Here is a 144179-nt window from a genome sequence, read left to right on the forward strand (position 1 = left end):
AAAAGCTGAGATGTGTGCATAAAAGTGCCAGGTACTGTGAGTTTGTTGCTTACCAAATCAGATAGTCACTGTCAAAAGTTCAAAAACTGGCAATAAACGTAACTGTTGCATCTTTAAACTTATTTATAACTTACAGAGGGAGGCTAGTGTCTCGGTTTTGTCTCTCCCATAAAGTTTACAGCCAGCAGGAGATAATAAAATCTAGACTGAGCTCATATTGCCAAGAGAAAAATCAAGACCTGTATGTGTTGGTGGCTGTCAGGTGAGATATTTTATACCTCATTAGTGTCGGAGCAGTTATTGCTTTTTCTTCCTTTATGAATAGATCATGTGATAGCATGCCTCTCTCTCACACTCCTAACCAATTTGTCACAGCAAACCAGGCTGTAACAGAAATAAGGTATTTCTTTCCATAACCCTTTTCCTTTCAATACTTGCTTCTGATGAGCCATGCTACCCAAACAAGTCTAGATGTTTTTCACTCTGTTTTGCACATAACTTTCTCCCTGGTATCCAGGTGTTGGAAACCGCACTGGTATTCCCTTCCATTTAGACCTCCTCGCTGGTGCAATGATACTTCATTCACAGCTGCCCATGCAGCACTGGCAAATGCCCTCCCTCTCCAGCATGGCATTCAAGGGCTCTAGCTGACCTTTCCTAGCACCCTTCCGAAGTTGCTGGGAAGCACCGCAGCTCTGTGTGTCATCACTGGGGAAAGTTATGGTTCTCAGAGCAGACAAAGCACTGCTGAGCAGTATTTGACCTTAACACGTTAAGGATTATTCAGGATAGCACGTCAATGCCTCCCCAGCAGAGAATGCTCTCCTGGTGGAAGATGGGCCACATCTGTTCTTCCCTCAGATCTGAGCCCAAATGGTTTTTACTTAGATTTTGGTCACACAAAAGTTGATTTTTTGTAATTTTTTTTTTTTTTTTTTTTTTTTTTTTTTTTGTGCTGAGATAGTTCACATCATCTCCAATCTGCAGGGAAGACGCCCTGGTGTTCTCATATAGTTCAGGGGGGAGATGCAAGGAAAAGTAACATGGATTAATTTGATCAACAGATAAAGCAAAATGGAACAGAATTCTACAGCCCAACAATTGGAAAGAAAAGCACATAGCTGCGCCTAGTCCCCGTTCCCAGAACTGTTGATATGCTTTACAATAAATACTCATTATTTTAAATCCATACTGAGCACTCCTGAGGCAAATGGAGACCACTAGAGCTAGTTTTGGGAAATTGACTATTCCTCTTCCTTTCTGTTACTGCTTGCAGGAAAATCTAATCAGATAAAGAACCACAGCTAAATATTGTTTTCCTTTTTTAAAACGCACACTGTTATTATTACACTGGGTTTTGAGTGGAGGGCATGAAGTTGTGTAAGCTTTAATTAATCCACTAAACCATCAGCTTATTCTCCACTGCAAATACTGCCATCTGCTACCAGTCCATGCACTGATAATGAATGTCTGCTACAAGTTTGCTTCCCCGACATTATCTGATTAGGTAATTAGCCTATGGAACAATACACGACATAATGCATTATTGTTCTATTAAGTGTGATCTGTTTGAAAGCACTGAAGAATGCACTAATACTGTTTCGTTTCTGTGACTCATACCTCAACCAACACCCATCCAGACAATGACAAAACAATTCAGAAAGGAATGGGGGAGGGAACAACAACCCCAAACCCACATGAAAATCCTGTCAATAAACTTGGGGATGAGTACTGTTTACTTCAGAATAGCTTGTGAACAAGTATGAATATGAGCAAGAAAATCCACAAGCACTGGTCTCCAGGGAATGCATGGATCAACATCAACAATGATCTATGTGTGATAAATGCCCCTTCAGAGAAGTATGATGAAAAATAGTTTGTCATCAAAACTCAGGGGTTTAATAAATCAATGGAAGGTGGAATCAGGAAGAGGGAGAACAAGGCAGCATGTCATCTTTATTCACTAGTGTAAAATGTGTCTGTTTCCAAGATTATATCTGAATTAAGCTTGGGAGGCAAGCGAGTGATGAAGATGCAGTGGAGGGGAACTGAAGTGGAGCCAACATTTCAGCACTGTCGGATCCTGTGGCTATAATGCAAAGTCTCTCAATATTTAGCTGAGTGAAGTGGTTTTTACTTTCCCCAGCTCTTGGCCTCAGGTGATTATAAAAGGCACTCTGATTTTACTTCTCATGAGACTCACAGCACAGTCAGGGGCAGAGGAAAGGTTAGCAATGTCAGCCCTAACTGCATGGAAAGCACAATAAGCATTTAAAAAGTCCAAGCTTAGGAGCCTGGAGACCTTACACATCATCACTGCTCTTTCAAATCATCGTGGTCAGGATTCATTTGACCAAATTCATGTGCCAACACAGTAAGTATCTACATGTGAGCTTATTCTCTCCACTCCTTTTATAGTTGTGAGAATCCTGCCCCTCACGTTGGCAACACAAATGTTTTCCACCACATTTATCTAGAATCACTTGCAAAATCACTGTCAATTCAATGGCATAGACTGAAGACTATGTATCTGCAAGTTAAGTTTCAGTTCTGGATCAGGCTTTCTTAATTTCAGGCATTTCTCCCTTCCAACCAGCTCTGTTTCACAGTTACCTCTAAAGAGAGTTGTAAACCAGAAGCCCTACTTTTGGTAGGCTCCTCAGTCTACAGTGGCCTTCAGCAGGAGCTGGGCACTGAGCACCTTTAGGGACTCCATGCAGCAGCCCCAGAGAACTGCTCTGACCGCTGTGCCACTGCAGTGCCATGGCTGGTGCTGCCGTATCCTCGCTCTGTGTCAGGCAACATTCTCAGTCTTTGCTGCATATTGCAAAGGCTTTATCTGACTCTTAGCACTGGTGCATTTTCAGAATCACAGGATCATTAAGGTTGGAAAATACCTTTAAGTTTGTCAAATCCAACTATCAACCCAACCCCACCATGCCCAATAAACCATATCCCGCGATGCCACGTCCACACCTTCCTTGAACACCTCCAGGGATGGTGACTCCACCAGCTCCCTGGGCAGCCTGTTCCAGTGCTTCAACACTCTCTCAGTAAAGAAATTTTTCCTAATATCCAGCCTAAACCTCCCCTGGCGCAACTTGTGGCTTTTTCCTTTTGTCCTGTTGCTGCCCTGTTTACAAAGTGATCCTTCACCTGCGGTGCTGCAGAGTAATTAACCATTTGACATTTACAGGTGAGGCCACTGAAGCACAGGGAGGTAAGCGGCCTTACCCAGGGTCATTGAGCAAGCTGGTGAGAGATCTGGGGATAGGATGAAAACCTCAAAGCTCTCCTTCCTGATGAGGAACATTCTACACAGTCTTATACTAGACCATGCAAAAAAATGTCTCTTTCTGCATTTGCTTTCTTTGGTAATTCAAGGGAAGAGGCAGGTGAAATATCTTTCTCTTTTCACCTATTAAATATTTGTTCAGCAGTTCTCAGTCCTGTGTACAACTTCCTAAGTGATACGGCATTTGGTATTCAACAACTTTCCATTCTACCAGTCTTCAAACCCAAATTCCCCTTAGGCATCACTCTGCTTTTATTTGTTCCACTGCAAATAACAGATGAGTTATTCAACCTTTGTCAGGCTTGTTTGTTTATTTCTTTAACCATAGAGACACGTAACATTTACCAGTGTCCAGGAGACGTCTCTGGGAGTTAGCAGTAGCTAAAAACACTCTGGTGGTGTCTGAAATAATTGCAACTTCAGTTGTTTTCAATGGCTGTGATGTAATAATGAAATTATTACAATCTGTAGGGTAACCCACGGAGCCACTGCTAGCATGAGTACACTGTCCTCTTCTCTGACTCTGCTTTTACTACTTCTGTTCTCGCTCACTTCTCTTCCTATCTTTTTTCTTACTCTGATAGCAAATCTGGAGCTCATCTTTCTTTCTCTTCTCTCTTCTGCTAATTGCTGACAATATATCTCCTCACTACATTCACAAGCTCTGACCTCTCCAAACAGGTACATGCAGCATCTTTGCCTAATTGCTATGCTTTTGGACGTCTTTCGCTGTCTAAATCTCTCTAAAATAAATCATGATGTGCAAACCATGGAGCACAAATTTTGTTAGATTGAATTACAACCCTTGACCCATTGGGCTGAATTTCTTCCTCCCTCTGCATTAAGAGTGTAGGAACAACCCTATAGAAGCAGGCCAAACCACCCATGGTCCTAACTTTAAAGCTGGGAAAAAGCAGATGGCCATAGAAGAATACACAAATGTGGCAAGCATGAAACTACTTCCATTGAATACACTCCCAGCACTTTGACTCTAGGCTTTCTTCCACTAGAGAAACTTCCCAGTATTTATGCAATGTCTAAAACTTAGAACTATCAGAAATACATATATTTTTTTTCCAGAAAGTCTCAACCCCTTAATCCGTTCCATTCTTCCCAATCAGGATGAAATCCTATCGGATTTCTCCAGAAAGAGAATTCCAGGATGTGGGAAAAAAATCCAGCTTCAGAAAACAGCTATGGGTCTCTCAAGGTCCCACCTCAGAATTTCAGGCTTTCATTCCAACTTCTAGTTTACCGTGAAGCCTTTTCATTCCTATTTTGCTTCTGTTTTTACATTGATAACTGTGTCAGCACAAACACTCTTCTTCATATCACACTTCAGGACAACATACATATTGAAACAGCCTACCTTATTTTTACAGGCATTAATGATAGCTGCTATTTAGTATCAACCACAACACCTTCTAACAAATCAAGGCATCTTCCCTTGCTGTGATGTAATTGCTTGACACTTAGATCAAAATATCTCCTTCATAGTTGAACTCTGGGGGGTACTCACACCATCTCACTTCAGCAATCTAATTAAAGGAAAGATTTAGGGTTAAGCCTCCAGATAATCTATGAAGGGTTACATACACCTCACTTAGATGTTTGAACAACTTCTCTTGGCTCTTTCAAGCAAAGAGTGAGATTTCATGCTTGGGGATCTAAGATAGAGGCCCTAGAAAGAAACTGTGAGTGTCCCAAGTGTCAAACTAACATTATAAAATACAAGATGCTTGATGCAGGATGGCAGATTTCAGTCATCAGCAGCTGTGCTTGTTAATTTGAAATAGAAAATAATATTTCAGCTACCTTCTACCCCTGCAGTATGATTTCAGTAGTAGAATACAGACTTTCAACAGTTTTTTTTTTAAATTCCAGAAGAGATTTTTTCCATGGGAAAAAACCACGATCATTTATCTTTTTGTGCAATAACTATGAAAAAAATGTTGGTTTTTTTTTTTTTGAAACATCTTTGTCCAATGAAAAAATGGGTTTTTTGATAGAAAGTTTGTAACCAGCGCTGCTAAAATTAGAGCTCTTATAGGCAGGTTATACTCCTTTCTTTCTTTCTCTTTCATTTTTATACTTGAGACAGCACAGAAAAATGGTGATTTTTAAACAGAAAAACCATTGCTTTTTGCTGATCCTTTGTAGAACTTGTGATTACTCACGAAATTTGACATTTCTACAAATTTCAAGATTTCTCTAGAGTTGGGGGGAGGAAACCAATCTACCTTTTGCCCCATGATTATAATTTATCAATTTTTATTTAAACTTTGAATATTTTGTGTTTGTCTTGCAACAGCAATGACTAAACTAAAAAAAAATTACAATTACAATTTCATGTCTCTTCTTATGTCTAGTGTTTCCCTCTTATCATGTCATTTGGCCCTTCCAAATCACTTCTACAGATGATTGGCTCTCTCTTTTCACTAGACGTGAGACTCAGGTAAAATTTAGGCTGCCGAAATATAGTCCATATGGAGATAGTAGGAATATTATTATTATTAACCATTATTATTTTTGTTACCATAGTGCCTAAGGCTCCACCGGGGACAAGGGTCCTACTTATGCAAGGCATTGGATAGAGAGCAAGAAGTAGTTCCCCAAAGCTTGCCATTTAAAGAAGAGTAGAGTTCCTATGTAAATAAGGTCTGGGATTAATTTAGTGATATCATTACCGAAAATTGTAACCAAGAAAACTCTCCAAAACAAATGATAGTTTAGAAAGCCGACATTGGTTTATTGCAGCTCTGGGTGCATGGGGGATTTTTTCCTCCTAGCATGCACACCCCGTTAAAATCATGGCAGGTATTTAAAACAGTTAACAAAGTTAGTTACGCCTACTGATCCTGCCCCTAAATTAACTACTGGTTAATACTTTTCTTACTTCATCTTAAAGATACAGTTCTTTTTTAATTCACTACGCATACTCAGAGAGTAGGGGTCTTATTTGGGTTGGGGGCTTTTCTAACTGGGACGTGTGGTTTTTAACATTATAATGAGATTTTAATGAGGCAGGTTAACCTTAGGGCACTATTTTGGCACTCTGTTCTATTTTTCTAAAATTCCTCCTTGTGTTAATTGTTATTGCTAGTTAGAGGAGAGTTACTGGAGACAGTTTTTATCTTTAGTAAGTCTAATTACCAGGTGCATTTGTTATAAAGTATCTTCTTTACATTCTTTCCATTCTTTTTCACTTGTTTTTGACCTTGTGTTTCGAAACATTCTGTAACAATATCACTACTGGTATTTTAGTCTGAGACTACAAGCATTTTTCAGTGAGAAAGGTTGAAAAGAAAGGCAAGATGACTCTACAAACAGAGCAGCTCTCTCTGTACCTGCTTCCTTGTAATTAAGATGTTGAGTTGGGGGAAGGGAACAACATAACACTTGGGAGTATTTTATTAATTATTTTTCAGCTTGAGTGCACAAGGTTAAATGTAGCCTCAGGCAGCTTTCACTGATGTGACTCAGATCTCCACAATGTCAGAGCTTTTAGTGACACTAACGGGCTCATATTTTGCAAAGAGTAAACCATCCTCTGGTGTATTAATTAAGCCCAAGCACATCCTGCAGAGAAACAATGCAAAACCAGAAGAAGTTTTGCATGGTGATTTTAATGCCTATAAAACATGTGGCTTGACAACTGCTGAGCATGAAATCTCTCATTAATCCACAAAATGTGGACAGCATGGATAAGAGATGTGTGTCTCCTCACTGTAACAGTGTCTTCAGTGGGCATGGTCCTGATGGTAAGTCAGCACTGGCCTCCTCCCCATGAAGATAGTCAACAGATGACCTGCTTATTTCCAATCACGGCATTATTTTCTATTAATTTTCATATGAACCCAAATGGGAGTTTGGGATATTGATAAACATTCCAATGGAGATATTTACCGAAATAAGGAATTACTGCTACACATTTTTTGAATTGTTGCTATTATTTTTTAACATGTTTGCTAACCACATAAATAAATATTATTTTCTTTGCACAGCTCCCCCTCAAAACAAACAAACAAAAAACCCCACCCCACCCCCCCCCAAAGCAACCAACCCCAAAAAACCCACACAAAACTCAAAACAATCCAGCTACCCCAGTTGCTGCATTACCTCAGTCCATGTTCATGGACTCAGATAGATCCCTCCTTGTTCCCTCCTGGAGGGCAGAACATAGGGTGTCATAGAAGATTCAGTCTACCCAGGTAAATTGTATAAAGTAAAACAAGCCCTTTCCAGTTGCAAAAAAAAGGAACTACAAAAAAAATTCCTGCCAGGTTTCCCATTGACAGTCTCCCACAAGCTGATCATTCTAAAAATCAAAGTACCATGGTAAATAGACAGGTCTAGAAATTATGTGTTCAAAAATACTTAATGTTTCAAAATTAAATTTGCTAAAAAATTAGATTCCTTGCAGAACAATATAATTTTGGCAATTTTTAAAGAGAATCCCAGAAACAACAGAAGTTATGTTCCCTCTGTAATCTTCCTTTCTTTTAGAGTTCTGAAAAGCACACCATTTCTGATATTTTATACAAATTTTAGTTCAGACTTTTTCTATTTCCTGTGTTTTTTTAGCATGAAGTTATAAAGTTTCCTTACTCTTCCCCCCAATGCAACATTTGATGCTGTTGGAGAAGTTTTGAAATCAGACTGTCAATTACAGGGCTCCATTTTTGGTTTTTTTGTTGACTTACATTTCAAAAGTTTGAAAAGTTTTAAAGAGGGGAAAAAAAAGAAAAGCAAGCAGGAAAGCAAAACCCAAATCTAAAATTTTATGGCTTGTATGAATATTTATTAAACAGCATTTCTCTTGGCAGCTTGAAATTCTTAAACATTGGTATTGTGAAGGAAAAGGACAATATAGCCTGATACTCCAGAAAGACCTCTCTGATATCTCAGGTGGTTAGTTTCTCAGCTGGCAGCTTAAAGGGTTCAATTTAATCCGGTAAAACCAAACAAGTTACGGGACCAGCAACATAGATCACTACTGGCATGGACAGCTAAATGCAGTTTCACCAAGCTTCTGCGAGCACCTTCAGTGTTCATTCAAGGTGTCCCAAGCTGATGTGCTTCTGCCTTCAACAAACTATTGAAACTGAGCAAAGTGAGAAGAACAATTTTCCATCTAAATTCCCAAACACAAATTGCCTAAAATAGCAAAAATCTCTTCCTCACATGCTCATTTCACACTTAATTCACTGACCACCTGAGTACTTGGCATGAACTCATGTGAGAAGGGTGTAATATGGTCCCAGCCCAACATTTTGTTCAGACTTCTGGATTAGCTGCATTTTTGGTCTTACTCCTCACAACTACTGCCATGTTCTTATGTCCTTGTGCTCAGTGCCTAATAACACATGCAGGTTTGCCTCAGGACTGGAGCCGTCCACACTCCCCTGTAACTATTTTCAAGGTCTGATGATTCAAATAACCTACTGTATTTGCCATTACATCCAGCACCACTACTGGAGTACCCAGTCATCATCTTGATCTGCAAGCAGACCACACTGAACTAGATTTGGGCTATGTTGAATGGTTTCATATTTAAATTATATGGTTTCATATTTAAATTATATGGTGAGATTACTTTTTTTGAGTGGGATAGCATGGCTAGAAAATCAACAATCTTCCCTTCCCATATACTATTCCAAATCTTTCACTTTGTGGCCAGCAATGTAGGTTAGCCTTTTGATCCGATTTGCTTAGGTATTTGAAACAGATATTTATTTAACTTCAGATAAAAACCAAACCAGGTATCAGTAAAAAGTATGGAGGTTTTGTAGAATATGTGACATAATTCAGAGCCATATAGAGATAAAAAGTGTAACTTTGGAAAAAATCTGGATATATGTAGTATAGTTTAAATACTACAAACATCTGTAAAAACTCACAAGATCCTACAAGGAATCTCTTTACATCTTCTACACCTCTACAGAGAGAGTCAGAGTCATTCCAGCTCTTTCACATACTTCATAGCAGCTCCCTCAAGTGGCCATACATCAGAGTATTTTATTGCAATCCATAGCAAAGCTACCCATGAGTATCATGCAGGGCTCATTACCCTTAGATCTGCTTCTCATCACCTTTAGGTAATTAGGACCACTGCAAACACATTTTGAGATGTTTTAGGTGCCAAGTCAGGGTCGGGTAGGCAATTACAGAAGAGAAGTACAGAAAAAGAAGGAATGGGAGGAACAGACAGAAGGCTATATATCACTAGTTAACAAGTTTGCTAAAGTCAATCAAGGGGTTTTCTTCCTGAAGTGCGGGCTTTTTGGAGTGAATTAGTTTGGGATGTTTGCTAGCCTTCACAGTAAAGCTTGTTTTCCACAACTATTTTTAAAGGAACGTTTCCTTAACAAAATGCTAGAATAAATGCAGGCCAGGTTCCAAACAAATGACGTAGGTGCTGTCTCTCCAAGATAAGTGTGGAGCCACAGCTCAGAGGGGTTCTACTTAGGGTGACATTTCTAATATCCCCCTGTAAGGTACAGCAGATATCTGGTACTTCAGTTCTCTTGTGGTCTGAGGAAAGCCAACCTTTTCTATTTGCTTACATGTCTCCTTAGGTTTTGAGTCACCTGGAGCACAAGGATTTGCTTCTAACACCATCTCTTATGTAGACCTTTTTTGAGATGCTAGGGAAAATATGGAGGAGTGAAGTAAAACTCCTACTTTTTCTGCCCTGTTCAAATTTGCTGTGTGCTTGCTCTGTGAGACTTGGCTCCCAAAAGAAGCCAATAGATAATAACTAATCTACAGTTCAAACAAAATAATTTTGCAGATTGATTTACAGAGGGAAAAGATTGAAAATTCAGACCCCTGGGAAATATGAGCATTGTTCTGAAAATAAAAGAAGGAAAATGCTCCACACATGCTAATTATCATTGCTTCATTAAAGTCAAAGCAACTTTGACAATTTATACACATTGAATATGTGGTTTCTCTACCACAAGGAAGCACAAATTCCCCTTTAGTTTTGCCTTTGGTTTTTTAGTATCTCAAGTAGCATTGTCTCTCCTCCTGGACTACTTTCAAATAACCTAGTTCCCACAACAATTATCTTTTTCCTAACAAGTCATAGGATAAAGCAAAAATCTATGTAGTCACAGGTAGATTGCCTCTGGTTCCTATGCTAACTTTGGTTGACTCTGAACCAGCAGTTTTCAGTCTTTCCTGACTTGTAAAGTCCTAAAATTTTCCAACAGAGATGCACCCCCAGCGCCATGAGAGCAAATTTACTCTACTAACAATAGGCTTTTCTCAGGTGGGTTACACAGATTCTTTTGCCCACAGGTTGATTTTGGGTCTTTGAAAAATACATCTGGATTTACCTACTGAAATATGAATTAATTGTATTTTCAAGCCTCAGAACCTGATTATAGTAGCATAAACTCATTATCTCAATAGAGCCAACAGATCTGCACAGGTGTGAAACCAGATCAAAATTAATCCCTTTGTTCCCACAGTCCTCACTGTCAAATCTATTTTTAGTGCAATCAGAATTTAGGTTACATTGGCAACTTCAGATCACGACATTGTTCCATGCATACTAATCAAATACTGAATATATTTGGCAGATTTTTTGTGTAATGTGAAACACAAACACAGAGCTGAATTTTCTCAACGATTACACCTTTAGACCTCATTTACTTGTTAGTTTTCATTTTTTAATATTGTGTATTACTTTCTCCACTTCTGTCCTTTCAACAGCATATGCACATATATATTTTTGGTAAATAGATACCATTTTGTTAACCACTATAGGACTAAATTATTCATTTTTGAAAGGCATTGCCTCTATTATGTATGATTGTCACCAAAGGGAGAAACAGAATACCAGTTTTTTGTTGTCTCACTTGTGGCCCATATCCAACAAAGCACTTAGCCATATATTTGCTTTTCCCCATGGACTGGGGGTTTGGCTATTGGATAGCACAAATCTGTGCATCAGGAAAGGTATGTTATCTATCACCACTGTGAGTGAATCAAAGATAGATGCCTAAATAGCCGATTTATACAGCTGGAGTACGACAATTATTTGATTATCGTATAGAAATCCAGAGACTAATGGGCTCAGGGGCTCTTCATAACGAAGGTACGTAACAGGCAGCAGGACAGCCTGACAGGCATAACAAAAAATTGCTTCATGTATGGCACTCCTCATGTTCTCCGATTATCACATTTTAGAAATTGAAGCATTTGATGAAAACCACTGGACTATAAATTGGTGCCTTCAACATCTAGCTTCTTAGATTCACAGTATGACCTGCTCATTATACCCCATTAAAAGGGTAAACATGACAAGATAATGGATTAATTTAGGCAGTGGCTATACACTTTGATTTTTTATTATTTCTATTTTGCTAGCTGACATTGAAAAATCAAAGAGCTCTCTTCAGTTGCTAATCTATGAATGGCTAGACCCTCATGTTCTGGGATTAATATTAACAAATGACAGAGAAATTGCTCACTAGACAAGCAAGCATTGGTCATAGAGTTTTGGGAGTTTTTTTGCAAAGCTTAGTTTTGCCCTCTAAATATGCTTTTCTACTTTGCTTTTCAGAGTATCTCAATCTGAACGTCTAACTTTGAACACCCCTGAAGCTGGTGGTCTGAATTTATCTTGAAATCTAGATATAATCCTTGTTAGTAGCCCAAATCCATTTTCTAGATGAACTAAAAAGCACTGCTCTTCTGTCTTGGCAACTTAAACGCATCACTGAGCAATTATACTTCTAGTCCATTTGCACAGATTTGTATTTACTGCATTGGGATTTATTAACACAGGCTTTATGTTCGTGTATCCAGTGCATGAGATATGGAACCAGTAAAATGCTGAGGATCTACTTGGTAGTTTTCTGGCCCCTGAAATTAAAGGCTATTTTTCAGGTACAGCCTCTCCTCACCACTCTGTCAAAGGAAATGAAAGAAAGAAGCAGGGAAGGGAGAAAGCACCTTTTAAGGCCCCTGAAGCTTTTAATTGAATCAGTGATTCAGGAAATCTCATTCTCCCTTCTGCTTGCTCTGAAATGGAGAGACAATGAGCAGATTTCTGTCAGTTAAACAGATGCTCTGTGCATGAAGACGTTTTTGTGTTTAATGATAGCTTTGACGCTACGATGAGCTTTGTGTGATCTGCTGCTAAGGGTATCAGTATAGGATTCATTAAATGCGTTTCCTGTAAAAATTTGAAGACATTCTTTTAAGTAAGAGAGCCTCCCATAAAATTAGGCTTGTTATGATACTTCATGTATCACAGGATTGCACTCGCAGTAAGGTTTTAATTGCTCAAATAACAGTACCTCTAAGTTGTCAAAATTATTTGCATTAACTGCCAGTGGATACAGAACAACAAAGCTTCTGTACTAGCACGTTGTGTACCCAGTTGTGATTAATGCTATGGTTAAACTTCGTATGTCTTCCTATAATATTATTAAGGGGAACAAGCTATTAGATAAAGTTCAGAACTAAGATAAATGCACCTTTTCAGTGAAACTTCAAGTCTTAGCATAAGTATTTACTTAAATGGTATGAAAAAACACCTCTTCAGACCAACTCTTCAGATGATGCATGTTGCTCTAACTCCATATTTAGGCTGATTTGCATCATATCAGAATATGGCTTCATTTTTCTTACTTACAGTAGAAGCCAGCACTAATCCTCTTTTCCTTTACAACTATGTAAAAAAGATGCAGCTCCAACAATGCAAAGAGATTAGCACTTCTGTGCTTCACAGTATACAGCCTCTATGTCTTTCCATAGTGAAGCTGAACAATAAATTATGCTAAAAAATCTTGCCTGTAATTTTCCTCCATCCACTCTTCATGTAGTGGTATAAGGTTATCACTGAGCTTATGTAGCATGGGCTAATTAAGCAGAGGAGGTTTTGCATATGCAAAAGGCAAGATGGGAATACCTCAGCAAATGAATATGGCAATTTTGCTCTTCTGGCCACTGACACAACAAAGATATTATTTGGAGGAGGAGATAGGGAGGTTTGTTTGTACTTTGGCTTTTTTACCAGCAGTATGTAGGTGGGCAGTTCAGCTTGCTGGAAAACAGCTTCAACTGATAGAATGATAAAAACATTCTTGGTCTCAAGCACTGCGCGTGTTGTACATCTCTGAACAGGGCTAACAATAGTTCAGTGGAGGGGAATTTCGTTTACAGCTCCTTTTTGGCAAACCAGCCTCTCTTCTTCAAACCTTGGTCTGCTGGCTGCAGCATCCCTAGGCTGGTCCAGCTGGGAAAGCTTGGAAAAGGCTTTTAGACTAAAATCCCTCTGGTTGTTTAACCTGACAAAATGAAGGATAATGTACCTTAGAAGGACAGTGTGACACTGAGAAAGCTCAAAAAGAAAAAGTAGCACTGTTTAACATAAGGGGCAGCGCTTAGGCTGGAAAGGAGAAACAAATAGGATTACAGAATGTGTTTTAACAGCAACCAGAAAGACTATTCTGGTATTTTGACCTTTTTGCCTGTGACATGCTGACACTAAAATAGGAAGGACAGCATGAGTGTGAAGGCATTACCCCAACATTTTACATATGTGCTTGCCCTATGCTGCAGTAGGGCTACCGCTCATCTGGACATTTTCAGACACCCCGACACATTCCTTTTCTCTGTCTAGAAGTTCTATGCATTTGGATTTTAAACACTTACCTAAGTGGTTCTGTGAGTGGAAATGTCTGCTTTCTCTCTCAAAACCCCAGCTCCCCTTTGTCTGCTCTTAGCCCTCCTTTACCTTATCTTTTTAAGGAAACAGACTGTTATTTACTATGAACATGTTCAGTATGACATCCAGTAGGTATTTTCTCCCTATCAGCTGGAAACCACACAAACAACTATGATGAAAATAAAACCAGAGTCATATAATTATACTTGTTGTCATTAGAGAGGCACCATGACATGTTTTGTCCCGTGCATTTAACATGCTGTGGGATAGAGAAATGAGTAAATCCAAGATCACAGAGTTCAGGCAGTTTTTCCTCTGCTGTTATTTGGAAAATATTTTCGTTAATATAGACAACAAATTAAATTTTGAAAACTGCAGGAAGTTACTAATAGCAATAGTAAGCTCATAGTCTTTAAATAGGTTTTTCAGATTGTTGAACTGTAGTACACATCAGGCATCGTGACCTGAAAAAATTGATCCTTTCTGATGCTTTTTCGTAACTACCAAACCCGTTTGTCATTTGAGAGTTAACGGAGAATTATCTTCTGCTCTGCTGGTGATGAATGCAAAGTAGCTGGGAAAGTTTTGGTGTTTTCACTCCATGTGCTTATTTTGCCAAAGTTTTAAAGGCACATATCTGAAAACTCTTTTGCATTGTCTTTAAAAGCCTTTAAAAGGCTGTATCTTTGAAAGACTTCAATTTAAAAAAATAAAAGTGTAGAGCCCAAATAAAGAGTGACAGAATGAGCAGTGAATTTCTCATTGGCTTGTAGGAGTCACCAGAGTAACAGGTGCTTCTGAAGAAGCTGCGAGAACCTCACCGATATGGCATGACACCATTACATCAGGGAAAGGAACGAACTGGAGTGGGCAAGAGATTAGCTGAAATCCCAGAATAAAAGGTTTAATATTCTCTGCCAAAAAGTTATTATCATCTAGTAACTCCCAATATATTTGTAATCCTCATTGCAAATTCCAGCAAATTCCACTGTCTAGTAGCATAGCAATTTTATTAAGTGTCTCATTTGGGAGTTAAAAGACAAAATAGAAAAATGCACCATTTACAGCCTTTCTGCACAATCTCTCTATTATGAATTAAAGAGCTTGTTTGTGATCTGCATCCTTCTTACTCCTCCTCTCTAATCTCCTTCTTAGTGTTTTGGGGATGGGATGTCTACACAACATAATACAATGGTGAATCCAAACCGTAATTTAGGAAAGCCAATATGATATATTCTACACGTTCTCCAGCACTGCACCCACTGTGCAATAGCAGATGTGTGGCCAACCCTGCCAAAGGCTTCTGTAGGTCTTGAGAGTTTATCTGAGCTTAAGAAGATATTGTATTAGCTAATGCAAAAGAAACACATTGAGGGTTACTATATTTACAGAAATCATATGCAACTCCCAAAGTCCCCGATCTGAAAATTCCTGAGGAGATTGTTAAGGGGAACTATCATATGTGCTTGCCTTGTATTTACCCCAGCCTAGTTACCCACCTACAGCCCCTGTAAGAGACTGGATGTAGAGTAGGCGGACCCTTGGTTTCACTCAGTGCAGCCATTCTTATGTTCTAAACTTGTTTCGTAATGGCATCAGATAAACTAAGACGTTCAGAAATGGGTCTGAGTCTCAGATGATCACATCTTTGACTGTTACTAAATCAACACAGCTTCTGCTCCTAGACTGGATCCTGGTCCTTTACATGAGCTGAAGATATGAATTGGACAGAGTGGAGAGCTGTAAAGAGGATTAGTACCTTTGAATCCTGGATGACTGATCTACAGTTGTTAAACTGAAGTAATGTTCATAACTTCTGCATCACTATGCAAGTTTCTTTGGGGATTTTTATTATTTTTTTAAATTTTAATAAATATACTTGTTTCTGAGATGAGTTTACAAACAAAGTAATTTGGCTAAAAGCCAAGTATATTGCAACCAAGATAATAAAGAGCAGACTCTGACCCACAGCAGGAGAAAAGGGGTTTTCTTATCATGAAAATGTGCTATTCAATGCTTGAAAGGTTTCTTATTCACAATAAAACTTCAAACTGAAAGAAGACCTGTGTAAGTTTTTGAAAACTACAAAACTACAGTCCATGATCCAAAGCAGTGTCATCATGTCCAATAATGCTAATGTGATGATAATGATCAGAAGTTGATTAAAACTACACATGTCTCTGTAATGCTTTCAACATATTAATTCACATATTCCTGTTAGGGGACTAAATGTTAATACAGAATTCCACATAGTACATTCAAATACCAATTAGTATTTCAATATTTCTAAGTGACCAGAATTGACCCCCACATAAGTATAGAAAATAAAGGACAAAATATGTTTAAGCTAGTACATTTCACAAGAAAAAAAAAAAAAGAGGAGGAAATTAAAGCTGATATTAAACTTTAGCCCATGGACAACAACAGCTGTTAGAACAGGCAGATAGCGTAGTAAGGGAAAAGGTTAGAGCCTCATGAATATGAAAAGCTTTTAATTACTGCTCATATTGACCCATTGTGTGAAAAGGGACTGGACCCTACAAAGCACACCAGAAAGACAGGGCCACCTCATGGGACACTTGCCAATTTCGGTGGCCCTGTGCACAACTTGCAGCATGAGAAACTGAGCTGCTACTGAGAATATGGGGATTGACAGAGGAAACAAACCCAGAAAGAACAAGCCACCCCACCACAGTATTTTTGAGTTTGCAAAACCTGTTATACGGTGTGATGAACGTTGATCGCTGGAAGCACATAGCCTTCGTTAGCCCTTAGTTGGTACTCAGCTTAGCCTTTGAAGCTAAACAGGCCTGTGGACAAAGCTGACCGCTGACCAGGAAAATCTGTTCACTCCAACATCTATCTACCTGGGCAGCTACCTGTGCTACCTCATCTGCACTTGACCAGCTTCATGGTACAGGTCATGAAGGTCATTCAGTTGTATCAAGAACTGGTTTGTGGCAAAGGCACATCTTTTGGAAAGGTGGTTAGACTTATGAAAACATCAAGAGGCTGAAAATCTGCTTTCTCCCTACATAATTTCAGTGGTTAGTTTCTTATTGTTACAAATGTGAACTTTATTTCTGATCTGCATTTATTATCTTTTACTTTGTCTCTTCCATCTATGCCTCTTTGCTACAATCTACTTCACTAGATTAAAGTGGTTTACTTCTCTCAATCAACTCCATTGTAAGCATCCTTTCTTTCCTGCCTCTCACAGCAAGCACAGAGGAAAGCCTGGCATACCTTCAGCATGAGGTAACTGGTAGGGCATAATCCCCTCGCGGTTACTGCGGAGAGGGAGGGGGTTTTTTCCCGCCGGGAAAGGCACCACATCCAACTCTTCTGCCCTTTCAGCTGCTCCGTGGAGCCAACACTCCTGAATGCAGCCACAAAGCCTTCAAGAATCAACAGAGGCATCTAAATATTATCCTTTAGAAAACAGAAAAAAAACTGTTCACAAAAAATCAACTGATCTTTTTTTAAAGACTATTTTTTTTAATTTCTTTGCATAACCTAAAAGACTTTAGTCCCAGTTTCATATTTTCTTCCTATGCAGCTAGATGCTACAGGTTGTTTCATAATAAGCACTAGCTTTTCCATGTATCTTCTTTCACTATGAAACACAGCCAACAAAAGAGGAAATCTAAGTAAAAAACCTGACAGAAACAGAAAAATAAGCACTTTTCCTTTTTGGAAAAAAAACACAAAACCATCACCAGCAATAAAATTCAAATGTCATCTCAATTTAGGCACATAGGATTGAGCTATCAATCACAGAAAAAATTCTGCTTGCATCTGCATCGTGGAAAAATATATTTCATCAATTTAGGACCACAAACAATCCCACAATTCCCCAGCCATTTTTCTCCATGCTCTTTACTGAATTTATGAAACCAAAGGATATTTTGGGCAAAGCATATTTTTCTAAGTTTATTCTAGGACATCTAAATAGGAGTATTGCTGCAGGATGTGTGAAATAATTCTTCTACTCTATTTACTGTAAAGAGCTGCAGCCCAGGAAGACTGTTCAGTGTCTTAAAGACACAGATCTACTAGAAAGATGCCAGGAAAACAACAGAAGTTTTGCAGGTCTAGAAAGCACAACCTCTGGAGAAAGACCTAAAAAAATGATGTTTAGCATGAAGGAGGACATGGTAAACCTTGAAGTACATAAAAAGTACTTACAAAGTAAAAGACTCTGTTCTCTTTATAAGGTGTAATGGGTCTAAGTGCAGCCAGAAAGATTGAGGTGAAATAGTAGGAAAATCTGATCAAGAACATTGAAGAACTGAAGGTTTTTAAGAACAGGTTAGGCAGACATTTGTCAAGAGTGATAAGATAAAGATGGTCTGGCTCTAGAGCAAAGGAATGGAGAAACTGATCTTTTAAAATACTGTCCAGTCCTATTTTCGTCATCTGATCTCTTTCCTATTGGGTCAATACCATTTGCTCAGTATGCATACTGTGATAGCCCTGTTAAAAGGGCTAAATTCTTTGACTGCTCATTTCTAAACATTAATTCATTTGAACATCTTTTCATTGTATGTGTAGATTATTCTATGAAGACACTATCATTACTGTGTTATGAGAACACTTGCTAGGTGTCAAATTTTGAAAATAAAGGTTTTTGGTTAATAATAAAGATGTAACATTTATAATGCATAAGCATGACAGACTGACTATTATAAAGGTATTAGAATCATTTAGGTTGGAAAAGACCTTTAAGATCAAGCCCAACTGTTAACCTAACACTGCCAAGTCCACCACTAAACCATGTCCTTAAGTGCCTGATCCACATGTCTTTTGAATACCTCTAGGGATGGTGACTCAACCACATCCCTGGGCAGCCTGTTCCAACATCTGACAACCCTTCTAGTGAAGAAGTTTTTCCTAATATCCAATCTAAACCTCTCCTGGCCAACTTCTGGCCATTTCCTCTTGTCCTATCTTAATTGAGGAAGGAAAGATTTTCAGTTTATGAGAGAAGGGTAGAAGAGCAATGAAAAATGAGAAAAACCTCATTTTATGACATGTGAAGGATATTAAAAGAAAATGTGGCTGGAGCTTGCAAATGAGAGAGGGCACCATCTGATTCATATAAGTGCTACAGCATATTTCCAGTTAATCCCTTACTAGCTAAGTACTTAAGAACACATGTAAAGTTAAGCATGAGCTCAAGTGTTTGTTGACTGGTGAAAAAAGACAGACCACAGCCAGTAACTGAAGGGAGACTTTGGTGGCAACGGTACTTGAGATGTCTACTGAAAGGGCTGGACCGCTCCAAGTCATTTCACGGGAAATACCTAATGGACAATATATCTAATGATGTCACATTTATGAAAGCAACATGCAACCACATAACAGATCAACCATAACCATGTATTTTAGCTCATTAAAGCAGAAATTATGTACTAACCGTGCCTTTGTATCTCACTTGTTATGCAAGGTACTAATAGGAAACAAAACAGGTGTGGCAGCAATAACCAGTGAGAAACAAACTTGCAACCAAGAAAACAGTCTTAGCACTGATGTAAAGCTGCAAGGCCATGTTCTCAAAAATGATCCAATGACTTGGCTGCTCAATCTTTGGGATGTTCAGATCAGAGACATTAAATGGAATTAACTCTAAGGGTAATGGCTCCGCCTTCCAGTTTTCTTATTTAATAGTTGTGCCACAACCCAGAATATCTGAATTATTCTCAAGGAGTCTACTTGCAGAAATGTAGGGGGGAAAAAAAATAATTAAAAAAAAATTATCACAGCTCATACTGTAAAATGCTGCTTAGATAGATTTATTAAAAGCAGAGCATTCCAGTGCTGTCTAGAAAATAGTGGAGAAGAGATTTCCTTCCGGTTTTAATTCTCCTATTTCATTACCTCTTTTATGAATCCAGATACTTTTTCTTGTAACCAACTTTGTAAATAAACAAGTGCAAATGCTTGAAGGTTTATCTGCTACATTTTACAGCTTGATGATGTTGCTGTATCTTGTAAACAAACCTTTTATTCTGCTAAGAAAACAAAACTTTGACTAAATACATACACGATACTCAGAAATATTGTATAGCTGCAGCATATTAGGCACTAGTACTACTGAAACGCTGACCCAAGAAAAATATTCATGTTATTCACATTGTTTTCCATGCCACGCTATTGAAGTAATAAGCATTTTCTCATTTGCAATATCAGATGTGATTCACTAATCTAGAAAATAAGAATTCTGAAAGACCACAGATTACATTTGCCAAGTACCAAAAATCTGTCAGAATCACTCCATTCTTTTTAAAAAACTTTCTCTGTGCAAAAGCGATATAGAAGGAATCGATATGATTTTTTTAAAAAAACCCCTATTATCATTCATTCATTAAAATAGAGACCTTAGCCTTAATTAAAATAGCACTGCAGAGACCTGAGGGAAGCACATATGTATAATTCCTACAATTACTTATTTATTATTTTAATTAATTATTTATTATTAAGAGTATTTTTTTAAAGCTTGCAGGAGTTTAATTAAAGTTACAGTAGGCTCAGAGAATGAAAAGTGCATATACAGAACACTTTCATATATCAAACTGAAGTCAAAATCGTTTCAGTGCATGTTAATTTACAAGCAATTTTATTTCTGTAGAAGTGCAAATAAACAGTTACATATACAGACTCAAAGAGGGTGAGAAGTCATGGAGAAAATGGAAGTCTACATAGCCAAGGTAGTGGAGACAGGAAACAAACATCTCTCTAGCCTGATAGTACCTCTCCTAAACAAGAGTAGCAAGAGTTATTTGTTACTAGACCAAAAACTTAGCTGCACACACGGCTGCAATGTAAGTTTGATTGAGTAGTCAGGTATTTCCATTGAGTAAAGGTCTGCAGTGCTCATGGCAGCCTGATCCTCCTAACATACGAATGATGGTACGGAGATAGAGAGCACAGCTGCGATTACCTCAAGCTCAACATGCACTGTCAGGGAGAAGGGATTCAGGCTGGTGGGCCTCCAAATACCAAAAGCAGATGTTAAATGGCAGCTGTGAACATGTGATGAGTGACCAGCTACTTCCACCCACCTCCTGGGTCAAGTGGGCACAGACCTCACCAAGTCCATTTGGATCAAAAGATCTTGCTTGGCACCTTCTGTCATCAGGAATGCTTCAGAGCAGATTACATGTTCAATGATTAAGTTACTGCAACAGTTTGAGCGTCATTTGGGGGCTGGTGCAAATCTGGTCTCAGATCATGCTAAAGCCCACTCTGTCACAGTCTGCGTTAACTGAGCCTGGTTTAGCCTGTCTTTAAATTAACCTCCCACCAATGTGTTCTCACTGTGGCATGGCCAAACCATGCTAGCAGTACGGCTCAGGAAAGTTTATTATGCTAACATATCAGTCCAGAAATATCAGTAAATGTACATTAATTCTTAATTAAAAGGTGAAGCCAGCTGTTGTCCTTGGAGATGCACAGATGTGTGATAATTGACTGCACTGAAAACTGTGTACAGATATAAAGGCACATTGGCCAGCTAAAAATCTTTTAAAAGCAGCTTCCTTTGGAATTAGACTGTTACCAGACCAAATAAGCAGCTGTATTTTGCTGAGGTGTTCAGTGAAGAGTAAGGGAAAGAGAAGTAAATGTGTTTCAGTGAACTGTGTGCAGCTGTTTCTTTTCTGGTTTAACATTCAGTACAACCACACTGGGGAAAGTTGATCAAAACCTTCACCTTTTTGTGTTCACTACTTAAAACATACACTATCGATACCACAGCCTTCTGCAGGACTTTCAAGTTCAGTCTTGCTTCAAATTCACAAGGCTGAAGGTAAAAATATTTACTCAGGTTCTGCACAGAAAACTCTCTCCCTGAGGAGCTTGCTACAACATGCAGCAGAGGTAACTCAAAGGTGAATCTCACAGCTTTGCTACACAGACATCACCAGATATTAGTTAAAGGAAGCTTCCCCCCTCCCCCCTTTTGTTTACAGCGATTGAATACCAAAAGAAAAAAAAAAATATAGTGACTTATTTATGTTGCATCTTCTTTAGGCCTACAAATCTTTGTAATAATTAACATTATGAAATTGTGTCTGTATATTCATATATGCAAAGATATGAAAGCTTTTTCCATGTTAATGCAAGTGCTATAATGGCAAAGCATAGCCCAAGCTTGCGTAAGGCAAATTGGCACCAAAATGGTAACAATTCTTCGCGCTAGGTGTCAAGACATACCAAGAAGACAGGACAAAATGGATGAGCCTGGTGATGGCCAGCAAAGGGCATGCTCTGTACCAGGGCCTGGTTAGTACAGAACACTTTTAGCTTACTGACGTTACTGAAAAGTTTGAAGAAAACAAGATAAGAAATCTGCCCAAACTGGTTCACAAGGTTTTGATGAACATCTGGAACATCCTGCTGGGGAGCAAGTGAGGGTTACAACCATATGTTCAGCCAGTCTCTGGTATGAATATTGCAAGTCTGCAACATGCCACGAATCGATCATGTAAATTTATATTTCTGATTATGCTGTATAACAATCATAGTGACCTAGTTGAGCTTGATCAACCTAATCTCCCAAGGAAAAGAGGTAGGCAGAAAAGTATTTTTTTGTTTTTATCATTGTTGATGTTGTTTCGCGTGGGGAGTTTGGGGTTTTTTTGCTTTTGTTTAATTGCCATTCCATGTATGCCTGATGTTGAATAGGAACTGCAAAGACCAGTCTGAACGCTAAGCCAATTACACGTTACACAAACCTCATCTGAATTAAATACAGAAGGTCTAGCAATCTAGCGATATCCTACCTGCACTGAGGACAAGAAAAAGGTGGCAGCCAGGAAAAAGAAATAGAAAAGGATACAGGAACGTCTTGGGAGAGACAGATATCCAAGACCTGTCAAGACCCCTGAGGAAAGCTGAAAGCATTTCTTGGATAAGGCTGGGAGATGAGCAGTGTGGCTTGCTTTCTAAGGTCTAAAAAGACTAGATCTAGAAAGAACCACAGAAGTGTTATTGACAGATTTGCTCAGGCTGAAAAAGTCTGTGAAAACTGGAAATGGTTGCCTTTTGGCTCCTCCTGGGCTGTAAAGCAGGGCATCAGTGGAGCTGAATTCAGTCAACTGGAGACTCAGAGCCACAGAAGTTTAGGTCCTGACCAGTTTAAGCATATGAGATCTCCTAGAAGAATGGCCTGGGAGAAGTCTCCTGAATCCAGAAAGACACCGGAAAGAGCAGCTTTAGTGGCTGCAATGAGAAAAAGATTTGGCACTGGTGAAGAAAGACTGCTGCTGGGGGCATCTCCCTAGCAAAGAACTGCATTTGAAGCATTTGAGCTTCATGTGCAGTGATGAAGGCTCCAGGTACAGAGCAAATTCACTAAGAAAATTAATAAAAGTAATAGGAATGGGACAGGTGAGATTTCTGTAAGCCTCATGTTCCTATGTAGTGAATTTATGTTGTTTGAAAGCATTATCAAATCAACTTGGAGATCCCCCAAGGCCTGTGTACAGATACCCACGTTGCTCAAGATGGCACACACCTAGCAGGGTTACAAGAATAATCTGCCCAAGGAATATTTTTTTCTAACCTTCCCGATTAAAGGTTTCCCTTTTTCCCTAAAACATTTCTAACTATTATTCTGTTTCTTGGCCATTAAAATTCCTAGTAACATAATGATGTATAGTTGCCTACCTAAATATCATATCAAGAGCTGAGAGTTTTTTTGGTTTTACAGAATACTCTCAGTTTGTTGAAATCTATGGTTTCTTTAGGGATATCTTATTTTTTTCCACAATTGAACTTAGTGAAATAAAACTGAAGCGCTATGTTCCAGCATAACTGGAATGGAACAATGTAATTCTGTTTCCAAACTTTTTTTTTCCCCTTATGTGGTAGAATATTGTTACTGCTACTTCCATTTCTTTCCTCCATTAATTTTTTACAATTTATTTTTCTCAGAAATTAATACAATGTGAAAAAATTCTGAGGTATCCATTTATAGTTAAACAGGAAATACAAGGCTCTGTGAAGCTGCAAAGGCTGCCAATGCACTGTTTAAAAACCACCTACCTGCGTTATCCATTCCATTATTTCTCTGTGGCTTTCAAAGCAAGGCATTCAAAGCACAGATAAATTCAACAAATAAGTAACTCAGACCCACTCAAAATTAACTTTGTGTTAATAAGTGAATCTCTGAACAGTTTCCTTTTGACCTATATGCCCAACAGTAAGATGTAGAGAAAAAAATAATGTTCTCAGAGATATCTGGTATGAACATATGAGTTGTGGTCTGCACCCATCAAGAATAATTTGAGGATCTATCCAAACATCCTTTCGCAGCTATATTTTAAACAACTGAGCAAGAGTGAGGCACTAGGACACAAACTGAAGCAACCTAATATCCACCATCAAATGTCCATGATGCAAGGTTTGAGTGCAAAGGGTAAAATATACATTATCATGGGTAAAATATCAAGGGAATATAGTCACTGCATTTCAAAATTTATATATAAACCCATTCAAATCAAACTGTTAGGGTGGACATTGCACGTGTACACTTCAGTAAACCAAGCTTATTTTTAGATTGTACACAGTATTTCTGCTGGAGAAGAGTTTTCTTAAAAAGCCAACTGGCAGAAGCAATTATTAATGTATTGAAGAATATTGAAGAAACTTATTAAGAATTAGTGTAGAGGGCAAAAAATTGTACTGGCTCAAAAGGGAGAGTCAAAATGAGATAATGGCAGTGAATATTTACCAATTCTATCTCCTGTGGTGTCTACATTACAATTTTTCTCAGATATGATGAGAATGAACTAAAGCTTTCTTTAGTCTTCTCAATGAAACTGATTTGGGCTCTGCAGTTTTCTTTCCTTGTTATAGTCTGTTTCTCAAGAATGGATTGACTAATGCCTCCTCTCTAATGGCAAACTGTATTATATCGATCTTTTCTGGATGCTCTAATTGTTTTGCTGATGTTTACTACATTTGCTACAACAGAAAAAGTAAAGTGGACAGCCAAAAAAATCAGAGTATGTGGAAACTTGCCAGATAGTGCTGCGGCTGGTACCAACACATATGGTATCTAAAAGTCTGATGAATAAGATTGTGCTGAGACAAGAATGACTTGGAGTTACACTATATCAAGCTACTTTCAGGTAGCTGTTGACAATTAAAAGGTGCTGAAGTTATTAAAATGTAGTATTTATGATTCTTACCTGCCTGTCTGTCCTTGAATATATAAAGCCACGTTTTAACCTGTCAGTTGCAATTTATTTATTTTTTGGATAATTCAGTCTATTGGCAAAATGCCAGTAATCAAAGTAAGTTAAAATAAGGAGGTTAAAATTCACAAACTTTATGTTTTGAAAATAATAATATTGTTTAAGACTTTTCTCAGTCATCAAGGATACGGCTAAAATGGTACCTACGAAGATGAAAGAACTTGCTATCTGTGTCACACCCACATCATCTTCAAATAACCTGTTTGTGCAGTATCACTCCAACAACATATTATTTCATAGCTGTAACAAAGCCAAAGATACACTGAGCTTAAACAAAAGGGATTGTTTGTAATACATTATTAGACAGAGCCCTTTCAAGGAGCCTGAGACATTTCAGCAGAACTTGAGAACAAATTAGTCATGGTCAGCAAGGCTCTTGAACAGCAAAGCAAAACGTCTGATAAGTAGCTTGAGATTCAACAACTACCTCCAAGAATTTCTGAGCATTACATAAAGTACTCGTCTTCTGACCCGCTGCATCTTAAATAGAAGCAGAAACAAACAACACAGATGAATATTTATGTTTGTAATAAAAAAGGGAATAGCTTGATATTCCCAAATGTCAAACCAGCCTTAAAAGAAATGTCTGTCTCATATACGTTGTTTACCTATTGTGCTAGCCTCTGATTTTTTATAAAGCAGTAGAGTGTCTTGGTCTGCTGACAAGGTGAACTGACTAGATCGGATATGAGGCAGAGGAAAAAACTGCCGTATTCTGTGCACAATTCTGTTTTCAAAAGCAATGTGCAGAGACCTCCTGTTTCTATCTCTGAAAAGAGAGAATAGTTTCCTTTCCTTCTCAATCTTGACCGAGAGGTCTTTTATGACATTGATAGTTTCATGACAAGATTAGGTAAATTGCTATGGAGAAATCGTAACGGAGTTTGTGTGCATTGACAGGGCATTTGAGCACAATAATACTTGGGAGGTTTATTTACCTTCCTTCCCCTTTCATATCAACAGAGCAACCAGGCACTCTGTAATCTTTTATAAGAGGAGAATTCAAAGGAAACCAGATTTCAGTGAACAGAGGTAAAAGCTCAGAAGCCCTTTATCTTCCTTAATAGAATTTTCTCGGTTCCTGTAGCAAAGAAACAGTTTCTTTCTTGTGTCAGTAAGTACCTTACGCTAGAATGAAACGCTATTTTAACTTTCATAAAAGCCTAGACCCTAAAACCTGGTACCTTGAATCCTGCACGTCGTCCTTCTGACTAAAGGACAAGCTGTACTGATACACAAAGGTGATAAAGAAGTGAAAGAATTCCAGAAAAGAATAATGTTACAACATCAGGCTCAGTATCTGGGATGAAAGACTTCTTAAAAGAAATAACAAGCAAAAAGAGCAAGAAGACTGTAAGATACAGATAAGGGAGAAGGAAGGTGGATTCTCATCTTAAACATATTTAGCTTGCAAATCTTATACTGACATGGAACACAGTGGCCGGTTGCAGAGAAGCACTAGCACCTAAAATGAGAAGTTAGGTCAGGCATTTCTACCTCATGGGATCCTTCCTCTTCTTTCCTTTTCTGTTTCATATTTAAGTTTTGTCTTGGGGATTCTGACATAGATTTTAAACAATCACGTAAGGAGTGCTTGCCTCCATTGTGCATTACAGGGATCTTGATTGTAATCTAGATGGACTGCCTGGGCTATTTAGATTAAGACAATTTCTTGGGGTAGCAAACTTCTCTTAAACTACATTTGACAGTGCATGGATGTCTATTTGCATTAAAGTTGGGAAGAAGAGCAAAGCTAAACTTTCAGGCTAGATATACAAGTGACAGCTCTTGGTATTAACAGGCAGAAGTAAATTACTGTGCCAGGATAATTTTGGGCACAAGCTAACACATGCTTAAGTATCTTCATGTTATGCTAGTATCCTCTTGTATTTATATTATCTATAGCAAACCTAAAGTTGTAGACTGCATTATAAGTAGACAGTTTCAGACTTTTTTTCCTATAAATCACAGTTGGATTCTTAATAACAACAACAAATTTTATAGCTGCTATCTAGTTGTGTATCTGCATAATTTTGTTCTATTTTCTGATTTTTTCTATCTTTAGGCTAATGCTGGCTAAGGTAAGGCACGTGCCTAATAACATTGCAAGCTGAGCTTAAGGAGGGCAAAGATTAGAGTATGAAAGGAATTTTTCTGATGCACATTTTAATATAATAATTGGTAGTTAAGCAAGACAGTGAATCACTAGAATCATGATTAGTGAGCAATACTCACTCTCTTATTCATTGTTGCATGCAGTACTAGAGACAAGATTTTAATGTAAGCAGGTGTCGTCTTAAAAAGCAAATGTTCCTACTGTAGTCTGCAGTGCTCTGCTCCCCACTGGAAAAGTGTGCAGGTGAATTACAACCAAACCAAATACCTCAGACAAACATTAAAAATAGCTTTCCTTTACCACATAGCATTCAGCTGAATGCTTCAGGATAATAGTCCTGTACCAAGACACAGTTCTATCTGCAGTGTTGTCTTCACAAACTATCAAAAGAAATTACATTTAAATCCATTCTCCCTATTCATTTCTGTGAAGTCATCATAACGGCTTGCGTCATGAATATGTTCTCCTTAGAAACAGATTGTGTGATGCTATTATTCCCTATATTATGAGGATGGGGGAGAGAGTGAGAGGCTGAACTTTTGGTGAGTAATCTTACTCAGATATAGAAAGAAAAGTGTACTAAGAAAAAAAAAAAGTCTTCCAAAGCAAATTAGGTTGTGTACTAGAAAGAAGAGGAGAAAGAGAGATGGGTTAGGGAAAGATTTTGCAAAAATTTTGAAAATTCCTTCATCAAAGTTAACTAAAACGGGACCAGTCTGCCACAAAATGAAATCATCTCTCATCTTTATTCACAATACGTTCCAATTTGATTGTTAACAACCTGACCTAATATGCCTGGCTATTTATATGCATTTTGTTGAGAATGATTCTGTTAAATTTCCTGCCCACAGAATTTTCTAACACAGATGAATAGAGAGATTGAGAACAGAAGCCACTTAATACAGAAATAGTAGCTGGATGACAGTAATGGCAATGTTATAACATGGGTAGTAACTCAGAGTACATCATGTTCTTGTTCTCTATGCTACTCTGAACAATAGATGCATCAAGAAAATATGATCTCATCAGTTGAGAGCATACATCAGGTTAAAGGATGAACTTAACCAAGCTCAGGTACATGATTTGGGCTTGAGATTATGAGAAGTGAGGATCTAAACCTACATCTTCGAAATCAAAGACTACAGCATAATAACAAAGAACTGATTTGGAACATTTGAACTATTTCGTAGGGGGAAACACAGCTCAATCAAAAATCAAAAGAAACACTTTGGGTAAAAGAACTGATCTAGCCAAAAAGTTTTTTTAGGTGGAGAGAAAGGGGAATGCATCTAAACAGCCCAAAGTTAATCATGGCCTTTTTGCTCCATTTTTTCCCCATTCTCTGTGCTTATAAGAAATATGTTAAGAAGCATAAAACAAAGTATTCAGTTCTAAGAGATCTAAAATGAAATATTTACCTTTCAAAACTTTACATCTCTCCAGCTGAATTCAGGATTAGTTCTGAACAAGAGAAAAACAACATTTAAAATCCTTCACAGAAAGGGATTTTTCACTTACAACAGAGTTTTCTGACAAAGTCCATTTGCTGAGAGCTGGTAGCAAACTCTGGAGTCCTTGAAATTGTAGCCTACTCACACACTAGGGAACAGCATAATTACTGAAATAGCAAACCGTGGAGGGAACTAAGACATTCTTTTCACCTGGAAAGAATTAGGAAGAAACCAACAGGTTGGCAGAAAAATCATTGTGGTTTTTTTGGTTTCATTGTAGATCCCAGAACTATTTAGCAAAGATTCAGGTAAATACTCAGATTTTTCAGACATGTTGTACCGGTTTTGGCTGGGATAGAGTTAATTTTCTTCATAGTAGCTAGTATAGGGTTGTGTTTCGGATTTGTGCTGCAAACAGTGCTGGTAACACAGGGATGTTTTAGCTACTGCTGAGCAGTGCTTACACAGCATCAAGGCCTTTTCTGCCTCTCACCCCACCCCACCAGCAAGTGGGCTGGGGGTGAGCAAGGAGTTGGGAGGGGACACAGCCGGGACAGCTGACCCCAACTGACCAAAGGGATATTCCATACCATATGGTGTCACGCTCAGCATATATACTAGGGGGAAAGCTGGCTGGGAGAGTGGTGCCTGGGGATAGGCTGGGCATCAGTCAGAAGGTGGTGAGCAATTGTTTTTATTTCCCTTTCTTGGGTTTTATTTTTTGTTGTTATTTTCCTTTTCATTACAATTTTAATTATCATCATTATTATTATTATATTTCATTTATTAGACTGTTCTTATCTCAACCCACGAGCTTTCTCACTTTTACTTTTCCGATTCTCTCCCCCATCCTGCTGGGGCAGGCGGGGGGAGCGAGCGGCTGTGTGGTGCTTAGTTGCTGGCTGGGGTTAAACCATGACACATGTCCTCAATCCAAGTCTTTTTGAGGGCTCTTCATCGTGACAGCAAAGCTGAGTCACAGTCTTTCTTGCTGAATTAAGAAAATTACCATTGGATCTTAGGAAAAAATGAGCAATCCTTTAGGTTAAATATGTACTAGAGTACAACTAGTGCTGGTAGTTTATTTATTTTTTTTACCTACAGATTTCCTCTTGCAGCAGAGCGGGTGGAATGAGAAATGCACAGTAAGAAGTTTTTGGGGTCACCACAGAATTTGTTCCCTGCTTGAAGACAGGAGGAGAAGGGGAGCACAGAAATGATGTGATAACCTCACCTTCCCTAATACCAGTTACTTGATTCCACAGGAACAAAAGGGTTACATTTTAAGTAGAGGCCTGACATGATTGATCTGTTTGGAAGCTGTTCCACATCTTCCATGTAGTAATGTAAAAGCTCAGACAACTTCTTTAGGAAGTTTCTTTAAACATTACCTATGTCATGTACAGTAAAACAGCACTGTTCACTGTATTATAGAAGGATGAAGAGGAATGTATGTTTGCCTTTTCCTGTAAGCCTTATATGAGCAATTTATGGCTATTCAGTACAGAAAAGTAAAAAAACAATCTTCTGATACTCTGAAAGCCTGAGTCCATTTGAATGAAGTCAGAGGAATTTGCTGATTGAGATTCAAGTACTGAAAGGCTGAGTTGAATTAAGAGGAAATGTGGAAAGAAGCAAACAAGCAAGGCCAAAATGCGTTACAGCCAATGACTGTATTTACCTCAGCAAAGAGTTTTCCTTATAAACTTATTGATTTTTGTCTTCTTCCCCAAAAGCAGCTCCCTTTTAAGTATAATTCAAAAGCTATGATAAAATATGACTGATTATTGTCAATTATAGTCATTTGCATAGCATTAGCCTCAGCTGAGGAGAGAAGATCTTTATATTATCAGCTGTAAGAATTCAAAGTAAGATCTTGAGTAAGGCAAAGGTTAAAAAAAATAAGGAAAGAAGAGATCAAATCATTATCATTCCCACATTACAGATGAAACCTAGAAACAGCACCCTACAGGATGGCAACTGCCATAGCCATGCAAACTAATGAACTTACAAGCACCAGAGGATTTGGGTCTTGTGCCTGTGATTCATAATTTGTTCTGAAATTAAGCCACAAATGGATTTAGCCATTTAAGTGATATAGCTATATGGAACCACACCAGCTACCTCCAGCCTTAGAGCTGAAGATGTTAACCTCTCCAGATGCCACAGCAAAATCCAATGGGTATCATGAATCATAATTCTCAATTGAGTTTATTAACATAAACTCAATCTCATTAAAATTTATATTGCATGCTGTGAACCAATGCACCCTAAAAATGTACAGACTCTCTGTTCAGTTGCTGCAAAAGTTCTCACCAGTTACCAACTGGCTGTTGTCCACTACTTATAAATAAACAGAAAGTTACCTTGCCGAAATTCAGTGACTACTTTTTAGCAAAAAGAAATTGAAGATAATGACAGAACTAATTTCAGCCTAGCTTAGGACATGGCATTACCATTTTCATAAATTTGTAGCCAAGACCTAATAAGATTACTAGTTTTGTTTTGTTTTTAAAGGTACTATTTAAAGGATAGTACCTAATCACAGAGGAAATGACAGTATTTGCCACTACCTGGATCATCTAACTGTTCTTTCAAGTATTATCACATCTAAGTGCAATCAAACTCAAAAGTCTTTACAGATGTACTGCTGGAGACCTTAGTAAGTCATTTAAAAATCTGCTCTGAAATGTTTCTGGTTTACATTTGTCTTATGATACAGTGATAATCTTTATATTTCTACATGATAAATGTACTGTGTTATAAATGGTGAGTAGTTTGAGAATGGCTTTCAGGTCCTTTAAGTTCCTGTTTCTCTGGACTTGCACCCCTTGAAGCCTGCCATAAATCCTGTCTTGCGTCAATCACATGACTCTACTTTCTGGAAGTTGCTTTGCTCAGCTAATACTCATTACTGAGAAGACCCACTTTTTTTCTAAAATAGAAAACATTGTGAGTGATTTTATTCTTATTGAGAAACTATTAATGCTTACTTGGCAAAGTATCTTGTAGAGTTTTAGAAAAGACTATTTTTCACTGTTGATATTTTCAACATACGATATGTTTCTGGGTAAGATTTTTAGTCCTAGGAGAACTCTGGTGCCTTTGAAGACTGATTATGGGAATATTTAAATGATTTTTGTTGGAGTGGAACTGAAGGACATTTGGTAGGTGCTTATTGCTTCTAGAAAAATAGAAAAAAATATTTCCTGACCTGAAGAATTTACTGTTGCAGTAACTCCAGACTCATCAGTTCATAGAAAAATATCCCAATTCTGATGTGTGTTTTAAGGATCATCATTGTGTACTTAAGCAGATTCAACAACCCTGATTCATCGTTATGATATAACATAGTGGTGTCATCACTGTGTATTATGCTACAGTGGGAAGCTGTTCCTTTTGAGGTAGTACATTAATGAGGATACATCACAAAGCCATTTCATGGTTTTGTCTTACGACACATGGAGATGAATACAGAAGCTCAAAATTCCCTTTCCAGTGCTAAGTATAATATGCAAAGTCTTGGCCAGATATCCCTATTTTCAAGTACGAAAAAATTGCAGAGGAACAGGGTGTAAGTTGTAATGACAGAAAGGACTACTACCATAAATTGACTTGATCGTTATTCTAAAGGAAGCCCATTATTTCTGGTTGATCTGACTTTTCAGATGGACCTCTTATCCTTATTTGAGGCCCTGAAGTGATGAAAAACTTACCATACTTATGAATAAGTTGTCCTAGCAACCATTTGCACTTTACTTCTAGATTAAGTCTATCTTCAAATTCCAGCCACTAAATTATGTTACATCTTTACCCCTTTCTATCATATGTCTTCTCTCCATATAGGTGTTTTAGAGATTGTTAAAGTAATCTCTTAATTTCTTTCCAAATAACCCAAAGACCTGGAGCTTATTAATCTCATTTGTAAGGTACCTTTTCCATATCTAAAATCACTGCTCTCGCTGAAGCTGTCCAAACTTACTAGGCTTTTTAAAGAACTTACCTCCACATTGCCACTGCTTTTCTCATAAATGTCGTACGCAGAGAAAAGAGTATCTATTACACCATATGCAGAGAAAAGAGCATCTATTTGCTTCAAATTAAAATCCCTTTTCTCAATAACCTTCAGTGGTGCTCTGATAAGCTCCAAAAGGTTATAAGGATGACTGGGGGGTGGGGGGGGGGGTGGGAAGAGAAGTAGCAGAAACAATCTCAGGGATTACACAAAACTGAGAAGCTGTTATGAGGGTCAGAAAACACCTGCAAATCAGCATGTGTGGTCCACTTGGCTAAGGGGAAGTAGTGCCCATGGTATCGGGGCAGAGGGGACACCTGGGCAGTAGAACAGTCCCATGCTAGTAATTCTCCCAGGAAAGAATGCTTAGATGAGGAAAAGGAAACTGAAGATGTTGGCATGGGGGCAGAAAATAGTTGTAGCCTTGATAGAAAGTTATGTCCAGGTATTCAAGACCTCGCAATTATAAAGCAGAAACAAGAAAACTTGAGCTCATAAAATTGTTTTCTTCCAGAAAAATCTACCCATATATTACTGTAGAGCTGATAGGGAAAAGGTTGGGCTTCCAAGGAGTTGCTTTTCTGGCAGCTAGAGAAATATAAAGGAGTACAGAGATAAAATATAAAAAAATACACCAGCCCAAGAATGGTAAATATTTCTAATGGCCAAATGTACAGAGCAGTGACTAGACAGAAAAACAGGAGAAGATGAATACACAGACATCCATATATCAGTGGACTTCTCATAAGGCATATGTACTTGCTCATGTTTGGAGACAGCATAAAAACTTGATGGGTACACGATTAAAGAGTCCCTCAAGAAAATATATTAACTGGGAAATATTCAGTCAGCTTCTACAGATCTAGTGCTTACTGCAGAAACGAATATTGAAGTGTGCCTTAAGCATGATCTAGAATGAAATGTCTGAGAGAATTTTATGAAGTAATAGCATTAACAGGGACCTGATGACAGCAAAGCTCTGAATCCCCCTTTGGCAACAAAACCATGTCCTGAAGTCTTCTAATTTTGATCACCACTGAGACCCTTTTTCTGCTACCCAGGTGTCCATCACTCAAGGTCCAAGCAAGCAAGTCTTTTACAGCCTTTTTGTCCTCACTGCGGTGCTTTGGCACTGTGGTGCAACAAACGATTCAAAAGAAAGAGTCATTTTGTTAATAAATAACCAGGGAATCTCTTTAAGCAAATTTCCTGTCTCGTTCTGTGGTTTGCTCAACATTTGTCAGGAGGAGAACACAGCCTTTTCCATATATCATTTAATCTGCTGTAGCTGTGCTGAATCAGCAAAGCTTAGATGTGACAAACTCCTTTCTTCCACGGACAAGCCTTAATCTACTCCACGTACATAGGGAAAATGAACCACTCTGTTTCATGTTTTGGCACCTTGTAGGTAGAAGGCAGCAGGGAGCTGACTTAGATGGAACTTATTTCACAGAAAATCAACAGCATCCCAAAGGAAACCAAGAAGGGTCAACGCAGAATAAATAGGAACTTTATGATTCTTGGTCTGGTACTTTTTTAGTTTAATTGAATAACATAATTCACTTTTGGTTTAACAGAAGCACAATTTATGGATCTGCATCAAATGAAAAAGCTGTGCTGCTTTTCTTCCTGTGTTGTTTTGGTGTGGCCCTAGACCTATCATCCTCCCACCCCCAGAAAGAGAATAGAAGACTGGAGATCAAAAACTTACTTGTAATACATAGCCATGTTTTATCAGAGATTCCCTCAAACTCTTACCTACTACTTAAATTGCCACTTCTGGCCCAGTTGAGCATTTCTCCTTGTCTGCTGTCATTGGCAGAGGGACTTTCACTTGCCTTTGACCACTCAGTCACTCTCCTTTTGGATTTAACAAGCAGGTCCTGGCTATTCTTCTCCCAGTTCATCTATGGTAACGTCCAGTCTGCAAGTGCTATACAACCTCAGGGCTAACATGATGGAAAAAGTTTACTAGTTACCAGGTGAGAGATCTTACATACAAAAATAACAACATGTTAAAACAAATGAGTGAAAGATTAGGTGAATCTTATGCTAAAATGTCTGTGGGCTGTTGCCCCCTGTATGGGTGGCAGTTAAATTTTTCTCTTGATTACAAAACCATGAGAATATTAGTTACAGACTAAAGAAGAGGTCACAAACATTATTCTGAGACGATGCAAAGGACTTGCCAAAAAGGAGGCTTAGGAGATTTCTGAACAAGGGAACTGTCTGCCTTTGTACCTAATATGTCCAGAAAACAAAACTCTATCTACAGTTTTTGACTAAAAACCAAAATAGACAAAACCAACAAGATTGCATCAACAAAATTCCTGACCTGTATCTCTGCAGACTTCTCATCCGAGCAGCAGAACGACAAACATTTACAAACTCTCAAAAACCAGCAGATCAAAACCTCTGGTAGTTGTCAGGGGTGAACTACAACTGCGGTGGGGCAGTCCCGAGCAGAATGGACACTGGGCCCCCTCTGCTGCTCACCAACCTGCCAGCAGTGAACTGGCCACAGACTGCTTCGTACCTGCGTTGGACAGTGAAAGTTTGCTCTGACAATGTGCACATGTATCAAGCAGCATTGGTTATACCCAGCAATGAGTAGAACTGCTAGCAGGGGCTTCATATAACAACACAATTTTATGGCGGATACGTATGATCGTAAGACATTTCCCTGTTCTTTGACTTTTACCTTATGGGTTTGGGATGCTGGACAAAAAGCTCTGTTTTACTAACCTGTCATGTGCATAAATAAATATGTTTTTTTCCTGAGAATTTCAATAGTTTTTAAATATATTTCAATTTTATAATGGTGCCTGTTGAAGCTGAGGAAAGTACTACATACCAAACAAACTGAAAAGTCATGAAAGCAACAACAAAATATTTTTAAGCAGATAGCTTTGACAGATAGATTTCTGTGAACACAAAAGTCCTCATCAGTTTATTGTGTACCCTGCCAAATCGGTTTTGTCAATAAAACATTTTATTTCCTGAAGCTACAGAGGCATTCTCTTTCAACACAGCATGTATCCTGTTTTTTATATGCCAGTTTATCAAAAATAATGTGTATGCTTGCCCTGCTGCAAAGGAGACAAGATGCGGACATGAAAAGTAAAGCAGGTAAATGTAAAGAAAAAGAGGAGAGATAGAAAAGGTGATGAGGTTCAAATGTTTGGAAAATAAAACGAACAAGGAAATATTTCCAAGGCACAGAAAAGATTGTCCTGTTTCTTATGTCGGGTGAGGACATTGCTTATTCCTGAGAAAGTAAGACTGACCAACAGTTTGCTCACTTGCTCAGGCCAGATAGGTGGGTGCTCAACAGGAGCCATGTCACTGTCAGGCTCCCAGGAGCAATATCATCAGCTGTTGTCACCAGAAGTGACTGTTCTCCTGCTTCTCTGGCTTATTTCATGTTGAAACAGAGCAACTTGTCTCAATCTTCTGAATTCTGAGGATTTCAAAATCTCTTCTTTTCCCTACCCAAAACCCTGCCTGCCGTTTACTGAGCAGAAGGGGAAGCTGGCCATAGCTGCCTCCTCCTACCCGCCACAGCTGACACTGCTCCACCACCTTGAGGTTAAAAAACACAAGGAAAAGTAATGGGGGAGGTTTTACTACTCTCCATTAAAGTGCTTGTCTCTTGCTGTGAGTAAACGAGCTCATTCAGAAATTAGTCACCATACCAGGCAGAGTATGAGAAAAAGAGGTACATGAAAGCTTTGAAAGTCAGTAAAGAAATGAGCAGAGCTGGACCCAGCTGGAGGTCTGAGCACCAACCATTCTCCCAAGATGATGAGCACAGCCATCTGGGCAAATAGTGTTTGCAGATTAGGGATGCATACTTTTATGAAAATGCTCTGAAATTCTCATTTTAAACATGAGCCCAAACCAAAATTCTGAGTTTCATCACCTCAGAGAGGATAATACCATACCTCAGCCAGTATGATTATATGAGAACACTATAGGAGCTCTACCTGAGCCCAGCACAAAATAGCCCCTCACAGATGCAAGCTGACAAGAGAAACCTGACAACATCTATTTAGACAAGTGACCTGTGGCAGTTACAAGGAGCAGGTTTGAAGCCATATAAAAATGTCAGCCCTCTGTGTTTGAGAGAACAGGGAATACTTTGAACAGCAAATAAGTGGTATTTTATAGATCTTTTTCTTTTTCCAAGAAATGAAAATCAGTTCATGCTGAAGTTTGTCAGTGCATAAGTGCTCAACTGGAAATAATTCTTTTAAAAGATGAAGGATTTCACTGCAACCAAGTGAGAGTGCTTTGTAACAATAGTGCTTACACTGCAGGTTCCAGGGAGAGGGCAGCCAACATTAACCCATTGCCATACGAAACACAGCCTGGCAAAATAACGCCTGGGCAGGGAAAAGGGGCAAGGGAAAGCATCCCACATGTCTCTGCTAAACAGTACTTGGGAATTGCTGATCTATCTCAGGACAGTTTCCTGCCTGAGCTCCATGCATATCCTACCAAATTTAAAGAATAAACTTACATGGAAAACAAGAAAAAGAAATAGAAGGGGAGAAGCATCAGCAGTGAACAGCAAGACCAATATAGTATACTTCTTGCTATATTAAGCATGATAAAGGCTCAAGTAAAACTCATTGGCCTTCATTGACTTCAATGAGCTTTTCACTAGCCCCTTATTGCAAATGTGGTTTAAAATGACAAGGAAATCATAGAAGCAGTGACATTTTATATAATTGTGTTTAGAGATGGGATATGGCTTGTAAATATCTTGTATGGCTTTTTGTAAATAGCTAATTGAATTAAGAAACTGAACAAGCTTGGACTGTATCTATAAATTATAAATATTCTACCAGAAAAGTTGACAATGATGATACGACCCTGGCAACAAGAAAATCAAGGCCATATTAGATGCTATTCACAGGCAGTCTCATATTGGGGATTGGGGGTATAAATCAGCATAGGTTCACTGATATCTAGAAAATAAGGCTCATTAACACCAGCTGAGGACTTGGCTCACGGTAACAAGGATTCATAATGGTCACTCATGATCTCATGCTTCTCCCCAAAACATCAGCAGCAAAATTACACCTTTATAGGGGGCATTATTAAACCCAGAGTCCTAAAAATCTTCTTTAGGGATAGAGCAGGGGACATGTACACCTGGCTTTTTTCAGACATTTTTATGCCTTTTTTCAGACTTTTTTTATGCCTTTTTTATTGGTCTTTTACACAAATTTAGAGTGGCAAAAATGACTTCTGACAGACAATTCAACAGGCCCTGAAAGCCAGGACCTTGGTTCATATAACCGCACTGAAGCTAACTAAATTACGCTCGCAAACATGACAGAAAGATCTGCTGTAATGCTTAGTGTCAAAACTGCTTGCAGAAAAGGTATGTCAACTTCTCAAAATAATAGAATGAGGAAGAAAAAAAAATTAATAAATCATAGTATAAACACTACTCCATCTTACAACTCCTGCATGGTTGTAAGATCATTACCTCCAATTGGTTAATTTGGGAAAAGCACCTTATTAAGTGTACAAGCTGACTCAACACAGATTTTGTTCTGCTTTGATTCTGATGGCTTTGATTTTACTAAATAAAGTACTTGCATACAAATACAAGACAAAGTACATGAAGTCTAATCCCTTACTGTTGTAGGCATCAGCCCTATCATATCACTACATTTATATATTTTGTAAATTGTGTGTCTAATAATTATGTTTCTTAGACCCACAGTTTCTACTAGGAGGCTGACCCACATGTCACTCCTAGGATGATTGCAATCGTCAACTGTCAGTTTATTCCCGATTCATTTATGGTCAATTGTTCCACCTTCCCTGTGCCTTAAATTACTTCTCTCGTGTTTACCCCCAACAGAGAATACTCATATCCCTGCTCAGAATTCATTTTGCCAGCGTCTTCAGTATTTTGCGCATGATAGGCTCTTTATTTGCCTGATTTATCCTCTCAGCCCTCTTTGCATCTGTTCCAACACTTTGGTGGCTCCCAGTCAAATGATGTTCAGTGAATACACCTGGATTTTTCTTCCAGCTGTCATCTCCACTTGGTGCCACCTGAAGTAGTAGCAAAAGTTCTGCTCATAAATCTCTCTGTGCATGACCCTGTACTTTGCTCTATTAAATTTCATCTAATTTCTATTATTTCAGTCCTCAAGGTCATCCAGTTTTTCTGGTATGGTATTTCAGTCTTCCTCTGTATTACAAAGTCTCCAACTTTGTGAGATCGACAAATTTATTTAAAACGCTTCTACGCTTTGTGCTGAGTTTATTAATAGAAGTATTAAGCAAGGCCAATGCTTGAGGAATTCAATAGCAATCACACTTCAGTCCAACAGTTTCCTTTCCAGATCAAGCCACTATTATTTCTTTTAGCCGTGACTAATTTCTGTCTCTTCCAGTTTTAATAACTATCCTCGTATCTTTGTTACAAACACTTTACTGAAGTACAGAGATTTAGATCTAAAGAACTGCACATGTCTAAAGTTTATCAGAGGAAAAATTGGCAAAAATTGTTCTGCTAAGTCTTTCATGCAAGCACAGTCCTTTTTTTTGTTTTAAGAATGAAGAACCTACTTGTTCATCTACAGCAGCGTACATGGAGTTCTCATTTTGCAGTTGTTTGGCAGGCAGCACTTTCTTTTCTTTTCTTTCTCTCTTTTTATTTATTTATTTATTATTTAGTGCCTTGCCAGTTCAGTGAGGTCCAGATTGCATTCATTTACAAGTCAAAAATCCCAAAACAGACCCTACAAACAAATCAACATGCAACACAGAGACAGACAAGTGCACAGACAATGTAACACAGACTCTTTGCTTTCCTGCCAAACACAATGCTGCATCAGCTCTGGCTTCCTACATTGCCTCTTCCAGTTTTTTGCTAGCTTAGAAGAAACAGGAGAAGATAGGAGCTGGAAAAGCAGAGAAAGGCATTTTACCCTCCACAGTATGATAGACTTAGATACACAAAAATTATACAAAGCCCAGCTCAGTATTGGATCTAAGTTGGCACAAGCCAGGATTTCCCCAAACTTCCAGATAACCAACAATGTCAGAGACGCAGGACTGTAAAAACTGAGGTATTACCATTCACTTCAGGAAATGGAAGTGCAAATCTGTAATGGACACAACTATACAGGTGAGCATCTATTGTTTCCTATGAAGTGTCTTAATTCTACCTGCCTGAAAGGCCACTGTCCACTTTCCCAATGGATTTATAAATAACGCAACGTAATAGGGCAAAAGGTTTTCTCATTGATTCTTTCAAATCTGACCAATTGTTCTCATGAAGTTGAAAAATACATACGTTGGGGCATTAATAGAATCAAGCAAAACAATGCATGATTTTCTGAACTAGAGAGTATACTCTGTGCATGCTAGCAGTGCTCAATTTCATTGTGTTGAGGGTATTTCAACATTGTGTTTACTATAGCAACCCCTGAAGATGCTCTTCCTGCCAGTGGAACTTAGCTCTGTGCTTAGAATAATAATAGCTTAATAACGTCGAAGCAGTGTAGGAGACTAACATCTTAGATAGGTAAGAGCTAAATACAAATTACACAAGCAAAACAGGGGTGAAAAGAAGCCAGCTAGTTCAGAACCCCATCCAGCCAACAGGACATTGCACTGTCAACTAACAAAATGCCAGCTAAAAGACATAAATCATCAAAATTATGACAATCCTTCCTTGATACAAACTATGCAACTAACAGTTCCTTGCTTTATAACTGAACCCTTCCACAAAACATCCTTTGCACTAGGTGTTCTCCAGGCTCGCAATATCAGCATTTTTCTGAAAAAATCCTTACTCTCCCTACCACCCAGCATAGATGTATAACAGGAACATTGCATAGGTCAGCCAAAGACATTTTAATGCAATGTTGTTTAAAAGCTATGATGTCTGCAACATGGGTGGTCATCTTAACATGCTTATATTATTGGTAGAGCCTTTACTAGTTCTTCCAGCCACAGTGCCACAATGGGGCGTACTGATGGGGAAAGACTTAACTGTTACTCATAATATCTGTTGAAAACAAATAGAAAGCTAAACTGAGTATTCAGAGTTTGACAGGAAATACAAGATGGCAGAAATTGCTGTGATACATCCCCCAGTCCACACATATTCTGCAGGCTTAACTCCCAGGAGTAATTCACAGTTATGCAAACACTCTTACTGACCCTGAGAAGAATAACGCTGTTGCACAATCAACTCACAAACTAAGAAATTCTGTATCCTCTCACGGTTCTGGATCATGCATTGTAGAAATGGTTCATTCATCTATATCACTTTTCAGGTTTAGAACCAAAGATTGTTAATAATGTTGTATTCTTAACAGGGTATATCATTTCTCCCCAAACCTATTCTCAGTGACACAGCATTTCTGATTTTAATATTAATTTTAAATGAGTTTTAATTGCCTTGTGGTCTTAATGGTTGGATAACTGCTGGACAGTCTGGGACAATGTGGAATTTGGATAATGAGGTGGGATTCCTGTGCTCAAAGAGCCATTAAGACTGACCTTGCTATCTCTTGTGTGACCCGGGGGAGTGGAGACTCTCCTGGCTGACACAGGGTGCAGATAAGGAGGGGGCCCTGTGGAGGCAGGACAGCCCTACTTGTGGTCAGCAAAGACAATAAAATAACAGGAATCTGAGTGGTTCTTTTTTCCTTCAAAAGGTTTCATGTCCGATAACTGACCTTTGCCTCATTACCTGTGAAATGCATATTACAACTCACACCCCTGCATATGCTAATGAAGATTATAGAGATGATGCTAAACATATATGATTATAGCACTCATCACTCCACCCAAATCATGCTACACGTCATATATATGGGGGGGACCTCGTAGTTTTGGGGATAAAAGATGGAAAAAATGATTGTTAAAGTGGGAGAGAAGAACCTCGATACCTGACGGACCAGTCGATGGGCTGTGTTCTCTTCCTCCACCCCAGGCAGGGACGCCTCTCTGGGTAAGCGCTGCGCCTCTCACCCTTCGGGTGAAAGTTATTGCCAGGTTGTTGTATTACCATAAAGTTTGCTAGCAATATTAACCTTAATTAGTAGCACTATTGTAGTTAGTGAATTTATCAACGGCAATCTTGAATCTGTTTCTGTTGCTTTCAATAAAATAACTAATTTCAATTTTTGTGCATCTGTTCAGTGCAAGTCCTTTCACTGGGGCTCTGATAAACGAATCAGTGAAAGTCCTGGGACTCTGACAGACAAATTTCGAAACTGCGTTCCTTTTAACGCGACAGGCCATTAAGACTCCATCCTCCAAAAAATCCTTATAGGCTGGAAACTGGTTTTGCAGGGCCCTACAGGACCATGCCTTGGACTAAGAATGATTGGGTTATTATGTTCAGGAATAGCCTCAGAGCCTCATTTGCTACTTACCCATATGGCTCTGAGGTGACTTTGCTATTAAAACCATTTTGAGGGTAAACCCATCTATACTTTCAAACTTCATCCTTGAGCACACTCACAAGCAGCCTGACCTAATACTAGTACTCCACTCCTGTCCTGGCCGCTTCCATCCAACCCTTCTGCCCATAGGTCAATGTCACATAAGCAACTTCAGGAAACATTCTTGGTGAGTCCTTATATCTCCTGTCACAAGAATGGCTAAGGCAGGAGACAGGCCAGGTTTCGGCTATTTTGCAGAAGTTTTTCAACAAGCCTCGATTTAAAGCCAAGAAATATAGAATATAGCAAAGACAATAACAATACGATACCTGTGGCTGAAAAGTAGAGCAGAGTCCTGGAAAGAATTTGCCATCTCCATCTGTCTGCATTGCTGGTCTTGTACAAGGACCACCAGCTTTGACAGGGGAGGGTGCCTAGTTGCTCTGTGTTTCTGCAACACGAAGCAGAAGACAAACCTGGCACATGACTGATTTATGTAATTCCAGTGGTAATGGCACAGCAAGTCTAATTATTGCGAGGTTATTCTAATTAATCTAATGATTTTACAGTATGTCCGATTACGACAAGAATGATTGTAAGAGTTGCAGTAATGTTGCAAATCAATGTTGCACTGCATAGTAAAGAAAGAAAACGTACAGATTTTGTGATGAGACAGGAAGGAAAGAGATACCGTCATCTGACATGACCGTCAGATTGCTACTGGCAGCAAGACTTGCTGGCCAAGGGTATTGGCAATATTCCCCCTCATCATCCCAGTCACACTCTTGATCTGGTGAGATGGGAACCAGATTAGGAAATCAATCTGTCTGCAAATTGTCTGGGGGAAAAAAAAATAATCTGGATGAGGCAGAGGAATCATCAACAACAAGCAGGAAAATGAGGAAAATGCTCCAGCTGCAACTACCCTGCAAGGTATGTTCTTATGGCTGTATCCTCAAAGAGATTCAGTGCAGAGAAGAGACAGAAACTCATCTGAGTGTGTCAGCATGATTGGGCCAGAGCTGCCAGGGAAATTAAAAAACCTGTAATGAAAACATTTGTACATTTTCCCTCCTTCACAGTAAAGGAGCACATCAATGTTTGTAAATCGAAGAGAAGGAAAAGACCAGTATGAAAATCACAAGGCACAAATTTATCACACAGAGGTCTGGAGAGTCAGATGTAGTTTCTAAAACATTAATGAATTTGCCCTTTCTTCATCACCTCTCTTACACCCGCTTTTACCTCCTGTTCTGACATTTCAGATGCAACTTTGAGAATCCTTTCAGCACAACATAAATGAAAGAGTGAAGTTGTGCCCCAGACAGCAGAGCCAGGAAAAACATGTTCTGCTCAAGGGCATTAAAATGGATATTGGTGGGTGTCACATTTCTTGTTTTTATAGTCATTATCATGCATTTGTACTGTGAGATCCTTTAAAGTAATTGCCTGAAATCAAGGCCCATTGTATAAGCATTTTAAAGTACAAAATAAGCCGTAACACTTGAGATATAAAACCTCACAAGCCTAAACAGATAGAGGATACAGGGGAAAGTAAAGTGTAGGGTCCTACTGAATTTTAGTATGTTTCTTCTTAGTAATTCTGACAGCTTTTTTTAAGCTTTTAACAGATCTTTTCCACTCTAAACATACAAATTTCAGGTTGATATCATGTTGCACTTGCATACGGTAAGTCATAATTGTTGTTACCCCTGCAGATATTAGTAAGTTTAAGTCAGTGATGAGACTTTGACCTTTGGAAAAAGCCCAACTGTATGGAAAAAGTCAGCCTATATGGGCACAAGAGCACCTGTGTTTGTCATGTATTACTTTTAAGAACACTAAGCAAATATCTCCCAGAGTAATATGACCTCTGGTACTATAGATTTTCTTCCTAACCATCAAGGACAAATATTTATGGGAACATTTTTTCGATTCCATAAAAAGTAACAAATGTTCTTCAAATGTTGACTTGCAGTCCTGAAAGAGCTTTAATCAATAAGAATCTGAGCTCCTGCAATACCATGTTATTTCTGATGCAAAACCAGGCAATGGTGCCTTTGATATAAAACATCATGTTTTTTCATTTGTCCATATTCTGCCCTTTGATTTTTACATTCAGCTTATCTTACCCATTGCACCCAGTTTCAGTAGTGTTGGCCATGACTCACATCTTCAGGGACTTGGCATTCTCCAGCTTGTCTACTGATAAACCCACAAATATATATATAAGTTCTCCATATGTCTATGTGTGCTTAGATTTATCAAATGCGTATGCCGGATTATATACTAAATTGTTCTTATCAGAATTATGTTTCCTCCTCAAAGTGCATTTCTTGCTAGTTGCTGGTCTACTGGAGCAGGAAGAAAGCACCAAGGGTGCAGAAGCAAAAAGGTTACTAAAAATATCTGTCTTGGATTTAAAGGTCAACACTGTAGACGTGTGAAAACCAGGGATATGACACCAACTTATTAGTTCCCACTCCTCCTGACCTGTGTCTGATTTTGTGTGTGCTATCTTAGGGCATAGCTTAAGTTGCAATTATTTGTCAAGTATAGCTAGTTTTGAAGGGAGCAGGTTAGCAGAAATATTGGTTATACATGTGAAAATTTAGTACGGGTGTGGCTTTTTATGAGACCTTTTTGTTAGGCTGAAGATTTCAATAAGCATTTGATTTCTGTTTATATATTTGTCTTTAACTAAAGTTATAAATAACTTGTAGAAATATGTAACTGCTGCCTTCTGCCCTCTGCAAACTGAGTTATAATTAAGCACATTCAGAGCCAGGTAACCCTGTGTTAATGATCTGAATAGATTTTTGGTGGGACTGCTGAATCCAGCAAACAAGTGAATACTTGTGTTCTTTTAAAATGATAATTCAGCAAATTGTTTGCTGGGACAAGCAGCATGAGTGTACTTAGCCTGGGAGCTGAATAGATGCCTCTTCTTGTGAGGCACAGAGCAGACATTCAGAAGAGCTGGAGAACCTTCTTTCTATGGGTTTAACTGGATCCTGAAGAGGAGATAAAATGTCCCTAAAAGCAGTTTCTGAACCAGAGCTCTTGTCCAATCCTAACTTAAGGATGTGGGAGGTGATCTCCAGTGAGGACAAATACAATCTGGGTCCTTATATTCATACTCTGTGACCCGGACTTGGAGTGAAGAATTTCTCACCATCAGAAAACCTATGGGGTCTATTTTTGAAGTTGAATTGACAGTGAAAACTGGCTTAGTACTTGAGTGTCATATACCCAACACTCCCTGGAACTCCTCATGTGAGTCCTGCCAGGATCAATTCAGTCCTGTGTCCTTGGGAGAGACACACCTAAGCCTCGTGCATCTTACACAAAAGCCCACTCCACCACTAAACAGAGCTTCACAAAATGCCCAGCAGCAGAAGAAAAAAACCACACTTTATCTGTCTTTAAAAACACAGACAAATGAAAGAGTATTGTCAACTTCTATTTTCACTGCATTTCACTGTGCCTTCATTATGCAGAGAAACACTGAGTCCATCCGTTGCAAGAGACCAAGGAGAGAGAAGAGGTTACCGTGTACGTAACCTTTGATAACAGAACACGTACATAGTCCCATATCCAGGACAAAAAAATAAAAGCTATGTTCCTCTGTCTATGTGGTTTCAAACAGGTCCTACTTTTAGCATTCCTAAACATCAGGTCCTCCTACTGCGGGGAAACACAAGATGAGCTGGGAGGGAGACTACAAGAAGCATATGAAAGGGCGAGGATGGTAGGCTAACATTCACTGGCATGGAAACACACTTGCTTATACATTATCTGGGATCTGGTCTCCACCTCGGAGGTGGTTACATTTCTGTAATGGTAAAAAGGTCTATACTGTGCTTTATTCATGGCGAACATAGACATTGCAACTTACTCCCTAATTTAAAATATTAATAGTTCATAAGTGAGAGAATCGCAAAAGGAATATTGGATTTATTCTTTTTCCTCTCTTTGCTCAACCATAATCTTTTTTCCCAGAAAGGAGCTAGACAGACAGCTGTTTTCTACCAAAGCAACTTCCTAATGAGCAGAAAAGTTCTAAAGAATCCCACCGCTTCAAAAAGGAACTTGCAAACCAGCATCTATTTAATTTGAGGAAAAAAATTCCACAGAAAACTGTTGGTGTTTGATTAAAGGTTGTAAAAGGCCCTCTATCATCTGGGTATAATAAGGAACAGAAAAGCCTTCAAATCTACTTTAAAAATATTTCTATTTAATTTATCCCTCCAAGAAGAAGAAGAAAAAGAAGAGGAGGAAAACATGCATAGACTAAAAATAAAATTGCAAGTTACGAGTTTTTTAACTAAGTACCAAATAACCAATTGTTAGGCAGGAATTTATTACAACCGACCTGTATTCATGAAGTGCAACACAGTAGCCTTATCAGAAGATCTCCTTTCTCTAAAACACACACACATGCCAGCAATAACTAGTCTGTAAGTGCTAGCCCTCTTCACATTCACTCTACCTCCTTAGACTTATTCTCACTGCCTTCCTCATCTCCTGCCACGTTTCAGCTTGACACGTATCTCTTGTTTCATCAAGGAGTAGTAAGGACTAGTCTGAAGTCTGTCAGACACCCACATTCCGAAACTACTGATCCATAGGAAAAACAAGCGTCAAAAGCAAGACAGATGGAATTAGAGCAGGGGCAGATCAAGATAAAACAGAATTCCGCAGCTCACAGGTAGTTTTGCAGCATGTGTTTTTCATTTACTGAGGTATCTTTCACCATTCAGAAGTTACTTTAGTGCCTGACTTCTCTGCAGAGCAAAGACTTCAGACCACTTCACGTGTTTCAAGCATTTTTCAATCTGCCACTGTTACCAATATACATCAAAACTTGACTTTAAAAGTTCTTGTAACAGGCATGAAAGGAAATGTAAACAGCAAATGCAAGCACACAGGTGCAGTTTGTTTACAAACAGACTTCTATAATTTTAAAGGAAACAGAAGCTTTTGCTACTCCTTCATTACACTCAAATGCAGTTGGTGACCAAACCATTGCCCTGGAACAGGGGAAGAAAAACATATTTGCCTAAAATTATGAGTTTCCAACTCACCAAACAAGAAATGCAAACAGGGACCTCGGTTTTCCTGTTAGACCCAAGACCAGATTTTGTCAAATAAGTGACAGATTATTCAAATGCACACGCAGATACAAGGACAACTGCAAAGCTGATCTGCATGCAGCCAGAGTAAAATGAGCCTCAGTATTCCTTTTCCACACTTTATCATATTTTCTTTGTGCAGCTGGTTTAGAAAGAAGGTCTTTTGGGTGAAGGTTATCTAAATTCAGTTCCTAGAAGACTGTTCTTAGAATAGGAGCCAGTTTCTCTCCAAACAACTCCAAGACCTGTATGTATGTGTAACGTAGTTTGGAGAGGAGAATGCCATAGCTGCTTGGAACTGTATATAATTCAAGTCTGCTATTTTGAAACTTCTGCTTGATAACCACATTGGTGCCTTTGAAAATGCCAGTCCAAGTAATTCCTTACATTTAAGGAAAATAACATGTTTCATATGAAGGCACAAACACCAAGGTTGATTTTATTTCAGTTGCTCTCCAAAAAGAAAGACATTTCAATTAGTCTCTTCCAAGAGCTTCGAAGTACTTAATGCAAATTCTGCCAGTCAAAGGGCAGCACTCAAAGCCTCAAGGAGCCCATCAGAAGCAGGGCTCCAGGAAACTTTGTCAACACTGAGGTCAGAAGCAAAGTGCTCTAGAGATGGGAAAACAGTCATTTATGCAACCTATGGGTCTTAATGCAGTTTACAGTACTGGAAGAGGGAAGACTGGAACTGCTGCTTATTCCAAGCACTAGACTTTTATTGAATATTTCAACTGACAATGAAAAGCACTAAATATTGATGGAACAGCCTACTGGATGAACGGAGTATAATTTCTCCATGATATACTCAGTCATACATGTATACACATCCATATGCAATGTGCCTAAACCAGTAAGCCTGTACCGAGGTGAACTCAAAATAAAGAGTGACTACACTATTTGCTTCATGGCAGCCTAAATAAAAAAAAAGTATAAAATAAATTTAAAAAAAAAGTCATAAAACCTCATTTTTGTAGTGGAATAGCAGTTCTGAAAGTACCAAAAAGCCTGGAGGGGGGGAGGCAGGAAGATGAACTTCAGAAACTCAAAATTAATAACAAAAAAGGAAGGATATTTTAAAACATTATTTTATCTCCTTCCTTGTGATTTATTGAGCTTTGGATCATGATTTTCAAATATTTGCAATGATACAGAGCAACCTAGATTTCTGGTATTTTTTTCTATTTCATGTAAATATCAATGGTTCAAAACACCTACAAGTATCTAGTTCTCTCCTAAAATCTGCCACACTCCTGACCTTTCTAACCTCTTGTGCCAAACTTTCTTATGGCTGTATATACATCATATAAAAACATGACTTATTTATGCAGTCAGACAAGCTCTAAAAGGGAATACAGTAAGAACAAGTGAAGTTCAGATTTTCTCTTTCGGGGAGTTGTCAACATTACATCACACTAGGTAACATTTAGACAGGAAAATTCTGAATTTCAAATTCTGAAGAACTGACAGTTGCCTGAGGTAAATCACAAACGCTTTGTTTTAAGTCACAGAGCTACAGAAATGTTGTTTGGGAGTAACTTCTGGAGTCCAGCCTCCCACTTCAAACGGGACTGTCTTGAAAACCTCCACAAATGGATATAACACAGCCTTTCTTGATACTGTCCAGGATATGAAACTGGAATTTTTCAAAGTTTCTCATCATCTCGCAGAAGTTTCTTTTCAGAGTTCGATGCCCCAGTCTTGTCAGTGGTTTAGATTCTCTGAAGCTGACCCAAGGTAAAAATCTAATTTTGACATCCTTAACCAAAAAAACCCTTTTGTTTCCCCAAATAAAAACGTCCACATTTCCATGAATAAAACCTTCCATAACAACTCTGTTCACAAACCATCTGCAGACTCATACTCAGATGACCCATCTGACCAATAATGGCAACGTGACATTCATGTTTGAGAAGTGCCTATTCTATTTGTAGAAATTTTTTTGAGAAAGAGGATCAAAATTAAATGAACTACATAGACATTCAGACTAGAGGTGGGTTAGTAATTTGCACATATATATGAAAGTTATTTACCCACTTGTAGTCTGTAACGTCACCACTATCCTCTGTTTAAAATGAACAAAGGTCTCTATTATCTTCATTAACCAAACTGGTTTGAATTAGTATGAGGCTCTACAGCCATAAGCTATTGTATCTGCACCAGGCTAGAGCTTGCACTGAAACTGCACTGCCAGTATCATATTATTTCCTGATGACAATGACGCCAATGAAAAATCTCTGCTAGCTGATACCTCACCCTCACACGCTCATACTTGTAGCTCTTAAAAAAGCTGTCATAGCCCAGTCAAGGAGCAAGGAACAAGCAATAGTAGACATATCAGCTAAGATCAAGGACAAAAGTGGGTGTTAAAAAGTACAAAACATATACCCCATACTTAGGAAAAGACAAGGCCTCTAGGAAGTAAAGGACGTAAAATACGAGTTGCACATGTAGCTAATAGTTTGGAAGAACTTGTAATTATACAAAAAAAAAAAAGACAGCAACAGAAAGATAGTAGAAAGAGACCTGAGGGGCTTTCAGTTTTACGTTTTCAAATAGGAAACGCATACTATTATGAAACAGCAAACACACTGGCCAGATTCATCACTGTGTTATTCCACCTCTTTGCCGATGTAAACATCAGTAAGACCAGAACAGTGGCTGGGGGAATTGCACACCCTCAATTTTCTCCTTTCTGCTGGATGACTGCATAACACACTGTTCCCAGCTACTAAATTATTTAGAACACCATCTGCAAACACCTGGAAACATATTTCTTGCTTCAGTTCAATCATTTTCATTTTATTCCCTCTCTATAATTTACTGGCAGAGGAAATAATAAAAGCTGTCACTCCGAATGACTCCTTCAGATAATTTGAAATGACTTTAGTAATGTGTTACCTCAAAGCTGTTTTAAATAATGATTTCTCTCTATCCTGCACATTACAGGATGTAAAAAACCCTGTGAAACTAGAAGTGTGTTTAGAGGCTGCACTTCCTAAATAGTTAATGACATTTTGTTATGGTTGATGGAAGAAAACTCAGGGGAACCATAATGGCCAATATATCTGTGGTATGCCTTTGTGAACCGGAATACATACTGCAGGAGAAAATCATAGTAATGCTGCTCTATTTAAAGGGGAAATTGTCTCTAGGGCACAGCAGTCCCTAATGGAGAAAAAAGAGATTCCAGAGGACCCTCAGTGAAACATCAGCACTGGGCTGAGACCCTTGTGTCCAGTTCCATGAGTCTTTCCTCTCCGAGCTTAAACGACTAAACAAGACCCAGCTCAATGAACACGCAAGAGACAGGTTGACCATGGGATAGGCTAAAAAGACATGTGTCCCAGCTCTCATGCTGCATGTTCTGGAGTAAAAACCCATTTTGGATAGGCTATGCAGTCCAGGAGTGAGGAGTCCTGAGACAACTGATGGTCATTTGCATGGCACTGGGTTTTGGGGAGAGGTCTTCCCCAGCCCCATCTGTTAGTATTTCCTGCCTGGGGCCACATCCCCACAGCCCTGCCAGTCAAAGGGGCCACGTAGGAATCCCTGAATTCGCTTTGGACACACTCAGCTGAGTTTCTGAAAGGCCCAAAGGCTTGTGCTAGCCCAGACGGTTCTCCTGAAGTGGGGCAGGGAGCACTTTGCCTGGCTTCCTCCACCAGCAGCGTGGTGGGAATGGTGAGCCAGCACCTGCCAGCTGACGGGCAAGAGGCAGAGGTGCTTGTGTTTCAGACAGTACAGCCAAAATCAGTAAAGGATGTTCATCCACAGCATGCAATTTCTCTGAAATGTGCATCAGCCACATTTGACAACAGCTGCATGTTTTCAAAAGCGTCTTTAATCAGCAAGCCTCTGCACAATTGGCTGTTCTGGAGCACCATATAAACTTTGGTCGTAGGTCAGCTACTGCTTTGGGTGTTGGAAAGACAGGGAAATCTCATTCTGCTCACTGGAAAGTACAGAGGATGAACATTTGCAAAGGATGGCAGCAAATAAAAAGTTTGTCTATTGGTTAGCAACACAACACTTGTTGTCTGTACAACCCTCTCTGTCACTGTCATCTACCAAAACACAGCATCTCAGCCATAGCCATCTGTGTGTATAGAGACCGAGGAGAGGGGACAAAGCCACGAGCGCATCTACGCTAAGAGGGACAGAAACACTTGCTGCCAAGATGCCTTGTCCCATTCTTCAGTCACATTGACACACACAAAGCTTTGGTACCGTAGTTTCTTATTTGACAGCTTTCAGCTCCTTTCTGAGACTGCTAAGGAGCATCCCTGTGACAAGCACAGAGTTTCAGTCTGGACTGCATTGAGAGGAAGATAAAAAGATATCTCTGCCAAAACAGTGGCCCAGTGCGTCAAACCTGCTGGCCTAACACAACATTTCAAAATCCATATAATCTGACCCACAAACAGAAACAGCCTGAATTCAGAGTTATTCATCACCCGTAAACCATAACTAAGTTAGTGAAAGATGGGGAGGTGAACAGATGACGGTTGAATACTTGGAAGCTTGGATGTCTACTTAAAAGCCTGAATTTAAAGCAAGTATTTTTAAAAATATTGGCTTATATTGATACAGTAACAAACAGTGCTCCAAATTCTTTCGACTTTCAACAAATAGCTTACAGCCACAGCATTGACTTCAAAGCCTGCCTGTTCTTACCCTGTTGTAGTAACACAGATCTCGGGCAGAAGACGACAGCATTGCTCATCCAAGCTCACCATGGAAGTTTGTATTGTGGTAGAGAACCACAACTAATTCTCATCATTACACAGATTACAGTAGTTTTTGGACCAAATCAACAGCTCACCATCCAGCCCTCTCTTGCCTTTCCCTTATTCCCATACCATACACTCCCAGTGCTTTACCCTAAGCCAGCTCTGGCACAGGTCTGATCCCATGGTGCATCAATTCCATTTACTAAAACAGCAGAAAATTACCTTGGCAAAAAGCAAACCCTTTAGTTGGATTAGAGAGGTGAATTGGCTCTCCATGCAAACAGGTAAGTGCCAGAGTGGAGGAAGAGGCATCTGAATCTTCAGTGTCAGCAAGCTGTAACCAGCTCAGCTGTCTCCTGGATCCACATCCAGAGCCTCACTGCAGGTGCTGTAAGAGCAAATAGCCCCTCTTCCCTCTGAAGATATCAGTGCTGACAAGGAAGACATGAGAGGAATTAGGAAAAAAAAATATTTGCAGGAAAGTAATTTACCTGTTATCACACAACCATTTGACAATAGAGCTGTTTACCAAGAACCCTCACGCAGCAGTGTCTGAACAAAGCTAATACCTCAAATTTATTTCAATTTTTTTTTGAGAATATTATTTTTGCTGTACTCAGCCATCTTTTCTGTTTAAAACAGCTTCTTCTTGATCAGCTGGAGTGTGGTCAAAATACGTTGGCTACATCATAAATCACACATCCCAACCTGCCAAAGGCTAAATGTGAGAAAAAACACGCAATAAAAACTCCTAATGAAACACTGAAAAATAAAAGCCATGGAGAAACATAAAGGCATTTCCTTTGGTGTGGAAACCCTGCCACCTTATTTTTAAATTCACAGTGGAAATAGTTTTCAGCAATCAAAGTGAGGGAGATTGGATCTGTGTGGAATGGAAGTAAACCTGTCCCACAGAAATGAATGTGATATTCTTCAAAAAGGAGAAAATTTAAAAGGCATGCCAGAAACCCCCACATCAAGTTGATCTCAACGAATATTTGCAACTATTTCTCCTGTGAAAAAGCTCCAGAGAATTCAACACAAAGGTTTTCCAACAGCTAAACTTTTGAAACTATCCAATAATGATTTTCTAACTATGAGAGAATGAATTAAGCATACTCCTGGCCCACCTAAGAAAAAAAATGTTATAAGACTCAAACTTTATAAATCTGTAAAACTGGTGAAAAGAATTCTTTTGCCCTTGGGCTACTAATAAATGGCTGGGTTTACCAGCATTCAAAAGAGTATTGGACATTTATACAGCTAATGAGAGCATTCATGGTTACATAAGAAGGGATAAATAAAATTAACGCTATAAGCCTTCATCCTTCAGGTCTAGGAAAAAAAAAATTCTTTGGTGGCAAACTATTCTATAAAGACCCAAGGTAAAATCTTGACCTTGTTAAAGTTACTTAAAATTCTTCCAAAGTAGCTATGATTTTACCCCAACCTTGCTTAATTATGCAGCTTCCCCTGACTTCATTAGACTATTCATCATCTGCAGAGCTTCTTATTCTTTCTCACAGCACCTGAAAATAACCAGTATAGCTACAGATAAGGGGCTAGCTAGACTTTAGGTATAAACTGAAATGAAAATTTCTGTATTCCTTTTATGTCCATATTAGAGAAGTGAAATTAAATATTAGATCTGATTAGGAACTGACAGGCTGCGAGTTTGCCTGGCTCTAGGACTATTAAAGTCCTTGGCATGAGGTCAGAGCACAGTACAGTACGTTCCCTATCATACTGCATCATCCTGCTCCTGGGGAGCAGCAATAGGTAGGTGTTGATTTATTCACAGAGAAACTGCTCTGGTTCCACCCCGAATTCCTTTGCATTACCATCGGAACAGGATCCCTGAAAGTCCCCACCATTGACCAATATGTGTCGTTAGCCCTGACTGGCATTTTACAAGTAAGGTTCTCCCCACTTCACTCTCTTCGCCATCTGCCAGCTGATCCCTAGAGAGCAGACAAGTAGGAAAGCCCATTACCTCCTCCTCTGTTTCTCTTTGGTTTTCTACCTTTTTGTCCCTCTCTCAGACATGCACACATCTCCCTGCTGTTTCTCCCTCAGCAATTCTGCCTCCAGCCAGTTGCTTTACTTCCTCTACCGATGTGGCAGTTGCACAGTGAAACGAGAGGGCTTATGCAGGGTGGATCTCTCATAAAAGCCTCCCTGTTTCAGCTGGCAGTTCTGCAGGGCAGACCCATGCAGGTCTTTGGTAGCCGTAAGGCAGAGCCAGATGCTGAAGGTTCCCTGCTTGTCTTGGTACTGTATCCAGTTGTTTGTAACGTGACATCTCCAGCAGCCTACATAATTCGTTGTGATTATTCACTGCCTTGTGGTAGGATTTGGGATTACTCTTTTGATGTTTGTCAGTATGAGCCGGGATTACATAACTCCTCTCATGCCATGAAGCATGACTCCAAAAGGTACTTAAACAGTGGGAAGCATTGTTCTCCCAAGTGCTGCTGGTGACAGCATCACCTCCACTTAGCCATGTACCCTTTGGTGCTTAGTGCATGGGGTATTCTCCCTAGTAAAGCGCTTACTAAGATAATGGAATATTAGAGAACTAAAGCGATGTATTAAATTAAAACCATTTCTTTCTTCCCTCATCTGCTTAAACCCTCAGTTCCTTCCGTAGGGGTAGAAAGAGAGAAATCCAGTTGACAGACAAGACATTTAACACAGAGCAAGGGTTGAGATAGGAAATTGTTTCTGCATCTGCTGCTTGAGTTCTACGTAAGAGAAAGAAAAGTTAGGAAACTTGTGAGTATAATGAAATACTTATAAATCCTGCAGAACAGGAGTCCTGAGACTAGTTGGTCTTTTACTGATAATCATCTTCCAAGAACATTGCACAAATTGTTAAGAGGTAATTCTCAAAAGCTGTTAAAGAAACAGGTGCTCATTACCCTTGATCTTCAAAGGAATTTCAGCGCAAAATCCCCTCCAGCTCTTTTGAAAATCTGGGCTCAGTGTTAGTGAGCCTTATTTTCTGATCTCTAAAATTGGGCTTTTTACCCAGCTCCATGAAGACCTTCAGTATCTGTGGATAAGTGTTGTACAGTACTACTTTTAGTATCCAAGCATGACCATTAACAAAAAAAAACCCTACAACAAACAAGTTACACCAACGTAATTTTTGCAGAAAGCTGAATGAGACCGTTCATTTCCTTTCAGGATGTTCAGTTTGAGACTCAGATCTTTTAACGAATAAGCTACCCTTTATATCTCCTCGTGCCTTTGTCATACGTACATTGAAGGTATCCTATATGTATATTGCTAAATATTCCTCAGACATACACAATAAGAGATTAATGTATCTTATTGCTTGTTACTGGCTTTAGATGTGATATCAGAGAGCTGATAGCTCCTCCCTTTGGGCTGAATAAGATTAGGGTGAAGTGACCCGCTGGTCAGTCAGAGAGATATCATCTCAGTTAGCCAAGACAGATCCAACAGCAATACCACGCCAGCTTTATAGACAAAATATAAATAAGTCCTTGAATGGGGAAGATAACCACTCTGGACTAACTCACAAATCAGTTCACACTCCTCTCATTTCCAGCAGTATGAAGCAGTGTCTGTTCTTTCAACTCTATTATACAGGAACAAGAAAAACAAAGAATCGGCACAACAAACTTTTTCCTAAAGTAAGGCAGCATCAGCACTGTAGAGAGCAAACCTTGCTTGTTAAATTCTTGTAGGCAGGGAAGTTTAAAGTCCTATAGCATTATTCCCTGTGCCTTAGGATGGATATGAGGTTACGTAGTTAAACCAGCATTCAGTTTTGAATCTATTTTCCACCCTCATCAGAGATGTTGGACCTTTGCCCACTCACGCTGGGAAACAGGGCTCTTGGACAAAGCTCATTTGCACTGTCACGCAGGTTTTACAGAAATGGATATCAAACATTATAAAACAATCTTGCTGTAACAGCTGGGTGGCAGGCTCCCAAGAGTGTCTGGTGAATCACAGCTCTGTTCCTCCTCCTTGGATGGTCTCAATTTCTTTGCAGGTCTCCCAGTTGTTTAAAAGGACCTTCCTTGGATGGAATTAAATACAGACTTCTTTTTCACACAGGGAACATTTCAGTTCTTCACCTTGTTTTGCACATAGTGCACAAATTTCTAAAGACGTGGCAGTGACCTACCACTGGCCTGTGCCTTCACTTCAAATTAGGTTTGACAAAAGGAAAGAAAAGACTAACAACCCCACATACATTTTTACTGTCTTGTTGTCAGAAAATATAGTGTCTTCTTTGACCAGTCCTGAAGCTTCTGCACTTTAATCTCCGCTCACTTCATCTTCCTGTGTCATCTAGGGCAAGGAAAGAAATCAGAGGCAATAATGAAAGAGACTGATGTTCTGCAGCCTCCTTTTTCTTTTTTTTTTTAAAATATCAATAGGCGTAAGATTGGTTCCTACAGGTAGGGAGAAAACTGTGTATGACTTGGATTAACCACTGCAAACTTTAGCTGTTCAAATGTTAACTACACAGAGTCAAATATGAAACCAATCCATCTCTCACTTTCTCTTTGGTTGCTTCTTTGGACCTGAAAGGTCCAGTGAAAACCCACAGTCAGTCTCCGAGCAGGATCTTTATTTTGGCTGATTAAAGCATTGATGATTAACTAAGAGCAGTCAGAATTCACCCTCTTTCTTTTCCACCTGGCTCTGCTTCAGAACACTTCTGTCCTTTCCTCTCCTTTTCCCCCTTATCAATTATCCCATGAAAACCACACAGTTTTCCTGAACACTTGCAACTGATATGGAGGAATTTCCCATCGTCTCCCCTCATTCCGTGCCATTGTGGAGTACCATCTGGGGACACCAGAGCGATGTGCTGTGTCCCCATAAGTTGGGTATCTCAAAACAACCTCACTGATGATTTGTGCCTCTGAATGAACCAGCTCTATACAAGTAGAACAGCACCTACAGAGGCTACTTGCCTAGCACAACTCTTTAGGTTATATTACTTGCTAGATATTATTCAGCTGTTTGCTGTTGCTGTGTGCCAGGCATAACACAGGAGTTATCACAGGCAAGCAAGGATCACAATGCTGAAACTCAAACACTGGAAAATCCTCTTCATCTGCTGTTGTATTCGTTTTGCAGGTAAATATTAGGTTGAACTAGAATGCCTGGTATCACAGCTATCTCTTTTTTCATCATCTCCATATAACTTTTTCAGAAAAAGATAGGATTTAGTTCCTGTGTGGAAATCTATAACCAGTTTGCTCTGCAGTGAAGAGAATCAGAGATGGAAAAATCAGGAGATTAGTATCAAAAGCCTAAAATATATTAGTCCAATGGCTTATTATTGGTGTTTTACCTAAATATAAATTAGGATTATTGAAAAACTATAGGAAATATTTGGTTACCTAGAAAGACACTGTCATCTAAAGACATATAATAATACATGACTCTAGAAAAACACGTTTGCGGACAAATAACACATCAAAAGCATTTGATAACACCCAAGATGAGGAAGTAAGGCTGAAATTGTTTATCCTCATGAAAAGCTTCCTATATGCAAACAAAAGAATTCAATTGACTCCGAGTCATTTTTCTGAGCAGGAAAATTTGCTTTGGGCTGCTAGAGTCTCTTTGGCTGAACAGTAAGTCAGATATTAACCACTTCAACAATTAATTCATTTTTAATTAATTAAAATCTTGAGCAAATTCATTGTTAAGTGACACGTCCTATAACTTGCAGGCTGTTTAGACAGCTCAAATAAGCTTTATTAAGGTGGCATGAATAACTATTTTTAGTTATAAAAAAGTCTAAAAAAAAATACAAGCTTGAGTCTTATGAAAGTCCTGTTGTCTAGCTTCTTTTGGAATCATAGGGCACAATGTTCTTGGTTGTATTTGCTTTCAGATTTTGCTTCCCAAGGGGCATTTTAAGACGCCTAGCTGTGCCCCAGATGATACAGGAAGATGAAGTGAGCGGAGATTAAAGTGCAGGAGCTTCAGGACTGGTCAAAGATGACACCTAGGTGTGTATATGGGGGGGTGGTGTGAAAAACCCCTGTATCTGAACAAACTATCTTTGGAATCATGCTGAGTTATGAGAGGTCCCAAACAAACTAACATTCCTGTATTAACAACATCTTTTCTTCTTCAGCTTGGCAGTACCATAATTTAAGTTTATTGCTCTACTTATATCATATTTTTGAGGAATTTTAGTTAGAAGCTGGGTGTAACTAGTCAGTGCAAACATGGCTTCCTGAACCAGCAAAGTACACGTTTGAACTTGCAGCTTCTGATCTGAATGGGACTTGACATCCGCTTACATCCAAGTGCAAGACTGAATGTCTTCAGTGGTTATAAGCACAATCTTTACATTATTAAGCACAATGGCAGAAGCACGTACCTGAATTGAAGCACCTGTATTTACAATTTCCTCAACATTGGAATTTCTGTCATTTGTATCCCCCCAAGGTCTTTTATACTACATAAAATATGGTCTAAAATGGGGATCTTCATTAGCATGTATACCACGTGCAGCTCCTCCTCAACAGTTGCTTACAAATTAGATGTAGCAGGAACTGACTCTGACCTTCAGCTAATTATTTGATACCACTGCTGAATTACAAGAACTCCGGGGGGTATCTTTTAGAAAATACCTGCTGAATATTTATTTAAGGAGCAGCAAATGACACAAGGTCATCCATTTAATAGGATAGTATTAGCATCCTGTTCTGAGGACCCAAAAGCAATCCTCCACCCAGCACCACCGGTCAGAGGGCAGCAGCGAATGACTCACAGGGAAGGGGAATAATTTTTCATTTTTTCCAAAAGTTCCATGACACAAACTTTAACAGATCATTAAGGATTTCATTCACAGGAATCCTGACTTAAATCCTGTTGGCTTTCTCTCTGGATCAAGAGAGCAGACAGGTCAGTCAGGTGAGAACTTTTCTGAGTGCATTAACTGTAGAAATAATTGTATTTATTGGCACACCTTGCCTGGACTCCTGCTTCTGAACGTGGTTTGCCTTGCTTGATCCATCCCACATGCAAATTGTCAAACAGAGCAGTACTCATCTAAGCAGCAATTTCCTCAAGTCCTAGTAGATGGGCAACAACCTTAGAGTACATACAGGTGTTATAGCCTTGTTATACCCTTGAGGGAGCTCAGTCAACTAATTAAAAATGTTACAGTAATATTAGCAGTGGTAACAATAATTAGAGTACATTAGTTTACTCCATTGACTTTTGACTGCCCATATATTTGTAATTTGCCTTTTAAAAATATTCTACATTTGTAATTTTTTTTTATTTGTTCCCTACAGTGCATGAATATGAAAAAAGAAAAAAACCCCACACCCCACAGTTATGCAGTGTCACAGTCAGCCCAAGAAACTCCCAAAGAATTCACTGTGTTCCAGGAAATGCGATTGGAGGGGTGAACCCATACGCTTGGCAGACCAACACAAGTCTCTAAAGACATGAAGCATCCCTACTTCACTGGGGTGTTCATGTATTCCCTCCAAGGTGGATATGTGGGGAAGTGGAACTGGCCAGGAAAATGGACAAGAAACGTTCAGGAACAAACACACCTCTGTCATGTAAAAACGCACTGCAGAAAAGAAGAACCATGTAGCTCTCTCATCTAATTCTCTGTCAAAAAAGGATAGAAATTACCATATTAAGTAGAATCCGTAAGGACAAATTTGCTCTCTGCAAGATGTGATATCCTTCAGAGAATGCTAGCTCACACTGGTATTTTTGTCAGAGAGAGACATGTGCAAACAGATCCATCTCCCACCCTCTCAAGCACTTTCTCCTACTATTTGTTACCTGACCTACTGTTCTATCAACAGTTTGTCATCCTGCAAAGCCTGAGCATGTATCATCCCCACCAACACTAGAGCACCTCCTGGTTCATTGCACTCTAAGTGAGAGGAGAACTGGACCTGAAGCTTTGCAGCAAGCAATTAAAAATAACTCTTTTAGCAATGGCTAGAGACTTGTATGAAGGGAAAAAAGTTTAAAAAAGTTAATGTTTTCAGGAGAACTTTTCCCATTTTTTGCTGAGCAAAGCTACCTCAATGGCATGCAACAGCTTTTTACAACAGCTTCAGAACAGCTTTGCTTTGGCTTGTTTAAAACTTGCTTTACCTTGCCTGAGCTTGTTAAACACCAACATCAAGAGATAAAAAATGGTACTAAAGTTTACAATGCTCAGAAACCTATCAGAATCCAGAAGTTTAATGCAGCTTTTAAGAATAGCACCAAAGACACTGCTGTTTTTTGACTGCAATCCAGCTGAGTGACCCAGAGACATCTCCAGACTTCACAGGCTGTGGACCAGCCCTCTAGGAGATAGATGCTGCCTGCTGATTGAATCCACCCACCCTGATGCTCTGCTTTGCTCTGACAGGCAAATACAAAACAATCTTTTACGCATCCAGCCTTACCTCTGAGACACCATGTAACAGAAAACACATTCAATCACACACATTAAGCACAAAATGACAGAAGATTAATGAATAGAAAGGAAACAAATGAGGGGAAGGCATTTTAGGGGAAAACACTGATGCTGAGACTGTCAAAACTGAATAATAGATTTGAGTGCTTAAAATCTACTAAAATAAATCCTTGTGGTAGTTTCAAAAACCTCAAATCACTTTCAAACTCTGATTCAAAGTGCAGTGAAATCAATACAAAGATGTCTAGTGCCTAAGAAAGTTAACAGATCAGAGCAAGCAGAAGATAAAAAAAATTTATGTTGCCTAAGGCTGCACACATTTTTAGCTTCACTTTTCTCACTAGTGACGATATATGCTTTGGTGCGCAAGAAACTAAAACACGCATAGCTTTACAGATTATTACTGAAATATTCTACAGTGATGCCTGCAATTTCAAATGTAATTATTTATAAGAAGCTTAATTAATTTAACTGCTTCCCCCCCCCAGCAGTTAGAGTTACTTTTTATTGTTTTTATTTCATTTTTCTGGATTGATCAAACTACTAAAAGGAATATAAAAACAGAATTATACAGTAAAGAAACTATAACTACTGCAAGAAAATAGAGAGAACATGCCTCTTACAACAGGGGGATGGATTTTAAAATCATTCAAACTTGGTTAAGTATCTATACAGGTGATTTGCTACACTGAGACATACCTATATATCTTTCTGTATAAAAGAATTATAAGGCAAATAAAACTTTTACTAAGAAATGAAATAAAGCCAGTTTCTTTTTAAAAGGGGAACAGCAATTTGGAGAAAGACTGTGTTCCTTTAAGTGTGAATTTGAGAAATATTGTGTACATTGATAAAACATGCCATGTTACAAAGATGAGAAGCAAATCAATACAGACTAGGAACCAAACAGCAGACAAAATCTGAATAAATCTGAGAACTGCACTAGAAACAGGATGAGCTATAGAAAGAAAAAATGCATACTTACACACTTATTGGCTAAAAATAAGATTTCTTCTCTTCGCTGACATTTCATCATTGGAAACAACAGGGAAGAAAAGAGAATTAGTAGAAATCCGTATGACTGAAGTCTGGTTTTGTGATGCACACTCAGTAGCTTAGGTACAGAGCAGTATAGGTATTTTCATTTGGCAGTAGATCCTCATTACAAAGGCCTGTCCCTCTGCCAACCTATTAACCCAGGATCAACAGCACACAAACTCTGCCTCCCTGCATTGGATGTGAATGCCTTTGCATGGTCTACAAAGTTTCAGAAATTAGTGTCATGTTGTAGTGCTACAGCCACGATTGTTTGGTTAATTGAAAATTTTTCAGATAACCTATGTTTTGTTACCTACAGAATTAATCTCTTAAGCCAGGAATGATTAAGAACAGAAAGAAGAAAAAAAAGAGAGAAAACCAAACAAACAGAAATCTGGCCTTAAAAACTCAACCAAGCAAAAAATAACTCACAAATAAAAAATATCTCCCACTAAACCTAAACCAAACATTATTCACAGATTTAGGAATGTGAGAAATAAATGTTAATTGACTCTTCCGTTCTTTCATCTTCTAAAAACACAACACAACTGAATTCTCTATCTCAGCTTGAGTATACCATATTTAACTGTCTCCAAGTCTGTACCAAAAAGCCACTTATTAATTAACTAAAGGCTCATGGACATTTTCACTGGAGACAAAAGTATGGCTGAAGCAGGCAGTTTTCTGGAAATAGACTAACAGAAGCTGAATGACCAAAACAAAAGCTTTATTCACTATTAAGAGCAATTCTGGAAATAAGTCATGCTGAATTCATTAACTTTCCCACCTGATCCACTTTATTCCTGGAAATTTTCCTCTGACCAGCTACTATTAAAGCAGCTAAGTAACCTTCTAGGTTGTCACTAGAAGTAATACTTTACACGGGAGCATTAATGAGCAGGCAACAGACATAAGATGATAATTCTCCAGGGAACATTAGGGCTGGATTCCTGCAAGTACTAACCCAGCTGGCCACAAGTGAGTCCTGGCAGCCTGTTGCTGTAAAGATGAAGTTCCTAGACCTAGACCTGATGATCTCTCCATGTCCCAACATAAAGGGTGCCACCCTTTGGGGAAGGAAGTGACAGAGAGGTTGCAGAGGAGCCTAACTAAAAATAACCCATGCATCACTTCAGATCACAGTGAGCTACAATTTGCTTCCTCTCGCTAAAATGGGATATGTGAATATCTGTATTTGCAAAACTGAAAGTAGGTAGAAAGAAAAGAAAAGTACGTACTCTGGTCTTCCTGATTCAAGCTCACAACCAGGCCCTAGAAGCAGAGAGAAGCTACTGTGCTTTTAAGTCCATTCTCCTTCCCAGCAGGGTGGTCCCTTAGCTGTTCATCTCCTTCAGAGACTGATTTTCTCTGGATTCCTGGGCATAAAGGGAAACCACATTGTAGGACTGTGGAGTTTGGCATAGCATCTGGTCCATTCTCATTCCACATACAAAATTACTTTGTTTACTCTTAAAACCTTTCTGTATAAAATAGACCAATCTTTGCAAGGTCTTCTGCTCTCCTCTGCATTAAATGTCAGGTTGAAAACAATCTCTCTGTTTCTTGCTGCCTCTTTGCACCATTATTTTTAATCTTTCAATCAGTCATCCTCTGTTAGCTTCCTGCAAGGCATCTGCTCCCACAACATCACAACTCAAAACTCCATCCTACCTAGAAATCCCTTTACTAATGTGGGAGTTGTGCAAACACAAGTAAACAGACTTTTAGAGCAGAAGGGTCAAAGAGAACCTCCCATACGCTACAAACAACATACAGTTAGAAGCTCTTTGGAGCGAAGGAACAAAAATTGCAAATTCTGCAGTGTGCCATGGGAAAACTCAATAGCACTGCCAAGGAATTTATGAGACCATGTGCCCTCTAGCCCCTCCTCAGAGCTCCCATTACATTGAACTTTATAGAATATGTGATCCATCTTTGTTCAACAGAAGGGTTCGTGATGCAAGACACAAAACCTCATTGCAGCTGAAGGAAGGGTGTTAGCAATCTAATGATGTGATTTTTATTCTACAGCAGTAGAGCTCTTGAGGACCTATTAAGGAAAGGTGTATATAGAGCACAAAATAATACAGGCACTTGGTGAGAAGTGCTCTCCTGTCTGCCAGCACCTTCAGATCTTACCATGGTTTAGTAAACAAAGTGAGGAACAGACCTTACAGCAGTTCAGGCTGCATGGATTCCACTCTCTCTTTCTACAGCCCTTGAGCAGGACACCAGATAGTTGAGAACAGCTCAGGATAATAACCTGTTTTGAATGCTTAAGACTAGCGTGTTTGCAATTTCTTCACTGACTTCCTTTCCTTACCTGCCCCAGGAAAAACACTCCATTCTGGATAAATGAAAGCCAGGCAGCTTATCCGCATGGGCTAGAATAGGATAGGAAAGGGAAAATGCAAAGAGAGGCAAATCAGTGACTGCCCTGGTATAAGGGTTGGTTAAATTCAGCTTTGGAAGCTGAATTTATACTTATCGATCCATACTTATGGATGTGCTAAAGATGGTGGTCAGGTGTAGGGGGACATATGAAGCTGGAGAAAGGCCAGGAAGGTTTAATCAGAAACATGCTGTGCAGCCAAGTCTCAGAGAAAAATCCCTCAAGTAAGATAAGCAGTCATACAAAATAAAACTAAAAAAAAAAAAAAGTGCAGTAATACTTTCCAGCATGATCTAACAGAAGAGCTCCAGATAGATTTTCAGGGTGTTAATGGGTCTAAAGAGAAATATAGGTGGGATTTTCAGACAGGTGCCTAAGAAAGTCCCAGCAAGTGCCAGTCTGAATCTTTAGATGTCTTAAATACTTACATGTCTTGTAGGCCTTGACAGGAAAGGTATCTGGGTGTTTGTTTGTTAATCCTAATCCCTTTCCCCAGTGGGGCTATGCTTGCAGATAACTGAAGTTCTTATTTAATTTTTAGCTAAAACCAAGATTACGCAATGTAATCCTTTAAGACTTAAAATACAACCCTAGCACAAACAGAGTGTGGTTCTAAGTGATATAATTTTGTTATGATTTCCTAATATTTCTCCTATTTTGTTGACAACAGAGGAAAAAATGGCCCAATGTTTTAAATATTTGACTGAAATTTGGGAGCTTGGAATTCAAGCTTTGGTTAAACTAAAAAATACCCTCAAAGAGATTTTCCCAAGCTTCAGCTCCCCTGATTGTCAATATGAGTTCAAATTAAATAGGCTCTTCTTTCTTTTTTTTCCTTTCAAAAAAGCTAAAAGTAAAAAGGAACATTTTGTGTCAGCTTATTTTACTTATTTCAAACTTTTCTTTGTAAAAGGTACGATTTCAAAGAAGTGAGGAAGAAAAAGGAATTTTGAAACCCAACTCCAAAAATTCGATTTCAAAACAGCATAAATTGCTGTTCAAAACAGCATAAATCAGCATTACCAAAAGAATGAATTTTTAAACATTAGAATAAATGTTTTAAACATTTACAGAATCATCACCATTTATTTATATATTGTCTGAAGTTGCTCACGTAATGTGACTCAGCTTCTCAGGTACTTCAGTCCTTATGATGCTGCCTTTTTTTTTTTCCCCCTCCCTCCTTTTTTCTCTGTGACAAAGTTACTGTTCTTTGGGAAAATGTCATTTAGGTGTAATTGTGAGAATCTTAATCATTTAGCCATGAATACCATAAAAAAGAAAAAACCCCAAACAATAACATGTCTTTGCAAATACAACTCAATTTTTCCTGTATCTTTTGTGTGCACTGCAAGCCCTGTTGGTGTTCACCATCTCTGGGGCCTAAATGTCATGCCTGTTGGCTAAATAATTTATGCTTATTCTCCTTTTACATATTTGTATTATGTGCTTGCTTTTTCTTGACTCTGGAGTGACTCAAAAATGCAAATCTTTAGAGAGGACTTAGAAGGTGGTGTGAGTTTGGGCGAGGTATACTCTAGATGAAAGAGATTGATTAATCCATGATATGAGCATTGAAAATAAAACACAAAACAGGGGTACCTTAACAAGACACAGTTAAAAATGTAAACTCACGTACTGAAAGGAAGATCAGCTCTGTACCCGTTTTTTCCCACACTAAGAGCTCTATTACTCTGCAGCTAGCCATGCTCTCCTAAGCACCCAGCCACCCGTTTCAACTGCCCCATCCACTCTGATTCTAAGGCAATCGGGGAAAAAGGGAGCTCTAGATAGACCTTGATACCTCTCAATTGCTTCCCTTCTAGAAAGAGGAGATAAAACAGGGTCGGAGTGGAAATATTGCCATTAGAAGTGGTTGATTATGCAGCTGGCCACCAAGTGTCAGAAGTTTCTTTTCTCTCAGAAGGACACTGGGTCCATGAGCCTCCCACTCCACTGGAGCCAGAGGAATGGCTCTGCTTTACCCACAGGGACAGACTTTCTGGGGGATTCCCACAGCAGCTGCCAGAGCCAGGCTCAGTTGAGGGAGCAGCTCTGTTTCAGTTCCACCACTTTCTTCCTGACATAGTTGGTCCTTTCCACAAAATAAGATGAAGAAACATAGGACAACCAGCAAGAGTCTAAAACCAGATTAGATGCACCTATTGAGATGACTTAACAGTACATGTACTCTTACCAGAAATAGTGGCCAAGGAGATTAATAACCTCTCAGCCTTTTTTTCTGACACAAGGGGAAACGTTTTTGTCACTAGTGACTGGAATAGGGACCTTTTTCTCTATAAGCACTCAAATCTCCAGTTCACCCACATCACCTCTTGACATCAGTCATTTGTGAGGGCAGGTCATTGATGAGGGAAGGGCCATAACTAAAAGTTAGAAGTTCCCACAAAGATCCACTAAGAGCATTTGGATCTTTTGAGATTTCCAGAAACAGACTTTGCCTGCTACTTTTTTAAAGTACTTCTTTTTTCACCTCTCTCCCACAAAAATCTTCTAGTTCAGTTTCCCACGTAGGAAAGATCAAGAAAGACAAATGTAAAAGTTTGCCTAGAATGAACTTCCAAACAAGAACTGTACATCCAGAGGATGACACAAGCCTCATGAAGAGTATCTGTATATCAGCTAAATCAAATTTAGCTGGCAATGCCTACTGCCAAGTACCAGAATCACATTCTGCAGCCAAATAGCTCCGATTTCTCACTGCTCAAGCCCTAAAAGCACATTTTTGAAAGCTGATGTCTCTTGTCCTGGAGCTCATACATGCCTGCTGTGAAAGCTGAATGAGCAGAACTTTTAAGAAACAGAATGCAGGAGTGCAGCTCTTCGCCGATGGAAAATTGGAATGATGAGGCATTACCCCTACAAAAATAAATGTTATAGCAAGGAAACCTGGATGAAGTCTGAAACGAAAACCACCAGAGAGGTTATTTCAGAAATTACAGAAAGGGCAGGAGTCAGTAATGACATGAAAAGTCTAGAGGGATGAGGGGATTTTTCTCTGAACCTTGCCTGTTTTCTGTAATAGTTTCCTTTAATGTACAGCAGAGCTTTCATATTGGCAATTGCTAATATCTCCGGATGAACCTTGGTGTCTAGTACTCCTCAGGCATTCTGTAGCCTTTTCTATTAGCGTACCACATTTAAGAGAGATACAGTGTTCACTATACTATCCTTTGAGCAATAAAAAAAAGCTCTCACTGGTGTAGAACCAAAAGTTGTGTCAGGGACTTGATTAAAATAAACAAAGGCAATCTTTGAAAAGGTTAAGCATAAAGCAAGCCACTTCCTGGCTTCAACTAACTTGTGTGTTTTATGGAAAGGGAGGATGCCTCACAGAACAACAAATCATGTTTTCCTTTTGGGGGAAGTTGAAAAAAAATTTACAATTTTTTTCACTTTGAGCAGAAATAGAGAGGTATCAGAAAACCTGTTTTGGTGACTTTTTTAGCTCAGTTTTGAAGAAATCTAGAGAAGAACATGAAAGTTATACTATGTACCTTTACCCAGCCACTATGGCCAAACCATACCTAGCTACCTCTTGTGCAGATAAAGAATTTCTTTGAAAACCTTTTAGAAGAGTTAGTTCATAAGCTTGAAAGCACAAGGTTTCAAAGTGGCATATTTTGTTTTCACATAATCACACAGAATCATTAGGGTTGGAAAAGACCTGTAAGATCATCAAGTCTAACCATCAACCCAACACCACCATGCCCACTAAAACCATATCCCACAATGCCATGTCCACACGTTCCTTCAACACCTCCAGGGCTGGTGACTCCACCACCTCCCTGGGCAGCCTGTTCCAATGCTTCACCACTCACTCAGTAAAGAAATTTTTCCTAATATCCAGCCTAAACCTCCCCTGGCGCAACTTGAGGCTGTTTCCTCTTGTCCTGTCGCTACTCACTTGGGAGAAGAGAGCAATACCCACCTCTCTGCAACCCCCTTTCAGGTAATTGTAGAGAGTGATGAGGTCTTCCCTCAGCCTCCTCTTCTCCAGACTGAACAACCCCAGTTCCCTCAGCTGCTCCTCATAAGGCTTGTGCTCCAGACCCCTCACCACCTTCGTTTCTTCCCTTAATCCTTTCAGGGAATGAAGAACATCAAATTCCAAAGAGAAATACCTCCCACATCCCTAGGAAGGATTAAAACAGCCCCTACTTAATTAAGAGCAAAGAACGCTATCCCTGACACAGCAGAGAAACGCTTATCTTTTTCTCCTTCTCCTGGTTTTTCACAGCTGAAGGATTTTGTGTGCACACATACATGCATGTAGGACCACATAACACCATGAGGTGTTGAAGGAAAAAGAAAAAAAACTATGCTAACATCATCCTGTGCTAGATAGGAAATGGGCTGTATTGATCCACATCTAACTCTAGGTTCCTTACTACTGGTTTCTCTTTCTCCCCAAACTAAGAAAAACAAATTTTCATTACTAGTTGAAAGGAATACATCATCTGCCTACATTCAACCTGTTGGAAATGTTTTCTTTAACAAGAAAATATTTGCATAACACTGTTTTTCTTGTCAGGTTCACAACAGCTATGGGACTTATTAGACTGACTTTGTGTTGAATATTCAACAGTAATTCGCTAGTCATCTGAAAGGCCTCATAGGAGTCAAAATGTACGGGAGCTAAAACAGATGATTTAAAATAATCCCTGTCCAGATTTTGAAAACAAAATGCACTTCGTGCAGAAGAGTAAAGGCTGATGAGTAGGTGAATTGTCAAACAGCCTGCACTAGCTTACTATTTGTGTACATGGAACTTTTCTAGTTTAAAATAGAAGCTGTTGAGGGCTTGCAAAAGCTGATACACTTCTCGACAGTGTTTTAAATCCTTCCCTTCTTGACCGAGCCACTGTGGACAGATCCATAGCCCACTTGTAGATGCTTAAACTTCTTTCCTTCTATGGAGAAATAAGATACTTCACCTTAAAAATGAAGACAAATATTTACAAAGACAACCACAAGAGAAAAGTGCTCTGTGTACTTTTGTTGTTACTGTGCGTTGTCAGATACAACTGGAATGAGCAACTTGGCTACATGTAGACATGGCAGGACAGAGACCATATGATACAACACTGTAACTGTCTATAGAGAGAGCAAAAGATCACAACTATGATTTGACAGAACATGGCTTTTATATTTTGGGAACAAAAGGAGCCTTTGACATGGTGAAAACCCTGGGCCCCGAGGAGAGAGTTTGCCAGAGTGTGGGAAAAGGCCTATCAGACTTAGAATCATAGAATGGTTTGGGTTGGAAGGGACCTTAAAGATCATCTAGTGATGATCTAGATCTAGACTTAGATATGCTCCAGTGAAATCAGGCTAGATGTATCCCCCCTATTACAGGCAAGGCCTACAGCAAGCTCCTCAAGGAAAAGGAGCTGAGTGACGAGCAGGAGGCTTCCCCAAAAAGGCTGGACAGGACTCAGAAGGCAAGGGTTGAGAGAGCACCTGAGGGGAGTTTTAGAGACAGCAATGCTCTGCTGAAAGCTGAGCTCTGGGCAGCACTAGGAGGAATGAGGAACAAGGAAAGGATAAGAGATTTACACTGTTCTCTTGGGAAGAAAATAATTCCAGCAATGTGGGGATCTGACTAAATAGTTCAATAACTTCCAAGCATAGCCTCTGCCTGCTCCCCTTGCTCCCTGCAGGGTAAGGTGATGAGAGCAACTCCTCTTTCTACAGCTGTTTACACTCCCATTGACCTGAGGGCCATCTCTCCATAGCTCTGTCTTTAAACCACTGCACTGGAATGGGATCAAGCACATGCATCTGTGTCCAAATTATTCATTTTATCAGCCACAGTCTATCCAGATGGCAGACAGTCATCTGCTGCCAGTAATCCTCTTCTCCACAGCAAATTGATGACAAGTCATCTCAGCAGCCTTTTAAAAGTAAAAGAGAACAAGGATATACAGATGTTGTTTCTTTTTTTTTCCTAAATAACAAGTCATCCAGGGAAAAAATTTAAAAATTAAAGCCTGTAGTGCTGCTGCAGCATACAGCATCCTTTGGCTTAAAATCACACTATTTGCAAGTACTTTCATTTCTGACAAATGGCAAAAGCAGCAGCCATGGCTGCTTGCCAGGCCAGCCCACTCTTTCTTACCTGCTGTGAGCTGAAGTGTTTGCAAACTTTGCTCTTGCCTTCTCATGACTCCTTCCAGTCTGGTACTGGAGTTGTTTGGGATTTTATAAACGTCCCCTCCCTTCTCTCTCCTCCTTAGCATAGGAATTTCCTCTGCTCCTCATGAAGAGTTTTCTAAGTATTTCCTTGACTGACTTCTGGCTCCTGTAACCCTTTCACCTCTTCTCCTTTAGGCAAACCTTTAAGAAAAAAAAAAAAACAAAACCAAAAAAAAACCACAACAAAAAAAGAGTCCTGGGAAACCCAGTTTTGGCAAGGTTAAGTCATTTTGGAGCTGGTGAAGCAGGTTCTTGCAGAAGTTTGGAACACATATTAACAAGCCATGAGCAAGAAGCAATGCTGGACAATTTTCACAGCTGTACACCATTGTGGTGTACCAGTTTTCTGATCTTGCACTCTGGCACAGCAGCTACAGTAGTAGCTACAAGCTTTTAGAGGTTCAACATAAGATTCTTGCAATTACGTTGCACTCCAAGAAAAAGGTCAGGTAGATGAAATAAGATACAATTTCCCTTTTTTTTTTCCCCTATGAAGCTACAGACTATAAAATCCCTTTCCTCCTTCCTAGCTTAAAAGCTTTATGAGGTTCACATACCATTTCATGTAGGAGGACCCACAACACAGCCAGATTTTCAAGTGTGTAAATGCCTGCACTACACCATCTCCTCTGGGATTTTCTGATACTGAGAGCCTAACTGAGAATATGACTATCCAGCTCTTGCTTCTCCATGGATCCCAAAGCTGACAATGGGAAAAATACTGTGGGTAGCAAAGAGTGATCTGCAGAGCCAGTAGCAATCCGCTGGCACACACACCTCCAAATAGGGTAGAGGAATAAGACATCTGAGCAATTCACAGGTCTGAATATAAGGGTTTCACCCATGAATGCTTTGAGTTTTACTGTTTGTTTGGGATTCTCCCATAATTAAATAGCAAATCATGCTAGATGGCCTTGCATCTTGGCCTGAGATTGGATTCTTCAGAATAGCATTTTCAGTTCCCAAGTACTTTAATACAAAAAGAAAACACACAGGCTTTCTCTAACAGCCAGAAAACCAATAAAAATATGATAATGTGTGTCAGTCAACTCAATGCTCAGGAGTAATAAGTATAATTTAAATAAATACAGAAGTAGAATCAGAAAAATAAAGAGTATTACAGCAGCAGATGCATATTCTTTTTTTTTCCTTTCAGTTTTGGCAAAACTGAAGATCATTGCATTTCTTACAGGAGTTTATTGAAAATAATAGATCCTGTCTATTTCTCAGTTGAATTAATGAACCTGACACTCCCACACTGAAAACTTTTTCTCAGTACAATAGCAATAGATAATCCAGAAGTCTCACCAAAACCAAATATCAAGTTTGTTGACATTTGCCTACCCAGTGCAATGTTCTCATTTCAATCTGGAGAAAATAAGAATTAGGAGATGGGAAACCTCTCAAGAGATCGTGGTTTTTTACTTCTGCTCTTGTTTTATTTTCATGTCTGTGGCAGTATTTCAGGTTGCAGGTGCAACAATTACTAAGGGAATAAGTGCCCAGAAGTTCAACTCTCGATGTAAGCAATCTTTGAACTCCAGAGAGGGATGGGAGCCGCATTGGAAACAGAGCCAGAAGCACTATCCCAAAAGGTCTCATTATATCTGCTAGACGGCCCAGAAAGCAGAAGTGCTGCGGTTAAGACACAGAAGGAGGACTATGGTCAATTCACATCTTCCAGTTTGCAACAGCACACGCGTGTCTGAGCAGCTTTAAATATTCATGCAGATGCAGTCTGCATTTGTGAAACAGAAGAGCGCTCTCTTCCTCCACCCTGCCCTAAACAGTTTGATAGCAGGCACTCCTGCTCTGCTTTTTTTGACACCTGGGCACAAGGGGACATGGCTGGGAAGTGGCCCCTCCTCACCCAGCCCGGCTTCTGCATGAGGTTTTCCTGCACTCTTCCACTCCAGTGTCTGTCTTTGCCCTCTGGAAGCTTTTTAGGTGTTTTCTGACCTTCATGTTTAATTCAGGGGTATATTTTAATAATTGTTCTTTTCTAGACAGGAGGCTTGAAATGGCAAGTCCAATAGTTTTTAATTCAGTATAACCTCTCTTGATACCTTTATGAGTCCCTTAATATTAGAGGAGGCTTCAGTTAACATAAATTGCTGGAGAATATTCAGATTTTCAGTCTTCTCCAGTAGCACAAACTTTAAGGTTTGATGAAAGAGATAAAGTTTACTTACAAATTTATATGTGAAAACAATAGTTTTCATGCACATTTCTGAGGCAGAAGTGAGGTCTGGAGAGACTTAACCAATAATTGGGGAAAGAAGAGAATAATCCCATGACAACTGCTTAGGTCAGAGAGGTACAGAAGTTCTTCATCTCTGCTCCCAACACATCTCTTATCCAGACCCTAAATTGCCTTCATTTGTGTAACCACTGAGGAGTTTGCCTTGCAGGATCCAGTAACATAACCCATGCACAGAAGTATGCAAAGCAGCAGGAGAAAAGGTTGCTCACAATGAGTTTCCATCAGTGCCTGCTTAATTCACAAAAAAAATGCATTTTCTGGAAAATCCAGGCAATGTATGGATAATGTACCAAAGCAATCTGAAAGTGACTGATGTGTACAGATTGGTTCAAATGAGCGTCACCAACTTCACCTGGTTCCTGGCAAGCATGAGCCAGAGCTGACAGTAGAAATTAGCATTGCACCATCCCATATTTCCTACTTTTAAACCACAAGAGCCATTAAAAGTGTTCAGACCTTTTTTTAAGCATCCATTTGTGATCAGGCTGTGAATTCCCTGTTCCTACAAGAAATAAATCTCCCTGGCATCTCCCTGTGAGATTCTCAAAAAAAAAAAAAAAAGGGTTCACTAATGGCATTTACAATGAGGAATATGCACATTTCATTTCCGGATTTTACCTGAGCTCACAACACTTTACGTCTCCTAGTAACTTCTGTAAGACACATTCTACTTTGGCCCATGACTTTTTATCTTAAAAAATACACTCGACATGTATTTTCTACAGAAAACATTTTCAGCTACTCAGGCTCAGGTTTCTGCTTAATTAGTTCTAAAGGTAATACCTGGGGGAGAAAGGGAAGAAGCATATTTGTTTCCTGATTAAGTTTTCCAGTGATCAGAACTCTTCAAGTCTTAACTTCATGGCTCTTACAGCAGTTTAGTCTTTTAAAAATAACCTAAATAATCAAAATAAACACTCTAAGAACACAAAAACCCAGGCTTATACATCTTTCAAAATAAATCATATTACTCTGTACATAAAGACAGACAGATAACATTCCCATAAACAATAGATACAAAAACTTACAAAATTTAATGGAGCATTTCAAATGCTTGGTTAGAAGGCATGGTTAGAAAACTAATTTTCAAACTAGCAGGCCACAAGTGGTAAATGAATTCCCAATACAAAAATGTTTCACATAGAAATTGCATAAAATGAATGATGCTTATTCATGGCCACAGCAGGCTGAGAGAAAAAATTAATATAAAAAGGTTTTGGTTTTTTTTTTCAATCCAGCCCAAGAACATCTGATTTCTAAATCAATAGCTGTCTCTAGCCAAACTGAAGTACTTGTGCAACTTCAGACAGGTAATTATTTACAGGGATTGGATGAGGAACAAGCACATCAAAGGATATTGCTATGTCAATCTCTTCCTTTGTATTTTATTGTAGCCTTTTGGTTGTTTCAGAGATCAGCACTAAGAACTGATTCTGTCCCCTAGTAGGTGTAATATAAAGAACTAATGCACTAGGTACACATCTTTGATGCCTGCTTTTTCAAACCATTTAGTGTCATGGCTGAGAGGCAAAGTTTACAAGGAAGAGACAGTTTTTAAGAGATTTAGATTTATTTTTTTAAGGCTGATCAGTGCAAATTGAACTAAGGTCCCTGGACAGGGAATAATGAAGATGCCATCACAAGATGTGAAAATTACTTAATTCTAAGAAGAGATATATTTGTAAGACCCCTCACATATAGAAAAAGTAATACAGTTGCATTTCATTACAATATATTAACATGACACAGTAACCAAACACCATTTACCTCTCCATTGAGGAAGACCCATAGTATACATCCAGCCTAACCAACAGCTGATATGACCACTTCACATTTTTTCACTAAAATATTATTATTAGAGTATTTGAGGGATTGACTTTTAAGTTGTCCTTTTAGGTTTTTATGGCTTTTATTAAAAAGATTGTTTTTAGCTAAAAACCTAAAATTTTCAGGGTTTGAAGACATCCTAAAATCCAGAAGATTTACTTTGCTTCTTTTTATCCAAAGTACCTTTTTCTCTACATATATACACACATGTGCGTGTATTGCTAAAACCAACAGAATTTTCTGTGGGGAAAAAATTTTCTATGCAGATCTAATTTCTAGTATTAGAGTTTTGGGGTTTTTTTAAGATTGAGAAAGCTTCTGTCTCTAAAGTCCATTTTGACAGCAACAATAAGTAAAAATCACATTTATTTTGCCAGTTAAAGTAACTTTCTAGAAGTCACCCTCCAGGATATTTACTGCAGTAAGAGTGAGATGGTATATGAAACATCATATAAGTCCTAAAAGGTGTAAGCTTGTATAAGATCTGCATGTCCTCCTCCAGTTTCCTTTGTATAGCTAGAAGCTCTTGGCAAGACTTTCTTCACAGAGAAGCAAGCTCAGACATACAACCCTCCTGAGATAGCAGTACTTTTTATTACAAGAGGATGTATTTTAATGAACTGGATACATTTAGTTGCCTCCAGTGTTTTCTCTGGTGTTCCGTAGTCTCCCAGGTGATGAGTCAAAATTTGCATCCTAACAGAAGCTGAGTACTCTATTGGAAAGGCATCATGCTCAAAAGCTCATAAGTAGATTTTTGTCTATTATTTAGTTTATTTAAATTTATTACCACCTTTACAGTCTCCTGATTAAGGGATACACAATGCTCCTGTTAATTGACCTAAATTAACATCTATATTTTTACACTCAGTTGCAAAATTGCTATACTAGAACATAAATGTGATGATCAGCTTTGCAGGGCAATTGCTACATCTGTTTTGCACTGATCTGATAGCACAAAACAGGTAGAAAACTCCTGACCGCCTAGAAACTGTGCTTGTGCAATGTGGATTTGACTCTTCAAGACCTTTTCTTATAGAGGGCTTCAGCCATGTACAGCTAATAGTAAATGTACAGCTGCCGTAAGGCAGTAATTTGGTGTACCAGCCTGACAACAAAGGCAATGCTCCTGACCCATTCAGTGAAGGGAATGGAAGAGCATAGAGGACAGTCTCACTGTATAACTGCACATACGGTTGGTCCCTAATGTTAATTTGCTGGGTAAGATTAAACATTTCTCACATTTGATGTTAGGGGTTTTTTTTAGTTTCTTTTTCCCCAGCCCAGATGATTCTGACAACTGGGATGAAAGATGCAGCTGTGCTTGCAGGCAAGAGAGGACTTCTCTGGTGCCAAGGCATAACCCTCTTTGCCCAGCTTAGCTGTAGCTAAGAGAAGGCACCTGCCCAGAGCTAAAATTATTCTGATGATTGAAAGGACAGCCAGCCAAACCCAGAGACATGAAAAGCACTTGCTGTATCTTCCTATTGGACAAATCCTTTCCACTGACAAAATGCTTCATGCGAGTTTTCTAGTAATTAATCAACATAAAACCCAGGGAAGGACTTTGGGATGCAGCACAGCAAGGTCTCATGTGATATATACCTTTGCTGTATTCTCAAGCCATTTACACTTTTATTGCTTATTTTCTCTATGGAGTGTATAACAGAACTTTGCCTTAAAACTAACACAATAGAAATTTAACAGTACTGACTGAGCATGAGAAAACCCCTGGGAGGGTAAAACCAAGGCTTGCACGTAGTGCCAGGCTGGTCAAGAAAGCAGAAAGGTCTCAGGTCCATGGTCCTGACCCAGTACTGCTTAGAAACGGAAGCATCCAGGAAGCCCAGGAGTGTGGAGTAGCCAAAACATCTGCTCATCTTAGTAGCCCCTTGTGCTATTCATAACCTTTTATTCCTCACATAGACCCCCCCTTCTCCATCCCAGCCATCTTCAAACCTTCCATTACTCTGTTTTTCTACATATAGTTTCTTCCATCTTAAACTGTTCTCCCTTAGATCTCTGTCCAGAAAACACATCCACAAGCACAGACTTCCTTTTCCACACCAAACCCCTTTTGACTTGAACAATAAGTAATTTTACACTGCTATTTTATTCCTAGTGACCTGGAGGGCTGCACTGGAGCCACGTGGCCTGCTGCAATCCAATGCAGAGGGACACTTGTCAGGGTAAGAAGTTTTACAGAGAGATTTTTCTTCAAGAGAAGAAATTTCTAATGGGGAAAAAAAAGTTGCCTTTCCACTCCAACCAGGGAGAGTTTTCTGTTTCCAGAGCAAAGGGATTCAGACTGTATCACCAGATACAAACTGGGGAGAGTAAAATACCTTCTGCATTTTGGCTGGGCTGTTACATCCTTCTTCATTTCTGAACTGACACATGATTGTGTGTGCTATCAGAGCAGCTGCCACCTGCTATATCAGAAGTGCTTATACTTCAGTATACATTGAAACAGTGAGGCCAATCCTTGATAAGAATGTAGGGTTAAGCAAATCACTTATAAAATGACATGTTTCAAAATGGTAAAATAAGAGGATCCAAAAGCAGTCTGCTACTGAATAGCTTTGGCAATTCGAGTATATTGGGAAAAAACTGAGGTTTTCAACTTTCAACAATTTAGAGAGCTGAGTATTGAGGACATATCCAAAAAAGTACTTAGACAGTATACATGTTAGCAGGTCGAAGTGAATCACGACAGTGAAGAGCTGGTAACAAGGTTCCAGCATCCCCACTATAGGCATTTTGAGGGCCAAGTTCTAAGTTTGGACTAGTTCTAGTCTGGTCATGCAGAATAGACACCCATTGCTAGTTCAATTACATAAGTTGCACTCTCAGAGCACATTTATTGATTTAATTTCATCAAAAAGGAAGACGGGTCACAGCCTTCAAGTAGCTCTGGGTTGTGAATGATATGTGGGAACAGTCCCACAATTCACTTGAGAAATGTTCTCCTGATCCAAAGCAAAAGGCTAATGTAGAAGTATCTCTATGCACCTTGCTTTACACAATAGTGAGAGAAGGCAATCGCTAATATAGAAGATTAAAAAAAAATAAAAATCACAAGGGCTCTCAGAGTTCCCACAGCTGAAAACCCTTTCAAAACACATGTCAGGCCACCAAGAAAAAGCAGAAGCATATTAGAAAAGTACTGAAGCAATGAGGTTATTTCTGTGCATTATATTAAGTACAGATTTAGCAGGTTGATGTTCTAAAAACTAACAAGGCTTTGATGAAAAGCTGACACAAACTTAACAGAAATCAACTGCTTTCTGCACGGTTTTGGTACCACAGCAGTGCGTGGAAGCCTGGGTTTGTCCGGACAACAAGAAGCAGATACCATTGTTACAGGCTTCAGGAGGCCCTTTCCGGGGCAGGATGAGGGTGCAAGGGAGGAGGAGATAGAGAAAGAGACAAAAATGCTCTCCAAGAGGGCTAACCTGTAAGTGTTCTAAGCGAACCACAGGGCAAAGACATCCAGGCAATGGGGATGGAGCAATTTCTTGCATCTCTTGCTAGAGTCACCAAGGGGGAGAAACTGCCTGGTCTGGTAACAGAGCAGCCATGGCAATGTCCATACCAGGCTTTGGATGCTCTCATTGCTTTCCAGAAGCAGGGAGATTTTCTCTGCTTCTTCACTAGTGCAACCAGCTGCAGCTCACTGGTAACATCTGACTGATCTTTTAACATAAAGAGTGTAAGAAACCTTCCCAAAGAAAATCATCATCTGCCCAGCAATCATTTAAAATTTAACCTGAACATCTATTTAAATCTATTCTCCCTGACTTGGGAAAGGTCAGCAAACAAACCTCCCCCTTGCCCTTCCAGGCCCCTTGGCTGTGTAAGGCAAAGGCAGAGGAAATGAGACCCTTCTCCCATCTCATGCTGGCCGCCTGTGAAAACAAAGCCTGCAAAGAGGATGACAAGTTTCCTGCCACATGTCCTGGACACAAGCTCAGCCTTCAATTATTGCAGGTGTGGATGGTTTTTTTAGGACCGCCATCACACTCTGGTGTCTGCAGTGTGAAGGCAATGGCACAGGTAGCACTCGGTGTCCCCGCGCTGTTTCTCACAGCGTGAACATGTACATGCCTCACTGATTGGGAAAGACAGGCTGCCATCCCACTTCACGCTCCACCATCCCATCACCTGCCAGAGGGACCGCAGCCTCGCTCCAGCACAGCACCACAGGGCTCACGCAGCGCCGCATGGCCGGGAGCCCGCTGCTCCCCTCCCCGAGAGCCAGCCCTGCCCGCCTGCTTCCAGCGCTCCCAGTTCTGCTCTCTGTAGCATCAGCAGTGCTTGCCCTTCCATCTGCTTTCACCTCTTTCTTTTGGAAGAACATACTTATTTTCCTCGCAAATCTGTTTTTCACGCAAGGAAAATGAACACCATTTGTAACCAGGACTGAGCATTCACAGGCTAAAACTCAGAGAGAGGCAAGCATAGAGCAAGAGGCAACTCTCACGCAGCTGTGGTTTGCATATGCAAGTCCAGAGGCATTGGCTCACCTTAAGAATGAACCCAACCCACAATTAGAGGCTAATCTAATAAAAGAAAAAAAAAAAAATCTCACTTGTCTAAAGCAAAGCTTCACTTACTGAATTACCCTGCTGTGACTATACAAGCACTTTGGCTGTTGTAATGGTTTATTTTTTATTAATGATACCAAAGGGGACCGATTCTGAAGGCTCTGAAATCCTTCATTCTTGCGCTGACATCTTTCTCATGTATTATTTACATCCAAGAAGTCTCCCTTGAACCAAGACTCATATGTTTCATTTCCCTTTTTCTTTAATTCAAAACTTCTTAACTACAGCTGCAAGATGAAATATAAATAAAACATTAAAAAGTACAATTTATAAGTGAAATATTGAATAACTGACAATTTTTAATTTATGAAAGATGCCATCTTACTCTTATGCTGCTTTTTGAATTAGGAAATGTTTCACTTCCAAATCCACTTAAGATACAAAGTCTACTGAACTGAGACGTTATAATCATATTTGTTGATTGCTTTAGCAATTGTCTCCTGCAATCTTCAAAACCAGTCATTAGACTCCCAGTTACTGTGTCCAGGATAGAAAAAGAGAACATGAACACCCAACATTTATTTTTTCAGTCCAGCTTTATTCACATCCCACATATTTAGGTCTCAACATACCGTAGGCTGCTATTGCTATGCAAGGCAAAAAGAGTATGACCTTAAGGAGCTAAGGTTGCTTTTTTAGCTCTTTACATCACCACGACCCAGAGATCCCCAGAAATGTGCATCCATGGGAGGAAAACAGAAACTAAGCAAAGGCTCACAAACCCTAAGGAGAGCTGTGCAAGAAGCCTTTCATTAAGGCTACAGAAAACAGGAACTGACTTTCCTTTTCCAAACTACTGTCCTGCCTCTCTGGACTGATCACAGACAGCTAACTTTGCTAGGGCCTGAGGGAAGATTCTCCCCCAGGAGATGCAGGTTTAATTGCTGGTCTCACCTCCCAGCTCCTCCTCAAACCCTGCAGAACATGGGCAGCTGTGTGGCAAAAGGGGAATCATGTTCTCAGGGGTGCACCTCCACTGGGAAAACAAGGCTGAAATTCACCTCCCCTCCCTCTACTAGGAAAATTAGGTTGATAAGGAATGCTTCTGATTGATAAGGATGCCTTGCAACTGCATGCAGCAAATGTTAGGGCTAAGTTAGCCATAGACAGTGCTAGCAGGTTTGGGTGTTGGGGTTTTTTTCAGGGCGTTTTGTTTGGTTACTTTATTAAAGGGAGTTCATTCATACACAGCTCTGCAAAGAAATTCCAGGATTTGCTGCAATACAACAGTGGAATAAACCAACGCGGCTGTTATTCCACGGGGTAGATAGGTGAATAGACCAATAACTGGACAATTGGATTAGACAGAAAACCTGGTTTGGAAGGGTGGGAAATATCCTTTGAGATTTCTTACCATGTTATCTCAATTTTGCACGCTTCCTTAGTTAAAACTGGCAAATACTGGTAACACTCAGAGCCTTGTTCTCTATCCTTGTACACGATCCTGATTATCTAGTCTAATAGGACAGTGTTCTAGCTGCTTCTAAGTTGTAGTAGAAAGCAACTTCTTAGGTCTCTTTAGATTGTAGCATATATTAGCATGATGGTTACATCATAATTAGATCTTATTCTTGTTGATTTACTAGCTTGTTAGCATTCGACCTTCTTTTCCCACCTGCCTCTGGGAGTTTGAAGCCAGCTTTTATAGATTAGAACTACAGCCTAGTCAAAGTTATTCCTTATCATATTTAATGATTCCACCCCCCCCACCCCATGACAGTACAACACAACCCAAAAGGGAGCTGCACCAATACCGGCAACATTGGCCACCTTTCCCACAAGAAGAATGACTGTCCAGGGGTTCACATCCCTCTCCCTGGTCAAAATGCAGCACCCCTAGGTCACCTCTAAAGCAGTGTGAAACAGAAAGCACAGGTCTGGAAGCTTAAGGAAAAGTATGCTAGTAGTAAGGACTGCTAATACCACGGAGTACTGAACATTGAAATAAACTATTGGGAGAGAGGGAATTAAATATCCATCACAGATGACTTTTAAGAATAAATAATGCAAACAGTGGCTAGGAAGGTGCATGCAATTGCTCCTGTTGGTGACAGACTGACAACCACTTGATATTCACCTCCAGAGGTTTTTTTGTTTTCTGTCTAGAGTGGGGGGAACAACCACCTCTCCCTCTGCAGTTTGTCCCCCTTGCTCTCTGGGAGGAAATATCTAACAGTCATTTCTACAGCCACACAGCATAGCAGGGGACAGGGCAGGAGAGCCCTTCTCAGCAGATAAGATCACCTTTGAGGGCAGATCCAAGAACACAGGCACTTCCATGGCTCCACTATCAAGACTTTAAATGGATCAGGTTTTCCCTTGTTATTCCTTCCCCAAGGAGCTTGGCCTAATGCACCCTCCAGCAGTCTGTCTGACACCCACCCTTGGTCAGAGTTTAGCAGGCAATACGGGTTGTCATAGTAGTTTACTAGAAGGGCAGAAGGAAAGAATAAATCAGTCTCAAAACACACAAAAAAAGGGCATCTTCATTGCTCACCAGTGAAATAACTTCTATGTCAAGAGGCAATTGCTCTTCTACGTGCTAGGGTCAGCATCAGCAGCCCTTTGTATATTTGTTTAGCATCAACCAGGCAATTAGCACTTTGCACTGCTGTTTAGTTACAAAGAAATAAGTGACTGTCCTTTCACTCCCAGCACTAGGCACTGGCAGAAGGCAAAACTCAGTCCGCAGTCTAGTCAGGGATGTTCCTGGCATTGAGACCACTGTGTTGGGTTTTTTTTGTCCTCGTGGTTTAGCTTTGCCGCATAATTGCCAGAAGCCAAGCAGATTGCTTGGTAGCCTATGGAATAACCTAGGCAACAGAGCAGGAGGGCCCCTCTGCTTGCCTTTTTTTTATAAATAAAAGTAAGAAAAAAAAAATAATTACCACAGCGTTACTGTCCCCATTTATGCAATAGGGTGTGGAGGAGGAGGAGAGAATGTCCCACTACTGAGAATAGCTTTTAAGTATACACCATGCATTCATTAGCTTTGTTTACCCAGGAAAATGGCCATGTAAGTTAGCAGTAGTGTAATTGGATGGTTAATACAAATATATTCTTTAGTTCAAACGCCCAATGAAAAGAAAAAAGAAGAGGGAAAATAATAGTTCACACTGAGAGGTAATTTATTTTTCCAGCAAAATAGAAAACCTGACAAAGAAGAGGTTCTTTTCGTTTTTGCGACTATTACTTATCTGTAAGTTTTTACCGTTATCAAGCACAAGTCAACTTTTACCCAAACTGTGTCTGTCCAAAACAAGTCATATCCATTTTACAATAATCAAAAAAAGTTGTCCTTATAAACATAGCTTGATTTTAAGAAACAAGGAAATCAAACATGCTAATGTTTTCTCTGACACCAACTTAAAGGAAGTCATTTCCAGTTAAACTTCCAGCTTGCTGGAAACCAGATGACCATGGAGCCCTGGGCAAGGACAACAGGCGATGCTCAGAAGTCAGGAGACTGAGCAGAGATGTCACTACCTCTATTGATCTTGCTGGAAGAGGAGCTTTTGCAGCTGCCAGTGACCCCTCTCTGCTCAGCACACCTCAGTGCCAACTCTGCCAGGCCAGCTGTGAGCCACCATCCCAAAGAGCTACAACCCTCAAGTCTGCATCGTGGGACTCCCCTTCCCACACACCAACATCCATCCTGCACGCTGGCACCACAGGCCACCCTGCAGTCGTACCCAGTGGCTTTTTCAGACCTCCTGCCACACACACTTAGGTTCATCTCGCACAGCAAGTTAGCTACAAACCTAAAATAAGGGCCCTGGAGTCTGCTCAGCTTTACTTATTTTTAGTTCTCCACAGTTAGAAAGCATACATTTGGTTTCTCTAGAAACAGAACGCAATCTATGCCTAGTCTCAGCAGAGGCTGTTCAAGCAGCCCATTATAACTCTGCCAGCGTGCATTGGTCCTCTTGCAGTCCCCTGCACCACTTCCAAGGCAAGAAAAAACAATTGCATAAATAACAATTTACATTCAGCTGTCAACTAGAAGGCAAATATATACCCCTTAGTGACAAAATGTTGGCTCTTTCACCAAGACCTCACCTACAGCTTGCTCTCTCATTCTTTATACAGAGCTAGCGATAATAAACATACTGCAAACAGATAAAAAACATGACCTTGGGTCTACAGTCAGAGCAGATGCTGAGTGTTCAGTTCAAGTCAGAGCAAAAATTCAAAGGAACAGAAATTCAGGGGGTTTATTACAAAATTAACTAGTCAGGAAAAGACAGCCAGTCACCACAGTTCAGATTTTCCTATTAAAATATCGTCCTAATGCATCTCCAGGATCCCAAATTATATGAAATTAGAAAATTTAATTCTACACTATTCAAATGTAGAAATTAGAAATTATTAATGGAGCACAGTAAATATGAACTCTAGAACACATAGGAAGACTTAAGCCATTGTGGCCTCACTAATTACAGACAAAAGCCTAAACATTAACAAGAAAAATGTTTAAAACTCAAGAACACAGTGCTGCCTATTAGCAGAAGTACTGCTACAGCAGCTTATAATCATTGAACATTTCAGTTTTAAGAAGTCTGTTAAAATGCAATCCTAAGTACTACCCAAGGCTTTTTTTTTTTTCTTAAATTCACAGCTTTGTTTTGTAGCTTTCACAATTTTTTACTGTACTTTAGATTTTAATTCGTGAAAGGTCAGTTCCTGAGCAGGACAGAATTTCAGCTATCATTAAACTTATCAGGGCTCCAGGTACATGTTCAGGCAGGCAAGCTGTGACCTTACTGGGAAGCTCGAGACCACAGTGTTACAGGATTTTTTGGCAAGGAGAAGCAGAATAAATTACTTTCTTTTAGGGTTTCTTGTTGGCAGCATTACTGGCTGCACAAGAATGCAGGGTGGTTTTCTAAGATATGGTAGTTGTTTTAAGAAAACAAACTCCTCTCTATCTGATTTCAGTCTCTCCAAGAAATCTCATAAAAGTTTGATGCTGTTGTTTAGTATAACCTAAACCTCATCAAGATCCTTTCTTAGGATTTTTAAATAAAGACACAGAATTCCAACCTTATTTTAAGGCAAGTCAGCAGCCTGCCAGCACAATGGGTCATTGACTTTCCAAAACCCTTTCTCCCTGAAATAAGGGAGAGCATAGGAGATGACAAAAGGTTTTGCAGGGTCAAGCAGGTTCTAAGAAAAATGGCAGATAAGATTAGACAGGAGGAAATTTGGCAGCTCTGCAATTTACAGCCATTAAAATGCAAGATATTATTTAGAACTTTATTCATCAGACAGAGGTGATTAGGAGGGGAAATCATGACTTCTGCCCTAATCAAACAGGTTGAGATAAAGAGTTAGCTGAAACTTTCCAGTAGAAGAGTTCAGTTTTGGCAAAGATTCCCTTTCCTCTCTCCCTGCCTCAAAACAAGTTAAACCATCGTATGGGAGAAGTTTCTGAAATTCCTCCAAAAATTAGTTCAAATATTTCATTAGATATGAGCAATAGGGTTTTTCCAGTAGAGGTTTACACTTTGCCTTCATTCTATGATGCGAGATTTACAAAAACATATTATCTTCTCTAAAACACCAGTGTTGTTATGATACACCTTGTATTATTAAAATGCTTTGGTTTTCAAGTATTTTCAAAGAAAATTTGTTCAATGAAAAAATTTCTCCCTTTTCTGTTATTCTAAAAATTCTAAGCAGCTCTTATGCTCACTAGATTCCCGATTTCCCACATGCCAAACATCTACAAATGATTAAGTACATTTTATATTTACTCTATCCTGCTAAGTACATTTTATATTTACTCTATCTTGCTAATTAAATAGCTCTTTCTTGCATCTGAAGGCACAAAGCCAGCAATAGTCCTTTCTGTGCTTTGCAGCAGGGAGGCAGCATAATCCACCAAACCTGACCACGATTTAAAGGAATGATCTGCTTAGACCCTAGACCAGACTCTGAAAAACACCTTTTGCTGGACATTCACACAGCCTACAAGTGCTGTATTTCCATATTTTGGTCATTTGGACAGCAACCAAGGACAGCGCTTGGACTCCCCACTCCAAATGCACCCTTAGGCCCCGTGCAGGCACAGAGGTAAGGACAGTGTTCACCACTCAACTTTCATGTAAAAAATGAGAGGCAATAATCCTTGGCCAGCAGTAGGCAATGGCAGTAAGCTAGCTACACAGAATAGTATTTTTCATGCTGCTTTGCAAAGGAACAGGCAGGAAGTGCATTGGCATTATCGGCCTGACATTAGAGGAATGAATGAGGAATAGGGAGCTGAAGGAATTAGTCTAAATGGGAAGTTTCTTGCACATTCAGGAAGAGCCAGGATGTTCTCTTAATGTTCAGTCCATATTCTCAGGTCGTTTTCACTACCAGTACAATTTATTCAGACTAAAAATAAAAGCACATTTTTATTTCCACCCACAAAAAAGATGATTAATCTTGGGTGAACAGTTTCAACATCTATGGTCATTTCTGCATCAAAGAGTATTTTTAGAATCAGAGCGGACATTTTTCCCATCAAAGAGGATGCTCCGATTCAGGCAGGAATTAGTACTTGGAAAACCCGTACGTCATACTGCTCAGGAGGTTCAGACAGCCTTGAACTCTGGGCCACAAAGCTTGTGGTGGGGGGAGTGCAGAAAACAGTGGAACATTGTCCCACATTTTAAAGAAGTTAAAGCTTTGAGAAATACTCTACTCACAGGGAAAAAACCTTCTATTTCATCGTCATGTTGATCACTTTTTTTAACTGACCATACTGTAAAAGGTGTTCTATGCTGACAACTGACAGAACAGGAGAGATAATTTCATGAGTAAAGGAAAAAAGTCAGTAAATGGCTTACCTATTCCTTTGCAGACAATATCTTTCTGTCACTCAGCAAGCCATTTTCCATAACTGCTACCACAGTAATACAGAATCTTTTTTACTCCTCACAAAGAATATTCATCATGTATAGAAAACCTCTCAGTTGTTTCTCTTCATCTCTTACTAACAAGATTCCCTCCAAATCTCCATTTATCTTGGGATTCATGAAACTTTCATGTCAATCTTTCTTGTCCAGAAAGACATCTGTTAACTTTCTGCATCAAAGTGACAAAGACTGAGGAAAGTTCTTCCTGAAATGAGTTTCCTCCGTTCTTCAGCTCTGACCTTTTAAACTGTGAGGCTCTTTACCCGTGATGTATTTCATAGTATCAACCACACTGGTTCAAATGTTTATTTCCTGGGAAAAGGAATGTTGAGCTAGAGGACCATTTTCTTGATACTGTGGGAATGCCCTCAAAAGACCTCCTATTCAGACCCTTTTTCCGTTAATGGCCTATTGACCATTTCTTAATCGCACTCTCCCTTTCTTGCCTTCCCTGAGGGCTCCCTACCCCCAAGTTTCCCCCACTTTGGGATCAAAACTTAAAAGGTTTTTCTCAAAACACCTTCATATCCCAGAAACACTGTTATTTTCCAGTACTGTCTTATTCTGAGTAGAGGATTGGGAGTCTGGACTTATTTCCACCCCTGCTACTGACATCATATGGTACTTAAGTGGTGATGAACTAGAAGAATTTAAATCACTCTAGCCTGATATGGAAAGTTAGTGCATTCCTACTACTATCCTCTGTACAGAAGTACAGTGAAAACCTTCCAGTCTGTGCCAGGTGCCATCAGGAACTGAAAGCAGCCCTTCCCTAGCTTGGCTTTATGACATTGAAAAGATGCTTACATGGTGGTCACAGCATAGCTCATTAGACAAGTCATTAGGTGAAACAGTTACGTTGAAGATTTGTCCTTCCTTTGTTGCACTGATCTCGCCAAAGAGCTTTTACGTTTCAGCTTGTAAAAAACCACATACTGTTTCACATTTCCCAGAGCCCCCTGCATGAGGAAGTTAAATCTGGCTATCTTTTTGCAAACAAAGGAGGCTCTTAACCTTTTAGCAATCAGGTGTAACAAACTACAGTTTTTTATTGAGTAGCAGGCTCCCAGTGGCAGACAGCACATGCTTAAAGGAGACACAGCATTATACCTCCTGGCATATGACCTACACCCCCAGCAAACCTTGTTTTGGCAAGTTTGAGAGCAGGAGTTTGCATTGCCATCTTCTGTTTAAGAGTTCTTTATGGATTGTATTTCCATGACCTTCTGCCTTTTGAAACCATCTATATTTCTGGCCTTCAAAACACAAATTCTATGCAGCACGTAATTACATTGCCAAGACTGCCATCAAAGTTATTTTCTTTCAGACCTTCTGCATTATTTCATTTGGCCTTCAAGTTCTTGTCCTGACTGAGAATATAATTCACAGATCTCTTTCCTGAATGACAATATTTAATTCCAAGCCCATCACTGTGCACATACAGTTCAGGCAATAGTCTTCCCTGTGATCATTACTTTTTTTTTACTAACATAGAATTATTTTGCCGCTTTCTTGTTCAGAAACTCAGGATGGAGAAATCCTTCTGTGAGTCTTAATTTTATCTCCTTTTGTATCAAGTCTCAATTCTCTCTTTTCACTGACACCTTTTATATATTGTTATGGACATACAGCTCCCCCCATTGCACAAACTGATTTTTTTTTTAAACCATCTTTCACACCATGTCACTTACACGAACACTTAACATAAGTGATAGCTCAGTTACTACAAAAACCTCTGGCTGAAACTAACCAAAAGCTTTTTTAGGAAACTAGCGATACCACAGTATCCAAATCATTTTGCTTCACACGCTCATTGGCTTATATAAAATTTAGGAGTTGTAACTTCTCCCAAAAAGAACACATTAAAATTGACAGACATACATTTTAATAACAAGTAGCAGCTCTTTTCCACTGGTTTGTAGTGTTAAAAACACAATCAGTAGGTTAAATAGTTTTACATTTTCTTTCTTTTAGAAATCCTGACCAAGCATCCCCGATATAGGCACTGGCCGCCCACCCTCTTTTTAGAACTTTATTGCTTCCCTTTTGGGAAGGGAGGGGTAGGCCTTCTTTTACCTCCCTTTTCCAGTAAAAGCAGCCTGGTTTTTCCAGTTCCAGTAAGAACAGCCTGTTCTTTATCAAATTATAAAAACCTGTGTGGGAGAGAGAAAACCAGCAAAAATAAGGGGAGGACACAGTAAATTAAAAGCAGCTAAGGATGCATGCCGTAGAAAAGAAAAGCGACACAGGTTTAAATTACCTCCTTTTACTTTGATGCTGACTTTTGACAAGCTTTATGTAGAAATCTACTGTTTTGTTTTCAGTTTCTGATGGATTTTCTTGGGCTAGCTCTGGCTCTGATGCTTGACAAGAAGAGACAGCCATTTGCGCTGTTCCTGAAAGCGTTGGTAGGCTCCATGCTGTTTCCAGCAAAAAAAAGATAAATATATCATCTTGTCCTTGTAGCACTCATAACAAAGATAAGGACTTTTAAACAGAGTCAACCTCTAACCCCTGGCAGGGTAAGCATGTAGCTGAGCTCCAGCTGTTAGGCTGCAGCAGGAAGATTGAGCTCTGCTACTGTCACAGAGAAAGACCCTAATACCCTTAGACCTGTTATCAGCACAAATCTGTGTCCAAATATGTTATCACTGGTTAAATTGAGTTTCTTTTTCTCTCATTTCATATGCTTTTTTCCCAATGCTTGGCTAAACTTGTAGAATTATGACAAAGCTATTTGAAAAGCAATGAAAATTTTTAGCCAAGATCAATAGGGTGCTGTTGGCATCAGAAGCTGGTTCATCCATTGATGAGATCTGGGATCCACTCAAACAGAAACAAGATGTTATATGTGAGGTAGGGAAGATGACACCTCTTACTAACACAAAAACAACCCTACTGCAGTTCCCAAGGATGATATCGTAGCATATGGGAGAAGAAATACATAAAACTAGGAAGTTGTTCCCTAGGTACAATTCTTACCAGCTATCCACCAGATACAAGAACATTTTTTCAACTAAGTACATTAATCCTTAAAACAAACAAAGCTAAAGTTCTAAGATCCATATTAGCTATAGGGGTAACACTGAAGTCATTGTTCAGTTGTAATTAACAACTGTGAATGGAACAAATCCCAAAACTGAGGTTTAAGCCTGATCACTGCTGTCTTCTTGCCTATCTTCCACATCACTCCTTTAAAAGCAATGGTTTTGTTATCCTCAGATAACCTGAATGCACACATAGCATAAGGGATTTGAGGTAGTCTTCCTCTTATAGGCTGATAATCAGGCTGTTACCTGGAGGGGGAAATTTGTTTGGGTTTGGTTATTTTAGGGTGGGAGGAGGTGTTGTTCTTCCCAACAGGGGTAGCTTATGGGTTTTTAGGTGGGAAAAAACATAGCTGTTTCACTCCCGCAGTAGATGCAAGTCTGGATTAAAATTAAGACCACTGAACTGCAGAGCAAGGTAAACATTGCTGTATCTAGATTAGTGCAAATACATTTAAATCTCCTTTCTCTTCAGAACAATTAGCTAGCTCTACGAGCCTATGTGAAACAGAAAGACAAGGAAGTGAAAGGAAATATTTGGGGTTTGTTGTGCATTCATTTCTGGAGTGCTCTGTAGCTCACAGAACAGTAACTGAAGTGAGCGGAACAGGCTTCTGGCTCTCTACTCACCAGAGAAAAAGATGAACACTTAAGAGAAACAAATTATACAAGCAATAAGAATATACATAAAGTGATTTGGGAAAGGGCAGCTTTCTCTCTAGTCATTGCTGATGAAAGCTAGCAGTTGGCAGCTAGAAGGCTCTAGGCACTGCCTGGCAGATTTCAGAGCGCTTTGCCTTTGAAGAAACTGCAAACCTGTACTGAGTGACAACAATAATCAGTCAGAAGAGAGCATGTGTTACACCTCAGCAAATCAGAGTGTGCCAATGGTTCCAGAGAGCGCCCCTAAAATAAAAAATATCCAGAGCATTAAGATAAATAGGCTCAAAAAACATTGATGATAGCCACTAAAACAACTTGTACCACACAGAGTCATTGACTATAGACACAGGCTGCAATGAGACATTCAAACAAAATTTAAGATTCAGGAAAAAATATAAATAGGTCGAGCATCTAAGGATCTTCGACAGAATATTTCTGGTCTTAGAGGCAGCGACAGAAGCGCTAGTGACAGGGAACATCCACCTGACTGTAAGGATCTCTCCTTTTTCATCAGGGACCTGCATACATGCACACATCAACACTTCAATCAGAAGACAGCACTGAGCTGAGAGCAGCTGAACTCGGCACCTCTTCATATTTTGGAGTGTGTTCAAGGCAACGAGGTGGGGCTAGCCAAGCAGTATAAATCAAGGGTTTGTATTCCTGACATCAAGTCCAAAGGGCTAATTTCAGAAACAGTTATTTAGTTCATAACAAAGAGCAAGTACACAGCCCTTGCAAATACCCCTGAAAGCCAGGAGATGCGTTTATGTCAGAGGTAAGGAAGAACAGTGCTAGAGCGACCACACACCTATTGTTTCAACGATGGTTTGTTTTTCAGTTCCCAGATATCTTAGAAATCCAACTTCAGATAGAATAGAATCATAGAATAGTTTGAGTTGGAAGGGACCTTTAAAGGTCACATAGTCCAAACCCCCTGCAATGAGCAGGGACATCTTCAACTAGATCAGGTTGCTCAGAGCCCCGTCCAACCTGACCTTGAACGTTCCCAGGGATGGGGCATCTACCACCTCTCTGGGCAACCTGTTCTGGTGTTTCACCACCCTCATCGTAAAAGATTTTTCCTTATATCTAGCCGGAATCTACCCTCCTTTAGTTTAAAACCATCACTCCTTGTCCTATCACTACAGGCCCTACTAAAAAGTCTGTCCCCATCTTTCTTGTAAACCCCCTTTAAGTATTGAAAGGCCACAATAAGATCTCCCTGGAGCCTTCTCTTCTCCAGGCTAAACAACCCCAACTCTCTCAGCCTTTCCTCATAGGAGAGGTGTTCCATCCCCCTGATGATTTTTGTGGCCCTCCTCTGGACCCGCTCCAACAGCCCCATGTCTTTCCTGTGCTGAGGGCTCCAGAGCTGGACACAGTACTCCAGGTGGGGTCTTGCCAGAGTAGAGAGACAGAATCACCTCCCGTGACCTGCTGGCCACGCTTCTTTTTATGTGGCCCAGGATATTGTTAGCTTTCTGGGCCACAAGTGCACATTGCCAGCTCATGTCCAGCTTTTCATCCACCAGTACCCCCAAGTCCTTCTCTGCAGGGCTGCTCTCAATCCCTTCATCCCCCAGCCTGTACTGATACTGGGAGTTGCCCTGACCCAGGTGCAGGACCTTGCAACTTGGCCTTGTTGAACCTCATGATGTTCACATGGGACCACTTCTCCAGCTTGTGCAAACTTGCTGCGGGTGCACTCAGTCCCACTGTCTATGTCATTGATGAAGATATTGAACAGTACTGGTCCCAGTACAGACCCCTGAGGGACACTACTCATCACTGGATGATAATGATGTGATTTCCCCAGGTTCAGAGAACATGTGGGAGGGAACAGATCTGGACAGCCCAGAGAGCCACTGCTCAGCAAAGGTAGATTCTATCCAAGAAAAAAGGAATTACTAAACACTAAGCAGGGTTTCCTGCCACAAGGCTATATCCTTTCCCATTTCTCTCTGCTTAGTTTTGGTGGCTTTTTGGTCTTTCTGTAAAGAATTCAGAGAGATCAATCATGTTTCTAATGTTTTTCTAGCCATCTTATGTACTATATATGTTACTGCAGTACCTCAGGAAAAAAAAGTAGTCAAATTTGGAATACAGCATAGGGGAAAAAGGAGTGAATACAGTTTGGAGGAAGGAGGAACATAGGACACATCGTATGAATAATGGATACCAAAAGGCACAAACTGGATACCTGAGACAAAACTCTCCTGGGAAGTTCAGCAATTCCCTTTCTTCCTTTTGACAGCAGTTGTAATTAATATATGTTTGAACAGGAGGTATTTAAATAATTTATTTTTCTTATCTTGAAACCATTTCTTCAAACAGTCACTTAGCAAAATCACAATCGCAGAAAATTGACCTTTATATGTTGGGAGCCAAGAAGCAATAGTAATACTCGTTGGCACATTTCCCATTCAGTGGAGATGTGCAACAGGAACATAATGTATATCCTCATCATTGTTTCTTATTCTCTTATACTATAATCTCAGCAGATTGATTCTATGTAACTATAATTGCCAGAAACAATCTTTCGATATAAACGCTACTATACAAAGGTGTTTGAAGAAGGTAAGAGTGAGGATAGAAAGTAGAGGTGTTCAGTCAAGAGAACATTAATTTGAAAAAAATCACATTCTTTCCCATACTGATAGGGTGACTTACATGCAAAGAAGGCAGTTCTGTGCAGGCAACACCCCAAGTTTCTGTACGTTTATCAGCTAAGTTAAGCAGTTGTATTCCTAATGAAAAAAGTGTGTTTATTCATGCTCTAAGAGCAAGCCCACTGTCCTGTCTCACAGTAAGGCACATAACGCCCTGTTGTTAAGTAACAAAATATTCCTCCATTGATGATTTCCACTACTTAAATTCAGAAGCATATGGGGAGTAACAAACACCACCAAGGGCCAGACTAACCCCCTTAAAGAGGAAAATCCACTGAAATCAGCAGCTAAACTAAGCAATTCCCTTCTATGCTCTCTGCTGCAGAAAGATTTTGGAACTTGCTGTCAATGGAGAGCAGTTCAAGTGGGGGTGTTGGAGATTTACCCTTTTCATCTGTGCACCCAGCATGTGTCAGATGAGTACAACAGCGATGCAGATGAGAGGTGCTGCCACAAATGCTTCCAGTAGAACCTGGCTACCCTGTGTTGCTGCTCACCACCATACACCATTGCTGCCTCATCCACAGGACTGCTAGTCTGGTCAGCCCCAATCCAATCCAGCTCTTCCTTGGTTCACTCCAGTGTTTCTGTTTCGGGGTGCTGGCACAGGGAGCAAGGCCAGCAAATGCAAGCGGGTGGACACCTCCCCTGATCCAAGCCCTTCTTTAATCATAGGGGAGACCCAGTTAATCAAGGCATCTACCTCATTTGCACAAACTCAGCAGCTTCTCACCACTTAACCCACTTTCAGAGTCCTCTTGCACACCAAGATCACCACACCACGGCAGGAGCTTTGGGATTACATCTGCACAGCTGGAGAATTAAATCTTCCCTTCCCCATGAATTTCTTGCTACAAATATCAACTCTTTTTAGAATATAAGAAAGCTCAGACTACACCTGACAGTACAGTCCTGTCAGTCTTGATTTCTCAGACTGCATTAAAACAAGAGATCAGAGGAGGGGCTTTCAGCCAAGCTTCTTGTTGCTATTTTGTAATCCTTAACACTAACGTCTACCTGTGCTGGAGATAGTCAGGATTCCCGCAGCTTTTATTGGGTCTGATATTGCAAAACTGTGTATTTCTTAGAGTTCTAAGATCAGGAGATACAGAATTATAGAAGTAAACTTTATGGATGAATGGAACATGAACATTTAGAGGTGTTTTGGGAAAAGAAGCTTTTCAACGAGAAAAGTGAAATTAGCTACAATTTGTTTGCGCACTTTTCATTCTCCCATGATATGAGAGCCTTCCCATCTGTACTGTGTTTACCTTTCTATTACCACACCAATGCTCTGAAAATTTCTTCAAATCTAAGTGCAGAAAGAGCTGCCTCCTTGGCCCAGTGGTCCTCAAAAAACTCTGCAGCTTTGTGGTCCTTCCCACATGGATACAAATTCTCTGCTTCCCGGCTAGTGGCAGATTTCTCTGTGCCTGATGGACACCTGTGATACACAGCTCACTTCTACAACTGCACATAAAAAATAGCTCACACACACAGGTGGTCTCAGAAAGATTCATCTTAGCTTTTAATTCCCTTTCAACTCCCATGTCCCCGTCACACTTTAAACTATCAGTTTCAAAAAAAAAAAAAAAGAAAATGGAGACACATGGCACTTCATACAGCTTCTATAAAGCTATTATATTGACATTCCTGTGCTTTATTTCAGTCTGGCTTTTATTGTCAATTTGCAGCCTTTTTTCCCCACTTTCTCCCCCTCTTGCCTCCAAACTTTGCTGTAGAGTGACTTCTCTCTTCCTTGCTTCATCTAATCATCCAACCCTACCTTGTCCCAATAACTTTTCAGTTTCTCCAGCAAGAAAATACTGCACTCACCCAGCCTCACCACAGATTCCTGCAATTTTAGTGAATGACACTGGTGCAGAGCAATGACAGCTTTCCCCTTTGAGCCTGATTTTCAGTCACTGTTCCTTCTTAACACTCAACACAAAGATGTAGTTAAAGCTACTTGCAAGCAGTACCAGAAAAAGCAGTACTTTTCCTAGTACTCTGTGCTGAGAGCACACTCGTCTCTCCTCCTGTACAAATGGACTCTCTGCACCTCAACACTTAACTGCTTTCTAGCATCTACAGATCAAAGATACCTATACAGTCTCAATTTCCACCCAAAAACATGCTCTAATTCACTTCAATTTTAAGCATTTTGAGATACTTGAAAAGGCAACTAAATGGAAGCGTAGAGCCTATGCAAACTATATCCTTAAGAAAAAAAGGCTTTTGTTCCTGCGCACTCTACCCGAAGTAAATGATTAGCCTTTTCTGTGCTATAACCCACAGGTGCTATGAAGCATGTAAATTCAGATAGGAAGAGTGAAGGTTGCAGCTATTTGCTGCAATATTATTATGATAATGTTGCACATCATTATTGATTCCACTAAAAAATGTAGGTTAGTGCCTATTTCCCCACCACCATTATAGCAATCACTAGCAAACATAATCTGTAGGTATTAATGCATGTATATGCTTTTCTAAGCACTTTGAGTAATTATAGATTGAAACTAGCATTTCACTCTTGATTTGATCCTGAATGCTCATATACTTTAATAAACTAAATTAGTCCCATCTAATTTAGCTCTTTTCCAAACACATCTAATCAGTGAGAAGCAACTGTAAAATTAGACTCCAAGTAGATTAATTACTCTTTTAGAATTGGCTATGATGTCTCCTATGGATTTGTTCTCCCTTCTGGTGGACACACCTACAACCTTCTCTGGACTGACAACCAAGTATATGGCAGGAGTTTGGGAGTGGGGAGGCAAAATAAGAAGATCTTTATTTCCCCTGCTTTCACTATCCTAATGAGAGTAGGAAATGACAGGGCTTTATCACTATTATTTATTCCTTTGTAAAGCATCAGAAGCGTATACATAACTCAAAAGGTGGGAAAGGGCTAGGGAAACACGTCCTCACTACAGAGGACTACATTTAGCAGCAGTACAACTCATTAAATACTCTTATTGGTCTAATAATTACTTGTCCAATAAATGAGCTTGCTTCGCATGTTTAAGTTCTGCTCTTTGAATAGTTACCTTGTTCTTTTGTCTTTGCCTTTTGTCAAATATAGTATGCTCTTTACAGAGCAGGATTCATCTTTCGCCCTTGTACAATACTGAGTGACAGCTGTCCTTTCTCTGAGCAACCCTCTCTATTGCCTCTGCCAGAGAAAATGGCAAAGATGGAAATTATATTCTCTGTGATATAAGATCCATTGACTGGTTTGGAAATAGGTACTTCTCAAAATTCTCTCTTATTTGTGGTATTAGTTAAACATTATCTTCAAGTGAGTAAATGCATGTGACTTATACAAGCTCTGGTTGCAGATCAGGGTCAGTGTTTTTTTTTCTAAACCCTGCACAGTTTCACTGAAACTACAACTGACAGTTGCTGGCTTACATTTGTTATGTTAGTATTGCTACAGAAAAGCAAATTATAATATTTCCAGGGATGAGATGAAATTTTATGCATTATTTCAACAGGTCTCTAAACTACTTCCAATGATTTCAGAATTGCCAAGGAAGGAAACATTAAAGGAAACAAAGCCTCCTGACCTAGTAAACCAAAGAAAGCATCCCTGACCATCTGGATCACATTGTCTCCACATTATTGGTTTTACTGGTTGTCTAGTAAAGCTCTTGCAGGCCTTCTATTATTGCTTCCAGACACAGAAAACTTGCACAAAATTATGTAGCATACTGCAGGCAACACAGCACTATTGTTAGTGCTCCTGTGAAGCCTGGAGACCACTAGCAATGAAGCTTTGATATGTGCCATAGGAAGAATGTACAGACAGGTAGGAGACTGCCCAGGATCGGTCACTCTCCTATTTAATGTGAAGTACTTAGAATCACAGAATCATTTAGGTTGGAAAAGACCCTTAAGATTATTGAGTCCAACCATTAACCTAACACTGCCATGTTCACCACTAAACTATGTCCTTAAGTACTACATTTACATGTCTTTTAAATGCCTCCAAGGATGGCGACTTAACCACTTCCCTGGGCAGCCTGTTCCAGCGCTTGAGAACTCTTTAGGTGAAGAAATTTTTCCTAATATCCAATATAAACCTGCCCTGGCGCAACTTGAAGCCACTTCCTTTTGTCCTATCACTTGTTACTTGGGAAAAGAGGCCAACACCCACCTCGCTACAACCTCCTTTCAGGTAGTTGCAGAGAGCAATAGGGTCTCCTAACACTTTGTGTGCATCTTGTTGAGAAGCACTGGTACCAGAGGTAGTAATAGCAGGCAGCATCCCCTGCTCGCAGGAGGCCCTGATAAGATGGTTTAAGTGTAAAATCCTTCTTCTGGACTGGATTTTCTTACAGCAACAGGGAAGGGTAAATGGTATTACAGCCCTGTGCTGCTTACAGTGATGTCAAGTGGACAACTTGTGTCATTTTCTAGCTCTTTGTGTTCAGGCTACTCTGCAATAGTAATCTGCATGCTTAGATCCTCCACTCATCACACCAAAAGGAGGGCCCAAACCTCATGCTGCAGGTAGAAGTCAATGCATTTCTCTTATTATGTGTTGTCTATTGTAAGCTAATGTTGTGTTAAATGCCTACAAACTTATTGCAGGGGACTGCTCTGAGAAGATTAACAGAAGGTGTAAAACATGGACTCAGAGCTCACGAGGAAGTGGCAGTTCTATTTTGGGGAACTCTTAGAGGTTCTGCCATACACATTTGCTGTGCAATGAACCCCAAATCTTCTGAATTGTTATTCCTCCAAGATCTTAATAAGGGGGAAAGTGCTGGGAACCATTAAACATTTAACAAGGGAGAAGGAGCCTTCTGAGGAGAGTTCAGTAGTCAGCAGAAGCCCGGTAACTTGAGCAACAATCCTATTTACCACAGCTGTTTGAACTGCAGATTGATGGGAGCTAATTAAAGTTCAAGCAGAACATCTGTGGGCTGTGAAATGAGGCTGGGGTGTGTGGCTTCCTAATGGAGCTGTGGTATCCATCATGGGCAAAGGAAAGCAGCTCCCCAACAGACAGCAATTTGCTGGTTCATGGACTCTGTAAACTGCTGCTCATCTACAATTTTCCTGCTGCCACAGTTAATTTTGCTCAGGTGCATATGCCTCAAGTCAGTAGCATTTCAGGTATATGTGTGAATTGACACAAATATATAGGGCAGAAAGGCAGGGCTTGCAGAAAGAAGGGACATCAAATGAGAGGCTTCGGGTGATCAGAAACCTGTGCTTTACAAGGCCTTTATATCACTCTGAAAGCTGGTGCATTTGACCTACCTGGACACCCTTTGGAGGAAGGTCAAAAAGGACCAGCCCAGCGTCAGTATAGCTCTGCTTTACTCTGAAGCTGGAGAAATTTCGCTAGGAAGAGCCAAATCAGGCTGAATAAGCATTAGCTGTCCATGCTTCTGTAGGAAATATGACCCTGCTGAAAAATGCTGGTGTAAAAATTATTACAGCTGAAGAATAAAAGCAGACCTATGGTACACTGGAACAAGCTTCCTGAAGAGGTGATCAATGCCCTATGTCTGTCAGTGTTCAAGAGGCATTTTGGTCATTCCTAAAGTGGTTAGGCAGTTGGACTAGATGACCATTAGCAGGTCCTTTCCAACTGAAATACTCTATTCTACTTTAGATTTTTTAGCTCTGTTTCAGTCAAAAGCATCTTTTTTTTTCTCTACTTCTTAGGTCTAAAAGCCTTGTACCTGGAATTTGATTGTGTACATATCACAATGGATCAACTTCTGCCGGTTTTCATCTGACAGGACATACTATATATGTGTTTGGGAGGATGTTCCCCTGAGCAAAGAGCACAGGTGAGCAGCTCCCACCTGAAGCTTTGAGCCATATGATACTTACTGCATACAATGTCTTTCCCTGCATTATGTAGTAAAAGCCAACTGAAATGGTATTAATATGTGGTCTTCCTAAGCTTGTCTCCAAGGTACTCCAAAAAAGCTGATTTATGGTGGAAGCTTCAAGTCTTGGGATGGTCTAAACAAATGGTAGAGCCTCAGTGGCTGCTGAAGCATCCCAACAGCTCTCAGTACTTGATTTCAAAATTCTTGAGACATTATAGGGGATGTTGTACCAAATACTTGGTCATTCAGATCAAACACTTTCCTCCAAATAGCTTAAACTGTTAGCTTTTAGAGCATGGATTCCCCAGCTTAGCATATGTACTAAGGGTGATCAGCCTGTGAAAGTTAAAGGTATGCAGCATCCAGGTGCTGTCTGAGCAGTCAGCGTTTGTATTTGGTGCTGTCTGAGCAGTCAGCGTTTGTATTTGCTGCTACTACTAATGGCTAGACCAGAGATACATAGTTTGGGAAGCCTAGTTGTAGACTTACTAGGCATATAATTGCTGTTGTGTCCACTTCACTGAAATTTTGCCAGTGAAACATGTGTATCGCTACATATCTGAAGTAATTATATCACTAGAGGCTCTGACATTTCCACTGAAAGTGGAATACCTGAAATCAAGCTAAGTAATGTCCTTAAAGGACAGGAGATACCGAAGCCTCTGAATTTAGGTTGTCTGTCTGTCCAACAGGTTAAGCAGCTGGGTATAGATTGAAATGGAAATGGGACATTAAAGATAACAGGATTCAAATTTTACATCACTCTGAAACTTGCTGACCTAAAGCCTATGGGAGCCTACCAGGGGAGGTGCCCTGCTTGACCTGCTGTTTACAAACAGAGAGGGTCTGGTGAGAGAAGTGATGGTCGGAGGCCGTCTTGGGCTTAGCGACCATGAAATGACAGAATTCTCAATTCTTGGCAAAGTAAGGAGGGGGGTCAGCAAAACCACTACGATGGACTTCCGGAGGGCAGACTTCAGCCTGTTCAGGACACTGGTCGAGAGGGTCGCTTGGGAGACGTTCCTGAAGGGCAAAGGTGTCCAGGAAGGCTGGATGTTCTTCAGGAAGGAAATCTTAAAGGCACAGGAGCAGGCAGTCCCCATGTGTCGTAAGAAGAGCTGGCGGGGAAGACGACCGGCCTGACTGAACGGGGAGCTTTTGCTGGGACTCAGGAAAAAAAGGAGAGTTTATCACCTTTGGAAGAAGAGGCAGGCAACTGAAGAAGAGTACAACGATCTCGTTAGGTCATGCAGAGAGGGAGTTGGGAAGGCAAAAGCCCAGCTAGAGCTCAATCTGGCCACAGTCATAAGGGATAACAAAAAAATGTTTTTTCAAATACATTAACAACAAAAAGAATCTCCATCCTTCACTAGATACGGGGGGGAACATTGTCACGAAGGATGAGGAAAAGGCTGAGGTACTTAATGCCTTCCTTGCCTCAGTCTTTAATAGCCAGACCAGGTATCCTCAGGGTATTCAGCTCCCTGAGCTGGAAGACAAGGATGGAGAGCAAAATAAACTCCCCATGATGTAGGAGGAAGCAGTTAATGACCTGCTATGCCACCTGGACACTCACAAGTCTACGGGGTGGTGGTGTCCCAAGAAGATGATGAAAGAAAGCCTCCCCCTCCTTTATACAAAACAGATACTAATTGTATTATGTTATTCACTGGTGGGAAGTGTTTCCTTAATGAAGGTAATGAAATAAGCCATAGAGAACAAAGTAGCATCTGATTGACTGAAACTGGCTCGGCTCTCTACTTCTGAGTGGCAGAAGACTCCAGCAATTGTTCTCAACTCATTTAAGAAATTATTTTGGGATTGCATGGCATTAACCTCCTAACCAAAGCCAAACTGAAAACGCATCATTTCTTTGTAGATTTAATAGAAGATTGAGTCAAATATTCAGACTGGGCTGTGTCAGAAGACACCTTCCCTGCTGGAAGCACATAGCTGTGTCTGTCTGAGAAATCTCAGTTTTCTTCTAGGATCTTACTGGCATCACTGAGGCTCTGCCAATACCAAAGACTTTTGACTGTTGAACTCTTTGGTTCCTCTCATGGGATCAGAACTTGAAGTTGAGCTTTGCTTTCACTGGGTGAGCAACACCTTGCATCTGTGTGGTGCTGGAGCATTTATCTTTTCAGCTTAATTGTGATGGGAATGCCATCTAGGAAAAAGAAAAACACTAAATAGCTCTTACGTTTAGTACAACATTTAATCAATGCCATAGTACTAAAAACATTCTGGCTTTCTTCTGTGTCTCTGCTTCATTAACTTTCCATCTCTTCAAATCTGATCATACGATACATCTTTGTCTCCCTTGTCCTGCATCTTAATTTCTCTCTTCAGTAACAGCCTCATGCCTCAATGCCTTAATTGATTCATCATGCAATGTCTTACTATGTATCATAGGCTACTTGCTGATTGGTGTGAGCTAATACATCTGCAGTACTAACCACAAAACACGCTTCAGAACATAAAGCTATATCCAACTGTAATTGTATGGATTATATGATAGGATGACATTTAGTACTAGAAAGTCAAACACAGGTAAGTAGAACCAATATAGTACTTAGTCATGATACACATGTTTTTGGTCTCTTTAGAAAAGCTGAAAAATGAATTACTTCTAAGCTTATCTGCTCTTATGGAAAAGCCCAGTAGGAGTTGCTGAAACATGTTAATTTATAACAGGTTTCATCCTGTCATGTAAAATTTAACAGACAGTCTGCTACCAGCACTGAAAATCTCTGAGATATAATTATTCCCTCAATTGTACTTGGTGGTTTAAGGAAAAGTTATAGAAACAAGATTATACTATCTACAAATTCTGTTCCTTTAGGATCTGTTACACTTCTGTAGTGCTTATTTGTTTTACACTTACTGTAATTTAGAAAGCTTTTCTGCAGAAGAGTGAAAAGACCTGTTTTAAACAACCTACACTTCCAGCTTTTAAACTGCCTAATATTCACAGAAAACACACTTTTAAATGTCACTGAAAGTTATCACACTGTTTCCAGCCATTGTATCTGTGCTTGTGAAGGCCAAAGTACAAAACAGGATGAAAAGTTGAACTTGAACAGCCTGTTTTTATTGTCCAAACGAAAAGAAATAACTAACAGATATGCAATGGAAAAAAAAAAGCCTGCTCTTAAATACCAAGTTTCCTTGTAGTCATACAAGGGTTTTACTTGAATCCAGTGCTGCTTCTGGTGAAGCTTTGGAAGTATTGTAAGCAGTGTGATGCTTGGATAAGGTGTGAAGCCCACCCAAACTCTAGCACTATAAAGGTATATAGGGTGACCTGATTTTAGAGGTGTGTTTTATAGGTGGTTAAAGGAATCTAGATAGCAAGGTTAGACAAACTGCCTAACGTTCAGAGGCGAAATGAATTCTGTCCTGCCTTTTCCATGCACAATGGATCAGCCAAGGAGTAGCTGAATTTGGGTCTATCTCATTTCAGTAATAAGACCCATGTAATAGTGTCTTGAGTGAAGTAAAATTAAATAGCAACCCTAGTGATTAATCTCTATTTAGCTCGAATAAGATTGATCTCAACTGACTGCAAAACTGTAAAAAACACAGTATTTTGTCTCTGCTAAGATTTCATATTAAGGTAGATACCTTTGTGCTGAAGACTTCAAGTCTTGGTTTTACAGCATGTCCTTACTTTCACTGGAGTTCCCAGAGTTGAAAGTATAGAGAACCATGGAGGGGAACTTAACCTAATTCTAAGGGAGGTACATTGGGTACTACAAGCAGTATAGTTGCTCTGGCTGATGCATTACATGGGCCAACTTGCTCTGCCACTAATAATATAAAACTACCTGGGGTTTATGGCAGCTCTCTTCTGTCTGCTCACTGCATTGTTCTGTGTAAACATGAAATAAAATTTTTTTCACTTAGTGTAAACTTCCTAAATGGTGTTAAGGCTAGGCTAGAAGATTCCTAGTCATGTATCACCTGGAATACATCTTTGTTGCATAGTCTAAACTGAAGTGATTTGTGGTCAAAACCTAACCTTTTGAGCGGCCAAAGTGTTCTGTGTGATCAGGAAAACTGTCTTGAGCTGACAGTCAATTGCAAGACTTTGACATTAGTTAAGTGATTTCAGAAGAGGTTTAATACACTGGAATGGCTTAGTGTTATCTAAAGGGAATGCTAATGTAAGCCAAACCACGTCTGATATAGGTTGTGATGAACAACTTTGCAATGGTTAGTATTGCAAGGCTGGTGTGGCATTGATCAGGATAATATGTTTAACATTTAATCCTAGGGCCTAGGACTGAAGATTTCATTACACACGTTTGTCTCTGTGCTCTCTAGATAGAACAGGGGCTATTTATTACAGTGCATCTTCCTGAATGGCTTTGCAAATTAGAATTATTAATTGCTTATTTCCTCTAATGTGGTTCCAGTAGCTTCTCTGCAGACCCAGAAGCCCAAGATCAATGAAAGAATGAAACACCCAGACACTTTGCTAAGCAACAGCTTTGAAAAACATAGACTTGAGTAAAACCTCTAAACTGGAGAAAGATGTCAAAAAGCATAGCAAGAACTTTGCTTGTAAACATTTTAATCATGCTATTGAAATCTACTCAAGAGTATCTTTATTGGAGCCTGAGTTCAACTAATATACAAGCTCAGTTCTGTGCATTACTTTTCCCCACAAGCCTGACACAGCCCATTAGCCACCTAATACATTAGAAACACACTTTTCTTGTACCCAGCTAGAGCTGCAATATGTTTTTGCTAGCAATAAGTTTGCTATGTGCTCACTTTTAAACATACCAGAAGATTGAGGGAGTTCTGTGCAAAGTGGTAATTTTACTACAGTTACTCAGTAACAGTCCTACTAAAATTAAATGCCCTTACCAGGAATTTTTGCTACATTCACATAAAGGCACTGAGTAATTTCCATATTATTACCATTAATATCATATCACTTCATCTTGCTGGTCATATTCTCTATTTAACAGCAAGGCCATAGTGTCAGCACAGGCAGCACAGCCCTGAGAGGCACAGCAAGCCCTCAGTAAATACATTATTGTGAAGCATAACCTCTGTGGGGTTTTATACCAGCATGTGCCTCACAGGCATAACCTCTCATGATTTTCAAGAATTTGTTTTTCTGCAGATTGTGCAAGCTGTTTGCTTTCAGAACTGTCCCTTAATAAAATACAAGGAGTATTTCAACACTGTAACCAAATCTCTAGTTCCTGTAACAAGCCTCAGGAGCGACCACTCATTAACATCTTCATCCCAGCCTTCAAGAGATCAGATGTGCAAAGACATTTTAATCCTTTTAGTGGACACTTTCAGGTAAGTGTTTACTTCTTAGGCATCTCAAGCTTTGAAATGTCTTTGCATCTCACAAGGTGACAGCACCAAGTAGAAAGATTCATGTTCATAGACCATGAGTGACAAGTAATCAAAAGCTCCCAGAAATGCACTTTAATAGAGTCATTCTAACTCACATTATCAGCTCTTCCAATTCAATTTGCTTTGGCTTAAACAACCTCACCAAGATTTCTACATCTAGAAGCCCATATTCTCTGGTTGGACCATATGCTACAAGAAAAAATCCACATTGGAATTAATGACACTCCTCCTCTTGAAGTCCTTAATTTGAATCCCAAAGGCATTTTGTTGCTAAGGGTACAGGCATGTATTGATAGGTATTTTCAGAAGAAAATTTACAGTCTTCAACTATATAGTAAAAAAATCTCACCTTTTAGATTTCTGAATTTTCCTAGGAAGTTGTTTGAATCATTACTGTCAGAAAGTTATGCCTTATTCTCAATCTGTAAAGTGTAAGTTACAGAGATCTGGTGTTAGTAAACAGAAGGACAGGCTGTTTATTTTCACCTTCTTTTTATTTTTACACACTAAACAATGCCACTTCAGGCAGGAAACACTGAACAGAAATACTACTAAGCTGGGACTTTTTGACGTAAGAGGTCACTTCAAATAAAGACGAGTGCAAGTGTTGTCTGCAGCTTTCAGCTGAAGGAGCACTGTCTTTTTTCACTAGATGCAGAGAAAAATAGCATTAAATGAGGAGCATGCAAACTGCTGATGAGATGGATTAACTTGTAAAAGGCTCGTTTCTGCAAAACCACATTGTTTGCTGTTGAACTCTGTGTGTCTGCAAAATCTAGTCTCACCTTCAGACTGAACATTTCAACTTTTTTCCTCCATGCAGCAGAGAGGAAGGGGACACAATAGTTTTGGCTTTATGTTATTTATTTCCTGCATCTGTTACTGAGCCAACCACAAATTTATTCTTTGCCTTTTTACTGCAGCCTCAAAGGACATCACAGCTTCTGAAAATACACCATTTTGCAAAAACCACCACAGAATTGATGGAATGGTTCTAAGTTGCAGGAACTAGAAACTGAACCCAGATGTCCAATCAGTACCCAGTACTTTGCTTCTAAGAATACCTCTGTTTTCCTTTACATCTCTATTCTCTTCTCATCAGGGTTAAAACTACAGTCTTGCCATCTTCTCTTTAAAGCTACCATATGCGAGAGAACAGAACAGATGCCTGATCTTGGAGTCTAACAGCACAGGGAGGACTATAGCCAGTCTTTACTGCAATATTAGGACACAGCTGCTGTAAGGTTAAAGTCCAGAAAAGTGATAGAGCTGAGGCAACACAAACATTTTGGCATAACAAGGACTCAACACATTAACATCTTCCAGCAACCACTGTACAGCAGCTTTATCACATCAATCAAGAAATGTAGCATGGGCTGACAGCTTTGTGTAATAGGATGAAGCAGTACACACTTCATCTGCTTCCCTAAAATAACTGCAGCAGGAGTACAAGTTGAAAGTCTGCAGCTTCAAAAACATCCAGAAAGTCCCACACAACATGTGCCTTCTGGTGACTACTGGTGGAATTAAGAACTTGAGCTTCACATTTGGAATTAATTCAATTATGAACTGGTTTCTGTATCAAGATTCACCACCAGTGAATTCTGGTGATTCAGTAGGAGGTTTCAATACAGGCTTAACTTTCTTTTCCCCACAATGATTTGATACGAACATGAGCGAGTATGAACAATGTCTTATCAAGAACATTTATATAAAAAAACAGGAAGCAGCAGTTTTCCACTAAGCCTGCAACTCTAGTAGTTGTGAAAGATAGCACAGCCTAGACCAAAAATCTGATTCTTCTTTTTTATTTTGAGTGTACATAGCATTAGGGTAGAATCAAAAGAGTAGCAGCTGGCAAGAGCAGTGCAAAAATGGAACTGTAGTCAGAGCTGGGTGCACCCTTTCCACTCAGTGATACAGGTGCCAGGCTTTCTAGGCACACAGATGTCTCACCCCTGTAGCACCCACCCAGGCATGACTTCCAGAGGAGCAGTCCTGTTTAGCTTGGCTGATTCTCCAACTAAAGAGTTTGGTTGTACATCTTCTTGTGGCATAAGGTGCAGATTCACTGAGTTTCCTCCCATTGCTATTCATGTCAGCTTCTACACAATAGGTTCCAAAGACTCATGGTAATGGTTAACAGAGCAGAGGGGGACATGTGTGGCCAAAGGGGAAAAAACCACACAAACAAAAAGAATGGTGACATAACCCTTAGCTTATTATTATTAGAATACGATGAAAATGAGTAGTGAAAGCCCACATGGTAGAGGGGAGCACATCAGTGCAAGGAACCCTAGGTGAACTCCAGCTGACCTGGATCCAGAATGGGAAGCAGCAGGCTAGTGTTGGTGCCAGGCTGCAGAGCAAACACATGGGCATCATCCCACCACTGCCAGAGAAGCAATTTGACAGGCTACCATTACCATGCATTCATTACCATCCACCACCTGCAGATCATCCCTCCCTTCTATTTACACCACACTGATGCTCATGAGAAGTTTTCCTAGTGCTTGTCATTATAACCAGCTGACTAATACTGCTGCTGACAGTGGTTTGAGCTAAATTAGCTGTGTTTGCTCTATTCAGCCCTCAGTGCGAGTCCTAGCAGCTGTGGAGATGGTAGTTGCCCCAAGACCATTGGTAGGGATACTTTTTTTTAAATCAGTTGGGTTTGAATCATTAAGGAATTATACTTTCTGACATGCCACAGAATTAGGAAGTAACAAAATTTTGAGTAGGTAGCAGTCATTTATTCTACTTTTAAACTCTCAACTCATATCTCTTCTCCCACCAGTTTGGCCTCCACTGAAAAGCAATGGTCTTAAGGGTCCTCTATGCATCTCCTGGCTGATTAGAATTACTCCCTATAACAAAAGCATGATTTTTTTTTCTGCCCAAACTTTTCTAAAAAGGTTTGCAATCACCAAATTCCACCTACCTCAAATAATTACAAAGTGTATGTAAGAAGCCCAGTAAGATTAAAAAAAATATCCTATCTTTAGTAGGCTTACCACTATTGGTAAAATGAGAATGATAGGGCATATTTAATTAAAACTGTATAATAAGAGTCAGAAGGAGAAAGAAATATCAAAACTAAGTTCATAACCCACAAAAATGTCTTAGGAAGGGAATGAACAAATCAACTAAACTGTGCAACAGCAGAATTGTAACTGAGTAAATATAGAACTTCTATAACATCAAGGAAGTTTCAGCTGCAGAAAAAGTCTGGCTGGTTTACTCTATCCTTTTATCAGAATGATCTTCAGGAGGGCTGACAGCTCTGCAGTTCCTCCACTTGCACGGTGTTTTAAGTTTATGCCCACCTCATTAAGACCCTATGGGAAGGTAGGGCTCCTTTTAAGCTCTTTATTTTAAGCCTCGGATTCACACAGCTTCCAACTGGACTGGAATCTTTTATTGTAGCCAATACTCTTTTGATAGCTGTAACTCACTGGACTATGGATACCTACAAGATTTTAGCTTCCTACATAGCAAAAGTTGTTAGAAGCCACTGGCACACAGATAGAAAGGCAAATAACATTTATTATAAGCAAAGAGTCCTGGCTCAGCAGTTCCATCACAGCTCCCAGCTTGGTTTTGTTCCACCCCTCCACACCACTTCCTTATTTGTCTGAAGTTACACTGTTTGCCCTGTTTGTTTCTGGTTATCTTTTCCATATTACTTCTTTGACCCAAGTAAAGTACATCTTTAAAACTTGACAGAATAATCTTTATTTAAAGACCCTTGAAAGTAGCCTTACTTTTTTTCAACTTCTGTTATCCAAACCGATACAAGTATTACAGATCTTTACAGACTTTGTCACAAAATGTCCTTAGGGTACAACTACCACCACTGGGAGAGGGGAAGAAAAGAAAAAGAGGTTTCAATTCCTGTTTCACTTATTCTCCACTCTTACTTTAAGGATAAGTATACTAGGTGAGATCATACAAGAAACAGACTTCATAACTTGGTCTCAAGGACAGATCAAAGACTTCTAAAGTTACATTCATGCTTTTCCATACACAGCAGGTTAACACTTTCTAGGAAGTAACCTGTGGTGGAGAGAAGTATAGCAACTAATATTAAAAACCTTTAGCAAGTTTGAAACCTAGAAGGAACATCATTAAAATTACAAATTAAAGCTGGGTCTACGTGTCCTACAAAAACCTCTTCTATTGTATGTTGGAATTGAATTATCAAGGTCATCACCCTTATATTAAGGAACAGAAAAATTGTGTGTGCTCCATTAAGATTAATAGTGGACAAATAAGTGAGAAAAGAAAGCAGTACTGAGGGTTTGCTTAAACCTCAGAGAGCCCTCATCTGAGGGGAGCTCCAGAGGTTTGAAACTCCTTCCCTTTCACTTCATTATTAAAGCCTTGTTTTCTCAAATTCTTCCACATGAATTCACTACCTCCTACATACATTGTAAGATGCTTGGTATGACTATAAGCCATGAATACATATCACTTACATCAAGGAAGTAACACATCCGCACTTTTATCTAGTTTCACCCACACCAGAATTCCAATAGAAATGTTTCAAGGAGCCAAAAGCCTCTGTGGCAATTGTTCTTAGCGCTTTAAACTAGGACCTACGGAGGAGGGAGAGAGTCACCAGCAGCCCTGTGAGGGAGTGGAGGACTGGGCAGACAAGCAAATGGCTTGGGGTGACAAGAATGAAAGGGAACACTACACTAACAAAACATGGCTTAAGCATGGTTACCTCAAACATTTGCATAAAAACAAGGAAGTGCTTCTATAACTAGCAGAATAAAGACTAGGGGAAATGTGGTCCCACTGCTGAATGGGGTAGGGGGCCTGTTGATATAGGATGTGGAAAAGGCTGAGTTACCAAACCCTTTCTTTGCCTCACTATTGAGTACCATGACTCTACTCCTTCGTTAATTGAATGGTAAAAAAAATAATCTAATTTTATAAAATCCTCTAGATTTCTTTGGCAGAACTTGGAATCATAAGATCAGATTTTGTTCAGTAAAAACACACTGTCATTGATCTCAGAAGATTTCATTATTTAGATCACCTGGGAGAAGCAGCTGCTAAACATCAGAAAGCTTTCTCAAAGCACTTGTGGGCCCTCTAAATCCATTGGTTCCAAGAGGGGGACATGATCATCTTCCTGACATGTTCTTTTTCCACAGGCTTTTGTACAATTGAGACTTACCAGGCACATTTCAAATACCAACAAGATGACATAACTAGAATACCCCTGTGTCTATAATGGAGACTCTCAATTAGCTATAAACATTCATGGTACAGTTCTAGTAATTAGTTTGAAAAAGTTGTGATACAGCTGTAGATGTTCCAGGAACAGAGTAGAGAGCCAGAACTGCCAGATGGATTATTTTCTGCTAGTTATTTGTTCAGCATACCCTTGCAGAGAATTCAGACAGAAACACAATAGGACTGTATAGCAATGATTCTAAATCTCTGTTTAGAAGAAATTACTTTCCCCCTTTTGTAGCTCTACTGAACCATCCACATGCTTTTATAACTGAGTTATGGAAAAATTTACTTTTTACTTCTCTAGCAAATTCTATCAGACAGTCCTCTTCAGAAAAAAAGCAGTAGAAAGTTTCAGAATTTTAAAGCTTATTCAATTCTCTTGTATTTTTCTCTCTAACCCCTTAAAGAAAATTCTATTATGTTCTCATTCTAAGTCAGCTTTTTAAAAAAGCTGGCCTTTAGCTACCAAGAAGATGAGATAGGAAAAAGTTCTACATGCTGGTGTAGCCACATGGTACATTCAAACCTAGCGATGAAAGTTGCATAAAACCATCAGTTCCTAAGGCGAACGGACATTTTTAATCAAGCACATTGCCTTGTATCTCCAGGCATCACTCCTGGAACCAAATTTCCACTTAGAATAGAGCAAAGGGGTCCTAGAGTCATCACTGCATATCATCCAGAATCTTTAAAACATCACAGCCCGAAGATAAAATCTCTTTCTTATAAGGGATGTAGACTGAGAGACAATGTCATCTTGTACACATAGTCAATATAAGAAAGCTAAATCCTACCTTACTGTTTCAGTGGTCTAACAACCATCATATATTGTCATTAAGAAACAGGAATCTAATTTTTACCAGTTATTCTTCAATCAATACAAATGCAGTATAGTACATTAAGTAATATGGCCAGAGACCTAGAGTTCAATGGTTTTACCCTCAGCTTGATAAATTATCCAGCAGCACTGCTCAACCAGACATAGGAACATGACACCTATGCTAAGGCACTGATAGCCAGCTGTCATGACCTGGACTCACACCTCTACTTTGTGATACCTCACTGCTGTGTGCAAATCCAGATCCTAGACAGCCACAGCTGTCCATGCAGGAATACTGAGACCGAAAGCTCACTGAAAGCATTCAGACTGTAGGCTACACAAGCCACCTCCAGAGGAACTGAGGTCATGGTCTTACCTGGAGAGTCTATGAGATGAACATGGCTCAGTGATTGTCTAGAAATCTCAGTATTTCTTATAAAATAGAAAGCAAGATACTTGCTTTCAGGACTGTGGGGGAGGAAAGCTTAACAGAAACCCCAAGTGTCATTAAAAGCAGAAGAAAGCAAAAATACTTGAAGTATAGAGACTAAGCATTAGTTACATTCCTAAATGTTTTTGATCAACAGTATTGTAGTTATACCACTCACGTTAACATTGGTCCTGTTTGCAATATCTTTTTGCAGATTTTTATAGGATATGTCCAGTCTGCAATATCTGAAGTTAACTTGATATAACAATTCAGGCCAATTACCAATTTCCAGAAGCATTGCATTTCAGAGTAGTGACATTCAAGACCTTAAGTATTTTCAAAAAATGATGAAAAAAGTCACAACTGATTCTAAATAAGTAGCAGTTACAATTACTTTTTTTTCCTCAGTGTGCTGCAACACATTAAGGGTTTAGAACAAATTGATGTTTTTGAAAAACCGAGTGCAACTTAAGCGACACATGTTGAATTATGTGGTATGCCTTCGGGTAACAGTAAAAGATTATGTTGGTGATTCCTTCCAGTGTGGTTTAAATCTAGTATTTTTTAAGATACCAACAGCCCATTAACTTCCTACCTTAATTTGAGTGAGGTTCAGCATATTAGAGATAAAGGACAGAATAACCTTATTTCTGCTAAACAGATGAATAACCTATTTATTCATTTCAAAGAGAATTCCACCATAGTAGAACTGAATCCCAGACAATGCTACCACTGCAAGCCTGTGTAACCCAACTCAGCATACTGACTTTTAGGGCAGCAAGAAATACTATTCAGTCCTTTAGGGTGCAAATCATCTTCCTAGATTAATTTGATAGGTATCTAATCTAAATAACTCATCCAGATTCTTTCCATAACCTATGAAAATAGAAAACCATCTCTAGAGAGCAATTTGTTCCATTCTAAGTCTTTCTGGAGGTGTCACCTAGCCTCCATTGTCTATAGAGGGAGCCTAGAAGCTTAGCTTAGGCTCTGTCTAAATAAGATAGATTTCAGCATTTGAAGTTTCTTGATATTTGCATTAGTGATGCAGTTTATTTTAAGTAATTTTAGCTACAAGTACAAAAATAAGTTGCTTTGTATACACTTTGTGTATAAGAATAATTTCGTTCTTATGACAATGTTAGTGGGTGTATTACCAATAAATCTCCAAAGAGGGGAGAAAGCTGAAAAAAAATGAAAGGCTATCATAGCCTAAAAATCATGTCTCCAAAAAGTTGACACTAGATTGCTTTCCTACAGTTTCTACTAGCATGCTACTAATGAAAAATTGCAAGTCCCTTCTTTTGTTGGGCATCTAATGAACCTGATCTGTTTCAGTCTATGGCCTATGGCTCTATACAATTTTATCCCACAACACTGAATGTCAAGTACCACTCCCATCCCTCCCCCTGTGTTCCTAAAAACCTAGCCAACTCATCCTCTGGGAAAAAGGAAAATGCTAACAACTAAAATTACAAATACTTCATTGTCTTATTACAATATGCTTATTTACATAAATGCCCTCTATTCATTTTATTGGATCAGCCTGACCAAAACAAAATTTGCATTTAAATAGTATCACTATAATTGACATCAAGTACCTGGACTTATTTTCATACTCTTATTTCCACACATAAGAGGCAGGGAAAAAAGCTTTCTCTATTCAGAGAGCAAAAGATCCATATGAGATAATAAGCAAAGCAATTTCTCAGCTTTTTTTCTTTATTTATTTTATTTGTATTTAAGTTCTCCAGGGACCCTGCACTTTTCCCCACTTTAAAATATGTGGTAGTTAAAGACAGAAACAGCAGACAAAAAAACCATACTTCATCTAGACAAGGGAAGCTTGAATCACCTTGCATGATCTCATAACAAAGACAAGAGTTGCTTATAGATAGCATCCCTGAGTAGAAGCATCACAGCCAAAAGCTACAATGAATAAAGCATTATCCATTGCTTTTCTTTTGGTTTTTTTTTTTTAAATCAAGACAACTATCACACCAGCAATCATACACTGGGAAGCAGAAACATGGGTCCAAGGTAGAAAGGGTTTGTTACCAGAGACTAGAATTTCACTGGAAGGAAAGGTTGTCACTTCAGAACTGAAAAGATTGCTGCAGGAAGAGTTACTGCAGCTTCTTTGCGTACCACCCCGCTGCAGAAAGGGGACTGGATTGTACTTTCAAGATAAGATACAAGAGGAGTGGTAGTCCTGTTCATCACTGGGGGACAATGGCCATGGAGAGACAAGTGGAATAAGTAAGGATTAAACTCCACCAGCTACAAGAACTGGAATAGGTTCAGAGCAGCTTTCTGCTTTCAGGGAGAATACTCCCTCTGAATACCAGCTTACAGTAGATTATCAACACTGCTACCTGAAAGCTTCCCATAGACCTACATTTTGCTACAGGATAAAGATACCAGTTAGAAATTGCTTTGTCATCTTAAAAGAAAAAGTCCAAACCAGAATGAGCTAATGAAAGCTTCATTTCCTGCAGCTCTGGAATACACCACAAGTCATTGTTTGAATGAAGAATGGGAGTGCAGTAATAATTATGAAATAATTATTATATTTTTATTTGGGGTTGTTGGCTGCTTTTTCCCCTATGGTTCTCTTCACTGCATTTCTCATCCATAAAGCCACAGAAGTGGCTGCATTACAAAGCTTCCAAATGAAGCATTTAGATGAGATGAAGATTTGTTAATTCGAAGAGAGGGCAAAAAAAAGTAGCAATATTCAAAAGCTAAAACCCTGAAGTAAGAGTTGTATGAACACAGCTGAACTGTGTCAGCTAAAGCAGCATTTCTCAAAGCTTAGGCTGTAAAGCACCAAAAGGCTCAGAAAGGACATCCCTCTTCAGACAAGAGGATGGCAGCTCACTTCCCCAAAGGATGAGACTGAGCACAACAGTTCTGGTTATGGACTGCAAGAGTTTCACAAGGGAAGGAAGAGTTAGTTACCTCTAATTGATAACACTCCAAGTCACAACAGATTTTAAACATTTCAAAAGCATCTGGGGTGGGCAACCTCCGAGAGCAGACAGAGCCTTACACAGGCAGACTGATGTACGTGACCTTTAAAAAGACTTCCTTTGTGTTAGCCTCAGTATTGCATGAGCACAGGTTTGTTGAACTGAGTTAGGGTAATCTGTTTGCTCAAATACTTTGTGGTTCAATGACAGAAAGAGGCTCTGTGACATTTAAATAAATTCAGCTCACCCCTTGCAATATCAGCAGCATGTGTTGTGTGTGACTTCTCATTTTTCTATCCTAATAATGAAGGGAAAGGACTTTTTGTGGAAAAGAGGGAAGACAAAATTCACAACTGAACCCAAGGCAGAAAAAAATTGTTTCCAAATATCAACCCAAAACTAACATTTATATTTTTGCAAGGCATTTTTAAAGTAATCAGTATTTGATGAAGATCAAGTTACAGAAAAATAAAATATTTGCTTAGTCCTAGGATTAACATCTTCCAGCCACTTTGCCAATCCCAACAGCATCTTGTCCCCCAGTGCAACAGGAGCTACTGCAAGGCAGGTCTAACACATACCAGCCTGTAATGGCCATTTAGGAGCTGCTACCTCAGCTGGGTCCAGTGGAGCACACTACCTTCCTATCCAACACACCTGCTGTGACAGAGACCCTGTAAGAGACATCATTTGCTCATCATTTCACTCTTGCCAGGGAAATCAGCTGTACAGGTAGTGCAGTTTCAGAGTGTCAGTTCAAGAAACCAACAGTACTTCACCGGGAAGCAAAGAAAGTGAAAGCTAATCAAAGGATCCTGCTAGTGCATACCTCTGCTCCAGTAGGAGTTAAAACATCCTATTTTACTCCTGTTACTTTTATTACAATCCCAACAATAAACAGCTCCAGCATAGCAGTCCTGGACATCCAAAAATCAACAGCCTTTAAATACTGCTGGAAATCTGACTTCACTTCACTGGAGGCAAAGGACCTGTCAGGCCCCAGCATGAAGTTATCTTTATCAAAAACAGTTTTCTGCTCCATTATTGTTATGCATTCACACAGCAGAGTAGATCCTTTCTTCCCAAAACAGACTTACTGTTGTCCTGAACAGCAAAGTAGGAGTCCACTTCTGCATGAAGTTGTTGTCCAGCTCCTTTTATGTACATCTTGTCACAATCATTGTGGCATAGTTTCCCAAAGGAATAATTGTTACAACAGCTCAGGCAACATCTTACCTACACAAACATGCTTTAAAAAAGGTTTTGTTGATTTCTTTTTTTAAATTGACTTCTAATGGGTTTTGCATCAGTGAAGAGGACAGTCATCCAGGCACTAACAAAGTTTTGCAAACAGAAAAACTATAGGAATGCAAATATTTAGTATTGCCTGAAGTGTTTTGCAGAATACAAGTTTCTATACAAAGGCATCCTTACGCTCTGTAGTATAGTCAATGAAGATGTTTTCAGCTTCTTTCCAACCCCTCTATAGATAATTAGGTGAATAGACAATTAATCACCTAAATCAAGTCCAATATCAAGACTTCCACTGGTTTCAGATTGTCACTGCCAAGAAAAAACCTAAACATTCAAGCAGGTTATACTTTATTTCCAGCAGAAGACACTTGACTTGGGTCTTAGAGGACACTGTACAGTAATACAGACACAGGACTCAGCGGCAGAATTTTGCTTGAACCTTGGCTTGCTTTAAATGTGCTTTGATCTGGAAGCTTGGTGCAGTCTTCTCTGGAGCCCCAACCCTATGTTATTTCATGTTGTTTACCTCGAATACCATCATACAAGCTCTTAACCCTACAAGACATTGCTCACACCTGTGAAGACCAGGTGGGATGAGTACAGGTTTTCAGGGTCAGGCCCCAGTCTCTACAGCACACTACACAGGAATTCATTAGACTACATCCATCACTGCATGAATCCCATCCCAGACAGTCTCAAAATGTAGATAAAACATTACCCATATTTCCAGATATTTTGCTATTCTTACAAGCCTGTTTTCTGAAAGTGTACTGCTTGATCTCAGAATCTCTCAGGTACTTGGCTTACAAACCTACCTTGCTAGATTCACATCTGCTTTTGATTTTTTGCATTGCTGCTCAAAACTTCAGAGAAAAGAGAGACTTCAGCTAGAAAACAGCCTGTGTTACAGAACATTACCAATTCCATGTGCAGACTTTGGAAAACGTGCACGTGGCAGGGAGACGGAAATACCTCAAGTCCAGAGCACTCTGCAAATTATATGAACGACTTCAAGAACCTCAGATATGCTCAAAATTCACCTGATCATGATCAAAGGCATGCAAGTACGATTTGTTAGCTTGATTTTCAGTCTTGCATCTTTAAAATCTTCGCATACAGATACTAGCTCAAGAATTTGCACAGACGCATGGTTTGCAGCACACCATGCAAAATAATTTAAAAGGCCCTTTTGAATGGAACTGGGCTAACTAATCTCCTCACAAAGGAATAGCACCCAAGACTCCAGTAACAGGAACTCAGTCTCTTAAGTGCCATATGAAAATCATCAGTGGTAAAACACTTATATTTAACTGCAGTTTAGAAGTCCAGTAGCGAGAGTGCCAACATTTCCTTCTCTTTCTGCATGACTGTCTACTGCAGTTTTGCACTGCTAACTTTACCAAGAGCTTGAGCCAAAAGACTGTTAATTCCATGTCATCTTGGTTCAAAACCAGCTTCAATAAATGCTTTAGGTCTTTCGTTGATACTCTAATTTATCAGGCACTGTAAGTCTTAAAAGTATCCAGTCACTTAAATTGATGCAATTTCTACTAAAGCCAAAATGGATGCTTACCACTCTCCATCACCTACAGACCTCAGTCAGTCCAATGATCTACTAAATTATGACAAAAATGAATCATATGAAGGAGAGGAGAATGCTCAAGTTTTCTGTTGGTTTTTTTGGTGGTGTTTTTTTCCCCTCACATCTTTTACAAAGCCTTTGTATCTTCCAGCTGAGCTATTAATGGGTACAGGAAAACAATCTGCCTTGTTTCCCTAAGTTATTGCAGGCCAATGAACTTGTCAGTTCTGACAAATACAGCAGTGATTTTTTTCTGCTGAAATATGGAAACCAGTTACAAGTTGAATTGTTGCTTTTTAAAGTCAATTCCCCATCCTCATACTAGTCAGAATGAAATGATCCACTAATACACCCAACTATTTCAGGTTATAAATAGTAAGAGTGCTCAGTTCCCAGTGCTGTAAGTGGGCATATCAAGAGCCTGCCTCACAGGGATCAAAAGCCAACAAGTATATCTCTTAAAATGACGATTTTCATATCTCCCAGTAGAAGAGTCAAGTTCTCTACAGACTGATGACTCTTTTGACAGAAAATGCCCTGAAGTTGTGTGGTTACTACTGCTAGAACAATTAATAGTCAGATTTTAGTATAAAAGATCAATTTTGTGATTGCTAGTTAGGCCCTGCACTCTGCTGAAAGCAATTAGGCCTTGCAAGACTTGTCTTTTATAAAACATTTTAGAGTCAGAACAGCCCCTGGTATTCTAAGTTCATACTGTCTTGTGTATGCAGGTTTTATGGCTTCTTGTATTCTTAGTCATACATTTCCAAAACTTAGCGAAAAACGCAAACAGACAAAACATTGATCTTTTCCAGCTCATTTTTCAACTTTTGAGCACAGTTTCTGTAGTTTGCAACAGTCGCATCAACTTCTGTGTCAGAGATGCACAATTGGACAATCTCCAGTTTGAAGCTTTTAAAAAACCCAACCAAATTTTTCATTGCTTAAGTCAAATAATTTAGAAAAAATCTCTTCTCTACACTAAAATACTGTTAGAAAGGCTAAAGAGTAAAGCACAATTGTTGTAACTGAAGCAAGAAGGCTTGAGCTCAAACCTGATAAGCCCTTAGATATAGGCTGGCAATCAGAATATTTTAGTATGTCAAAAGAATGCCTACAGAAGATACCTGTAGCACGGGAAGATGTAAGTAAAGAGCAAAAAATATACTCAACTTCTTCCTATACTAGAGAGGAACTATGCTCCTAGCTGGTATCTGTCACTAACCAAGTTAACTATTTGAGACACATTTTTCCCCCACCACACTAATTCACAAGGGAACTTTTGAAGGAGAAGTGCTTAAATCAGACAAGTTACAAGATCTACTCCATCAGCAGTGGCTAATTGTGTCAAACCTCATATTACATGCAGTTGTAGTACATCTGCCTGGTAGAGAAATAGCAGAAATCCTTTTTAGTTCACAGTTTTCAAAGTAAGCATTTTGCAAACACTTTTTCCATAAACAGAACTATAATTCTTATTTTGGAGGTATTACATATTACTGAGGTACTTAGACAATTGCACGTTATGACAACCAAAGTGCCTCTATACATACACACCTGAAGAATTGTCCCTGCCCTGGAGAGCAAGAGCGTACAGAAAGGAAAGCCTCATCATGCCCAATTTACAGATGGGGAAGCTGTCATGATGAAATTCAGTGACTGATAGTCTACCTGCATTAAAGCTGAAGCACATGACTACAAGCCAGCTTTGAACAGACACCACACACAGTAGCTGTGGAAATACAACACTCACAAGATGACTGCCATACTGCTGCAGCTGCATTATCTATTAAATACTTGAGTGAGGCAATTTAAGACCAGTTCAAGTCTAATCCAGCTATAATACCACTTTAGGACTCTGGGCCAGAGACAGCCTTAACCAAGAGCACATGAGACATCACTAGCAGAACACAGGATTTCACAGAATCAGGGTTGAAAGAGACCTCTGGAGATTATCTAGCTCAACCCACACACCGTCCCCTCAGAGCAGGTTCACCTACAGCAGATTACACAAGAATGTGTCTAGGCAAGTTTTGAGTATCTTCAGAGAAGGAGAGTCCACAACCACTCTAGGCAGCTTGTTGAGCCAGCTCTCTTGGATTACAAACCAGGAGTTTAATCCAACATCTGTTTCTTCAAGCTATTGTTACAGCACAACCTTGAACACCAGGAATAGAGACAGCTCATTTATTTTAGACTATTATTTTGATTTTTTTTCCTTTGGCTGTCATGACTGCAAGATTCCAATGAAGCAGTCACTAGGCATCCAGAAGTGCTGCTTAATTACTTGCCTTCAGCAGAGCAAGCTGCTCACCTGATCAGAGGCAAGAGCTCTAGAAGTCACTGTAAGACGTTCCTTTCTAACATCTTAGTTGAAGTTTGAAGAACACTGACATCATTCTAGGACAGCTACAGAAGTGAGCTGTGCTGGCAAACTCGGTGGCAACTTCACACACTCAGGAGAATTTGCAGGATGAGGATGTTGAACTTTTTTTTACCTAGTTTTTCCTAATTTCTACTACAGATCTTCTATCACCTGTGCTTACAGTCTTTGTGACATATATCCACATAAAGAGCAGAGCTTGAAGCTATAACAAGAGCCTCTCAAATAGCTACCTGCAAGCAAGAGACCGCTCAGCTATTTTCCCCTTTTTTATTTAAAAAAAGGTCAGGCAGTGTAAGAATCTGTATGTAGTCCTTGACTCAGGCCTGCAGATGAAATCTCAGGCAAAGATAAGCCAAGAAGAGAAGTTGAGATAGAATTGGTACAACTGCCACACTGCAATGCTAATTTTCACCTTAGAATGACTAGAGGATGCAGCAATATGGGGCAACACGGCAAAGAATATTTAGTGGAGTTGCACACTAGATCTGAACCCTCCATCCCTCACAGAGACAAGTTTATCAATACATCTTTTCTATCCAGGTGTAAGTGGCAGAACTACATCCTTCAAGCAAGCCAAGGGTGCACACGAAGCAAGAGAGGCAGTAGCACAGGTCAGACCTGCTACTTAGTCACTATGCCTCATTGTACAATTTGTTCCCTGCTTGTGCTCTGCAGCCTGATTCATGGGTCTTCATTCAGTAAGGGACTGAAGCACATAATTATCACTATTTTAAAGCCAAGTACAATGAAAGCAATGGACTGCATCTGTACTTAGTATTAGACTTTCTTTTGTTAAAAATCAAGGCTAGATAAGCCATCCATGGAACACACACTAACATTGATGAAACATCTGCATGCTCTCTCAGGTTTCTCTAACACCAAATTCACCAAGATCGATCATTTTTCTCCCAGTAAAACCGGATCCTTGAGCCGACACCGCACCTGACACTCCCAGCCTGAAGCACATGGTGAAGGCATTAGTCTTTGCCTCTTCTGTTCCCTCCTGCCACTAACAAAGGAAGAAATTAGCTTTAGCAGACAGAGCAGCCAGGACAATTCTTACTTCAGTCAGGGAAAGCTTGGCATTACATTTTCTCATCTCTATTATTAGGGAACCCTAAAGCCTTAAAAAAGTCCCTATTGATAGACCTGAATAAGTTTGTAAATCTATTATACCATATATCACCTAGACAACTTGTTTTCTTGGGATCTGACTTGCATATTCACTCAAGGAAACTGGGGTGGGGGGATCTGGAGGGAGAAAAAGCCCTTTTGCCTGCTACTTAAATCATAAATAATGGCAGAGAACAAGAGGCATTCATTTTCTGTGTAGAAATCCCCAGGGGCTGATGATCTCCTTACCTCCCCCTTCCCTACCCCACCACATAAACTTCATACTGGCAGAGTACAGTTTTGTCAAAAAGCCAAACAGTTCACGAGAAAAATATATAGATTTCAAAGATTTTCTAAATGAAGCAGCATCAAAATGCCTTGTTTCGATGTTTGACTAATACAGTGGTTTTAAGATGCTCACATCAAGCTTAATGATAAATTTGCCCAAAAAGACAATGACAAAGTTTCAAATCTGATGCTTTAATTGTTCCATAAAGATTTTCTTTTTTAGAACACTGCCTTATCCCAGTTCAGAATGGATATGGAAATTCAAGAGAGGTACACTTTCCACACAGAAAAAATTCTGATTATTACCCATGTGCATGGCTGTGACTAGAGAAGGCAGGCCAGGGATTGCATGGGAGATAATATTACCGTTTTCCTTCTCAGTTTGTTGGGAAAGAGTGGCAGCTATGGAGCCTCACAGACATCTCTTACGTGCAGGGCAGTGGGTATATCACAAGGGGAAGGGCAGCTCTCCACCCAGCTCAGGGAGGGGAAGAAACTAATGCACTGCTGTTTTGTCTAGTGCCCCGAGACAAGGTATTATCTCAGTATAAATGTGAAATAATAGCTAAAAGGAGGCTCCATAGCTTAAGATACCACCCTAACTTTTCTGTCCTTTCCTTTATTTCAGCAGCTGATCATACTACTTAAGGTGTGTTCAACACTTTAGCTTTTACCAAATCACTTATACTTGTTTCCCTGCTAAAGAATTTTCTCCTCACTCAAGACAATTGCAAGCCTCTCTTTGCAGGTAGTCCCATTTTCAAGGGGGAAATGGGAAAAAGAGGAGATGTTTGCAGAAGTCATCTCTAAGGAAATCAATACGAGCAATGCTTCATCTCCTCTCCAATCCCATTGTGTTGTTTAAGTGAGACACGTGGGATACCATAACTAACAAGCAACAACGAAAAAAACCCCAATCATAAGGCCTGCAGCAGTATTTCTGCTGTGGTATCAGGTAGCAAAGTTCATCGGCTCCCACAGCTATCCCTAAGACTCCAGAAACAGCCACAATCTCCCTTTCCAATTTATTCCCTGCCAGTCAAAGCCTAAGGCCTGTATTCAAATTTTGTACTCTAGGTTTACACACAGAGAGATAAATTCCCACCAACTCCAGAGGCAGTTGCTTCATTAGCAGCTGAGTGAAAACCACCATGTCAGTTGACAACTGATTAGTCCCTTCCCAGTTTGTAGAGGGTTTCCGACTAGACCAAGTTACTACATAAAATACATTGAGGCAGATCACCTAACTGGAAAAAGTGGTTTTGACAGGAAAAACAGAACTCCTGATTCTGTCACTAAAAGAGATGGGGCATTTTCCTAATGGCAAAACATTAGCTAGGGGAGCACAAGAGGTTGGTTCAAATCCTGAGTGCATTTTCTTAATGTAAGGACCTCTCCAAATTGTCAGCATGGAAATTTTGTGAAAAATATATGCACATTTTCTTAGCTCTGCTCATGTCTTGGTGGGTCTGGAGGGAATTGGAAGATGTACTCTAAGACACAACAGGAAACATTGCCAAGATAATGAAAAATAAAAGGAAGAAGCATGTGTGCTAGAAAGGTTTTGTTTGCAAAACAAGTCACAAGATGCAATTCAGTCAATGGTAACAAACAATAGTTGCATTTTCAGACCATCCAGGTGAAAAATTCCCTCCGAGTTCTCACACAATATGTTTTTCCCCAGCTCACAGGTCATATATACTTCACTGCTTAGAAGAAATGACATTTGTTAATGAAGCATGCAAGCTCATCTATAACATCAGCTGCTTCCCTGTGGCAGGCACAAGAGCTGAAAACTGTAAGAAGTGTTAGTAAAAGAGACAGCACAGTTGCAAGTCTTCAGATCTTGAATTCTGTGTCTAATTAAATGAGTTCAAAATTCAAAAAGAGGGGTTACACCAGAAGCTGGCTGTCAGCACCTGAATGATTTATTCAGTTCAGCATAAGCTTCCGGGCCAGAGAGCTCTGCTCTAGTCCAGTCCATAGCAGATCTGGATTGATTTCTTGCACCACCATGAAAGCACTGTGCAGACCTAAGTGATTTCTTTTCTCCAGCCTTTTGTTTATAGACTAAGGTCATACTCCTATTTCTTCACAGGGTGTAATACCACATGCAAACATTGACTTGATGATCTTACAGGTCTTTTCCAACCTTAGTGATTCTGTGATTGTACATCAATCTGTATTTGCTCTGGAAAAGATAGGGTAAAAATAGGCATAAAAATAGAGTAAATCCACCTTACAGCAAGTCTGTCAGGCACCCAGGCAGCCCTCTGGTGCCCTGAGCCACAGACTCTGCTGTGGTTTTAATGTTGGTGGTCATCATGAGATGGCAAGACCCTCCCTACTCCACCACCTCTTGCTTTCTCTTGGCAGGCAGAAGGGAGGAATGAGGGCAGGGAGCTGTTCAGGAGAAGGAAGGGATACTCTTTCTGGGGCATAGTGCCTCACAAGGCCACCCATGCTGCAGGGAGATGGTCCTCAGACCTGGCTGCAACTGCCAAAAAGGACTTTAACTGCTATATAGTAGGTCTTAACAAGACTTATGGCACCTGTAGGACCAAATCCCAGGTGAGAGCAGTTTGTGCCACTTTTCAGGGCTCAGCTCCACTGTTCCAATTTCAACTCTGCTTCCTTCCAGCTCACATCACCCTTTTGGGGTCAGGGTTCCAGCTACCACCTTCCCTGATGGTTGCACTCCAGCACTGCACCCTCTTTTAGCAAAGATCAAGCCCCCATTCCAGTTCATTATGCAACACTAGGAAAAGCTCTTCCAATACAATCAAAGGGCCAAAACAGATAGCACAATAAGCAGCAGTGTCAAAAAAATGCTGATGCATCTTTATGCAGAACCATACTTTTACATGACAAGTGATGCAGACTGATGGGAGAGTGCCTGCAAGAAAAGCAATTCTAGCCCTACCTGCATGTTTCCATCCCCTCCTTGTGCTGAACATGGGGATCCTGTGGATGCAAAACTGACCACAGCAGTTTATTGACCAGACAAATCTAACCCCCAGAAACCAAGTTAGGTCTTAGATCAGCTAGCTGTTTGAACCTACCTGAAGCCACATGTTTACATCTGATGCAAGGGACTAGACCATAGTATGGAAGCAGCCTAAAGTTATATTGAATAAAGTCTAACAAAATTATGCCCTAACGTCTACCTGTAGGCACCTAAGATATACCTTGGGTCACTATGACATGGTTTCAAATTTACATTGGCCAGTAACGATAACCCTGAGACACCTCACCATTGTATTGGGTTTGCGTGGCAACATTTTGGTAGCAGGGGGGGCTACAGGGGTGGCTTCTGGGAGAAGCTGCTAGAAACTTCCCTTATGTCCTATAGAGCCAATGCCAGCCGGCTCCAAGACAGACCTGCCACTGGCCAAGGCCAAGCTAATCAGCAACAGTGGTAGCACCTCTGTGATAACATATTTAAGAAGGGGGGGGAAAAACTGGGAAAGCACAGCCAGGGAAGAGAGGAGTGAGACTATGCGAGAGAAACAACTCTGCAGACCCCAAGGTCAGTGAAGAAGGAGGGGGAGGAGGTGCTCCAGGTGCCAGAGCAGAGGTTCCCCTGCAGCCCCTGGTGAAGACCATGGTGAGGCAGGCTGTCCCCATGCAGCCCATGGAGGTCCATGGCGGAGCAGATATCCACCTGCAGCCCATTGAGAACCCCATGCAGGAGCAGGTGAATGCCCAAAGGAGGCTGTGACCCTGTGGGAAGCCCATGCTTGAGCAGGCTCCTGGCAGGACCTGTGGAGAGAGGAGCCCATGCTGGAGCAGGTTTGCTGGCAGGACTGGTGACCCCACGCTGGAGCAGTCTGTTCCTGAAGGACGGCACCCTGTCGAAGGGACCTGTGCTGGAGCAGTTCATGAAGAACTGCAGCCTGTGGGAAGGACTCATGTTGGAGAAGTTTGTGGAGAACTGTATCCTGTGGGAGGGACCCCACACTGGAGCAGGGGAAGACTGTGAGGAGGAAGGAGTGGCAGAAACGATGTGTGATGAACTGACTGAAACCCCATCCCCCTGCGCCACTTGGGGGGAAAAGGTAGAGAAAATCGGGAGTGAAGTTGAGCCCAGGAAGAAGGGAGGGGTGGGGGGGAAGGTGTTTTTTTTAAGATTTGGTTTTATTTCTCATTATCCCATTCTGATTGGTAATAAATTAAACTAATTTCCCCAAGTCTATTTTGCCCATGATGGTAACTGGTGAGTGATCTCCCTATGTCCTTATCTCGACCTACAAGCCTTTTCTTCATATTTTCTCTCTCTTGTCCAGCTGAGGAAGGGGAGTGAGCAAGCAGCTGTGTGGTGATTAGTCTGGCTGGGACTAAACCACAACAACCATTTTACAGGTGTGGCAGCTTTGTGTACAGAATCACTAATTTTAAAACTACGTTCTGGAGTATTGCAGTAGTAAAAGTCTACAGCAGTTCAAGAACAAGCAGACACTTTCTATTTGCAGAAAGCCAATTGACAACATGGGAGCCAGGAGTCTTCAATTTTTTTTTTTTACAGGTACTTAAACACAATTTCTGTTTTAGCATTATAAGAGCACTAAATGTATGTTAAAACACTTTGTAACAAACAGCAAAAATGCATGCAGCCACATCTCTGTTTGCCTACAAGTTTCCTATTTGGACAAAGTTTCCATGGGCTTCAAAGGCCCCTAAGAAAACTGACTATTTTACAACAGTGTTAGAAAATAAGTAAGATTTTAGGCCTTCCCAGGATCCTTGGGATCAGCACATTTGAGAGAGTAGTCAACAGTAAACCGGATTAGTAACTCAAACCCTGTGCTGAGCCTGGAAACAATTAGCATTTCACAGAAAAAAAGCAGCCTAAAAAATTAGGTCTCAATGATAGAAGATAAAAGGGAAAGTTCCCCACTTTTTTCCCTACTTTGATTTAAAAGACCTCAGGCAATCAGGCTGCCCCTTAAAAGGGCCTGTTATTTATCATTTCTATCAGGTTACATATATACGTAACCTAGTACTTCTGACAATAACTCTGCTCTACCATTCAGAAAAAAAGCCACAAAGCACTAAAGAGAGACATTTATGAGTCTCAAAAATGTTCTTGTCCAAAAAGAGCACAGATCTCCAGATTTCATCAGCTCCAACTCTGTCCCAATAACAATTTTAATGAGCATGGAGAACAGAAGAAACATTTTGCTCCTATTAAATAAGGAAAAACAAGTAACAGAAGTGACTTCTTAAAAGCATGCCTTTAAATTTGTTTAACATTTTCAACTTTCCTCAGAACCCAGCCAGTAGTTCAAGGATGTCAGGGGAAAGAACTATCCATGCCTGCAGTGAGCTCTTAACACATACTTGTGAGCTATACTGCTGAGACCAAAATGGACCTTAAGAGCTCTGGAGCCCTGACCTAAGTATGGTTCTGAAGAAATACCTGCCTGCCTACTTCATGGGGTAATATTAAAGCACCTTGCAGACTCTTCTTGCAACCTGCTGCTGTTTTCACAGAAGAGGGAAAGGAAGAAGGGAGAGCTCAGTGGTTCCCTTCTCCCTTCAGAAGAGTCCCCTGGCCCCTTCAGGGCTTGGGCAGTAGCCTCCTCACACCTGGGGGAGGCAGGTGGGAGCCTAGATGGCCAAGAGGATCAAAGCAATGGAGCAGCTGGAGATCTTGGAGGAAAGAAAGGAAACGCCAAGTATACACGGAGGACCACAAGCCATTTGGAGAGCGTGAAATAGAAGCCACTGGGCTGCAGCGCAGAGGAACAAGAATGCCTGTAGCAGCAGAGCCAAATGCAGGTTCTTCAATATGCCAAGAGGTCAGTGCTAGTCACCACAGAAACAGGTAAATCCTAAAGAGCAAGATACAGATGCCTCCAGGATTAAAATGAAATGAAGATGTTTTAAAGTCATAATGCCACGGGCCAGACACTACTGGCCTAGACTCACAGTATTTGGGCTGACATACTGCATGGCAGGGATTGAAATTGTACCTTGGATTTATAAGTTAGCAACATTGCACTGGAGACATTTCTCATATCATGAAAAATGAAACTATTTCATCCTCCAGGATGTTATAACTTGTGTCAGATCAGTGCTGTACAAAGAACATTTTGTCAACTCATCCACCAAGACAGACTTCTCTCTTGTTCTTATTTAAAGGATTTTGCTGCACCATATCCAACTCAATTTTTCCCATACATTTCTTCCTTCCCTTCAAATCTGAGAAATCTTAAGTGAAAAGCACTGTATTATCAGTATCACTTTCTTTCATCCAATACTTTCTGTGCAAGCATGTTAGTCCCCATTTGTCTTCTGCTGGGAAACGCAGATGCACCTTCCCAAATTTGGCCTCAAGGCCTAGCCACAACCTCGCTTATCTTTCTGCTTCTGACAGCTCCAGTTGAAAAGTAGTTGTATGTCAAGAAAATGAAACACACCTGGAAGAAAAGCAGCCTCTACGACCTCTGCTTCTCAGACTCCCAGGGTCTCCTGTGCTGCACAGAAGCTCTCTTGCTCCTACAGTTTGTTCAACAGGCATATTAGCAGGCAGCTACCTTTGCAAGCCAGTTCTTGGAAGCAGGATAAACAGCCTCAGAACTTGTATGTTCTGCCTAGCTTTCAACTCTGTCTTTGTTACGACAGTATGGGGAGAGCAAGAAAGTTTGTGTTTAAAAATAATTCATTCAGCCAAACAAGCTAATGGATGCTCAGGTTTAGGAGACAGAAGTATTCCTTCTTGGGCAGAAGGATGTTGAAGTTATCAAGTTTCCTCTAGAAATTATGTAAGATAAATTCACTGGGTAATATAAACAGACAGAAGCCATTCCCAGCTCAGGAAGTTCTCTAGGCTGAAAAATAGACGACAGAAGAGGGCTCAAGGCAAATCATTACCTCTCCCTAAGCATTCACTTAGACCTCTGCTGGAGTCAGAGTATAGTGCTAAAGGGACCCTTTATATGGGCATTATTAATCAGGGCCTGGCATGACAGAGCTGATGCAGCTCAGAGAAGTTATCTTGTACTTGTCCATAAAGTCCCAAAACACGGACAAAACAGATGTCACTTCACCAGCTGAGACTAGTGATGAGCTTCTAGAAGTTGATGCCCTCACAGAAATCTTTTTTCCAATGGCATTTTATCTCAGGAGCTTAGTAGACACCTGTTCAGGGGATTTAAGTGAGGCAAGGAAGGAGCAGTGAAGCTAAAAAGCACTGTTCCCCACTAGTCACCTAAAGCAGCCCCGCTACCCAGCTGAAAAAGAGGTATCTCCCTGGAGTGGGATTTTACCTGTAGAAGCCATCAACCCAGCCCTCCCTTCCATACCACTAACAACCCCTTTAGAGGCAAGGCTGTCAGGCTACTTGATTGAAGGCCCATCAGAGTGAACACAGACTGACAGGGGATCAGAGGGAACCCGGTAACCTCATCAGTAAGAGCTGGAGCACACTGAGAAGCATAGTTTCTCCGATTCTGTGAGACCAGTGTCCTTGTGTGAAACCCACAAGAATGAGCCAAAGAAAGAGGCTCTCCTGCAAACTGAGGGAGGTTATTGCCTCAGGGGGGTAGGACTTCTATTCTATGACTTTTGTAGGAGGCTGGGTGAAATGCACTTTGGGGTTGTGCAAATCTTATTATGGAGTGTTTGGGTGGAGGACTCCAGAATCTACCCAGGAGAAAGAAGGTACAAGCAAGTGAGCTATGAGAAAAGCTTCAGGCGGGAATTTGTATCTTATTAAACATCATAAAAAGACATAGAAAACAACCTCAGATTGCTCTGGGAGCAGCAGAGCTTATTTTAATTCCTTTCAGTTGAAAAATTCTAGCAGAAAACAGCCTGACTTTTTGACTGGAAAGCAGTCAAAGTGGAAAAAGTAAATAAAATAATCAAGTGTCACAGCCTGATTTAAATCACTGGGGGTATGAAAATACTTGTTTTGTAGAAACACCACTATACACTTCAGTCCAGGTTTTCCAGAGTTATTTACCCCAAGCCCCTTCTTTACATGCAATCAAATAATAATGAAATCTCAGTACTCTATGCACAATGCAAGTGCCTTACAATTTTCTGTGTGCATAATTAAAATTATTTATGGACAAAAATGGCAGCTGTGAACATGAATGCAATGTTTCAGCATTAAGTTTAATATCAGCAGGCAGGAGGGTAATTAGTTAATGGGCATGCAGAGTTTTTCTTAAAGGGCAAAACCATTAATTACTATTTCTATTTTAAATTACTCTAATAGACAGATTCCTCCCAGAGTACATCTAAAGATTTATTTCACTTCAGGTATTGTTTTATACAATTGAAATTCAGGCTTAAGATTAGCCATCACCCAGGGAATGGGTAATGACTATTGTTCCTAGTGTTTTTTCCTTGATAAGTAAGTCCCATACTCTTGAGGAGTAACTCACAAAAGGCATTAGTGATTCTGCACTGCAGTTATCAGCAAATGCACTAGTTTGCTTAATTCAGCAGTCATTTCCATAGCAGGTCTGTCTTAAAGTGTCCCTGACCATCCCATGAGCATTCATTCACGCTGTTTAATACACACTACAGGATTTTTTTTGTCCCAGCAATTTACAGAATTGACCAAGTAGGGAGGAAGGTTACTCCAAAAAAAAAAATTCAGCTTCCTGCAGAGACAGAGCACACAGATCAGCAGCAAAGCTTCAGCCAGGTCATGGAGTGACAATAAGGGAGTTGTACTCTTTCCAATTTCAGCACTGTGGAGTTTATCCACTTTCACCCAGGCAATGCATGCTTGACAGAAGCCATTTCTTGTATGGGAAACTTTCATAAAAGCCACACATATAGCAGAAGTTATGTGGTGGCAATCCAGGGCCAGCAGGAAGAAACAGTGGTCTTTCCAGACAGGCACAAACAAGAAACCCTCCCATGAAGAGCAATGAATGACTTCACACCACTTCAAGCAAAAACAGAACTGCTGGCATTATGGTTTTGGAGTAACTCTAATTTCATTATGTCTAGCTTGTTTTCTGGCATCCTCAGTGAACAGCAGGTCCATACACTAAGCCTCAGTGGCATTAGTCAGTAGCAGGACTGTACCTGTCACCCAAGACCCTCTTGTAGCTTACACACAGCCAAAGACTCTGAGCTCTGAAGCTTCCATGCCACAAGACCAAGCCCACCAAACAGGAGCCCTGACACTGCAAAAGACCACGCAGCATAAGTTGGTACCCACAAACTATCCGATATCCTTGCTCCTCACCCCTCAGTTCCCTGCCCTTTGCTAAGGTCACTTATCACAAGACAGTGATAAGTGTCTCAGGCTGAGGAGCCTGAGATACCACCATCCCCTGCTAAGCAATGAGGGTTTTTTGGGAGCAACCCAGGTGACCCCCACTAGGAAATTGAAACTCCCACTCTGTGCCCAGCTGACTGTTCTTACAGAAAGATGATGCTGATTTCCAGAACTATAGCTGCAGTCAGAGTACAAGATGCTTTCCATAGCCTAGCTGCAGCATTCAAAGAGGGGAAGGTATAATAGTAATGCTAGTTATGCAGCTGCCCAAAAAAGCTATTCCCACCAGCAGAGCAAGAAAGGGCTTGTACAAGACAAGCTCTTTTATCCATTATCCACATTTTGCATCACCATCAGCCTTCCTTGTACATGTATTCAAACTGAAAGCTTTGTTTTCTCCTTCAGAGGCTATTCAGTATCTCCAACAGCATTTCCCATGCAAGAGTCTAGTAAGGTGTATAAACATAGATACTGATTCATACTTGCTAAAGACTTCACCATTGTCACTTATTTTTTGTATTAATTAAAACACTGTATGCAGATAGAGTCAACATTGTAAGCTACACTAGATTGAAAGCTTTAAGCAATTAATCATATTGCTAAAATATGCAGGCATGTTTCTCAGCACCAGAACATCTCCTTTCTAATTTAGAAGTGAATTAGGCATTGCTGCGAGTTTGTGACTCAAAGATAATTGCAAGACACTTTTCCCGGCTTCTTGTATTTTCAATTTGTGATTGCTGCAAGAAGTGTAACGGTAGCTGTAATTCTCCGTGCCGCCCCAGAAGTCCCAAGGGGCAGGCCACAACACCAGTTTCTCAGAAGTAAACCATTACATTTGCTTGCTGTAAAGATCAAGATGTAGAATAAATGTGAAATAGAATGTAATTAGGAACTTTTTTCCCCCAAATCATTTCCTTCAGGACATTATTTGGAAAGTCTGAGTGTTCTGATGAAAACCAGTGAAGATCAATCCCCCAGCCAGGTAGCAAGGGCTACCTCTCATGATGACTACTTTCTTAAAAATTAAGAATCCCTATCAATTGTCTGGTCACTGCAGATTAGGCTGAAACACAAATTTACCAAGTTGCTTAATGTTGAGTCACATTGTTTAGTTCACAACAGACAAGTACCTAAATTCCCCATGAGGTAGGTTAGAATAAAGACAGACAAATAGGCTTTTCAGAACATAGTCTATTGGCCAATTTTTCATATTGAAGGCAAGGAAGGTTACCCTCACAGGAAAAAAAAAATCCAAGTTTTGTCAGTGTTTGGTGGGCTTGTTTTGTTTGTTGTGTTTTTAAGTTTTACATGTAGTGCTTAATAGCCTTGAGCAGCTGTTTCCAGTCACTTGAGGGGAAAGGGGGGAAAAGTCTTCTATTTTGTGATATGATTGAGGCCAATTAGAGAGCAGCAGAAACAAGACTGCAAGATCTTGATATGAATTGCTGCACATCTGTAACAAACCCATATAATGATCAAAGTCAAGCTGACACTGCTTAACCCTAATGCAGTTAAAGACAACAAACAACTTCACCAAAACCCAGCTAGTCAACACAAGAAACTTCTAACCCAGCAGAACTCATCAGCCCAGACCACAATTCAGAATTTCTTATTGTAACCTTGTACTGAACGCTCAGACCACAACTCTGTTTCTATTAAATGGGAAGACCACACAATCCCTGAACATCCCCCATACCAAATGCCTTCCGCTTTGAAGCAAGTCAGCACAGGCCATTCCTGACCACCACAGCAAAAGCTTCATGTACTCAATGGTGCCAAGGTATTAAGAGAGAGAATTCAGCTCACCTTCCAGCAAGTACTTTAGTCACTCTTCATCTTATCCCTGTTTACACAGCCACCCACATTAGCTCTTCCTCCAGCCTGAAATTCTTTAATTTCTTTGAAGTACGTAACTCCCTTAAATACACAGCAAGGTTTTGTTGTACATTAAAAAGCACACATCCCAGGGCCCTGGCATCAGAGTATCTGAATAATTACAGATCACTTGTGACCCAGATGAAAGAGACTAAAAGATGAACAAGCAAAAACTGCTCTTGAAGTAAAGACAAACACACTCACAGAGCAGAAAACAAAGAGGAGAAATCAGAGCCCCCAGCAGAGGAATACAACATAATTATGCATCAAACATCCCATCAGCACAGGCAGAGCACAAACATCACCGCCAACACCAGCACACGCTGCCTCCCAGCTGTACTCAAATCTCCTGGAGCATACTCCAGTACAAATAGATTCCTCAAAAGACAATCAGCTGCAACAAAGCTTAAGGGTCCCAGAGACATACAACTATGAAACCCAGACTTGGGGCTTGAGGTTATACAAGAGTAATGCCAGATGAGAAAAATAGGGTACTGGAGAGCCCAAAAACTAGGGAAAGAGTAGTAATGGGGGGGTGCTATTTTAAAAGAAGGTAAATGTTACAGAATGCATTAACCTGTTCCAAAGCCTATTCTCACCTTTTGTGGGGGGTTGACCTTGGCTAGACACCAGGTGCCCACCAAAGCCACTCTATCACTACCCTCTCAGCTGGACAAGGGAAAGAAAAATACAATGAAAAAGCTCATAGGTCAAGATAGGGAGAGATCACTGGCAAAACAGACTTCACTTGGGGAAAACAGTTTATTATCAATCAAATCAGAATAAGATAATGAGAAATAAAATCTAATATTAAACACCCTCCCCCCACACCTCCCTTCTTCCCAGGCATAACTTCACTCCCAATTTTCTCTGCCTCCTCCCCCACAGTAGCACAGGGGAACTGGATTTTCAGTCAGTTCATCACACACTGCCTCTGCTGCTCCTTGCTCCTCAGGGGGAGGACTCCTCACAGTCTTCCCCTGCTCCACTGTGGGGTCCCTCCCACAGGATACAGTTCTCCACAAACTTCTCCAACATGAGTCCTTCCCACAGGCTACAGTTCTTCATGAACTGCTCCAGCACAGGTCCCTTCGACAGGGTGCCGTCCTTCAGGAACAGACTGCTCCAGCGTGGGTCTCCCACAGGGTCACCAGTCCTGCCAGCAAACCTGCTCCAGCGTGGACTCCTCTCTCCACAGATCCTGCTCCAGCACAGGCTTCCCATGGGGTCACAGACTCCTTGGGGAAACCACCTGCAGCCTGTGGAGGACTCCATGCTGGAGCAGGTGGATATCTGCTCCACCATGGACCTCCATGGGCTGCATGGGGACAGCCTGCCTCACCATAGGCTGCAGGAAGGCACCTGGAGCACCTCCTCCCCCTCCTTCTTCACTGACCTTGGGGTCTGCAGAGTTGTTCTCTCACATAGTCTCACTCCTCTCTTCTCTGGCTGCAGTTGTGCAGGGTTCCCTGCCTCCCCTTCTTAAATCTGTTATCACAGAGGTGCTACCACCATCACTGATGGGCTCAGCCTTGGCCAGCTGCAGGTCTATCTTGGAGCCAGCTGGCATGGGCTCTGTCAGACATAAGAGAAGCTTCTAGCAGCTTCTCACAGAAGCCACCCCACCACCACCTTGCCACACAAACCCAATACACTTTTCTTCACCCCAAATTTCAAATCAGCTCTGTAAATAAGAGCAGCGCTCTCACAGGTCACCCCATGGTCTTTGCATCTATAATACGGCACCTTTCTATACCCCTTTCTATAAGGGGTAAGAAATGCAAACAGACTGCGGGGACACTCAGTTGAACCTCCCAGTCACAAGAAACTCATAAGGGTGGCTCTCATTGGCGCATCAGTCTGTTAGGGCTTGATATGACTAATGCATTGGAACAGAGCCTCATCATTAAACTGAGAGCCAGCACATCTGCGTTTGGAATGGAGATACTCTTCCAGCTTATGCCTTTCCATTATTCATCCAGACCTCACAGGTCACCACTGATAAGTTTATTTCACATGCAAGTTCATACTTTACACTCATTTAAGGAGTATTAAAATCCTACAAAGTGCTTTTGCCTACACTTTAAAAGTAAAAGCTAGCATATTCCACTGGAAAGAAGAAAAAGCTTCCCTCCTCCCTCTTTGTGAAAGAGTCTGAAGAACATCAGATGGAAGAAGCTACACAGATGGTATGCATTATTAGAGAATAAAGGAGATGCAATTAACTTAACAGGCAGATCCTTAGTTTATTAGCAGACCTATGTAAGGCAAGGAATTTAGTACAAGCCTCCTGCAAGCTCAGAAGAATTTGAGGGACTCTCATTAACATACACACACCCTGTACTTCTAGCGGAAGGGCATTTAGCCTGGTATAGTTTAGGCAATAAACAAGAACTGCATAGAGCACTCACTGCTGGAGTCACTTTCCAGAGCAAAGCCCTATTTTACTGAACAATTCTGGGTAGAAACACAGAACAGTGAGACCGCATTAAACAAATCCTTGCCAGAGGGCAAGAAAAAACCCAAAACATTTCTTAAAGGAATATTCAATTAAGCACATGTTTAGAAGTCACATCCGAGATGCTTGGAAGCTAAAGACATTTTTTCCATGCAGCAGGATTGTCTGTTTATAGACAGGATGAAAAATAATTACCTTCAGCAAGTTAAAGTCAACTCTTTTAGAAGAAAAAAAAAAGAACACACCTATGTTAAATGCAATGAAGACTTAATGGGATACTATGAGATTGTAAGTATCTGCCAAAATAATAAAGAGGAGGATGTCTGCACTTGCCACGTTTCTTTTTGAAGCAAAACAACCCACGCTGTCACCTGCTAAATTCTACTAAATTTAGTCAGCTGTATTTTCCAAATAGATCCCTGCAAAATACCCACAAAAGTTAACTACTCCCTGCATGACACCTCCAGCCTATGTCCGAGAGTACCACAGACATTCAACCGCTCCCAAACAGATACAACTGAACAAACAAGTATTGCAAGATGCATTTCCCATCTTCACTTGTATTGTTCGGGCCTTAGCTTACCTACCCATAAGATCTTTTCTTCAAAACTCAGTCCACTGATGGGCACTGAACAGGTTACCATTACTACATATTCCTCTCTGAAATAGAGCTGTCTCTGCCCAGACTTGCCCTCCTTCCATCCACTCACATAGGTAATAGCTCTGGTGACCTCTAGCTTTGATAAACCAGAAAAAAGAGGTACCAATCCATAGTATGTGACAAGGTGGTAGAGCTCCAGGTATACTCCTCCACAGATGGATGGCATGAGATCTGGGAAGACTCCTCCCCAAGCAGCTCCACAAGCCCCTTTTTTCCATACTTAAATATCTGCCAAGCTACCCATTCAAATCCAACAGCCATACATACCCACATGAAACGCTTGTTTATAAGCATTGCTTGAATATTTCCCTATTTGCTCAACTTTGCAAAGTTTGCTTGCTGAATAAAGTCTTCACCCAAAGACCATTACTCACACAGCGGTGTTTGTTAGAAACCAAAACAACATATTATTCATACTGAGTTCTTCCATTCAGTCAGCCTCACCCCCCCCCCCGCCCCCAACACCTCACTTCTCCTATTTAGCCTAGCACAGCATTTTCCTGAAATTGGGCATAAGGCTGACATTTTTTCCGATTTACTTCTTTTCAAGGTTACTGATATGTAGGGCTGCTTTTAATCTAGTACAACATACACACAAAAAAACTAGCTTTATTTCCCCCTCATTCTCATTGCATTGCCCTTCCCCTCTGAGAAGGGCCCACTCCCCACTGGGTGACATGCTCCATTTATCACAGCCTGCAGAGAGCCCTGTTACAGGACTTGGCTGTATGTTGCAGCACCCCACTGTCTGCTCTGCAGGTTACAGAGGAGTGCAAGTATATAATTAATTATACCTAACGTTCAACATGCCGCTTTTCATTATTAATCACCTGAATAGACATCTTTCCAGTTGGTTCAATTTGACTATTACATTTCACTAAACTAAAACTTGTGTCCAAGTTTTGGCTCCTCATACTACATAGTTAAACAAAGTCTTCTGGCTATTACTATAACTAACGTGCTAATGAAACAAAGGGTTTATTTAGTTATGAATTAATAATTCACAAATACATTGATGAGAAAGTAAAGTGTCATTCAGCATACAAGAGGGAAATACAATTAACAGCACAAAATTCCTATCTCTGTCATATAATAGAAATTCTATCACTAATTAAGTAATTTTCATTAATTGAGTTCTACCTTCACTTTTTGAAAAATGGTTTGATGCATTCTTTGCTCTTCATATACTGTAAAGCTTGACCTGGTCTAAATTTCACAGCCACCACTCTAAAGCTAGAATAAGTCTCAGTCTGCCAAGTTCAGTGGACAGCATATAAATAACTCAGTTCATTTGTCAATCTCCAGCTCAGAGTTCATCCTATATCTTCCAACATCTTATCCCTTCCAAGCAAAGGTTTCAAATCACAACTGAAGTGTAAATCTAACAATTAAAACAAGATATACTTAAGATGGAAGCAAGGCCTACATCCCTTAATAGCACTACTTCTGCAGCTCCCATCACAAACTCCAGGTAAAACAGACATTTAGCACAAATTTTGCAACAGTTTATTTTCCATTTTAAGAGACCAAAAGAATGGGGGACAACAAGAAATTCCTATGACATTCCTGGCATATGTTTTGCAGATAAACAATTTGATTCATTGCCTTTATTAAACGTCCTATTTAAGAGAATGTTTCTTTCCAGGAGCACTGATGCACCATCCTAATAGGAGGATCTGAAGGACCTAATACTGGATGGTAACCCACATTGTGAGCTTTACCCAAAACTATCTCCCACAAAGCTGCACTTTACTGAGGCTCAGCACTACCCCAATGCATCTCAGTGTAAATACTCTTACTAGAATAAGATTTTTCCAGGGGAAAGCCTAGGGATCCCTTGAGTCACAATAGGTTTTAGTCACTGTTTTGGAACTATGCAGAAAAGCAGGCAGTAATCTAATAAGAAAATGCTTGCATTAAGTAGACTATGAAGAGAACCTGGAGACAAAAAGATTTTAGTTACAGAATCTCTTCTATATTAAGAAACAAAAAAACCCACACTGCTTGAAAGCTTTGCCACATCTACCTCTCAGGCTTGCCTAGAGCTCTATTAGAGGCATCAACACCTCCTGTGAAAGAGGATTAGCCTCCAGCACATGTGACCCAAGGCAAGTAAAGCTCCAAAACAGGTACTACAGCCTACTGATTAGGACAGCTTCTGTAGAAATAACTTTTTTAATGAAGGAAGAAAACAACTAGATCTCATGCATTCAGCAGGGTAGGAAGCACACATCCATATGTGGCGTTTCACCAACTACTCTTTTGATACTGGATAAAGGGCTCCTAAAGCAACTTTTTAAAGGGATTTCATAGCAAGATTTAGCATCTAATTTCCTCAGGACTAATTATGAATTAGCTATAGTTCACCACTATCACCTAACTAAGGCACTGTATTTATCTACACCATTCAGCAACACTTTGCAAACAGATCACACATATCTCCAGAAATCAGTAGCTACTAAGAGTATTCAGACTTGTAATGTATTTATGTACTTGAGCCCCAGCCGTATGACTTCAACTCCCCCCCAGGATCCTGTAAAACACTTACCTTCAACCAGACAGTGTCCAAAAGGCACCTTCTTCCCTCAGAAGCTTATAAGAAAACACAGCTATTCTTTCATGGCCCAAAATTCAGCTTCTTCCTTCAGATTTTTATCTTCTTCAGTGTACTGGCTTATTAAGCCAGGAACTCAGCTTCACCTGGAGCAGGTGGGGGGAGGTCTCATTTTGCAGGTGAGAGCAATGGGGTAATCTGGGAGACCAATCCACATGAACAACGGGTAGTGCATACTGTAACACTGATAAAATATGAGTGTCTTTACAGAACTAAGGACAAAGTGCGTTGGAAGGTGACCTTAGGAGAAAAGGACTGGGTCAGTCAGTAGTACTTGTAGCACTTAAGATGTATGAGTTAGATATAGATATGCCCTTCCCAAGAGGTATAGGATTAACTGAAGGATAGGATTAGACTAAGGGGAAAGAAGTTCCCAGACCAACTGATCTCTCGAAAATGGGCACAAGAAAGCTTTGTATTTTCTTTCCCTGCAGGAAAGATATTCTTTGAATGAAGTTAGCAGCTAAATCAGAGCAATGTGACAATACTGGCTGATCAGCTGGAATTTACGGGCTCAATAAGGATAGCTGGATGACAGAGGTCAGGTTAGGTGATCTGATTATACTTTTGTCCTTAAGGCCCAGGCATGAGAGAGAGGACGCAGGCAGTGGGTGAACTGTGATTCACCTGTGTAAATCTTTATTCTCCAGGTTTACTTCCAAGAGTTACCTATACATAGTTAGCTTTTTTTTTAGAGGCCATGAACATGTTTTGTAGAAGAAATATTCTGGGTGTCCTTCCGAGTCCACTACAGACAACACAAGCATTTCCACAGACTTTCCTGAGCCTTAGTCCTAAATAAACCATGAGGATTTCTGAGCTGTCTTTTACTTTACCTCTCCTGGGAACCCAAACCTCTTTGGAAATGATTCCATTTTTCTAGGACCCTGCAACTTCCATGAACTCATGCCCCATCTGCTGCCAGTGTGATCTCAGATTAAGGGTCAAGTCCTCCACCTGCAAGAATGACAGCAGGTCTTTTTCTTAGTATCCACCCAGCTGTTTTCTTTCTTACTTATGAGTTTGTCTATATGGTAAAGAATAGCTCAAGCATTTTCATATCAAACTGAAATTGGTTTTGGTTAGGACTGATCTCCCTGTGTTATGCACAGAAGATCTCGCCATAGCAATAGAACCCTAAAGCCCCTCAAAATAGCATTACCAATCTTTTCCTCTCTAGGCTCCACCTACCCAACTCTCTTTTTCATTTAACTTTTAAGTTAAATGAAACCTTTAAGTTTTCCCTGTGCTTACAGAGAAGTTTTCCCCTATCTCTTTCTCTCAGCTTCATGTGCCTTTTTGTTGTGATTATCTAACAGTAGTTAAATGTTTCATCTTTGTCTCTTAGCCAGAATTAATTGCTTTATATTCTACACAGAGTATTTTCTTTGATTAATTAAAATATGCACACAGGAAGCTATACAGTAATTTTATTGCTGTTTTCTACTAAATAGCACTTTGTGTTCTGGATATTATCTGGCAAATGTGCAGTTCACTTAAGAGCTACAAAACAGAATTGAAAATTAATGTAAACTATTTAATAATGCAGCAAAACTAACACCAGTGCCATCAGTTATAAGGAAAGTCATGACACACTATGCATTACTCAAGGAATTTGGCTTTTTTTATCTGTTATTACTGCTGCAGAATTTAAACACGATGCATTGTTTTGATGACATAATAGAAATGCATCAGATTGCCTACGCATTGCCTGAGTTGATGTAGATAATTTAACATTCAATGGATAAATTGAAATCCTGTGTGCATTGTTATTCCAGGTGCAGCAGGTCATACCATAAATAACAGACCTCAGCATACCTGAGCCTTGCAGCATTTGAAGTACAGACTCAAATCTTTTAGGCTGAGGCTGCTTCTAAGAAAGACTTACCATAAAGCATAGGATGTCATATTTCACACATTGGTGGTTGTGATCACTTTGCCCCGTGTGGGCAAACAAACGTCTTTTTCCTGCTGGATGTAGATAGGCCCCACACTCATCACCTTTAAACCTGACTACTGCAAAGCCCTCAGCTGTAAACACCGCAGCTTGCAGCGGGCATTTTAGGCATGCCAGTGCGATGTCACCCCTGCCCCGTGGCTTCACAGACCAGCTTTCTGGAACCAGCCTTCCTCCAGAGCTCTTTGTTCTGATCACTGCCAGTCTTCTATGCCTTGCAACTCACAGTTGGATATGGAAAACTGAAGAATTTATACAAAACCGGTCGCAAAAGCCTGGTTTTGTCTGTAAGGTCCATGCGTCTTTCAAACTCCAAGTATGGTCCCCAGAAAGGAAGCAAAAGCAACTCTTAAGCCAAGATCAGTGTGAGTGTGAGCCAGAGGCCCAGATACCAAAAGATGTATGTATGGCTGTGCAAACTCAGGCTGCATGCACAGATACAGAGCTAATTTATTCTGAAAGTACTAAATAGGCATATGTTAAATTCATTGCACCTGGAATTTCAGGCCTGAATCATGAAAGTTAAGGTCTTTTTTGTTTGTTTAATCTTTCAGTGGCACTCGCCACCACTGCTATTAAAACAACACTAGGATCAATTTGATGCTTTAAATATCATCGACAAATCTTCAGTCACCATTCCTGTTCACACTATTTTCTAAATGGTATCTAAACCAATTCCCTTTTTATTTTCCCACTAAAGAGTGAAATTGTTTTCAAAAGTAATTAGCACATTGTGTGGCAAATAGGAATTAGTATAGCGATTGACATCACAGAAACCCCAGCAGTCCACAAGAGAATGGATTTTGAAACAAATCCCCTAAATCTTTATAAGGTCTTGAGCCCAAAGAGGCAGCAAAAATTACCACAGAGGTTTAGTGTGAGCTCCCGTTAAAGTATTAAGTCAAATGCAGGAATCTACTGTAATTAAATTAAGAGTAAAGATTGTCTTTCTTTGCTATGAAATGATAATAAATAGCCTGCAGTGACAAAGATACACAGTCTAACTCTGCTGTACCTGTAATCTTCCCCTTCTTGGAAAATAAGAGAAAGCTCAGAGACCCTTCCAACAGCTGCAGGCAGACAATAAGCAAACTTGTGTTTCCCCACCCTGCTAACACAGGGGCCATCAGCTGGGTTTGGATCAAAGAGAAGCTCTCCAACCTCTCAAGAAAGCCGTGCAAGTGCCTGTCTGGTGCTGGGCAAGCAGACATGTTGTCAGATGTGTTTCAGCATCAATTATATCATTGAAGAAAAAGCTGCATTTTTGATGTGCAGTGTTTCACTAACAATTAAATGATGTTTTAGTATGAAAAAAACCAAAACCCAAATATGTTTCCCTTCTTGTTCTTAAAGTTATTATTTTATTTTGTCCCAACTTCTAGAAACACTGCCGTTTTTTTGTGAAAGTGTCACTTTTTAATTAACTTGCTGCTTTTCTGAAGTTCCTGAGTAAAATGCTTATTTGGCTATTTCATTCTCTTTCCTTTAAACTTAAGATATTTTTAAAACTTCCTGTTCTTTCCAGATACTACAGGTGTCTTCAATAAGGAAGCATATGCTTGGCCTTCTTGTCACTGTAACTGAGGAGAGCTCCATGGGCACAAATTAGCTCCCCAGAGCCCAGCTGAAAATTCAAGCATTTGGTAAAATCCCATCCAGAAGGGGCTTCAACAAAGCACCTGCCATTCACCTCGAAGGCAGAACGTGAATGACCTGGTCTGGGCAGTTTCTTGCTGCAGGGTGTCAGGATCCCCCCGAGGGCTGTGGGAGATGGCCGGGTGGGCAGAAGCTCCCCTCCACCCAACCCCTGTGCAGCTACAGCTGTGCTTCACACACCCTGCTTCATGGGTCTTTTCCACCGCCTCAGTCTCTGCTGCACACTGGCTAGAACTGTTCAGCCACTGATTTATTTCCCTGGAGCTCAGAAACTTTGAGTATATCTCTTTCTACCCCCTGCGTAAGCCTGGTCCACACCCGAGGCACTGTTTCCCATCCCAAGTGATCTTACTGTCTGTCCATAACAAACCCATAGTGAGCTCTGAGTGTTGGCCCATGGCCTTTCCTTCCACAACACTTAGGAGCATCTGCTCCATGGCATTTTATCGCAAAAAGAGAAAAACAGAGAGAAACAGGCAACCATCCAAGAAAGCACTGGAGATACATTCTCCTACATCTAGGCTACGGCAGCAGTGGCCATTTCAGAAAGACAGGACTAGAGACAAGGCTACAAGATATTCCCAAGGGGTCCATCCAGGAGATAGGCTACTTACAGTGCAGGTCCAGGTCCATCCAGGAGGCAGGGTCACAGGTAGGCACATCTACAGACAGGGACTCACTGCCCCTGGCTGTGCTGAAAGGGGTCCCCTGGGCCATGGGCAGGGGTGGGGGAGGCCCCAGGGGAAGCTGGGCAGGGACACAAAGTGCCATTAGTGCTCTCAGGGGCCTGGCAGTGTGACCCACCCCTTCGTTTGCAAGATGACATTTGCAAATGTCATGGTCAATATGAAAGCCAACAACAAATTACCTTCAATTTTGTGATCGCAGCAGCTTTCTGAGGTCCCCCTCAACTACATGAACACTTGCTAAGATTAAAATTTTTTCACACTTTGTTTTTTCGTATATATTGGTAGACAATGACCTTCAGTACCAGTTCAGGTGATCCAGCTAATAGCTCACAAAAGTAGGGAGTCTTCCTCGCTCATCATTAGCACTCAGTTCACCAGCTGGCTGACTTATTGCTTGTAAGTACATTTGGATTGATTAGCTCTTGTGGGGTATTTTGAGCTGTTTGAATCAATGTACATTAATTTCTGGATCTTAAATTGTAAGACATCAGAGTATCGGGCCCACAGAAATGCTTTGTTTTATTATATTTTATACTCTTTGCATCATTTACACGGCTACTTCTGAATCCTAGCTGGAGTGAAACACATATTCCGAAATATCTGTGTCCTGTTATACAGATAATTAAGGCACAATTAGATCACTGACACCTCTAAAGTTTTCTCTCAGAACTGGAAGGTCAATCCTTCCATGCCAATTTTCTTTTCCCCTGTTCTACATTAGTTTTTTTATCCAGAAACTTATTTCTTTAAGATTTGCAAAGCTGGGAGAAGTTCCCTTTGATTTGGGTGAGATAATCTATGCTTGAGAATGCAAAGTCTATAGTGAATTAACATGCAAAACAGTGAATCTGCATTTTCCAGATGAAGACTTTGTGAACAGGGTAACATTCGCTATGGTTTCTGTCCAGTATCAGGCATATACAAAGATTTCCTCAGAACTGGCAGACCTGTATGGGTCAGGGGTTAGAAGCTACAGTAGCTGGTTTCCATCCTCTGCCACTGACTTTCCAGGCATCCTCAGGCTTCCTTCATGCCTCTGAATTCATTTACTTCATTTACCATTACCCATCACATGGGAATAGCAATATTTAACATTGTTTAAGAACATTTTGCAAACCTAGCATAAAAGACACAAAAGAAATAGCAAATATTATTCTTCCATTCTAATTCTCTTATTCTTCTGCAAAAGGCAAAGTTGTTGGCTGTTGGGCTGATTTTGTAGAGTTCATCACAGTGTGCTTGCTTCTTTCAAATTGTTCACGAGTGTTTTGATGGAGAAAAATCATGTCTAACACTGTGGGATTAACACTGTAAGATTTCCCAACAGAGAGCTGCACCAAGGAATATTGTCTCTGGTATTAGGAGACAGATTTGCATGGATCAAACAATTCACTGTTTTAAAAAGTCTTGTTTACAGCCTGCCATTGGTAGCATGATCCATCCTAGGGATGTTGCATTTTTCTGCTCCTGGATTTTCTGGAAGTAGCAAATCTGGATTTTCTAGAAGTAGCAAAAAGAAACAGTTCTATTTTTAAAACCTCAAATGGCAGAAGATCAATATCAAATCTGCAGGAATACAATCTTTCACAGTCGTAATACAGGCCTTTTTCAAGAACGAGTTCAAAATACACCTCTCAGACCAGCTATTAAAACAAATACATTTCAGCTTGGAGATGAAAGGCCATGATTTTTGCCAAGTTTTCCCAAGATTTATTCTGCTGTTTCCATCATGCTACAATGAGTGGTTCTGAACATCACGTTTCTTACTGCAGCAACCTCCAGCGGTGGAAACCGGACAAGACACAATCTGTTCAGTCACATCTTCAAAGCAGGCATCGTAAATGAACACGCAGTACTGCCACTTCGCATGGAACAAGCTGGAGTCTTTAATATTAACCAATATTGTGGGCATTCAAGTAGATCTCGCAAAAGCGACAAGAAAATTGCCGGTTGGTACCCAAATACTCCCAGTCTTGAGTTCTCATGCCAAAGTTTACATGAAATGTGGCCTTAATAATCGCCCCACTGCTTCTTATGGCAGTAATGCCCACTAATTCCCCCAGCTGGGACTAGATCTTGCAGACCACAGCTACTACCATGAACACCATTTTTGCTATGTGTAGGCACTGTCTGCAGTGCAGAGAAGGTGGTCCTGGGGTGAAGAAGGTCTCTAAGCACTGCTAAAGTTAAAAATATAAGGTTTGGTCCTCGGACAAAGTCACAGAGCAGACAACCAAAGGGACATGTGTAACCCAAAGCTGATGGGTGGGAAAAGTACCACTAAAAGATAATTGTCTAATTAAGTAATTGAAGATTTCAGTATCATATGAACATATGAAATTGAAGACTTGCAAGTGCCATTGAAGATTCGTAGCTGTTGTAGCTCGGCAGCTAGGAAAGTGAAGCATTTCATATACATATGAAGGAGCACATCTTCCTTCTTGCCAGCTGTTGGTATTCTCAACTCCCAGGAGGTCCTGCCAGTCCTCACTCTGGGGAGTTTGCGATGAACTTCAGCAGTTTAAACATTAGTCAAGCGGGATGTTCAAAGCCACATAAGGGATTTTGAGGCCCAAATTCCATTAATTTTAGAAGGAACTGAATGCTCCAAAACCTCAGGGACCATCAAGCATTTTACCCTTGTTTCCATGCCTAAGATTTCCTTTCAAGGAAAGCTTTTGGTAAGAAATGCTGTGGGGGAAAGCACTGATTTGCAGCTATTGCTGGAGACAACGGATTACTACAAGCAATGACTGCATGAGTTTTCTTTGTGCTTTCTTGTTAGTCCTGTGTCCTGTTTTAGAGTTGATTTTTGTATCACCTCTGGGCCCTGTCTTGCAGTCAACAGCAGTAAGGTGGGGTGAAGAAGGATGATATGTGCAAAATGTGCTAGCAGAAGCTAAGGGATAAAAGTTTTAAATCACTTGCCTACGACAAGCAGAAGAACTCTGTGGCTAAGGTTTGCTGACTCTCCAACAAAGCGGTTTATCACTTTTGGCCATTCTCTCTCTGCTTGCTTCCACCAGGTAAAGTGCTACTAGAAATGAAGCAAGTGACAGCACAAGCTCACACACATATTTTATTACTGATGAACATAAGGCACTACCACAACCTTCAGATGTTTATCCTAATGATTCAAGGAGCACGCGTGTTCAAACCTCAGATTTTATTTTAGCATATGCTAAAGATGGGGATTAGCCAGATCAGCAACACTTGCCATTGAGTTGCCAGGTCAGTCATAAAAGATTTTACAGGAATTTACTAGGACCATGGTACTTTTGTCAGTCCCATTGTAGATGCCGAGAGTTGACTCCTGCATAATGCAGGTCTTTCCAAAGTGCTGTAAAGTCTGGCACACTAAAGAGACTCACCGGGGGCTCCTGCATTACAGCTCTGCACAAATAAGTCTGAAGCTCATCACTCTGCTCAGCAGTGCCATGCCTCCCCTCCAACCCTTTGGTCCCTCGCCGGGATA

The sequence above is a fragment of the Gavia stellata genome, chromosome 9 (genome assembly GCF_030936135.1).
Source record: "Gavia stellata isolate bGavSte3 chromosome 9, bGavSte3.hap2, whole genome shotgun sequence".
In the NCBI taxonomy this organism is placed as follows: domain Eukaryota; kingdom Metazoa; phylum Chordata; class Aves; order Gaviiformes; family Gaviidae; genus Gavia; species Gavia stellata.